We start from the raw sequence: 144179 nt of genomic DNA on the forward strand, positions 1-144179 counted from the left end.
TTAGGACAATACCGTGAAGGGTTTGGTCAGGACAATACCGTGAAGGGTTTGGTCAGGACAATACCGTGAAGGGTTTGGTCAGGACAATACCGTGAAGGGTATGGTTAGGACAATACCGTGAAGGGTTTGGTTAGGACAATACCGTGAAGGGGTTTGGTCAGGACAATACCGTGAAGGGTTTGGTCAGGACAATACCGTGGAGAGCTTGGTTAGGACAATACCGTGAAGGGTTTGGTCAGGACAATAACGTGAAGGGTATGGTTAGGACAATAACGTGAAGGGTTTGGTTAGGACAATACCGTGAAGGGGTTTGGTCAGGACAATACCGTGAAGGGGTTTGGTCAGGACAATACCGTGAAGGGGTTTGGTCAGGACAATAACGTGAAGGGTATGGTTAGGACAATAACGTGAAGGGTATGGTTAGGACAATACCGTGAAGGGTTTGGTTAGGACAATACCATGAAGGGTTTGGTCAGGACAATACCGTGAAGGGTTTGGTTAGGACAATACCGTGAAGGGTTTGGTCAGGACAATACCGTGAAGGGTTTGGTTAGGACAATACCGTGGAGAGCTTGGTTAGGACAATACCGTGAAGGGTTTGGTCAGGACAATACCGTGAAGGGTTTGGTCAGGACAATACCGTAAAGGGTTTGGTCAGGACAATACCGTGAAGGGTTTGGTTAGGACAATACCGTGAAGGGTTTGGTCAGGACAATACCGTGAAGGGTTTGGTCAACACCGTGAAGGGTTTGGTCAGGACAATACCGTGAAGGGTTTTTGGTACGTGAAGGTTTAGGACAATACCGTGAAGGGTTTGGTCAGGACAATACCGTGAAGGGTTTGGTCAGGACAATACCGTGAAAGGGTTTGGTCAGGACAATACCGTGAAGGGTTTGGTCAGGACAATACCGTAAAGGGTTTGGTTAGGACAATACCGTGAAGGGTTTGGTTAGGACAATACCGTGAAGGGTTTGGTCAGGACAATACCGTGAAGGGTTTGGTCAGGACAATACCGTGAAGGGCTTTTGGTCAGGACAATACCGTGAAGGGTTTGGTTAGGACAATACCGTGAAGGGTTTGGTTAGGACAATACCATGAAGGGTTTGGTTAGGACAATACCGTGAAGGGTTGGTCAGGACAATACCGTGAAGGGTTTGGTCAGGACAATACCGTGAAGGGTTTGGTCAGGACAATACCGTGAAGGGTTTGGTTAGGACAATACCGTGAAGGGTTTGGTTAGGACAATACCGTGAAGGGTTTGGTTAGGACAATACCGTGAAGGGTTTGGTCAGGACAATACCGTGAAGGGTTTGGTCAGGACAATACCGTGAAGGGTTTGGTTAGGACAATACCGTGAAGGGTTTGGACAGGACAATACCGTGAAGGGTTTGGTCAGGACAATACCGTGAAGGGTTTGGTTAGGACAATACCGTGGAGGGTTTGGTTAGGACAATACCGTGAAGGGTTTGGTCAGGACAATACCGTGAAGGGTTTGGTTAGGACAATACCGTGAAGGGTTTGGTTAGGACAATACCGTGAAGGGTTTGGTTAGGACAATACCGTGAAGGGTTTGGTTAGGACAATACCGTGAAGGGTTTGGTTAGGACAATACCGTGAAGGGTTTGGTTAGGACAATACCGTGAAGGGTTGGTTAGGACAATAACGTGAAGGGTATGGTTAGGACAATACCGTGAAGGGTTTGGTTAGGACAATACCGTGAAGGGTTTGGTCAGGACAATACCGTGAAGGGTTTGGTCAGGACAATACCGTGAAGGGTTTGGTCAGGACAATACCGTGAAGGGTTTGGTTAGGACAATACCGTGAAGGGTTTGGTCAGGACAATACCGTGAAGGGTTTGGTCAGGACAATACCGTGAAGGGTTTGGTCAGGACAATACCGTGAAGGGTTTGGTTAGGACAATACCGTGAAGGGTTTGGTCAGGACAATACCGTGAAGGGTTTGGTCAGGACAATACCGTGAAGGGTATGGTTAGGACAATACCGTGAAGGGTTTGGTTAGGACAATACCGTGAAGGGTTTGGTCAGGACAATACCATGAAGGGTTTGGTCAGGACAATACCGTGAAGGGTATGGTCAGGACAATACCGTGAAGGCTTTGGTTAGGACAATACCGTAAAGGGTTTGGTTAGGACAATACCGTGAAGGGTTTGGTCAGGACAATACCGTGAAGGGTTTGGTCAGGACAATACCATGAAGGGTTTGGTCAGGACAATACCGTGAAGGGTTTGGTTAGGACAATACCGTGAAGGGTTTGGTCAGGACAATACCGTGAAGGGTTTGGTTAGGACAATACCGTGAAGGGTTTGGTCAGGACAATAACGTGAAGGGTATGGTTAGGACAATAACGTGAAGGGTTTGGTTAGGACAATACCGTGAAGGGTTTGGTCAGGACAATACCGTGAAGGGTTTGGTCAGGACAATACCGTGGAGAGCTTGGTTAGGACAATACCGTGAAGGGTTTGGTCAGGACAATACCGTGAAGGGTTTGGTCAGGACAATACCGTAAAGGGTTTGGTCAGGACAATACCGTGAAGGGTTTGGTTAGGACAATACCGTGAAGGGTTTGGTCAGGACAATACCGTGAAGGGTTTGGTCAGGACAATACCGTGAAGGGTTTGGTCAGGACAATACCGTGAAGGGTTTTTGGTTAGGACAATACCGTGAAGAGCTTGTTTAGGACAATACCGTGAAGGGTTTGGTCAGGACAATACCGTGAAGGGTTTGGTCAGGACAATACCGTGAAGGGTTTGGTTAGGACAATACCGTGAAGGGTTTGGTCAGGACAATACCGTGAAGGGTTTGGTTAGGACAATACCGTGAAGGGTTTGGTCAGGACAATACCGTGAAGGGTTTGGTCAGGACAATACCGTGAAGGGTTTGGTCAGGACAATACCGTGAAGGGTTTGGTTAGGACAATACCGTGAAGGGTTTGGTTAGGACAATACCGTAAAGGGTTTGGTTAGGACAATACCGTGGAGAGCTTGGTTAGGACAATACCGTGAAGGGTTTGGTCAGGACAATACCGTGAAGGGTTTGGTCAGGACAATACCGTGAAGGGTTTGGTCAGGACAATACCGTGAAGGGTTTGGTTAGGACAATACCGTGAAGGGTTTGGTCAGGACAATACCGTGAAGGGTTTGGGTAGGACAATACCGTGAAGGGTTTGGTCAGGACAATACCGTGAAGGGGTTTGGTCAGGACAATACCGTGAAGGGTTTGGTTAGGACAATACCGTAAGAAGGGTTTGGTCAGGACAATACCGTGAAGGGTTTGTTAGGACAATACCGTAAAGGGTTTGGTTAGGACAATACCGTGAAGGGTTTGGTCAGGACAATACCGTGAAGGGTTTGGTCAGGACAATACCGTGAAGGGTTTGGTCAGGACAATACCGTGAAGGGTTTGGTCAGGACAATACCGTGAAGGGTTTGGTCAGGACAATACCGTGAAGGGTTTGGTTAGGACAATACCGTGAAGGGTTTGGTTAGGACAATACCATGAAGGGTTTGGTCAGGACAATACCGTGAAGGGTTTGGTCAGGACAATACCGTGAAGGGTTTGGTCAGGACAATACCGTGAAGGGTTTGGTTAGGACAATACCGTGAAGGGTTTGGTCAGGACAATACCGTGAAGGGTTTGGTCAGGACAATACCGTGAAGGGGTTTGGTCAGGACAATACCGTGGAGAGCTTTGGTTAGGACAATACCGTGAAGGGTTTGGTTAGGACAATACTGTGAAGGGTTTGGTCAGGACAATACCGTGAAGGGTTTGGTCAGGACAATACCGTGAAGGGGTTTGGTTAGGACAATACCGTGAAGGGTTTGGTTAGGACAATACCGTGAATGTTTTAGGACAATACCGTGAAGGGTTTGGTCAGGACAATACCGTGAAGGGTTTGGTTAGGACAATACCGTGAAGAGCTTGGTTAGGACAATACCGTGAAGGGTTTGGTCAGGACAATACCGTGGAGAGCTTGGTTAGGACAATACCGTGAAGGGTTTGGTTAGGACAATACCGTGAAGGGTTTGGTTAGGACAATACCGTGGAGAGCTTGGTTAGGACAATACCGTGAAGGGTTTGGTTAGGACAATACCGTGAAGAGCTTGGTTAGGACAATACCGTGAAGGGTTTGGTCAGGACAATACCGTGAAGGGTTTGGTTAGGACAATACCGTGGAGAGCTTGGTTAGGACAATACCATGAAGGGTTTGGTCAGGACAATACCGTGAAGGGTTTGGTCAGGACAATACCGTGAAGGGTTTTTGGTTTCACATTGGTTGTAGGAACTCAGCCATATGTTTCCTGACAAGTAAAACAGAACGTTTTTTAAACGTTCTGAGAACAGAAGTGAAAATGTTGCCTGTTCTGGGAACGTTTATTTTTAGGTTGCAGGGAGGTTCTGAGAACGTTTTTTCTCTGGTTCCTTTAAAGTTTTCCTGGGAGCTTTTATTAACGCTCTGAGAACGGAAAATGTAGGTTATTTTGAGGTTTTTGAATAACTTCCTTATTTAAACTTTCACTGAATGTTTCAATAAGGCTTTTAATGAAACTTCGAGCTTATTTTGGGTTTACTTTTTTGAACTCCAAGCACAGATAGGACACATAAAACATTAATTTCCTTAGTCATTAATTATGCAAACACATTTATTTTTTATTGTGACACAGCATCAGTGAGATTCAAACCTATAATCATCTGTTCTTTATCCATGGAATTAGTCCACTGCACCAACAGTACGGACCTAGCATGCCATGTTTTTTTAAACATACAAAGCTGTTCATTTTTGTCTATTCAAACAGACCCCAGTTCAAAGGAAACAAGCACTCATTAAGATCAGGTGTGGCCAATTGTGATGCGTGTGATAGAAAAAGTCAGGCGCAGGAGAAAATACTACCCTGGCAACAACAAGGTAAGGGTAGCTCAACCGAGCTACACACAGCTCACTACAAACAATCACCGACAAGGAAGCAGAGGGAACACTTATACAATGACTAATTGGGGATAAGGACCAGGTGTGTGTGATTAATTAGACAAGACAAGTGGAGTGATGATAAATGGATCGGCAGCAGCTAGTAAGCCGGTGACGACGAACGCCGAAACCTGCCCGAACAAGGCGGGGAGGCAGCCTCGGCGGAAGTCGTGACAGTACCCCCCCCCCCTTGACACGCAGCTCCAGCAGTGCGCCGACCCGGCCTCGGGGACGGCCAGGAGGACGCAGAGCAGGGCGGGTCGGATGACCACGGAGGAAATCCCTCACTGGGACCCAGCACCGTTCCTCCGGACCGTACCCCTCCCACTCCACGAGGTACTAAAGGCCCCCCACCCGACGCCTCGAATCCAGGATGGAACCGACCGAGGAGGTGGAGGGACCTCCCGCACCTCAGACTCCTGGAGCGGACCAGCTACCACCGGCCTGAGGAGAGACACATGAAACGAGGGGTTAATACGGTAATCAGGGGGAAGTAATAACCTATATGTGACCTCGTTGACTCTCCTCAGGACTTTAAACAGCCCCACAAACCGCGGGCTCAGCTTTCGGCAGGGCAGGCGGAGGGGCAGATTCCGGGTCGAGAGCCAGACCCGATCCCCCGGTACAAAGACGGGGGCCTCACTGCGGTGGCGGTCAGCGTTGGCCTTCTGACGACGCACGGCGCGTTGGAGGTGGACGTGGGCAGCGTCCCACGTCTCCTCTGCGCGCCGAAACCAGTCATCCACCGCAGGAGCCTCGGTCTGGCTCTGGTGCCACGGTACCAGAACCGGTTGGTAACCTAGAACACACTGGAAAGGCGTTAGGTTAGTGGAGGAGTGGCGGAGAGAGTTCTGGGCATATTCTGCCCATGGCAGGACCGACCACTCCCCCGGCCGGTCCTGGCAGTAGGACCGAAGGAACCTCCCCACATCCTGATTTACCCGTTCCACCTGTCCATTAGACTCGGGGTGGAAACCAGAGGTCAGGCTGACCGAGACCCCCAGACGTTCCATGAATGCCTTCCTGACCTTGGACGTGAACTGGGGACCTCGGTCAGACACTATGTCCTCTGGTACCCCGTAGTGCCAGAAGACGTGAGTAAACAGGGCCTTCGCAGTCTGCAGGGCCGTGGGGAGACCGGGCAGAGGAAGGAGGCGGCAGGACTTGGAGAAGCGGTCCACAACGACCAGGATGGTGGTGTTCCCATGGGAGAGGGGAAGATCAGTTAGAAAATCAATGCTAAGGTGAGACCATGGTCGTTGTGGAACTGGTAACGGTTGTAGCTTACCCGCTGGGAGGTAACTAGGTGCCTTACTCTGGGCGCACATCGAGCAGGAGGAGACGTACACCCTCACGTCCTTAGCCAAGGTAGGCCACCAGTACTTTCCGCTCAGGCAGCGCACTGTACGGCCGATATCTGGATGACCAGAGGAGGGTGACGTGTGTGCCCAGAAGATCAGACGATCATATATCCGCGTCCATCACCCATACTACCGGCGCCACAATGCAGGAGGCCAGCCGTTCATGGGTAGTTTTGAATAAGTCATACAAATAAGCATCGGATATTAAATGCTCCAGGAATCAAGTATAATTTTGGACATTTTAGTATTGTGCACATGCTAGGCAACTCATAAACACATCATATTTTGCCTTTGTAGAGTAAAATGATGACAGGAATCTTCAATTAGTAAAGCATTAGCATAAACCACCTGAATATTGATATTCATTAGATTTTTATTGAAGGTTTGATGATTCAGAGAAATTAATTGTTATAACAAGAACATTTTCAAACACATTTGGGAAACAGATGAGGGGTGGCCAACCGCAGGGTTTTCTTCCAGCCCTGTTTTAAAGAGATAGTTCACCCAAATTACTAAACGTTTGTCCTTACCTTGAAAGCAGTCTATGGACAAGGAGACTGCAATTTTTGATTTGGTTACCCACTGCCATCAACCATTAATATTTCCTATGCAGAGCATTGGTGTAGTAGTACAAACATTCCACTTGAGAACAGGAATCAATCCCTGCTTCCAACCTTCCCACTGTTTCTCTCATTGGCCTGTCTCCCTATCTCACTTAATTACTGTCTGAATAAAGTGTCAAACCACCTAAAAAATATTAGCATACTTTAAATTTCATCCCCCCCAAAAATCTCAAAGTAACAAAGTCGTTCAATTTTGAGTGTTCATTTAATGTTCAAAGCATCCTGAATACACCTGACCTGTGGTTTTTATTTTAAAGTTTTCCACCCTGGTCATAGGCCTAAGCCTTGTCAAAATACGTAGAATTGCAGGAAATTAGCTTTAAAACAGTAAAATGTTCCACCGTCTAAGGGTTGTGCTAGGGAGCAATGAAATTCACATGGAAGATCTCACTCCAAGCTTTCCTCAAATGTTGGCAGCCCTGGAAACGGTATGCTGATGTACTGAAATTCCCAGAGAATAACTTTGTTTCTTAACATTCTCTGAGCTATTTGAGAAGATTCCCAATGTTAAGGGACTGATGGAGGGGTGGTCCAAAATACTGGGTGGAGGGGTGGTCCAAAATATATATATAAAATTGGGACCACAATGAAAATAAGTCCCCAACTTTATTGTGCAATCCCGATTGATTTTATTTGTCAACAACAACAAAAAAGTAATCAATCAAATACTCCAAACTGTGCCAATTGATGAATGGAAAGAGACATCTGATACAAAACACCAAAAAGTTTAATGACATTTTGGATATTGTCAAGCCAAGCCTTCGATACTGGGTAAGACTACAAGTTAGGGAGGGATGGATTTCCTGTCTGTCCAGATTGACATAGTCTATTTATTGTGGAGTTCAAAACGCAAACCATGATATTGAAGTGCCCGAAGTCGGAATGCTTTGTTTATTGGTTGTGTAGTGCATTGGCAAAGAAACCTGTTGGTGGAAAATTTGTTGCATATATTTTATAGAATTATAAAAATGGCATCAAAATGTTGAAAATCGGATTTCCCCCTAGCTGATCATTGTCTGCAACAGGATCGTAGTGTAATGAAACAGGCAGGGAGAGTGAGCTCGTCTGTGGTGGTCGGTGAACCCCCATCCTTCTGGCCCGTAGCCCTGCATGGCATCGACTGTCACAAAAGCATGCTCAAGTGACAAAGTCGATATCCATGTTAATAAACACAGGGTAGCTACAGTTATTGTTATTTGTGTAGTAAACATTATTTAGAGTTCATTCTATGAGGGGGGGGTGTTCCATTTATTTTACCGTGCAAGGGGAGGGTCATGTGAAAATACGTTTTAAGTTGGGGAGGGCGGTGTATATTTTTTTGGGACACCTTGAGTTGGACCAGCCCCTGCCCCCAGTACATTTGGAACTGTCCCTAAACCAGTTGGAGAACGTTCCTAGAACATTACCAAAATTGAAATGAAATGTAACCATGTTTGAACTATCAGGAAACTTTCTGTTAAAGTAATGAAATACATACACATTTTTTTGTCAAGTTCCTTAAATGTGGTGAGAATGTTCCAAAGCCAAACAACTATCCTTCACCATTCCCAGAAAGTTGTGGGAAAGTTGTAAGCAAAATAACCATAGGACAACCACGTTCTCACCACGTTCTCACCACGTTCTCACCACGTTCTCACCACGTTCCCACCACGTTCTCACCACGTTCTCACCATGTTCTCACCACGTTCTCACCACGTTCTCACCACATCTCACCGCGTTCTCACCACGTTCTCACCACATTCTCACCACGTTCTCACCACGTTCTCACCACGTTCTCACCACGTTCTCACCACGTTCTCACCAAGCTCTAAGAAACATTGTCAGAACGTTATGTGCTAGCTGGGCATCTCCCTTCCAACCCCGTCTTACCCCGTCTCACCCCTTCTTACCCCGTCTTATCTCTCTCTCTCTTTCTCCCCCTTCTCTCTCTCTTTCTCCCCCTCTCTCTCTTTCTCCCCCGTCTCTCTCTCTTTCTCCCCCTTCTCTCTCTCTTTCTCCCCCTTCTCTCTCTCTTTCTCCCCCTCTCTCTCTCTCCCCCTCCTCTCTCTCTCTCTCTCTCTCTCTCTCTCTCTCTCTCTCTCTCTCTCTCAATTTCAATTTCAATTTCAATTTAAGGGCTTTATTGGCATGGGAAACATATGTTAACATTGCCAAAGCAATTGAAGTAGATACTAAACAAAAGTGAAATAAACAATAAATATTAACAGGAAACATTACACTCGGAAGTTCCAAATGAATAAAGACATTTCAAATGTCATGTTATGTATATATACAGTGTTGTAACAATGTGCAAATAGTTAAAGTACAAATGGGAAAATAAATAAACATAAATATGGGTTGTATTTACAATGGTGTTTGTTCTTCATTGGTTGCCCTTTTCTTGTGGCAACAGGTCACAAATCTTGCTGCTGTGATGGCACACTGTGGTATTTCACCCAGTAGATAAGGGAGTTTATCAAAATTGGGTTTGTTTTCGAATTCTTTGTGGATCTGTGTAATCTGAGGGAAATATGTGTCTCTAATATGGTCATACATTTGGCAGGAGGTTAGGAAGTGCAGCTCAGTTTCCACCTCATTTTGTGGGCACATAGCCTGTCTTCTCTTGAGAGCCAGGTCTGCCTACGGTGGCCTTTCTCAATAGCAAGGCTATGCTCACTGAGTCTGTACATAGTCAAAGCTTTCCTTAAGTTTGGGTCAGTCACAATGGTCAGGTATTCTGCCACTGTGTACTCTCTGTTTAGGGCCAAATAGCATTCTAGTTTGCTCTGTTTTGTTTGTTAATTCTTTCCAATTTGTCAAGTAATTCTCTTTTTGTTTTCTAATGATTTGGTTGGGTCTAATTGTGTTGTTGTCCTGGGTCTCTGTGGGGTCTGTTTGTGTTTGTGAACAGAGCCCCAGGACCAGCTTGCTTAGGGGACTCTTCTCCAAGTTCATCTCTTTGTAGGTGATGGCTTTGTTATGGAAGGTTTGGGAATCACTTCCTTTTAAGTGGTTATAGAATTTGAACGTCTCTTTTCTGGATTTTGATCATTAGCGGGTATTGGCCTAATTCCGCTCTGCATGCATTATTTGGTGTTTTATGTTGTACACTGAGGATATTTTTTGCAGAATTCTGCATGCAGAGTCTCAATTTGGTGTTTGTCCCATTTTGTGAATTCTTGGTTGGTGAGCGGACCCCAGACCTCACAACCATAAAGGGCAATGGGTTCTATAACTGATTGAAGTATTTTTAGCCAGATCCTAATTGGTATGTCGAATTTTCTCTCTCTCTCCATAGTCCTGAGTGACAGTAGTGGGGCAGTGGTCTCCAGCATGGTCAGTCTAAATGAGATCCTGCCCTCCTCAGGCTCAGCTGGCTCCTTTCTCCTGTCACTTTCTCACTTCTTTAACCCACAGAAAAAAAACAGAAAGAAACGACAGACCGATAGAAAAAAAAAGAGCTCCCAAAATAGAGTCAGAGATCATGAGTCAGAGAGAGTCAGAGATTATGAGTCAGAGAGAGTCAGAGATCATGAGTCAGAGAGAGTCAGAGATTATGAGTCAGAGAGAGTCAGAGATCATGAGTCAGAGAGAGTCAGAGGTCATGAGTCAGAGATCATGAGTCAGAGAGAGTCAAATACTGTTTCCTCCACCTCTCCTGCTAGTCACTCAACTCAGCATGGCAAGACCAGAGAGAGGGAGGGGGGAGAGAGAGAGGGATGGAGGGAGAGAGTGATGGAGGGAGAGAGGGATAGAGAGAGAAAATAAGGAGGATATAAGGGTGAGACAGGAAGACAGGAAGACAGGAAGAAGAAGAACAGCTTGGTTTGTTGGTCTGGGATTCATCTAAACAGGCAAACTCTAGAGAAGTATGCAGTAAGAGTAGCAGCAGGTATGTAGTGTGTATAGGGGAATCAGGGCCAGTTAGAGTAGCAGCAGGTATGTAGTGTGTATAGGGGAATCAGGACCAGTTAGAGTAGCAGCAGGTATGTAGTGTGTATAGGGGAATCAGGGCCAGTTAGAGTAGCAGCAGGTATGTAGTGTGTATAGGGGAATCAGGACCAGTTAGAGTAGCAGCAGGTATGTAGTGTGTATAGGGGAATCAGGACCAGTTAGAGTAGCAGCAGGTATGTAGTGTGTATAGGGGAATCAGGGCCAGTTAGAGTAGCAGCAGGTATGTAGTGTGTATAGGGAAATCAGGACCAGTTAGAGTAGCAGCAGGTATGTAGTGTGTATAGGGGAATCAGGACCAGTTAGAGTAGCAGCAGGTATGTAGTGTGTATAGGGGAATCAGGGCCAGTTAGAGTAGCAGCAGGTATGTAGTGTGTATAGGGGAATCAGGACCAGTTCTGAAACGGCACTATGGAATTTAGACCCCTTCTGAGCGGAAGTGTCTTACACACAAGCACACAGACACGCACACACACTTTACGGACGTCATGCTTGCTTAGCCAGGACCACTACCCCTGAACCTGGCTCTAACTCAGCACCTCTGCTTTGCTAACACACGTGACCGCCCACCTAAAAGGTACCTCTCATTTCAAGCTAACTGTGGAGTGAGTTTTACTGCACGTTCTTAACTCCGTTAAACACACATGCACAGGAGCTGTCACCTGACTTGACCCCAATGTGAAACATTAATAAAGTTATCCTTTTAAGATAAAACTATACTAAATATATTCACGTGCCACCAAATAATTGATTAAAACACACTGTTTTGTAATGAAGGTCTACAGTAGCTTCAACAGCACTCTGTAGGGTAGCACCATGGTGTAGCCGGAGGACAGCTAGCTTCCGTCCTCCTCTGGGTACATTGACTTCAATACAAAACCTAGGAGGCTCATGTTTCTCACCCACTTCAAATTATGACAACTTCCGGAGGACGTCCTCCAACCTATCAGAGCTCTTGCAGCATGAACTGACATGTTGTTTCACCCAATCAACGGATCAGAGAATGCATAAGCTACAGCTAGCTATGGAGAGCGAAAGACAATAGTTGAACAGTTTTGAACAAATTAATTTCTTCAAAAATGAGAGAGAGCGAGAGAGAGCTATATTTCATATATTTTTTCACTTTCACTTAGCTAGTGAATGTGGCTAGCTAGTTTAGCCTACTAAAACACCCGGCTCAAACAGAGAGGGATGCTACAGTTAGCTAGCTGGCTGTGGCTATCCAACACTGGAACTCTTCCAAGTCGAGGTAAGCTTTTGGTTTTATTAATTTATTGCCACCAGGGGGCCCGCCGGTGTAACTGCTAAACTGCTTGCTGACTGTACACTGTACTCCATGATTGTAGCGGGTTTACTAACACATTAGTTCTAGTAGCTATGTTGTTGACTTGACGTTAGCTAATATGGTGACAACGATGTATGCTGTGTATAGCGGTTAGCGGTTATGATATGAAGGTTTGGCTTGGAAAGGTTTTTTCGCCAGGTCACAGACAGCTGATGCGTTGTGCCCTGAAGTCCACAATTGAAGGGAAAAGGTGAGAGGAGGAGAGCGCGTAGATGCGAGAAGGAATTATACAACGATCTGGCTGCTATGAAAGTGAACTGTGTTTGCGTGTGATCAGGGGTGTATTCATTCTGTTTAAAAACTTTTCTTAAATGGAAGCAAATGGAATGAAACTGGGATAACATACCTGTATTTGTCCAATAGAAACTCTATTTTGCAACTGTTGGACTAATGATTACAACCTAGATCAGCTAGATGCAGGCAAGAGTGTGCAAGGCAGTATTGAATGTGTCACTGTTTGTCACCTTGATAACTCAAATGTATCTTGACCTGTGCACCTACATTGTAAACTTTTATTCATAGGCTAGGTTGAACCAACCTCATGATAGGGTATAGGGAACATTTGAGTATCATGTAGTAGCCTAAACCTATCGATGTTACATTGAGCTGGGTGAATGGAATATGAATGACAGTCATCCAATATGCTGTAATAGAAATAAGGCCACGCTCATTAAAATAATCATCTTCCTCCCTCATCATAAACGGCACCGACCGCCACTGGTGTGTGTGTCTCTCAGCTGAGGCAGTTTGGACATTCTGTAGCATCATCACTCCAGATATGGCAGCTTTATGGCTGTAGCATCAGGGCTGTAGCATCATGGCTGTAGCATCATGGCTGTAGCATCAGGGCTGTAGCATCAGGGCTGTAGCATCAGGGCTGTAGCATCATGGCTGTAGCATCGTGGCTGTAGCATCAGGGCTGTAGCATCATGGCTGTAGCATCAGGGCTGTAGCATCATGGCTGTAGCATCAGGGCCGTAGCATCAGGGCTGTAGCATCATGGCTGTAGCATCGTGGCTGTAGCATCATGGCTGTAGCATCAGGGCTGTAGCATCATGGCTGTAGCATCGTGGCTGTAGCATCATGGCTGTAGCATCAGGGCTGTAGCATCATGGCTGTAGCATCGTGGCTGTAGCATCATGGCTGTAGCATCAGGGCTGTAGCATCGTGGCTGTAGCATCGTGGCTATAGCATTATGGCTGTAGCATCATGGCTGTAGCATCATGGCTGTAGCATCATGGTTGTTGAGGAGAGTGTACAGAGCCAACACAGAGTGGGACGTTCTCTCCCTGGCGCTCTGCCCCCAGGACAGTGCTCCTATCCTGGCTAGAGCCTGGAGGTGTGGCCCTCTCTCCCTGGCGCTCTGCCCCCAGGACACTGCTCCTATCCTGGCTAGAGCCTGGAGGTGTGGCCCTCTCTCCCTGGCGCTCTGCCCTCAGGTCATAGCTCCTAACCTGGCTAGAGCCTGGAGATGTGGCCCTCTCTCCCTGGTGCTTTGCCCTCAGGTCACTGCTCCTAACCTGGATAGAGCCTGGAGATGTGGCCCTCTCTCCCTGGTGCTTTGCCCTCAGGTCACTGCTCCTAACCTGGCTAGAGCTGACCGGTTTCTCCCCAGCTAATACGTTTTTAATGAAGGGAGACTCTACTACTTTAGACCAGGGCCTATAGTAGTGCACTGTATAGGGAATATGGTGCAATTTGGGCCTCGGGCTCTACATCTTAACTGCTGAAAAGACCAGAGAGACTCTGGTACACTTTAATTACTTTCGAATTCCCTCAAATCGAAGAACTTGGTTCCGAGTCAGAAAAGAGAGAGAGAAAAAATAAACAGACTCCAGTTTGTCAAAAGAGATCAGTATGAATTTATTCTCCGCTTTTTAAATACATATACAGATGATTTCTGTTCTATGTGCTGCTGAATCGTTGGCAGGAGACATCTTCAATTTTGAATCCCATATGGCACCCCATTCCCTATATAGTGCACTACTTTTGAATAGAGCCCTATGGGCTATACAGGGATTGGGGTGCCATTTGGGATTCACAGCAAAAGAAGTCCCAATGCGGAGGCGTTCCAACTCAGACATGTTTGTGAGACAACACAATGTCACTACTGAACTGACGGCTCATAAGTCTGCTGCTATAAAGCCAGACTCCTACAATGTTTAGTGGTCTGACAGAGTTAGAGCCAGGTCAGCGAGAGGCTCCTCCCATGTTTAGTGGTCTGACAGAGTTAGAGCCAGGTCAGCGAGAGGCTCCTCCCATGTTTAGTGGTCTGACAGAGTTAGAGCCAGGTCAGCGAGAGGCTCCTCCCATGTTTAGTGGTCTGACAGAGTTAGAGCCAGGTCACAGCTCCTCCCGTTTAGTGGTCAGAGTTAGAGCCAGGTCAGCGAGAGGCTCCTCCCATGTTTAGTGGTCTGACAGAGTTAGAGCCAGGTCAGCGAGAGGCTCCTCCCATGTTTAGTGGTCTGACAGAGTTAGAGCCAGGTCAGCGAGAGGCAAGGTAGACAGTTGTTGGTAAAATTATATTATCAGGCGTGCAGCAGAGCAAAGGTAGCCAAACCATCCCTTATGGTGCTTTCAAGACAACTGGTAACTCTGGGAGAAAGAAAACCTAGGTCAAATCATGACGCCTGTGATCTTCAGGTCGGAAAGTCAAAGCTCTAGAAAGATGCCCGAGATTCTGACTTGGAATCCCGAGTTGGATGACCGTTTCTTTGCAGAGTTCACAGTTGTCCTGAACGCACTGAAGTCGAAAGTCTGAGATTTCCCGAGATCCGAGTTCCCAGTTGTTTTTGAAAGCAGCATGTGAGATACAGGAGAGCGTCACGTTGCTGCTGATCACCCCTTACTGATTCAACACAGACTGAACTAAACAACAGGAAAGGTAATACTGGAGAAGACAGTTCCAGATGGTTCCATATTACCTTAGACCAGGGCCCTGTCAGGCTATCTCCTGACCTACCTTAGACCAGGGCCCTGTCAGGCTATATACTGACCTACCTTAGACCAGGGCCCTGTCAGGCTATATACTGACCTACCTTAGACCAGGGCCCTGTCAGGCTATCTCCTGACCTACCTTAGACCAGGGCCCTGTCAGACTATATACTGACCTACCTTAGACCAGGGCCCTGTCAGGCTATCTCCTGACCTACCTTAGACCAGGGCCCTGTCAGGCTATGTACTGACCTACCTTAGACCAGGGCCCTGTCAGGCTATATACTGACCTACCTTAGACCAGGGCCCTGACCAGAGCACTATAAAGGGAATAGGGTGTCATTTGTGACCCATACAGTGTTGCTTTAAAGCTGTCTGCCCCTGGCCTGCTAGGTTAACAGATGTCCAGGACAGAGTCCAAACAATGGGAGCATGGAGAGGACATATGGACCCTGGATAACCTCCTCAACCTACCCTACCTCCTGGAGAAACACATGGAACCCGGATAACCTCCTCTACCTACCCTACCTCCTGGAGAAACACATGGACCCTGGATAACCTCCTCTACCTACCCTACCTCCTGGAGAAACACATGGACCCTGGATAACCTCCTCTACCTACCCTACCTCCTGGAGAAACACATGGAACCCGGATAACCTCCTCTACCTACCCTACCTCCTGGAGAAACACATGGACCCTGGATAACCTCCTCTACCTACCCTACCTCCTGGAGAAACACATGGACCCTGGATAACCTCCTCTACCTACCCTACCTCCTGGAGAAACACATGGACCCTGGATAACCTCCTCTACCTACCCTACCTCCTGGAGAAACACATGGACCCTGGATAACCTCCTCTACCTACCCTACCTCCTGGAGAAACACATGGACCCTGGATAACCTCCTCAACCTACCCTACCTCCTGGAGAAACACATGGACCCTGGATAACCTCCTCTACCTCCTGGAGAAACACATCTAACAACATATCTAGAATGTAGCACTGTAGCATTGAAATCATAGAAATAGAATGCATAGAGATAACACACAGTATGTCGATTTTGGAAGCAACCATTTGTGAGCATGACAGGTCTAATTGAAGTTAAATTCATGTATGCTTTTCAATTGTGCTGCTACCTTTAAGTAGTTACATAAACCCTTCTACAATCTATGTATTGTATTTCTATGGTATGAAGTTGAACCACTTCACAGTTACAAGCCATCATACGGAGCGATGACCTCACATCATTGACCTTTGTGTTGACCCGGAAGCACTTCATACGAAGACACAAGAGGTGAACAGGAATTCCAGAGAGAATGTGCACTTCTGTGTAAGCCAGTTTACTAACACTGAGTCTAGTGTAAATGTAACAGGCGGGATCTGAACCCTGGTCTCCAGCATGGAAAACCAACGTCTTAACCATTAAGCCAAGAGGACATTCCCTCTTGGACCGGGGTGAAACAGATTTTCATCAAAAGAGCGTGAGTCCGGTTCACCTCCGCTACATATCAGTTATAACAGTTTACTAACAATGAGGACAGGTCTGGTTTGGGTGACAGAGTAAGGGCAGTGAACAATGATTTCTGGTCGTCTCTACATAGCTTTGCCGGGATTTTGGGAGGATCTTCATTTTGACAAGAAAATATTTTAAAGATACAATACAGCATGGTGAAAACTGAACTTGGTTGCCCGCTGTCAACGTAGCCAGCAGTTCATTTTCTTCATATAAATAATTATCAAAACACAAAATGTTCCCCACTCACTCACGTCAAAAATGTCACGAGTCCACAAAGACACAAAAAATCTAAAATCTATGACAGGAAAACACATACATACTGTGGCTAGCATACATACACACATACAAATATACATATATCTAAATAGAATGAAATGATAACCTGGCATGTCAAATCAGAAATCAAAGGTCAATATAAAAATATATAAAAAAAATACAACCAAAACAAAAGAACGCGTCTTCTGTAGCAACAAAGGAAAACGTTAGCCTCAGTCCCCGTTTCCAATGTACAAAACACTGGCTAGTGTATAATGTATTTTTCAACACACGTGTACTTGGTCAGAAGAGGAAATGTCGGCCATTTCGAAAGCAGCCATCTTGTTTGTTATGTAAGCAGCCATTTTGTTTGTGAGACCACCACAACGGAACACTGAAGTCTTTAATGGGGATCTAGAATGTGAAGATACAGAAGTAAAAGAGGGATAGTGGAATCATTTATCTCTCTGACCAGCCAGCGAGGAGTGACCTGAAAACTACATATCTACTGTATCTACGGACTTCATGACTGTCTGCAGGGAGGGTCAGTCTGCAGCCGATACGTCAGTTTATCTCTACTGAGGGCCTCTGTCTGCAGGGAGGGGTCAGTCTGCAGCTGCAGGGTTGGATCCAAGGCATGGTTGTTCGCAGCCGAGAGTTTGGTCAATCTCCTAACCCTTGTGGCAATTATCAGAGGCCTGCGTCATGGTGGCGAAGGAGGGGAGGAGAGGGCTGGTCTGTTATCAATGCTAACCTCCTCACCCCAACAACATGGTCCACGTGGAGGGGAGGAGAGGAGAGGGCTGGTCTGTTATCAATGCTAACCTCCTCACCCCAACAACATGGTCCACCTCTCCATAGAGGGATAGCTAGGTCTAAGTGCTCATAGGATGAGAAATTACATCCTGTAGGAAATTATAATCCACATCTCCCTTCAGAAAAGAGGGTGAATGTGACCTGTCGCATAACATTAGGGTCCATGATCTTAAAGCCTCATCTTGGCACTCACTTGGTCTCACTAATACAAATGTTCCCAGAGTACACTATATTCCCCTTCCTTTTGAAGAAATGTGGCCTAAAACTCATCTGAGAAACTATAATCAGAGAAAAAAAAATTCTACAACGCCGAACACTTCCTTCATCTCTTCATCTGTCCTCGGAGCTGATATAATGTCCAGATCTGAGAACCAATCACATTGTCAGATAATACAAACTACATCAGAGAAACATGTCTCTGAAAAACGAACACTTCCTTCACATCCTAATCTGTCATAGGAGCTGATATAACGTCCAGATCTCAGCACCTTTTACTTTGTCATAAATGATAGAAATGTCTCTAAAACCCCCCCAAAAAAAACTCGTCCTCAGATCCTCATCTCATGGTCGGGGCTGTGGTCCAGCGAGGGGTCCCTGGTGCTGATCATGGAGGCCGAGGGGCCCTGGGTGACTCCGAAGGGGGAGACGGCGGGGGAGCGGGCGGCGAGGGGGGAGAGAGAGGGGGAGAAGCTGGGGGACATTGCTGCTGAGGAGATGGAGCCCTCGTGGCTTATGGGGGACCGTCGTAGGGTGGCCAGGTGGGGGAAGGTGCGTCCGATGACAGGGACCTTCGGGGGGACGGACTTGGCCCCGGGGTGGGCCACGGCGGTGATGAGGGGCGGTGGGTCGATGCGAGGCTTGGGGTCCGTCTTGGCTTTGGGCTGGAAGGGCTGGCGCGGGTTGGTCTGGTTCTGTGGGGCCGTCTCGTCTTTGAGCCTGGCGATCTCTGTGAAGACGTTGGCTAGTGGTTGGAACTGAGGGCACCAGTTGAGCAGGTAGTCCCAGTTATAACTGCCCCTCAGCTCCTCGTCGCTGGCCACTATGGCTGTCAGAGACCCATCCACCGAGGGCTTCCCGTCCTCTGGGAAGGCGTAATCTTTAGGATGGGAGATGTTGAGTCCCCTCCCCAGCCCCAGGTACCCTCCTCCCAGCTCGTCTCTGTAGACAGGCAGCTGTCCAGACAGCATGGTTCCGCTGAGACTCCCTCCCAGCTTCTTGCCTTTGAACCAGGTGCTTCCTTCCAGGGCGGCCGGCTCACAGGAGATGTCAGACAGCTGGTCAGCGTCCTGCTGGATGCCAGAGTCCGGCCCGCGGGCTGAGATGTGCTCCTGCATGGATGAGGAGATGGACGCTACGCGGGGGTACTCGTTGATCATCCTGATCTCATCGTCCTCCGCCGCCTCGGCTGAGCCACGCCCGCTGGAGTGTGAGGGGTCAAGGGAGCCCCCCCGGGTGTAGGGCCCGGCCCCTGCTCCACTCTGGTTGCCAGAGTACCCTGGTAACGTCTGATGATAGATCCTCTCGGATCCTCCAGATTTGGAATCGTCCAGTTTCTGCAGAGAGGTTCCCGAGGCCACGGCCCTGTTGTCCTGTCCTTTGTTCTTCCTGCGTCTCTTTGACTTGACCAGAAAGATGACCACAGCCATGACCACTAGGAGCACGATGACCCCCAGGGACACTGCGATGATGATGATCAGCAGGACGTTGAGGTCTGCCCCCAGGCCGAAGGACGTGTTGGTCACGTCGATGGTCAGCTGGGCCGTGGTGACACGGGACGTGTCCAGAGGGCTGTGGGCGTGAACGTCCAGAGTCATGGTCCTGGTCTCCCTTTTTGACCGCCCCCCTAACCCGCTGCTGCTACGACTAGAAGACCCGTCCATCTTGAGGAATATCACACCGGTTGTTTTGTTGACGTCAAAGTACAGGGAGGAGCTAGGGAGCGAGAAGAGGACGATACCGTCTACACCTCCGTCCTCGTCATTCGCCTGGACCTGTCCGATGCTCTGGCCCCTCTTCGCCCCCTCCGGAACCTCGAAGGAGAACTCTGGGGAGACGAAGAGCGGGTCGTACTCATCCTCACCGGTCACGTACACCTGGACCGTCACCGTGGCCGAGTGGTTACCGGCGTCCATCGCCAGAGCAACGAAATTAAATGAGTTGACCTTCTCAAAGTCAAAAGTCATCTTAGCCCTGACCTCTCCTGAACTTTGGTCCACGGTGAAGGCCTCTCGCCCTGTGACTCCTGACCCTTGACCTCGCTCCACCATGTAGTATCTCAGCTGGCCGTACATCCCAGTGTCATGGTCTATGGCGTGGAGTATGGTCACAGCTGAGTTGACCGGCTGGTTCTCTCTGATGCTAGCGGTCAGAGTCTCGACGGGGAAGAACGGTCTGTTATCGTTCACATCTTTGACCTCTACGCTGATTGGGGCCAGGGCGACGTGACCACGGCCATCCGAGGCCTGGACGATGACCACGTGGGAGGACTGGTGCTCGCGGTCGAGCGGTCGCTGTAACCGCAGCGCCCCGGTCCACTGGTCGATTGTGAACAGGTCCATCTCATCGCCTGAGCTGATACTGTACTGGACCTCTGCGTTGGGGGCCGAGTCTGGGTCTGGAGGGGAGGGATGGAGTGAGGGAGGGGGAAGGGGGAAGGGGGAGGGAAGGGGGAGGGGAGGGAGAGGGGAGGGAGGGGCGGGCGGGCGGAGAGAAAGCATTTAACACAGTTTATAATAAAACAAATAGATGCTTTGCAGCTGCATAATAATACTAAAGATTGGGGGACTCCATTTTCACCACCCCATCTCCTCTCCACCGTTTAAATTTCTAACCCCATAGTGTAACTATTTATCATCACCTGAGGCGGTCAATTTGTGTATTTGTGTGTGTGTGTGTGTGTGTGTGTGTGTGTGTGTGTGTGTGTGTGTGTGGGGGGGGGGCCTATTCCCTCACCTGTGGCAGTGAGTCGTAATATCTCTGTCCCAGCGCCCGCTCCTTCACTCAGTGACACAACGTACTCCGCCCTGCCGAACGCCGGCGGGTTATCGTTTACGTCACCAACGGTTATCACCGCGGCAACGCTAGAACTCCGCTGTGGAACCCCTCTGTCCGACACCACCACCGTCAGGTTATAGAGGGGCATGGCCTCGAAGTCCAGCTCCTCGGCCAATAGGAGAGTCCCTACGGTCTGGAAGCCCCGCCCCTCCAGGAAGCGCACGCTGCTCTCGATCTGGAAGACGTTCCCAGTGTTGCCCCTGGCGATGGCGAAGTCGAAGCCACAGTTGTCCCGAGAGAAATCAGCATCCATCGCCTCCAGGGTCAGAATGGTCGCCCCGGGGATGGAGTCCTCCGACACCGTCGCCCTGGAAACACAATTATCAGAATCAATCATTTGGATCACAATAACAACTCATTGGTTACACTTAACAATAACATATCATATGGTACATTAACATGTATAGTATTTATTAGCTTCATGTATCTATAGAGTAACTATACTCATTTGAAACATGGCAGCATATGCTAGATACAGCAACTGCTCAAAGCCAATGAATCTGTGTATGATCTACCCTTTTCATGATAAAAAAGATGACAGCCACCTATTGGTGGAAGACAGGACCTACCTGTACTCCAATTGGTGGAAGACGGGAGTACTGTGACCTACCTGTACTCTGATTGGTGGAAGACAGGACCCGCCTGTACTCTGATTGGTGGAAAACGTGATCGCTGTGACCTATCTGTACTCTGATTGGTGGAAGACGGGATCGCTGTGACCTACCTGTACTCTGATTGGTGGAAGACAGGAGCGTTGTCGTTGACGTCTGATAGCTGGACCTGTACTGTGGTGACGGAGGAGAGGGGCGGGGAGCCCCCGTCACAGGCTTCGATGACCACACTGACGGACGGGTTCTCTGGGTCAAACTCTGCCCTCTCCCTGATGAACAGGGTGCCTGTAGGGGAACAAGATAAATCATTTGAAAAGTTTTGAATAAAACACAGGTTTGAAACCCATTCACTTGGACTTCACCTATACGCCAGTCCTATTCAGTCCTTTAAAAAAAATGTATTTTAGTCATTTAGCAGACACTCTTATCCAGAGCGACTTACAGGAGCAAGACAGATTTTGTACCTAGTCGGCTCGGGGATTCAAACCAGCGAACTTTCAGTTACTGGCCCAATGCTCGTAACCGCTAAGCTACCTGCCGATAGCAGATCGTTTCCCCATGGTAACAGCACAGCAGTGGAACAGCACAGCAGTGTGTGTGTGAACAGGTAGGAAAGAGAACTGAATCCTGTACCGTTGCTGGGGTCGACATAGAAGCCACCTCGCGTCGATGACATCACTCTGTAGGTGACCTTTCCATTCTCCCCCGAATCACGGTCAGTCGCTGTCACCGTGACAACGGGACTGCCTGGCGGGGAATGTTCTGGCAGTGTTACCTGAGAAACACAGACACACACAGCTTTAAAACACCCCATAATAGTCAACACAACACAACAAATCAACAGAAATCTAACCAAATGAATAGAAGCTATACCACTAGCTCTGGTGAAACAGAGTTCCTGATTCCTAAACTAGAGGCTGAAAATATACTATCCAGTTCTGTCAGTAAAAGAGAGGGAGAGCGCACTGGTTTGGACCAGAGCCCTGTGGTGACTGTGCACTCTATAGGGAAAAGGGTGCCATTTGGAACGCAGCAGATGGTTGTTAACCTGTGTTAAAAGTGAAATTCATTTCCTGTCTACAGTAGTGAACGTTATGTTGTTGTTAACCTGCAGTAAAGCTGAAGTCATATCCTGTTTACAACAGTAAATGTTATGAGCTCATCTTAACCTTTTCCGCAACCCAGACACAGTCGTGATTAGACTTGACTTTTATCACCACCCTCAGTGTGTGTGTGTGTGTGTGTGTGTGTGTGTGTGTGTGTGTGTGTGCGTGCCTGCATTTGCATTCATGTGTGTGTGTGTGTGTGTGCAGGTGCTTTAATGCAGTGAGTATCCTGGGAACCATAACTTTGCAAAGCTAATTTTCCCTGATGTTTATCAAGTTTAACTAGGTGTGAAGACCTGGAGAGATAAACGCCTTCTGGTTGACATGTTTAGTGGGTACCTCACGCCCCTCTCTCCTGCCCCTTTCAACAGATGACTTTGGGACATAAATCTACTGTTACACCAAGTCTGCGTCCCAAAATTGGCACCCTATTCCCATTATAGTGCACTAGTTTTGACTAGAGCCTTATGGGTCCTGGTAAAAAATGGTGCACTGTTTAGGGAATAGGGTGCCATTTGAAACAAACCCCAGGGGACAAGGACCCCTTCTTTCCTTTACTACAGACCTGCTGAAGAAAACGGACCATACAGGGAACTGGATAATATCTTGTTGTTTTAAAACAAACTACTGCTATGGTAACAAATATTACTTCTATGATATAACTAAATATTTTTGCACAATATTTGTTGTTGTTGTTGTTATACAGTGGGGGAAAAAAGTATTTAGTCAGCCACCAATTGTGCAAGTTCTCCTACTTAAAAAGATGAGAGAGGCCTGTAATTTTCATCATAGGTACACGTCAACTATTTTTTTTTCCAGAAAATCACATTGTAAGATTTTTAATGAATTTATTTGCAAATTATAATGGTGGAAAATAAGTATATGGTCAATAACAAAAGTTTCTCAATACTTTGTTATATACCCTTTGTTGGCAATGACACAGGTCAAACGTTTTCTGTAAGTCTTCACAAGGTTTTCACACACTGTTGCTGGTATTTTGGCCCATTCCTCCATGCAGATCTCCTCTAGAGCAGTGATGTTTTGGGGCTGTCGCTGGGCAACACGGACTTTCAACTCCCTCCAAAGATTTTCTATGGGGTTGAGATCTGGAGACTGGCTAGGCCACTCCAGGACCTTGAAATGCTTCTTACGAAGCCACTCCTTCGTTGCCCGGGCGGTGTGTTTGGGATCATTGTCATGCTGAAAGACCCAGCCACGTTTCATCTTCAATGCCCTTGCTGATGGAAGGAGATTTTCACTCAAAATCTCACGATACATGGCCCCATTCATTCTTTCCTTTACATGGATCAGTCATCCTGGTCCCTTTGCAGAAAAACAGCCCCAAAGCATGATGTTTCCACCCCCATGCTTCACAGTAGGTATGGTGTTCTTTGGATGCAACTCAGCATTCTTTGTCCTCCAAACACGACGAGTTGAGTTTTTACCAAAAAGTTATATTGTGGTTTCATCTGACCATATGACATTCTCCCAATCCTCTTCTGGATCATCCAAATGCACTCTAGCAAATGTACTGGCTTAAGCAGGGGGACACGTCTCGCACTGCAGGATTTGAGTCCCTGGCGGCGTAGTGTGTTACTGATGGTAGGCTTTGTTACTTTGGTCCCAGCTCTCTGCAGGTCATTCACTAGGTCCCCCTGTGTGGTTCTGGGATTTATGCTCACCGTTCTTGTGATCATTTTGACCCCACGGGGTGAGATCTTGCGTGGAGCCCCAGATCGAGGGAGATTATCAGTAGTCTTGTATGTCTTCCATTTCCTAATAATTGCTCCCACAGTTGATTTCTTCAAACCAAGCTGCTTACCTATTGCATATTCAGTCTTCCCAGCCTGGTGCAGGTCTACAATTTTGTTTCTGGTGTCCTTTGACAGCTCTTTGGTCTTGGCCATAATGGAGTTTGGAGTGTGACTGTTTGAGGTTGTGGACAGGTGTCTTTTATACTGATAACAAGTTCAAACAGGTGCCATTAATACAGGTAACGAGTGGAGGACAGAGGAGCCTCTTAAAGAAGAAGTTACAGGTCTGTGAGAGCCAGAAATCTTGCTTGTTTGTAGGTGACCAAATACTTATTTTCCACCATAATTTGCAAATAAATTCATTAAAAATCCTACAATGTGATTTTCTGGAGAAAAAAATTCTCAATTTGTCTGTCATAGTTGACGTGTACCTATGATGAAAATTACAGGCCTCTTTCATCTTTTTAAGTGGGAGAACTTGCGGAATTGGTGGCTGACTAAATACTTTTTTTCCCCACTGTAGCTGGGTGTTTGTGGGGTTATGAAGGAGGACCGATTGATTATTAGATTGATTGGTTGATTGATTGTTAGAATGATTGGTTGATTGATTGCTCATCACCTAAAAGCCATTTACCTGGTATAGATCCTGTGTGAACGCGGGAACGTGTGAATTGATTGATTAACTGATTGATTAACAGTTACCTGGTATAGATCCTGTGTGAACGCAGGAGCGTTATCATTGACGTCCTCCACCAGTACGGTGATATTAGCCTCAGTCTGGTGTTGGGAGTCCGTAGCCCTGATGGTTAGCGTGTACCAGGTCCTGTCCTCGTAGTCCAAAGGGGAGGTCAGAGACACCCCTCCACTGTAGCGGTGGATCCCAAACTTCCCCTGGGACGACCCGTCCAGCTGGAGGCTGTAGGACAGGGCCGGACTGGAGTCCACGTCGTTACCCGTTACCAAGGTGATCTCTGTGCCGATCAGGGTGTCTGGAGGAACGGGGAGGGGACAGAGAGATGTTACTGAGGGTTTTGAGGAGTTAGGATATGCAGGACAGTGCATTCGGAAAGTATTCAGACCCCTTGACCTTTTCCACATTTTGTTACATTACAACCTTATTTTAAAATTGATGAAAAAGTAATTTTCCCCTCATCAATCTACACACAATACCCCATAATGACAAAGAAAAACAGGTTTTTAGAAATTTTTACAAATGTATAAAAAATAAAAAAACTGATCTATTACATTTACATAAGTATTCAGACCCTTTACTCAGTACTTTGTTGAAGCACCTTTGGCAGTGATTACAGCCTTGAGTCTTCTTGGGTATGATGCTACAAGTTTGGCACACCTGTATTTGGGGAGTTTCTTCCATTCTTCTCTGCAGATCCTCTCAAGCTCTGTCAGGTTGGATGGGGAGCGTCGCTGCACAGCTATTTTCAGGTCTCTCCAGAGATGATCGATAGGGTTCAAGTCCGGGCTCTGGTTGGGCCACTCAAGGACATTCAGAGACTTGTCCCGAAGCCACTCCTGCGTTGTCTTGGCTGTGTGCTTAGGGTCGTTGTCCTGTTGGAAGGTGAACCTTCGCCCCAGTCTGAGGTCCTGAGTGCTCTGGAGCAGGTTTTCATCAACGATCCCTCTGTACTTTGCTCTGTTCATCTTTCCCTCGACCCTGACTAGTCTCCCAGTACCTGCCGCTGAAAAACATCCCCACAGCGTGATGCTGCCACCACCATGCTTCACCGTAGGGATGGTGCCAGGTTTCCTCCAGACGTGACGCTTGGCATTCAGGCCAAAGAGTTCAATCTTGGTTTAATCAGACCAGAGAATCTGAGAGTCCTTTAGGTGCCTTTTGGCAAACTCCAAGTGGGCTGTCATGTGCCTTTTACTGAGGAGTGGCTTCCGTCTGGCCACTCTACCATAAAGGCCTGATTGGTGGAGTGCTGCAGAGATGGTTGTCCTTCTGGAAGGTTCTCCCATCTCCACAGAGGAACTCTGGAGCTCTGTCAGAGTGACCATCGGGTTCTTGGTCACCTCCCTGATCAAGGACCTTCTCCCCCGATTGCTCAGTTTGGCCGGGCAGCCAGCTCTAGGAAGAGTCTTGGTGGTTCCAAACTACTTCCATTTAAGAATGATGGAGGCCACTGTGTTCTTGGGGACCTTCAATGCTGCATAATTATTTTGGTACCCTTCCCCAGATCTGTGCTTTGACACAATCCTGTCTCGGAGCTCTACGGACAATTCCTTTGACCTCATGGCTTGGTTTTTGCTCTGACATGCACTGTCAACTGTGGGACCTCATATGGACACGTGTGTGCCTTTCCAAATCATGTCCAAACAATTGAATTTACCACAGGTGGACTCCAATCAAGTTGTAGAAACATCTCAAGGGTGATCAATGGAAACAGGATGCACCTGAGCTCAATTTCAAGTCTGGTAGCAAAAGGGTCTGAATACTTAATTTAAAAAAGGTATCTGTTTTTTATTTTTAATACATTTGCAAACATTTCTAAAAACCTGTTTCCGCTTTGTCATTATGGGGTATTGTGTGTAGATTGATGAGGGGAATAATGTATTTAATCTATTTTAAAATAAGGCTATAATGTAACAAAGTGTGGAAAAAGTCAAGGGGTCTGAATACTTTCCAAATGCAATGTACATGAGTCCTGTACTATGTAAAGTGGCCTATTGGAAATAAAGACATGATATAAATGTATCAGCCTACAGGTCACAGGCCAAAGGTGACTCACTCTCAGGGATGCGGACCTCCCGAGGCAGAGGGATTGTTGGACTGTTGTCGTTGAGGTCTACGATGATCACCGTGAGTGTGGCCGAACCGGCCAATCGCGGGTTGCCCCTGTCCGTCGCTGTGACGACCAGCCTTTCGACCCAGACAAAACAAAACAATCATCAGTGTGGTGTTCTGAGGTTGGTTGTTGTTGTACGTTACTCTCTTGGGCCACCATTCGTAGACTAGCTACACCCCTCAAAGTCAAAATCTGGACCTTGAAGCCAGTTCCACTGCTTTTTTTCAATCTTCCCCTATAAATCAGGAACTAATTTAGACCTGGACATGAGGTGGGTGCAATGAATGATCAGCTAGAACGGAAAAACAGCAGTAATCAGGAGCTCGTAGAGTTTGAATACACCTGGGCTACACTACTTTTGATCTGAGCCAGAGGTTGTTCAAACTTCTCCTCTGGGACACCCAGCCGTTCCATGCATTTTATTTACTATTCCACAGCTAGCCCACCTGATGCAAATTGTCCACTAATCATCAAGCCCTTGATAAAGGTGAATCTGGTGAGCTAGTTCAGGGCAACAACCAAATTGTGAAACATCCCCAAGAAGAGGTCTGAGAACCACTGAGCTAGACTACTGTAGTTCTGAGCCACACAGCACAAGAGAGTGATTACAAATACATTTTACATTGACATTTTAGTCATTTAGCAGATGCTCTTATCCAGAGCAAGTTACAATTAGTGTATTCATCTTAAGGTAGCTCGGTGAGACAACCACATATCAAAGACATAAAAGGCAGGACAAATAAGATCATTTCATCAGCATTAGAAGTAAGGGATGGAATTTTTAAAAGAAAGAGAAAGAGGAGGGAGTGTTGGGCTGTATGGTGCTGTATTGGGCTGTATAGGGCTGTATATGGCTGTATCGGGCTGTATATGGCTTTATATGGCTGTATAGGGCTGTATATGGCTGTATCGGGCTGTATATGGCTGTATATGGCTGTATAGGGCTGTATATGGCTGTATCGGGCTGTATATGTATGGCTGTATTGGGCTGTATTAGGGCTGTATATGGATGTATTGGGCTGTATTGGGCTGTATTGGGCTGTATTGGGCTGTATATGGCTGTATATGGCTGTATATGGCTGTATCTGGCTGTATATGGCTGTATGGTGCTGTATAGGGCTGCATTGGGCTGTATGGGGCTGTATTGGGCTGTATGGGGCTGTATTGGGCTGTATTGGTCTGTATATGGCTGTATCGGGCTGTATATGGCTGCATTGGGCAGTATATGGCTGTATTGGGCTGTATATGACTGTATTGGGCTGTATATGGCTGCATTGGGCAGTATATGGCTGTATTGGGCTGTATATGGCTGTATTGGGCTGTATATGGCTGTATAGCTCTGTATTGGGCTGTATTGGTCTGTATATGGCTGTATAGGGCTGTATATTGCTGTATTGGGCTGTATATGGCTATATGGTGCTGTATATGGCTGTATATGGCTGTATTGGGCTGTATATGGCTGTATTGGGCTGTATTGGGCTGTATTGGGCTGTATATGGCTATATCGGGCTGTATATGGCTGTGCTGGGCTGTATGGTGCTGTATTGGGCTGTGTTGGGCTGTGCTGGGCTGTATTGGGTTGTATGTGGCTGTATTGGGCTGTGTTGGGTTGTATTGTGTTGTATTGGGCTGTATATGGCTGTATTGGGCTGTGTTGGGTTGGGCTGTGTTGGGCTGTGCTGCAGTCGTAGGTATGAAGCAAACCTAGATCTGTTATTTAAAGGGCAAGTCACCTGGTCTGAGTCCAGATCTCTCTGTCCATGATGGCGGCGGTGGTGATGCTTCCTGTGACAGGGTCGATCTTGAACAGGCCGCTCATGCCTCCTGATGATTGGATGGAATAGGTCACCTGACCGTTCTGCCCCTGGTCCACGTCCTCTGCCACCACCTGACAAATGAGACAGGAAGTAGTGGGAGAGTGAGTGAGTGTGCGTGTTCCTGTGGCGTGTGCGTGTGTGTGTGTGTGTGTGTGTGTGTGTGTGTGTGTGTGTGTGTGAGCCAGTGTCTCCCATACCTGTATGATCGGCCTGTCATAACCCTGAGCCTCTCTCATGTACGCTACATAGTTCTGGAGCTGGAAGCGTGGCAGGTTGTCATTGATGTCCTGCAGGATCAGGTTAACGGCCATGAAGGAGCTGGACGAAGCCGTCTCAGCCTTCACTACCAGGCGGAGGCGGGGAGTGTCCTCAAAGTCCAGACCCAACGACCTCTGAACCCAGATTTCACCTGGGGGACAGGGAGTGGACAGGGAGGGGACAGGGAGGGGACAGGAAGGGGAAAGGTAGGTATAAGGGAGGGGACAGGAAGGGGACAGGTGAGTAAGAGGTGAGGGTTAAGAATATGGTGACTTCTATGATCTCATTAGAACACTGGAACTCATAGAACATGGTGAGCATAGCCTCTAGACATTTGTGTTGAAATACACTATATATAGAAAAGTATGTGGACACCCCTTCAAATTAGTGGATTCGGCTATTTCAGCCAACCCTGTTGCTGACAGGTGGATAAAATCTCCATAGACAAACATTGGCAGTAGAATGGCCTTACTGAAGAGCTCAGTGACTTTCAACGTGGCACCGTCATAGGATGCCACCTTTGCAATAAGTCAGTTCGTCTAATTTCTGCCCTGCTAGAGCTGCCCCGGTCAACTGTAAGTGCTGTTATTGTGAAGTGGAAACGTCTAGGAGAAACAACGGCTCAGCCGCGAAGTGGTAGGCCAAACAAGCTCACAGAACGGGACCGCCGAGTTCTGAAGCGCGTAAAAATCATCTGTCCTCGGTTGCAACACTCACTACAGAGTTCCAAACTGCCTCTGGAAGCAACGTCAGCACAAGAACTGTTAGTCGGGAGCTTCATGAAATGAGTTTCCATGGCCGAGCAGCCGCACACAAGCCTATGATCACCATGCGCAATGCCAAGCGTCGGTTGGAGTGGTGTAAAGCTCGCCGCCATCGGACTCTGGAACATTGGAAACGCGTTCTCTGGAGTGATGAATCACGGACGAATTTGTGTTTGGCGGACGAATTTGGGTTTGGCGGATGCCAGGAGAACGCAACCTGCCCCAATGCATAGTGCCAACTGTAAAGCTTGGTGGAGGAGGAATAATGGTCTGGGGCTGTTTTTCATGGTTCGGACTATGCCCCTTAGTTCCAGTGAAGGGATATCTTAATGCTACAGCATACAATGACATTCTAGATGATTCTGCGCTTCCAACTTTGTGGCAACAGTTTGGGGAAGGCCCTTTCCTGTTTCAGCATGACAATGCCCCCGTGCACAAAGCGAGGTCCATACAGAAATGGTTTGTCGAGATCGGTGTGGAAGAACTTGACTGGCCTGCACAGAGCCCTGATCCCATCGAACACCTTTGGGATGAATTGGAACTTCAACTGCGAGCCAGGCCTAATCGCCCAACATCAGTGCCCGACCTCACTAATGCTCTTGTGGCTGAATAGAAGCAAGTCCCCGCAGCAATGTTCCAACATCTAGTGGAAAGCCTTCCCAGAAGAGTGGAGGCTGTTATAGCAGCAAAGGGGGGTACCAACTCCATATTAATGCCCATGATTTTGGAATGAGATGTTCGATGAGCAGGTGTCCACATACATTTGGTCATGTAGTGTATTGTCCCTCCTGCGTTCTCTATCTGTTTCCAGAGAAGAGTCTGTAGCTGATTCCTCTACACTGTGTTGTTAACTCTATGAGTGATGTAGTATTGTAATATTAACTCTATGAGTGCTGTACATTTTACATTTACATTTTAGTAATTTAGCAGACGCTCTTATCCAGAGCGACTTACAGTTAGTGACAGCGTACATTTTTTATTTATTTTTTCATACTCCCAACAAACTACATATGCCCACATAAAAACACCCACACATTCTCACTAACCACACACGCTGCTGCTACTGTCTATCTATCCTGTTGACATAGTAATATTAACTCTATGAGTACTGTAGTATAGTAATATTAACTATATGAGTGCTGTGGTATAGTAATATTAACTGTATGAGTGCTGTAGTATAGTAATATTAACTGTATGAGTACTGTAGTATAGTAATATTAACTGTATGAGTACTGTGGTATAGTAATATTAACTGTATGAGTACTGTAGTATAGTAATATTAACTGTATGAGTACTGTAGTATAGTAATATTAACTGTATGAGTACTGTGGTATAGTAATATTAACTATATGAGTGCTGTGGTATAGTAATATTAACTGTATGAGTGCTGTGGTATAGTAATATTAACTGTATGAGTACTGTGGTATAGTAATATTAACTATATGAGTGCTCTGGTATAGTAATATTAACTGTATGAGTACTGTGGTATAGTAATATTAACTATATGAGTACTGTAGTATAGTAATATTAACTCTTTGATGTTGGATGTTGTTGATACCGTTCTAACTATTCCGCTCCAGCCATTACCACGTGCCCGTCCTCCCCAATTAAAGGTGCCACCAGCCTCCTGTGATCGCTATAGTACCTGTGCCAGTGCTGATGCTGAAGGCCTGCAGTCTGTTCCCAGAGAAGAGGCTGTAGCTGATGCCTCTCTTAGTTCCATCGGGGTACTGGGCTTGATCCTGGGCTACAGCCGTTCCTGTAGAGCGAGGGCAAGACATCCAGAACACAATGACCAGGGAGCAACGTTATGCATTTCAACAAGAATCCAATAAAAACATGAACAAGAACCCAACATAACATTAACACGGTGGTCACCAACCGGGTCAATCACGATCGAATGGTTGTTCTTCAAGGTATTCCTAGTCAATCGGCAAAAAATTTTTTTGTAGATCAGCCAACGATAATGGCATGAAGGGCACCGGGTAGGAAAAAAAGTGTTCCCATTTTTTAACCATTTAATGTGTCTGAAAAGACATACTCCGCCTACCCGGCGGACCGGGAGATCTGTGGCTAAATCGAGTGTGCCTACTGCGCTGGCCAATCGGATAGCTCAAATCACCGTGACTACTGCGCTGGCCAATCAGATAGCCTACCTACAGCTTCCACGACCCTAGCCACAGCAAAGTTTGATACTAGACTACGTGAGATTTCATAACTTTTAAAACCATGACCAGAGAGAGAGACTGTCAAAGAATACAGCAAAGAGCTACTGTTTTTATGAGTGAGTTCATGTTTATGAGTGAGCCACTGTTTTTATTCAACACTATTGCAAAACATAAAACGTGCTTCTCTCCACTTCCACTCGAGCTGCAATGAATAAGTAGTGTATCGATACCCTGCTTTTGTATTATTATTAGCAGCTCGTCGTGTCTATTTTAATATTGAGGAATATTTCTCTAGTCATAGGAACAACGTGAATTTGTGGCTGAGGCAGATGCGGTGTGACTAGAGTTTGGCCATCAGGTGGAAGACGGTGTCCCCTCTCTCTGGTCAGTCTCACCGGAGGAAAGGAAGGAGAGAGCAGGGACCGTGAGAGGCGGACCCTCTGCTGCTCTCTCTCTCCCTCCCTCCGCTCAGACTAATGCTGTGTTCAAGACAACTAGGAACTCAGAAATCTCAGAATTCCGACATCAGTGCGTTCAAGACAACTGGGAACTGTGAAAAAAAAAAAAAAAAAGATCCGACTGGGGAAAATCGTTTTGAACGGTCATCCAACTCAGAAACCCAAGCATCTTTCTAGAGCTCTGACTTTCCGACCTGAAGTTCACTGACGTCATGATTTGACCTCGTTTTTTTCTGAGTTCCCAGTTGTCTTGAAAGCACCATGACCATCAGATGCAGGTACCATCAGTCCAGTAAAATAAAAAAAGCAAATTACTTGCTAATTATTTCCATTTATGCTCAGCTGTGCCTCGCAAGTGCTACACCAACTGATCTGTTTTGCTATCAAAGCTCGAGTTTTTAAATACAATATGGTCTGAGAATAACAATAGAGTCCAGGCATATAGCCAATATGATGTGATAATGTATTAGGCCTAATGCACAAATCTCATTCCTACACAACTGTTTTTATTAGGATGTTACATTTTTTTTACATAATGTTTTAAAAAATTCTGAGCGGTAGATCTCGGCTTGCTTTTTGACTGCGAAAGTGATCTTGACTCAGAAAAGGTTGGTGACCACTGCATTAACAGAACTCAACATCACGTCAACAGAACTCAACATCACGTCAACAGAACTCAACAGAACTCAACATCACGTCAACAGAACTCAACATCACGTCAACAGAACTCAACATCACGTCAACAGAACTCAACATCACGTCAACAGAACTCAACATCACGTCAACAGAACTCAACATCACGTCAACAGAACTCAACATCACGTCAACAGAACTCAACATCACGTCAACAGAACTCAACATCACGTCAACAGAACTCAACAGAACTCAACATCACGTCAACAGAACTCAACATCACGTCAACAGAACTCAACATCACGTCAACAGAACTCAACATCACGTCAACAGAACTCAATATCACATCAACAGAACCCAACATCACGTCAACAGAACCCAATATCACGTCAACAGAACCCAATATCACATCAACAGAACTCAATATCACGTCAACAGAACTCAACATCACGTCAACAGAACTCAACATCACGTCAACAGAACTCAACATCACGTCAACAGAACTCAACATCACGTCAACAGAACCCAACATAACATTAATCCTTAAAAGTCTATTGTGCGTCAATCCAAGTAACATATATATTTTTTTTAATCAGTCAGTTGCATGGGCTGCGTGTCAATCCACGGCATCCGCCTACGACCCCCACAACTGTCACAGGACTTGTCTGAAGGTAACCCCCTACAAATGAATGGAAGTATGGAGGTAGTTTTCTGTAGAACAGACACTTCAAAATCTTATCCCTTATGATTTATATTGTTACTGTCATTGTTTTTGCCATTTCTGAATGTGTTATTCAATGCGTTTCTATGGGCTATAGTAGTAAAGGCCAAATTCTATATTTCATCTAATAAAATAAAAAATGTGGGATACCTAAAGGGGTCCTAAAATTCCAAATAAAATAGCTAAATGATCCATGGTATGACCATCTTAAAACAATTCCATATGTTTTTTCTTACAGTTTTTTTTAAGGGGTTGATCAGCTTAAATATTGCAGATAGATTGTAACTTCCATCAATGTAATTGTCTGCATCACTTCCAATCCCCCATATGTTTTTTTTCTCGCATATATATATATATACACACACACACATACATATATATATATATATATATATATATATATATATACATACATACATACATACATATAAATACATATATATATACACATATCCTTTAAAAAAAAATATTTCCCTTTATTACTTTCCAACCCCACCACGCCTTCCCTAATTGGAGTAAACTAGTGAACAACAACGCTTAGGCCTCTACTTCCAACTTATACATACTATATACATTTTATGGACACAGTCAATTTTACAATAATTATATTTAGTTTGTTTTACTCCTGAACTTCCTCTACCCTCAACCTCTCCGATCATTTTCCTGATGTCCATCCGGTTTGCTTCTATATGCCATATCTTTCTAACTGTGCTCTTTCACAAAAGCTCTCAACCTATAACCTATATACTTATTATGGACACAGTATGCTTTACATTAGTTATCTTGTTGTTATTAGTTGTTGTTAGTTGTTATTAGTCCCATCCAACTCCATTCAACACCTCCCATCTATACAATTCCATATGTTAGCTTAGTACCCGCCCCCCCAACCCCGAAAGATTATACTTTTTTAACAGAACCCAACATAATATTAACAGAAACTAATAGAACTTCAACAAAACCCAATAGAACATTAGCAGAATCCAATAGAATGTCAACAGAACCTAATAGAATGTCAACAGAAACCAATAAAACAGAAACAGAACCCAATAAAACATCAACAGAACCCAATAGAACGTCAACAGAAACCAATAGAACGTCAACAGAAACCAATAGAACGTCAACAGAAACCAATAGAATGTCAACAGAACCTAATAGAACATCAACAGAAACCAATAGAATGTCAACAGAACCCAATAGAACGTCAACAGAACCCAATATCGGGCAATTCCACGAAAATATTTCGGGAAAACTCAGATTGTTCTGGCAATTCTCACATAGAAACTTCATTGGGGAATAAGGATGTTTAACATGCTTTTTACATTTGTATCACAAATGTAAAAAGCATTTCAAACATGCTTTCTCCCAATGAAGTTTCTATGTGAGAATGTCCAGAAAAATCTGATACCAAAAATATTTTCCACTCCCGCTGGTGTGGAATCTCCCTATCACGTCAACAAAACCCAATAGATCATCAACAGAATCCAATAGAACGTCAACAGAATCCAATAGAACGTCAACAGAACCCAATAGAACGTCAACAGAACCCAATAGAACGTCAACAGAATCCAATAGAACATCAACAGAACGTCAACAAAACCCAATAGATCATCAACAGAATCCAATAGAACGTCAACAGAATCCAATAGAACGTCAACAGAATCCAATAGAACGTCAACAGAACCCAATAGAACGTCAACAGAATCCAATAGAACGTCAACAGAATCCAATAGAACGTCAACAGAACCCAATAGAACGTCAACAGAATCCAATAGAACGTCAACAGAATCCAATAGAACGTCAACAGAATCCAATAGAACGTCAACAGAATCCAACAGAACGTCAACAGAATTCTGAGTAACAGGCAACAGTTCCAACAGATGACGTGTTACCGATAGTCTAGTCTATTGATAGTAAGTTGAGCATCTATAGATGGACTATCCCCCCAAAAAACATGAACTATCCAAATAAGGTTACCACAAACCTTTGGCAGCGTTCTCCTGTATGCTGACGTCCCTGGCGTTCCTTGAGAACCTGATGCCTGTATATTCCTGTTCCTTCACATAGACCACCACCACCCCCAGGCTGGACTGGGCCGGGGTCCCTTGGTCCATAGCCTCCACCATGAGGGTCCTCTGGGCCTGACTCAGCTTGTCTATCCCCTCCGTCCCCTGGATCTCCCCCGTTAGAGAGTTGATGCTGAAACCCCTCACCGGAACGGCGAAACGATAGAACACAGAGCCGTTGGCGCCAAAGTCCTTGTCCTCGGCCCGCATGGTGGCCAGGACCCGCTGTGATTGGCTGGCCGAGACCTCGACGACGAGGGGGTCTTGGATGAAGAATGGAGCGTTGTCGTTCATGTCCAGGATCATCACGGTTATCTGGGTTACGAAGAAGCAGATAATTAAAAGGGGGTTTGGGTTGGGAGAGAGAGGAAGGAGAGAGAGGAAGGAGAGAGGGTTGGGAGAGAGAGGGAGGAGAGAGGGTTGGGAGAGAAAGGGAGGAGAGAGGTGAACTAAAATGTGATGGTACAGTTATCCTCTGAGGAAGGTAGTATGCCAATATAAAATGCATATTGTCCTTGACATAAAGTATTCATTGAAAAATGAATGATGTGTTGTCGTCTGGCACTGTTACCTGAGCTGAGGTGTTTCTGGGCTCTGCAGGTGATAGGTCCACAGCGAACACATGGAAGCTGTACGACGCTATCTTCTCTCGGTCCAGCGGCGATGCCGTTGTGATACGCCCAGTGTCTTCGTCGACAGTGAACGCGCCCCTCGCCTCTCGACTCAGGAAATATATAACCTTCCCGTTCTCCCCCTCGTCTGCGTCTGTGGCCGTCACCTGGACAATAGATATGTTAAGAAATCCAATATTAGTTTTTTTAGTTAAAGTTATGGACCTACTATGACCTAGTATGTTTTTTGTTGTATTTTTGTTGTTTTTGAAGGGGGATAGATCAACTTTAATATTGCAGATATATTGTAGCTTCCATCAACGTAATTGTTTGCATCATTTCCAATCCCCCATATATATTTTTAGTAAATATATATATTTATATATATACACTACCAGTCAAAAGTTTGGACACACCTACTCATTCAAGGGTTTTTATTTATTTTTACTATTTTTTACATTGTAGAATAATAGTGAAGACATAAAAACTATGAAATAACACATATGGAATCATGTAGTAACCAAACAAGTGTTAAACAAATCAAAATATATTTTATATTTGAGATTCTTCAAATAGCCTTTTCCTTGATGACAGCTTTGCACACTCTTGGCATTCTCTCAACCAGCGTCATGAGGTAGTCACCTGGAATGCATTTCAATTAACAGGTGTGCCTTCTTAAAAGTTAATTTGTGGAATTTCTTTCCTTCTTAATGCGTTTGAGCCAATCAGTTGTGTTGTGACAAGGTAGGGGGGTATACAGAAGATAGCCCTATTTGGTAAAAGACCAAGTCCATATTATGGCAAGAACAGCTCAAATAAGCAAAGAGAAATGACAGTCCATCATTACTTTAAGACATGAAGGTCAGTCAATACGGAACATTTAAAGAACTTTGAAAGTTTCTTCAACTGCAGTCGCAAAAACCATCAAGCGCTATGACGAAACTGGCTCTCATGAGGACCGCCACAGGAATGGAAGACACAGAGTTACCTCTGCTGCAGAGGATAAATTCATTAGTTACCAGCCTCAGAAATTGCAGCCCAAATAAAAGTAACAGACACATCTCAACATCAACTGTTCAGAGGAGACTGTGTGAATCAGGCCTTCGTGGTTGAAATGCTGCAAAGAAACCACTACTAAAGGACACCAATAATAAGAAGACACTTGCTTGGGCCAAGAAACACGAGTAATGGACATTAGACTGGTGGAAATGTGTCCTTTGGTCTGGAGTCCAAATTGGAGATATTTGGTTCCAACTGCTGTGTCTTTGTGAGACGTGGTGTGGGTGAACGGATGATCTCCGCATGTGTATTTCCCACCGTAAAGCATGGAGGAGGAGGTGTTATGGTGCGGGGGTGCTTTCCCCTAGCAGTCCAATCATCATCATTTTATCTTAATATCCTTCTTAGCTTTACATTTTTGGGGGGTAAATACAGGCGAATATATTGATAAAAGTCACCTTGTCCTAGAGAGATTTACATGGTTATCAAAACGTCACGCCAGGGTAAGCCTACACGAAACACAGCCCTTACTTTAAATGTTTCCAGGGAAAAATGAACGGTGTCAAAACGATCGAAACCATTTCCCTGTTTGACCGCTAGGTTTTATGGGTATAATGATCCTCCCCCCTGGACAAATGTTGAATACTGAAGTGATACTGTTGATGGTGTAGTTGCCCCAATCACATTGTATTGCATTTAGTTGCATCTTAACTTAGTTGTAACCCTTATCTTACCTCAACACCAGAGTCTTGGGTGGACCTGCTATCATATTGCATTTCATCATATCTGAACATAAATGATCCTATCTTACCTCTAAGACCGGAGTTCCCTGGGCAGCGTCTTCCGAGACGTCGATGGTGAAGCTGTTACTGCTGAAGGCTGGGCTGTTGTCGTTTACATCCAGCACTGTCACCTCCACTGTGGCTGTGCTGCTCAGAGCAGGAGAACCATGGTCCAGAGCCACCACCTCCAGGGTGTACCCTGCCCGCAGCTCCCGATCCAGGGGACGAGACGTGGACAGGGCCCCTGAACTGACATGGAGTTGGAAATCCCCGTCTGGGTCTCCAGCTACAGGAGGGAGGGAGGGAGGGAGGGAGGGAGGGAGAGAGAGAGAGAGAGAGAGAGAGAGAGAGGGAGGGAGGAACAGAGAAAGAGACAGAGAGAAAAAAACAGAGAGAGAGAGAGACAGAGAGAGAGAGAGAGAGAGACAGAGAGAGAGAGAGAGAGAGAGAGAGAGAGAGAGAGAGAGAGAGAGAGAGAGAGAGAGAGAGAGAGAGAGAGAGAGAGAGAGAGAGAGAGAGATAAACAGAGGCTAGCTCAGTGAGGTTGATAGCTAATGGCTACAGAATGAACCATCTAATAAACCAGATGTATTACACAGTAGTTTTCATTTCAGTTCAGATAGTGAAGTTTTCAACTTCCACATCAGATCAATTAACCATCTCCAGTCGCTCATGCACGCACACTCACACACTGATGTCAACCTCTAGCGAGACAGTCTGATGTCAACCTCTAGAGAGACAGTCTGATGTCAACCTCTAGAGAGACAGTCTGATGTCAACCTCTAGAGAGACAGTCTGATGTCAACCTCTAGAGAGACAGTCTGATGTCAACCTCTAGAGAGACAGTCTGATGTCAACCTCTAGAGAGACAGTCTGATGTCAACCTCTAGAGAGACAGTCTGATGTCAACCTCTAGAGAGGTTGACATCAGACTGTCTCTCTAGAGGTTGACATCAGACTGTCTCTCTAGAGGTTGACATCAGACTGTCTCTCTAGAGGTTGACATCAGACTGTCTCTCTAGGGGTTGACATCAGACTGTCTCTCTAGAGGTTGACATCAGACTGTCTCTCTAGAGGTTGACATCAGACTGTCTCTCTACTTCCTGTGCTTGGCCCTCCTATGTTGAACATAATAAACAGCTCTCTATCCACCGGATGTGTACCAAACTCACTAAAAGTGGCAGTGATAAAGCCTCTCTTGAAAAAGCCAAACCTTGACCCGAAAATATAAAAACTATCGGCCTATATCGAATCTTCCATTCCTCTCAAAAATTTTAGAAAAAGCTGTTGCGCAGCAACTCACTGCCTTTCTGAAGACAAACAATGTATACGAAATGCTTCAGTCTGGTTTTAGACCCCATCATAGCACTGAGACTGCACTTGTGAAGGTGGTAAATGACCTTTTAATGGCGTCAGACCGAGGCTCTGCATCTGTCCTCGTGCTACTAGACCTTAGTGCTGCCTTTGACACCATCGATCACCACATTCTTTTGGAGAGACTGGAAACCCAAATTGGTCTACACGGACAAGTTCTGGCCTGGTTTAGATCCTACCTGTCGGAAAGATATCAGTTTGTCTCTGTGAATGGTCTGTCCTCCGACAAATCAACTGTACATTTCGGTGTTCCTCAAGGTTCCGTTTAGGACCACTATTGTTTTCACTATATATTTTACCTCTTGGGGATGTTATTCGAAAACATAATGTTAACTTTCACTGCTATGCGGATGACACACAGCTGTACATTTCAATGAAACATGGTGAAGCCCCAAAATTGCCCTCGCTAGAAGCCTGTGTTTCAGACATAAGGAAGTGGATGGCTGAAAACTTTTTACTTTTAAACTCGGACAAAACAGAGATGCTTGTTCTAGGTCCCAAGAAAACAAAGAGATCTTCTGTTAAATCTGACAATTCATCTAGATGGTTGTAAAAGTCGTCTCAAATAAAACTGTGAAGGACCTCGGTGTTACTCTTGACCCTGATCTCTCCTTTTGACGAACATATCAAGACTGTTTCAAGGACAGCTTTTTTCCATCTACGTAACATTGCAAAAATCAGAAATTTTCTGTCCAAAAATGATGCAGAAAAATTAATCCATGCATTTGTTACTTCTAGGTTAGACTACTGCAATGCTCTATTTTCCGGCTACTCGGATAAAGCACTAAATAAACTTCAGTTAGTGCTAAATACGGCTGCTAGAATCCTGACTAGAACCAAGAAATTTGATCATATTACTCCAGTGCTAGCTCCCTACACTGGCTTCCTGTTAAGGCAAGGGCTGATTTCAAGGTTTTACTGTTAACCTATAAAGCGTTACATGCGGCTTGCTCCTACCTATCTTTCCGAGTTGGTCCTGCCGTACATACCAATACGTACGCTACGGTCACAAGACGCAGGCCTCCTAATTGTCCCTAGAATTTCCTAAGCAAACAGCGGGAGGCAGGGCTTTCTCCTATAGATCTCCATTTTTATGGAACAGTCTGCCTACCCATGTGAGAGACGCAGACTCCGGTCTCAACCTTTAAGTCTTTACTGAAGACTTATCTCTTCAGTAGGTCATATGATTGAGTGTAGTCTGGCCCAGGAGTGTGAAGGTGAACGGAAAGGCTGGAGCAACGAACAGCCCTTGCTGTCTCTGCCGGGCCGGTTCCCCTCTCCACTGGGGTTCTCTGCCTCTAACCCTGTTGCAGGGGCTGAGTCACTGGCTTGCTGGTGCTCTTTCATGCCGTCCCCTGGGAGGGGGTGCGTCACTTGAGTGGGTTGAGTTACTGACGTGATCTTCCTGTCTGGGTTGGCGCCCCCCTTGGTTTGTGCTGTGGTGGAGACCTCTGTGGGCTATACTCGGCCTTGTCTCAGATTGTAAGTTGGTGGTTGGGGATATCCCTCTAGTGGTGCGGGGGCTGTGCTTTGGCGGAGTGGGTGGGGTTATATCCTTCCTGTTTGGCCCTGTCCGGGTTTCTTCCGGGATGGGGCCACAGTGTCTCCGGACCGCTCCTGTCTCAGCCTCCAGTATTTATGCTGCAGTAGTTTATGTGTCGGGGGGCTGGGGTTAGTTGGTTATACCTGGAGTACTTCTCCTGTCTTATCCAGTGTCCTGTGTGAATTTAAGTATGCTCTCTCTAATTCTCTCGTTCTCTCTTTCTCTCTGAGAACCTGAGCCCTAGGACCATACGTCAGGACTACCGGGCATGATGACACCTTGCTGTCCCCAGTCCGCCTGGCCTTGCTGCTATTCCAGTTTCAACTGTTCTGCCTGCGGCTACGAAACCCCTACCTGTCCCAGACCTGCTGTTTTCAACTCTTTAATGATCGGCTATGAAAAGCCAACTGAGAGACCTGAGCCCTAGGACCATACGTCGGGACTACCGGGCCGTGGTGACTCCTTGCTGTCCCCAGTCCGCCTGGCCTTGCTGCTATTCCAGTTTCAACTGTTCTGCCTGCGGTTATGGAACCCCTACCTGTCCCAGACCTGCTGTTTTCAACTCTTAATGATCGGCTATGAAAAGCCAACTGAGATTTATTCCTGATTATTATTTGACCATGCTTGTCACTTATGAACATTTTTGAACATCTTGGCATGGTTCTGTTATAATCTCCACCCGGCACAGCCAGAAGAGGACTGGCCACCCTCATAGCCTGGTTCCTCTCTAGGTTTCTTCCTAGGTTTTGGCCTTTCTAGGGAGTTTTTCCTAGCCACCGTGCTTCTACACCTGCATTACTAGCTGTTTGGGGTTTTAGGCTGGGTTTCTGTACAGCACTTCGAGATATTAGCTGATGTAAGAAGGGCTATATAAAATAAAATTGATTGATTGATTGATTGATAGAGAGACAGTCTGATGTCAACCTCTAGAGAGACAGTCTGATGTCAACCTCTAGAGAGACAGTCTGATGTCAACCTATAGAGAGACAGTCTGATGTCAACCTCTAGAGAGACAGTCTGATGTCAACCTCTAGAGAGACAGTCTGATGTCAACCTCTAGCGAGACAGTCTGATGTCAACCTCTAGAGAGACAGTCTGATGTCAACCTCTAGAGAGACAGTCTGATGTCAACCTCTAGAGAGACAGTCTGATGTCAACCTCTAGAGAGACAGTCTGATGTCAACCTCTAGAGAGACAGTCTGATGTCAACCTCTAGAGAGACAGTCTTACCAGTGATCCTGTAGTCTATGTCTCCAGGTCTTACCAGTGATCCTGTACTCTATGTCTCCAGGTCTTACCAGTGATCCTGTACTGAATGTCTCCAGGTCTTACCAGTGATCCTGTACTGAATGTCTCCAGGTCTTACCAGTGATCCTGTACTGAATGTCTCCAGCGGGACCAGTGTCTGTGTCAGTAGCCCTGACAATCCACAGCTCCACGGGGCTCTGGCTCTCAGGGACCTCCAGGCCGTACCAGGGCCTAGCGAACACCGGCACGTTGTCGTTCTCGTCCTGCACCAAAACACGCACCACCACCTTGGCGAAGTTGGGAGGCAGTCCCCCGTCCCTGGCATACACTGGTGGGGGGATGGATAGAGAGTGTGAAAGGACTGAACTGCAAATTCCCCGTCAGTTTATTGCTGATGTGTTATAATGAAGGACCGGCTGATGAGGCTTCAGTAAAACAAACAAAAGCATGTGGTAATTTAGCAGACACTCTTATCCAGAGCGACTTACAGTAGTGGAGTGGATACATTTTTCATACTTGTCCCTTGTGGGAATTGAACCCACAACCCTGGCGTTGCAAGTGCCATGCTCTACCAACTGTGCCACACAGGACGTTCTGAGACTATGCACGCAAAGGAATGAACCCTTACACATTCTTTGAATCTTTTGAACGCTGAACTGGTGGTGGTGATGACTCCTACCTGTTAGTGTGTAGTGGTCCTGAGTCTCTCTGTCCAGGGTCTTGGTGGTGGTGATGACTCCTGTCACAGGGTTGATGGTGAAGCCTTCCTCTGTTACTCCTCCGTATGTCACCTGACCATTAGAACCTAGAGAGAGAAATGGACAGGGAGAAAAACATCAACAACAAAAGTCAATATTCCATCTCATCTGGGCTATTCTCCTAAATCTCCTCTCCATCATCTGCAAAAGACCTGGAATCGTATCACAGGTAAAAAACCATTGCAAAGGGCTATTATAAATTTGCTGTTATCTATGCTGTTCTGTCAAGTCATTTCAGATCAAGGAAATGAGATGATGAGGGAGCCATTGAAGGCCATTGAGATGTGGCAAATGAACTCACACAGCTGAGAGGAATAAACACTAGATTATAACTCTGTGTTACTGCTCTGACACTGTGACCACATCTCTTCATCACTAGCTTATTGAACACTGACCTCATCTCTTCATCAGTAGCTTATTGAACACTGACCTCATCTCTTCATCAGTAGCTTATTGAACACTGACCACATCTCTTCATCAGTAGCTTATTGAACACTGACCACATCTCTTCATCACTAGCTTATTGAACACTGACCTCATCTCTTCATCAGTAGCTTATTGAACACTGACCTCATCTCTTCATCAGTAGCTTATTGAACACTGACCACATCTCTTCATCAGTAGCTTATTGAACACTGACCACATCTCTTCATCACTAGCTTATTGAACACTGACCTCATCTCTTCATCAGTAGCTTATTGAACACTGACCTCATCTATTCATCACTAGCTTATTGAACACTGACCTCATCTCTTCATCAGTAGCTTATTGAACACTGACCACATCTCTTCATCAGTAGCTTATTGAACACTGACCACATCTCTTCATCACTAGCTTATTGAACACTGACCACATCTCTTCATCAGTATCTTATTGAACACTGACCTCATCTCTTCATCAGTAGCTTATTGAACACTGACCTCATCTCTTCATCAGTAGCTTATTGAACACTGACCACATCTCTTCATCACTAGCTTATTGAACACTGACCTCATCTCTTCATCAGTAGCTTATTGAACACTGACCACATCTCTTCATCACTAGCTTATTGAACACTGACCACATCTCTTCATCACTAGCTTATTGAACACTGACCACATCTCTTCATCACTATCTTATTGAACACTGACCACATCTCTTCATCACTATCTTATTGAACACTGACCACATCTCTTCATCAGTAGCTTATTGAACACTGACCACATCTCTTCATCAGTAGCTTACTGAACACTGACCACATCTCTTCATCAGTAGCTTACTGAACACTGACCACATCTCTTCATCAGTAGCTTATTGAACACTGACCACATCTCTTCATCACTAGCTTATTGAACACTGACCACATCTCTTCATCAGTAGCTTATTGAACACTGACCACATCTCTTCATCAGTAGCTTATTGAACACTGACCACATCTCTTCATCAGTAGCTTATTGAACACTGACCTCATCTCTTCATCAGTAGCTTATTGAACACTGACCACATCTCTTCATCAGTAGCTTATTGAACACTGACCTCATCTCTTCATCAGTAGCTTATTGAACACTGACCACATCTCTTCATCAGTAGCTTAATGAACACTGACCACATCTCTTCATCACTAGCTTATTGAACACTGACCACATCTCTTCATCAGTAGCTTATTGAACACTGACCACATCTCTTCATCAGTAGCTTATTGAACACTGACCACATCTCTTCATCACTAGCTTATTGAACACTGACCACATCTCTTCATCACTAGCTTATTGAACACTGACCACATCTCTTCATCACTATCTTATTGAACACTGACCACATCTCTTCATCAGTAGCTTATTGAACACTGACCACATCTCTTCATCAGTAGCTTACTGAACACTGACCACATCTCTTCATCAGTAGCTTATTGAACACTGACCACATCTCTTCATCACTAGCTTATTGAACACTGACCACATCTCTTCATCAGTAGCTTACTGAACACTGACCACATCTCTTCATCAGTAGCTTATTGAACACTGACCACATCTCTTCATCAGTAGCTTATTGAACACTGACCACATCTCTTCATCAGTAGCTTATTGAACACTGACCACATCTCTTCATCAGTAGCTTATTGAACACTGACCACATCTCTTCATCAGTAGCTTATTGAACACTGACCACATCTCTTCATCACTAGCTTACTGAACATTGACCACATCTCTTTATCAGTAGCTTATTGAACACTGACCACATCTCTTCATCACTAGCTTATTGAACACTGACCACATCTCTTCATCACTAGCTTATTGAACACTGACCACATCTCTTCATCACTAGCTTATTGAACACTGACCACATCTCTTCATCAGTAGCTTATTGAACACTGACCACATCTCTTTATCAGTAGCTTACTGAACACTGACCACATCTCTTCATCACTAGCTTATTGAACACTGACCACATCTCTTCATCAGTAGCTTATTGAACACTGACCACATCTCTTCATCACTAGCTTATTGAACACTGACCACATCTCTTCATCAGTAGCTTATTGAACACTGACCACATCTCTTCATCACTAGCTTATTGAACACTGACCATATCTCTTCATCAGTAGCTTATTGAACACTGACCACATCTCTTCATCAGTAGCTTATTGAACACTGACCACATCTCTTCATCACCAGATTATTTAACACTGTGGTTGGTGGGAGAATGACTTGGCAATTACAACCCTCTATATCTCTCTTTCCCCCCTCCATTGTTCAGTTCCTCTCTACCAATCTCTTTCCCTCACCCAAACTAACCCCCCTCCTTCCTTCTCTCATAGTTCTCCTCATTCCATTCCAAATTCTATATCAATATAGAGTGGGAAAGCAGCCGTGCTTTTGGACAATTAATAGACACTGCAGCAAATAAAACAGAATAAAAACATATGTCTTGTCCGAGTCTATGCAGAACCGTGCACCATAGCCAATCAGAGCTACTGTAGGCCTATATGCAAATAAGCCATTTGCCACATGGGCCTGCCATCATTCACTTTGAACTGGACTGTGTGTTTACAGGCAGTAGCAACAGCGCGACTTTAGATCATTAGAACACATTCACCAAAAGCCACAAAATACACCTTGAACGGATTTCTGCATAAATATCACGGGAGTCCTCTTACATTTAGGGAACTTCACAGACCTATGACACCTGCATCTCCAGCTGTAGCCGCCGAAAAACAATATGAGGAGAAAAGCTGGTCACTCGCCCACTCCTCCAATGACATCACATCCTCCCAGCTGCTAGCTACCTAGCTAGCTAATGTTAGGCTCCGTTTTGTAGCTTGCTAAATAAATAGCTAGCTACATAAATAGATACGCTAGCCCTGGGGTGTCTAACTCAATCAACGCACGGACCATATTGAACGAACACAACGAAAAAAAGTATTTAATAATTCCCCCCAAAAATTGTGCACTGCATGGATCCCCGGTGCAGCTGAATGCAGCATTGCTGTATGGTGTACTCTAAATGTATTGTAGTTGAGTAGCCAGCCTTGGCTACTGCTCAAATGTTGCTGTAATAGGCTTTACATGTTCCTCCTTTGCATGGCGTTTTGTTGCAGGTTTAGTTTTTGGGTTATCCATTGTCAAGCTTTAAAAACCGAAGCCAGACTGCAACGTTTTAGCAGCCTAGCTAGGACCGTGGCATGTGTCTGGACACTCTCCCTCCGCTGCGCGCTGTAAACGGGACACACAAAAGCAGCGCAATTGAAGTTGAATTCACCGATGCGAGCGCATCAGGCTGTGATTTCATAAAGTAGTTGACTCATTTATACTCGCTTGTGTCCCCTATTCGGCCGGTGGGCCTGGTGTTTGACACGTGCGCTAGCCCATTAGACACGTCATGACTGACTTGTGATCAGTGCCCTTGCTAGTTTGATCGTATTGACATTCGCAGCCTTAGTTACAGTCGTCCGTTTTTGTCCAAAAATATTGAGTCTTGAAACTGAAACAGTGCATCCTGAATGGAGGCAGCAAACAATGTACCAGGCCAGCTGTGATTTACAACCTGATAGCAATATTTGTCGGACTACCAAGAAATATATTGGTGAATTATATTAATGATGCATTGAACTGCATCCATCTATTCTGCCAACAATGTCTTACTGTACGTCATGGAATGTTGAGTCAAATAGAACCTATTTTTAAAACCTCATATAAAGTTGGTTTTGAAGCCTAAACTGGGAATTTGATATTTTTTACTGATATTATGATTGTCAGTTTGTTTCATATCTGCAAAGTTGTTAAAACGCTGTCAGTTCCACTTTTTTAAATGAGCTATTCAGCCAGTCTTAAAAAACAATGGAAATTCAATAAAGTGATTCTTTATGATTAAGAATCTAACCAGTTCGGCATTGAAACCTTTATGATGGTGTGTATCGTTTTATTTTGGACAGACCCTCCAAGACATAAGAGTTTGTGTACCTGCGTGCATGTATTCCCCTTTTGTCTCACCTTGGTCTCTGTCCGTTGCCGTGACGGTGATCACCGTGGTACCCGCTTCCTGGTTCTCTCTGACCTCTGCCTCTAGCTCATCCCCCAGGAACAGCGGCAGCTCATCGTTCACATCAATCACGTGGACAGACAACACCTGACTGGTGGACAGCTGCGGCATCCCATGATCCTCAGCTATGATGGTCAGATTAAATACTTCCTGGTCCTCACGATCTAGAGCCTTCAGAATGGACAGAGAGCCTGGAGGAGAGGGGAGGGAGAGGAGAGGAGAGGGGAGGAAGAGGAGAGGAGAGGAGAGGAGAGGAGAGGAGGGGAGGAAGAGGAGAGGATGAAAACATTAATTGGTTGCCTAGATGGAGCCATGTATCCAGTTAATTTAAATCTGCAAACTAATGGTAAGGAAAGATAATGTTTTTCAGACCAGGATGACGCAACTTTTTACTGCAGTTGAGAGACAATTCTGTACAAAAAATGTGCAAGGTGGATCAGCCCTAAAAAATGATTGATGGACTTTTATACTATTCCTTTTGATCAGAAAACCTTTATTCCCCAATGTCTTACTGCTTCACATAAACTGATAGCCTAAGAATGAAAGCCAGCCAATATAGACCAGAAATCCTGTCTTTATAACAGATTTACATCGTTTTCTCTTACACCGAGGAGAGGAGAGAGGCTTGAGTCCCAAATGGCACCGTATTCCCTATGGGCTCTGGTCAAAAGTAGTGCACTATATATATATTTGTTTATATATATTTATATATATATTTGGGATAGAGTCAGGGAGTAGTTTATTTAATCTGAAACCTTAGATGGAAAGAACATCCCTTCCAACTAAAACACAACATAAAGGTTGCCATTGGAGAATCTCTCTCTCTCTCTCTCTCTCTCTCTCTCTCTCTCTCTCTCTCTCTCTCTCTCTCTCTCTCTCTCTCTCTCTCTCTCTCTCTCTCTCTCTCTCTCTCTCTCTGTCTCTGTCTCTGTCTCTGTCTCTGTCTCTGTCTCTGTCTCTGTCTCTCTCTCTCTCTCTGTGTGTAATAAAGCAGACTAACTGTGGTGTTTCAAACTGCTTTTCTCATGAAGGTCTGACAAGGGTTTCCAACATGCTGTTCTCATAAAGGTCTTTACTTTACAACACTAACACAATCACCAGGACATGCTCTCTGCTTTCTATTTTCTGCTGAAACAAGAGAAGGTAAACATAGCTAACGTTAGCTAGCCAACTCAACGCATCTCTCTTGGCGAGTTAGCTTGCTAGCTAACGTAGCTTTTATTTGAGTGTATAAAAGTTTAGCTAGCTACTCGCTAGCTATTGTAAACTGCATATTTGCTTGTTTTTTTTCCATTCATGCACCAGAATAAACAGAAGACTGTCTATCGCTCAGTAAACTGTAGCAGGGAGGGACTGAAACAGGATACTGGAGCAACTCTGTGAGAAAACATGGCAACTTATTAAAACAACTAAAGCACACATGTTACTGTCTTTGTTGATGCAATAAAGGAGTGAATATGTCTTGGATCACATTCTGTGTGCGTGTGTGTTTGAGTGACAGTTGAACATGGGAAAGCAGTGGTATTTACATGCCTGCTGAGCCAGTTAAACTAACCCATAACAGAGTTTCCACTGTAAGACAGACAGACAGAGACACGCTCACATACACACCGAACATCTACACTCACCTACGCACACACACAAATATCTCCCACACACAAACCCTACCATCAACCATACACATACACCAACGGGAACTATACTGAACAAAATATAAACACAACATGCAACAATTTCAAAGATTTTACTAAGTTACAGTTCATATAAGGAAATCAGTCAATTGAAATGAATTCATTAGGCCATAATCTGTGGATTTCACATGACTGGGCAGGGGCACAGCCATGGGTGGGCCTGGGAGGGCATAGGCCCACCCACTGGGGAGCCAAACCCAGCCAATCAGAATTAGTTTTCCCCCACAAAAGAGCTTTATGACGAGGTTAGAGGCGGTTTATGGCAGAGAAATGAACATTACATTCTCTGGCAACAGCTCTGGTGGACATTCCTGCAGTCAGCATGCCAACTGCACGCTCCCTCAAAACATGAGACATCTGTGGCATTGTGTTGTTTGACAAAACTGCACATTTTAGAGTGGCCTTTTGTTGTCCCCCAGCACAAGGTGCACCTGTGTAATGATCATGCTGTTTAATAATCTTCTTGACATACCACACCTGTCAGGTGGATGGATTATCTTGGCAAAGGAGAAATGCTCACTAACAGGGATGTAAACAAATAAGTGCACACATTTTGAGAGAAATACGCATTTTGTATGCTCTTGTCTTCTTTCACTCTCTCCATCTCTTCTCCTCTCTTCTCTCCATCTCTTCTCCTCTCCATCTCTTCTCCTCTCTCCATCTCTCCATCTCTTCACCTCTCTCCATCTCTTCTCCTCTCTCCATCTCTTCTCCTCTCTCCATCTCTCCATCTCTTATCCTCTCTCCATCTCTTCTCCTCTCTCCATCTCTTCTCGTCTCTCCATCTCTCCATCTCTCCATCTCTTCTCCTCTCTCCATCTTTTCTCCTCTCTCCATCTTTCCATCTATTCTCCTCTCTCCATCTCTCCATCTCTCCTCCTCTCTCCATCTCTCCATCTCTTCTCCTCTCTTCTTCTCTCCATCTCTTCTTCTTTCTTCTCCTCTCCATCTCTTCTCCTCTCTCCATCTCTCCATCTCTTCTCCTCTCTCCATCTCTCCATCTCTCCTCCTCTCCATCTCTTCTCCTCTCTATCTCTTCTCCTCTTCTCCATCTCTCCATCTCTTCTCCTCTCTATCTCTTCTCCTCTCTCCATCTCTCCATCTCTTCTCCTCTCCATCTCTTCCATTGTCTACATCATTAGTATGACTCCTACTTCCCTATAAAGCTTGAGTGACCCCCCCCCCTGTTTCATTAACTGTTCCTCTGTCCTGTAGACTACCCCTCTCTGTTTCATTAACTGTTCCTCTGTCCTGTAGACTACCCCTCTCTGTTTCATTAACTGTCCCTCTGTCCTGTAGACTACCCCTCTCTGTTTCATTAACTGTCCCTCTGTCCTGTAGACTACCCCTCTCTGTTTCATTAACTGTCCCTCTGTCCTGTAGACTACCCCTCTCTGTTTCATTAACTGTCCCTCTGTCCTGTAGACTACCCCTCTCTGTTTCATTAACTGTCCCTCTGTCCTGTAGACTACCCCTCTCTGTTTCATTAACTGTCCCTCTGTCCTGTAGACTACCCCTCTCTGTTTCATTAACTGTTCCTCTGTCCTGTAGACTACCCCTCTCTGTTTCATTAACTGTTCCTCTGTCCTGTAGACTACCCCTCTCTGTTTCAACAACGTCTTGGGATTAAGGGATGTGGGATGTAGAGTGTGGTGTATTATACCCAGAGGCCTCCATTATATTACAAGTGCTGATGATTGAGAAACTACATGTTAGTACAGTGAGGGAAAAAAGTATTTGATCCCCTGCTGATTTTGTACGTTTGCCCACTGACAAAGACATGATCAGTCTATAATTTTAATGGTAGGTTTATTTGAACAGTGAGAGACAGAATAACAAAAAAAAAATCCAGAAAAACGCATTTAATTTATTTGCATTTTAATGAGGGAAATAAGTATTTGAAATAAGTATTTGATCACAGAGGTCAGACATTTCTTGTAGTTGGCCACCAGGTTTGCACACATCTCCGGAGGGATTTTGTTCCACTCCTCTTTGCAGATCTTCTCCAAGTCATTAAGGTTTCGAGGCTGACGTTTGGCAACTCGAACTTTCAGCTCCCTCCACAGATTTTCTAAGGGGTTAAGGTCTGGAGACTGGCTAGGCCACTCCAGGACCTTAATGTGCTTCTTCTTGAGCCACACCTTTGTTGCCTTGGCCGTGTGTTTTGGGTCATTGTCATGCTGGAATACCCATTCACGACCCATTTTCAATGCCCTGGCTGAGGGAAGGAGGTTCTCACCCAAGATTTGACGGTACATGGCCCCGTCCATCGTCCCTTTGATGCGGTGAAGTTGTCCTGTCCCCTTAGCAGAAAAACACCCCCAAAGCATAATGTTTCCACCTCCATGTTTGACGGTGGGAATGGTGTTCTTGGGGTCATAGGCAGCATTCCTCCTCCTCCAAACACGGCGAGTTGAGTTGATGCCAAATAGCTCGATTTTGGTCTCATCTGACCACAACACTTTCACCCAGTTCTCCTCTGAATCATTCAGATGTTCATTGGCAAACTTCAGACGGGCCTGTATATGTGCTTTCTTGAGCAGGGGGACCTTGCGGGCGCTGCAGGATTTCAGTCCTTCACGGCGTTGTGTGTTACCAATTGTTTTCTTGGTGACTATGGTCCCAGCTGCCTTGAGATCATTGACAAGATCCTCCCGTGTAGTTCTGGGCTGATTCCTCACCGTTCTCATGATCATTGCAACTCCACGAGGTGAGATCTTGCATGGAGCCCCAGGCTGAGGGAGATTGACAGTTATTTTGTGTTTCTTCCATTTGCGAATAATCGCACCAACTGTTGTCACCTTCTCACCAAGCTGCTTGGCGATGGTCTTGTAGCACATTCCAGCCTTGTGTAGGTCTACAATCTTGTCCCTGACATCCTTGGAGAGCTCTTTGGTCTTGGCCATGGTGGAGAGTTTGGAATCTGATTGATTGATTGCTTCTGTGGACAGATGTCTTTTATACAGGTAACAAACTGAGATTAGGAGCACTCCCTTTAAGAGTGTGCTCCTAATCTCAGCTCGTTACCTGTATAAAAGACACCTGGGAGCCAGAAATCTTTCTGATTGAGAGGGGGTCAAATACTTATTTCCCTAATTAAAATGCAAATCAATTTATAACTTTTTTTGACATGCGTTTTTCTGGATTTTTGTTGTTGTTATTCTGTCTCTCACTGTTCAAATAAACCTACCATTAAAATTATAGACTGATAATTTCTTTGTCAGTGGGCAAACGTACAAAATCAGCAGGGGATGAAATACTTTTTTCCCTCACTGTATATACATATATAACATATCAAAGGGTTTCCTCTGCCCCCCCCCGCTCCCCCCCAGCCATAATAAAAGCAGGTTCCCATGAACACATCTGTCGTTAGAGGAACACCAAAGCACCCTATACTGTTAATCTAACCGTGTGTTAGTGCGAGCTTTCAGTGAATTTATGTAAATCACAAACCTCATCTGCATTTACTGCGGCTCAATTCTCAGGAACAAAAGAGTGATCAAAATTAAGATCCTACATCTGTAGGGGTTGAGTCTGTGTTTTGAAGTCTCAGTAGTGTTAGGGTCTTTACTCGTGTCAGAGGCCAAGGGTTATGGGTGAGAGGTCTTACCGGTGTTGGGGTTGAGGCTGAAGCGTCCAGCGCTGTTCCCCAATTGGATGCTGTACGACACTCGTCCGTTCTCTCCCTCATCCTCGTCACGAGCCATCACGTACACAACGACGAACCTGACAGTACGCAGCGACACACAGCAGAGAGTCAATCCATAATTCAGGACCTGGACCTTAAAAGTCAAGCTAGGTTCTTGGCATCAATCTTTCACTTTCATTTGTGATTCATGGCCTCATCCATGTCTGCTCTTGACAAGGTCTACAGGCGCATAAACAGTATATGGACTAGTCTATGGACAGCTCAACTTTAGACTTCTTACATTATGGGATGTATTTTCCCTTAAAATGTTGTGCTTTTAATAACTTTAATGAGCTATGCCTCTTAGTAAATGTTTTACTCACCCAACAGGCTGGTCCTCCATGACGCTGACGGCGGAGGGCGAGCTGAATACGGGAGCATTGTCGTTTTCGTCCGTCACAAACACCCGGGCCGTCACTGACCCCCAGCGCCGCGCGGACAAGTCCTCCGCCTGGTCGGTCGCCCTGACAACCAGGTAGAGGGAGGGTGTGGTCTCGTGATCTAACTTCTGACCCAAGGTCAGGACCCCAGTGGAAGGGTCAAGGGTCAGGATGTGAAGGGAGTCAGGCCAGCGGTGCTGGATGGAGTAGTGCAACTCGCTGTTGGGACCTCCGCCGTCCTAAAGGAACAGAGAGAGACATAAGAACGTCTGAATAGGAACGACATCTCATACATCTAAAGTCAGTGCATTAGTTTTTAGGGACAATACGTTAAAAAAAATTCTGCCCAACTCCTGAGATTTTGATAGTAATAGCAACAAAATCATTGAACTTCATCCTAAACCTGAAGAGACGTCAAATCTTAACTCCTATAGTGAGGTAACTCCAAGTAGCCACCCTTTGCCTTGGTGACAGCTTTGCACACTCTTGGCATTCTCTCAACCAGCTTGATGAGGTAGTCACCTGGAATGCATTTCAATTAACAGGTGTGCCTTGTTAAAAGTTAAATTGTGGAATTTCTTTCCTTCTTAATGTGTTTGGGCCAATCAGTTTTGTTGTGACAAGGTAGGGGTGGTATACAGAAGATAGCCCCATTTGGTAAAAGACCAAGTCCATATTATGGCAAGAACAGCTCAAATAAGCAAAGAGAAATGACAGTCCATCATTACTTTAAGACATGAAGGTCAGTCAATACGGAACATTTAAAGAACTTTGAAAGTTTCTTCAAGTTCAGTCGCAAAAAAACATCAAGCGCTATGATGAAACTGGCTCTCATGAGGACCGCCACAGGAAAGGAAGACCCAGTTACCTCTGCTGCAGAGGATAAGTTCATTAGAGTTAACTGCACCTCAGATTGCAGCCCAAATAAATGCTTCACAGAGTTCAAGTAACAGACACATCTCAACATCAACTGTTCAGAGGAGACTGCGTGAATCAGGCCTTCATGGTTGAATTGCTGCAAAGAAACCACTACTAAAGGACACCAATAAGAAGAAGACACTTGCTTGGGCCAAGAAATACGAGCAATGGACGTTAGACCGGTGGAAATATGTCCTTTGGTCTGATGAGTCCAAATTTGAGATTTTTGGTTCCAACTGCTGTGTCTTTGCGAAACGCAGAGTAGGTGAACGGATGATCTCCGCATGAAAGGTTCCCACCGTGAAGCACGGAGGAGGTGTTATGGTGTGGGGGTGCTTTGCTGGTGACATTTATTTAGAATTCAAGGCACACTTAACCAGCATGGATACCACAGTATTCTGCAGTGATATGCCATCACATCTGGTTTGCGCTTAGTGGGACTAACATTTGTTTTTCAACAGGACAATGACCCAAAACACACCTCCAGGCTGTGTAAGGGCTATTTTACCAAGGAGAGTGATGGAGTGCTGCATCAGATGACCTGGCCTCCATAATCACCCGACATCAACCCAATTTTTCTTTTAGATGGTTTGGGATGAGTTGGACCGCAGAGTGAAGGAAAAGCAGCCAACAAGTGCTCAGCATATGTGGGAACTCATTCAAGACTGTTGGAAAAGTATTCCTCATGATGCTGGTTGAGAGAATGCCAAGAGTGTGCAAAGCTGTCATCAAGGCAAAGCGTGGCTACTTTGAAGAATCTAAAATGTTACATATATTTTGATTTGTTTAACACTTTTGGTTACTACATGATTCCATATGTGTTATTTCATAGTTTTGATGTCTTCACTATTTTTCTATAATGAAGAAAATAGTAAAAAATAAAGAAAAACCCTTGAATGAGTAGGTGTGTCTAAACTTTTGACTTGTACTGTAAATCCTATTACTGTCCCACCTTATCAGCAGCCTGGAAGGTGTAGATGGAGGCTCCCGGCTGGGTGTTCTCTGGTATCACTATGGTAACGGGGTCCTCAGTGAACTGGGGGGCGTGGTCATTGCTGTCCTGGACGTTAATGACCAGCTGTACTCTGTGACTGCTGGGGTACACCAGGGAGAAATCTGATACCTCCACATGCAGAGTGTACCTGGAAGGAGAGAGGGATGGGAGAGAGAAAGAGAGAGAGAGAGAGAGAGAGACAGAGAGAGAGAGAGAGAGAGAGAGAGAGAGAGAGAGAGAGGAGAGAGAGAGAGAGAGAGAGAGAGAGAGAGAAAGACAAGTTGAGATAAACTCCCAGATGTATCACATATAATGGGTTTAATGAAGATATATTAAAGATTAAGATAAAGTAGTAGGATCATTACCTGTCCCCTTCCTCGTAGTCCAGTTCTCTAACCAGGTACACGTCTCCCGTAACCCGGTCAACCATGAAAGTCCCCTTCTGGTCCGTCCCGCCCACCACCACGTACGTCACCTGGCCATCCAACGAGAGTGGGTCACGCTGGTCATGTGACCGGACAGAGCCAATGACAGAGCCTGGGGCAATGCCCTCCACTGAGTTGAGGGTCATGGAAAGAGTGTTTTTGGCAGAGGACTTATTGGAGCTCAGAACCTGCAGGTGAAGACAGATATAGAGTGTGTTCAGGTCAATCCAGTTCAATTTAATTCAATTAAATTCAATGCAACTGGGAACCATGTAAAATGGGTGCGAAAGCAGGGCCAAGTACTTATATTTCAACTCCAATTCACTTTAATACAATTCAACTTCTGCTTTATGCCTGCCAAAGTGAATTGACTCAGACCAAGTCAAAGTCCCCCCAGGATTGAACGACATAAATCCCCCCCCACCCTCTAAAGAAATATACCATCTCTGGGGGGGACAGCGGCAGAGTGACAGACAGTGACTCTGGGGAAAAAGGCAGTCAGTTGTCCAGATGTTGTCTGTCAGCGACTGTAACCGTTAAAGAAAATTGGCCCAACAGCCGTAAACAATGATTCTCCAATAGACGTAGTTTGTGTTCCAAATGACACCCTATTCCCTATATAGTGCACAATAGGGCTCTGGTCAAAAGTTAGTGCACTAGATAGGGAATAGGGTAGCGTTTGGGATACAGAGGGTAACATTTACATTCCGTATTGTTAGAGTGACTGGAGCTGTAGTGTTTGGCACGGACATGAGAGAGAGGGGGATAAGGACTGACAAGAAAACAATGACGGGAAGACTATAAAATAAACGTTCAGAAAAAACATTCCAACACACGCTATGGACAGGCCAGCTCTCATAGTCTCACTGCAGAACTAGACGTTTCTCCACGTTTCTCCAAACGTCAACATTTCGTTGTTGCTCCAAACGTCAAATTTAGAAGGTTAATGGTAAAGTTTTTTTTTTTGGGGGGGGGCTAAAACATTACGTTTAGGCACTCATTCCGTATAGTTAGGGTAAAGGTTACGGTTTGGGTTAAAACCCAAAAAAATTAACGAATGTCTACCACTGGGATTACGTTTCTGGTTTACCATTCTGGTCCAGAGTCACGGGATTACGCCGATCCAACACCCCCGTCCACAACGCCCTGCCTAGCTAGCTAAACCCTGTTCGAAGGTAATAGAGATCACTGTTGACCCTAGTGGTGGGGTCTGGAGGCATTTTCCGACCTCCTCTGGACATTGATAGACGTCGAAGTCACTCTTGAGCGATCTGCTTGTGCTTTGATGACCCAGCAACACACAGATGGGGAACAAATGTGTGTGTGTGTGTGTGTGTGTGTGTGTGTGTGTGTGTCTAACACACTAATAATCACATTTCCTCTGATGTCTGTAAATATCTGAAGACCAGTGGAGGAACATGATAATTAGCATGAGGCAGAGCTTTAGGCTAAATCCCAAATGGCACCCTATTCACTATGTAGTACACTACTTTAGGACAGGGCCCATAGTAGTACACTACTTTAGGACAGGGCCCATAGAGAATAGAAAGCCATTTGAGACACATCCAGGGAGTGATGATCATGAAGACAGATCTTTAGACAGCCACAGAAGACACACGGAGCAGAGTACCCCAAGTCATGTGTGTGAGTGTGTGTGTGTGAGTGTGTGTTAGATCCTACTGACAGTCACACAGAGCAGAGTACCCCAAGTCATGTGGTGTGTGTGTGTGTGTGAGTGTGTGTGTGTGTGTGTGTGTGTGTGTGTGAGTGTGTGTGTGGTGTGTGTGTGTTAGATCCTACTGACAGTCACACAGAGCAGAGTAGCACTGCTAATGCTGACAGGCCTAACCACATATCTAGGATCAGATTACCCAGTGTTAACCTTAACACACACACACCACTAACCATTGGAGGTTTTAAGTAAATAATCTGAACCTGTATCAGTGGTTAGGGGGCGACTGACTGCGTCTGCGTATGTGTGAGTGCCTGTCTCTGTGTCCGTGTGTGCGCCCCAGCCGGCTACTGTATGGGGGTGTAGACAGACAGACAGACAGACAGACAGACAGACAGACAGACAGGCAGACAGACAGGCAGGCAGGCAGGCAGGCAGGCAGGCAGGCAGGCAGACAGACAGACAGACAGACATTCTTTAGTTCTGGAGGTAAATTCCTGATGAATTGATACAGAGCAGTGTCTAGGGACACCCCTAGCTGAATCAGGTAAATCAGGTGAATCAGGTGAATCATATGAATCAGGTGAATCGGGTGAATCAGGTGAATAAGGTGAATCAGGTGAATCATGTGAATCATGTGAATCGGGTGAATCAGGTGAATAAGGTGAATCCTAAGGTGAGGGAATAAGGTGAATCAGGTGAATCATGTGAATCATGTGAATCATGTGAATCGGGTGAATCAGGTGAATAAGGTGAATCAGGTGAATCATGTGAATCATGTGAATCGGGTGAATCAGGTGAATAAGGTGAATAAGGTGAATCAGTTGAATCATGTGAATAAGGTGAATACGGTGAATCCGGTGAATCAGGTGAATAAGGTGAATCAGGTGTGTTAGGGCTGGACTAGAGCAATGGCAGGAGGATCCAACTGAGCGAGTTCAGAAACACTGATCCAAAAGGACAACTCTCAGGTAGATAATGAGAGGAGAGAAGTTAGTCCAGAGTTGTTATACCCAAGGTGCCCTGCAGGACTTCTCACCTTGGCTTTGGGTTACACTATACACCTCTGGAGCAGAAAAAATGTCTGGGTTTGAAATATGTTTCTGTTTTTCACAGGCAAGGATTCAACTCTCTCTCTCTCTCTCTCTCTCTCTCTCTCTCTCTCTGTCTCTGTCTCTCTCTGTCTCTCTTTCTGTCTCTCTCTCTCTCTCTGTCTCTCTCTCTCTCTCGCTCTCTCTCTCTCTCTGTCTCTCTCTCTGTCTCTCTCTCTCTCTCTCTCTCTCTCTCTCTCTCTCTCTCTCTCTCTCTCTCTCTCTCTCTCTCTCTCTCTCTCTCTATTCCATTGGAGTTGGTGTATGTATGTTTGTGTGTGTGTGTGTGTGTTACCTGAATGCGTAGAGGACAGGTAGAGGTTTGTGGAGGGGTGCCGTTGTCTGAAGCTGACACGGTCAGGGTGTAATCAGCCCTCTCACTGTGTCTGTGGGGGGAGGAGTAACGTAGTTCTCCTGAGGTAGGGTTCAACGAGAAACTCTCCACTCCGTAACCTACAGAGGACAACATTTGTATAGTTACATTTAATAATAATAATAATATGCCATTTAGCAGACGCTTTTATCCAAAGCGACTTACAGTCATGCGTGCATAGATTTTTTTGTGTATGGGTGGTCCCGGGGATCGAACCCACTACCTTGGCGTTACAAGCGCTGTGCTCTACCAGCTGAGCTACAGAGGACCATAGTAAGATTGCCTCATTTGTAATTACTAAAACAATTAAATACACAAATATTATACACGGAAAACATTTAGATCTCTAATGAACGTGAGACACATAGTATTATGAAACATTATCCAACATGATTAATATACTCTCAACCCAAAGACGTCAGTTCAACGTCTAGTTTTGATTTACATTTGATTGTTGTCAACTAACGTGAATTCAACGTGAAATCAACAAAAAATCTAGTGTGTGAAATCAACAAAAAATCTAGTGTGTGTAGTAAAGTAGTTAAGTAAAAATACATGAATGTACTACTTAAGTAGTTTTTGGTGTTATCTGTACTTTACTTCTTTACTTTAAAATTAATATTTTTGATGACTTTTATTTTTACTGACACCCAAAAGTTCTCGTTGCATTTGGAATGACAGGAAAATGGTCCAATTCAAACACTTATCAAAAGAACATTCCTGGTCATCCCTACTGCCTCTGATCTACCCGACTCACTAAACACAAATGTTTCATTTGTAAATGATGTCTGAGTGTTGGAGTGTATCCGTAAATTTTAAAAAAAAACAAGAAAATGGTGGCGTCTGCTTTGCTTTATATAAGGAATTTTAAACGTTTTATACTTTTACTTTTGATACTTAAGTATATTTTTAGCAATTACATTTACTTTCGATACTTTAAGTATATTTAAAACCAAACACTTTTACTCAATTTACTTGGTGACTTTCACTTTTACATTTTCTATTAAGGTATCTTTACTTTTACTGTGTGTTGGGTCTTACCTGACAGTGAGTAATGGAGTGTTCCGTTCTCTCCCTCATCAGGATCTTTAGCTGTTACTGTCCCCAAGACTGAGCCAGGCTGGGATCCCTCCATCACCTACAGAGAGAGAGAGAGAGAGAGGGTAGAGAGAGAGAGAGAGAGAGAGAGAGAGAGAGAGAGAGAAGAGAGAGAGAGCAGAGAGAGAGAGAGAAGGAAGAGAGAGAGAAGAGAGAGAGAGAGAGAGAGAGAGAGAGAGAGAGAGAGAGAGACAGAGAGAGAGAGAGACAGAGAGAGAGAGAGCAGAGAGAGAGAGAGAGAGAGAGAGAGAGAGAGAGAGAGAGAGAGAGAGAGAGAGAGAGAGAGAGAGAGACAGAGAGAGAGAGACAGAGAGAGAGAGACAGAGACAGAGAGAGAGAGAGACAGAGAGAGAGAGAGAGAGACAGAGACAGAGAGAGAGAGAGAGAGAGAGAGAGAGAGAGAGAGAGAGAGAGAGAGAGAGAGAGAGAGAGAGAGAGAGAGAGAGAGAGAGAGACAGAGAGAGAGAGAGAGAGAGCAGAGAGAGAGACAGAGAGAGAGAGAGAGACAGAGACAGAGAGAGAGAGACAGAGAGAGAGAGACAGAGACAGAGACAGAGAGAGAGAGAGAGAGAGAGAGAGAGAGAGAGAGAGAGAGAGAGAGAGAGAGACAGAGAGAGAGAGAGAGAGACAGAGAGAGAGAGAGAGAGAGAGACAGAGAGAGAGAGACAGAGACAGAGAGAGAGAGAGAGAGAGAGAGAGAGAGAGAGAGAGAGAGAGAGAGAGAGAGAGAGCATTATTCATCTGTTTACCTCCTCCTTTCCTCCTCTTTCACTCTGATCTCTCCTCCACCTCTCTCTCATTAAGCTGCAGAGCTACTCCAATAGCAGTACTACCATAGTAAACCTACTCAAACCTCTCAGATCTAAGTGTAGAGCAGGGGTGACTACGGCACGGGGAAATAAAACACCCCTACGGCACGGGGAAATAAAACACCCCGGGCCATTCTTGAATGTCTAAAACTAGATAGAAAAAGTGCACAGTATGAGGACACCCCTTCAAATTAGTGGATTCAGCTATTTCAGCCACATCCGTTGCTGACAGGTGTATAAAATTGAGCACACCGCCATGCAATCTCCATAGACAAACACTGGCAGTAGAATGGCCTTAACTGAACAGCTCAGTGACTTTCAACGTGGCACTGTCATAGGATGTCACCTTTCCAACAAGTCAGTTCGTGAAATTTCTGCCCTGCTAGAGCTGCCCCCGGTCAACTGTAAGTGCTGTTATTGTGAAGTGGAAACGTCTAGGAGCAACAACGGCTCAGCCGCGAAGTGGTAGGCTACACAAGCTCACAGAACGGGACCGCCGAGTTCTGAAGTGCGTAGCGTGTAAAAATTGTCTGTCCTCGGTTGCAACACTCACTACCGAGTTCCAAACTGCCTCTGGAAGGAATGTCAGCACAAGAACTGTTCGTCGGGAGCTTCATGAAATGGGTTTTCATGGCCGAGCAGCCGCCAGTGTCGGCTGGAGTGGTATAAAGCTCGCCGCCAATGGATTCTAGAGCAGTAGAAACGTGTTCTCTGGAAGAATGAATCACTTGGTTTGGCAGATGCCAGGAGAACGCAACCTGCCCCAATGCATAGTGCCAACTGTAAAGTTTGGTGGAGGAGGAATAATGGTCTGGGGCTGTTTTTCATGGTTTGGGCTAGGCCCCTTAGTTCCAGTGAAGGGAAATCTTAACGCTACAGCGTACAATGACATTCTAGATGATTCTGTGCTTCCAACTTTGTGGCAACAGTTTGGGGAAGGCCCTTTCCTGTTTCAGCATTACAATGCCCCTGTGCACAAAGCGAAGTCAATACAGAAATGGTTTGTCGAGATCGATGTGGCAGAACTTGCCTGCCCTGCACAGAGCCCTGACCTCAACCCCATCGAACACATTTTTACATTTTAGTCATTTAGCAGACGTTCTTATCCAGAGCGACTTACAGTTAGTGAGTGCATACATTTTCATACTGGCCCCCCGTGGGAAACGAACCCACAACCCTGGTGTTGCAAGCGCCGTGCTCTACCAACTGAGCCGACTGCGAGCCAGGCCTAATCGCCCAACATCAGTGCCCGACCTCACTAATGCTCTTGTGGCTGAATGGAAGCAAGTCCCCACAGCGATGTTCCAACATCTAGTGGAAAGCCTTCCCAGAAGAGTGGAGGCTGTTATAGCAGCAAACTGGGGACCAACTCCATATTAATGCCCATGATTCCGGAATGAGATGTTCAACAAGCAGGTGTTCACATACTTCTGGTCGTGTAGTGTATGTCAAAATTATAATGGATATTTTTCTAGACCGCCAATTGATTTAAACACACAGCCCTCCATTGAATTTTGAAATCCCGACCTTTGCCCACCCCTGGTGTAGAGACAAGGGGATGCAATTTGGGATTGAAAGTCCCTCTCTCACCTGTATGAGCAGTTCCCTGTCGGGGTGGGTGTGGCTAAAGACAGGGGCGTTGTCATTCTCATCCAATACGGTGATGTGGGCGGTGCCCGTAGTGCTGCGAGGGGGTGTGCCGCCATCCTGTACCACAACCACCAGCTGGTAGCTAGACTGCTGCTCTCTGTCGAGAGATAACCTAGTACTGATCTCACCTAGAGAGAGAGAGAGAGAGAGAGAGAGAGAGAGAGAGAGAGAGAGAGAGAGAGAGAGAGAGAGAGAGAGAGAGAGAGAGAGAGAGAGAGAGAGAGAGAGAGAGAGAGAGAGAGAGAGAGAGAGAGAGAGAGAGAGAGACAGAGCGAGAGAGAGAGAGAGAGAGAGAGAGAGAGAGAGAGAGAGAGAGAGAGAGAGAGAGACAGAGAGAGAGAGAGAGAGAGAGAGAGAGAGAGAGAGAGAGAGAGAGAGAGAGAGAGAGAGAGAGAGAGAGAGAGACAGAGAGACAGAGAGAGAGAGAGAGAATAAAAGATAGAGGGAGAAGGGAGAGTAAAGGGTTAAAGCCAGTTGAAATAAAGGAACACAGAGAGAAGAAGGGAGAGTGGGATCGACACAAATTACACCAAAGCTGATCCAGGTGTAGCTAGGTTTAAATCAGGAAGTCCAGGGCCCGTATCCACAAAGCATCTCAGAGTAGGCGTGCTGATCTAGGATCAGTTTTAGCATTTTAGATCACAATGAATACGATTAAAATGGACTGGATCCCAGATCAGCACTCCTGCTCTGAGACGCTTTGTGGATACGGGCCCTGAACCCTTGGTGTTCCTCACCTGTGTGTGGCTTTGTGGATACGGGCCCTGAACCCTTGGTGTTCCTCACCTGTATGTGGCTTTGTGGATACGGGCCCTGAACCCTTGGTGTTCCTCACCTGTGTGTGGCTTTGTGGATACGGGCCCTGAACCCTTGGTGTTCCTCACCTGTGTGTGGCTTTGTGGATACGGGCCCTGAACCCTTGGTGTTCCTCACCTGTGTGTGGCTTTGTGGATACGGGCCCTGAACCCTTGGTGTTCCTCACCTGTGTGTGAGTTGATCTGGAAGTGTCTGTCAGTGTGCAGGAGTCTGAATGTCAGTCTGGCGTTCTGTCCTGCGTCTCTGTCAGCAGCCGACACCCGTCCGAACCCCGTACCCACCGGAAGGTTCTCTCTCACAGCCAGAAACACCCTCTCCTGACTCAGACGGGGACTGTTGTCATTCTCATCTGTTACAGAGACCCTCACCGTGGCACTGCCAGTCCTGCCCGCCCCGGCCACACCCTGCACAGAAGAAAAAAGAATGACATAGATAAAGAGATGTTGTGTCTCTAAACCAGCTTCCCAGACACAGGTTAACCAATGGAGAATGTCCTTTGAGCATGTTTTTTAGTGCAGGACTTCATCTGTGTCCAGGAATAAAGCACTATACGTTTTTTCTTTACTACAGAAACCACAAATATGAAGGTAAACCACAGATCTACATGAAGGTAAACCACAGATCTATATGAAGGTAAACCACAGATCTACATGAAGGTAAACCACAGATCTATATGAAGGTAAACCACAGATCTATATGAAGGTAAACCACAGATTTACATGAAGGTAAACCACAGATCTACATGAAGGTAAACCACAGATCTACATGAAGGTAAACCACAGATCTATATGAAGGTAAACCACAGATCTATATGAAGGTAAACCACAGATCTACATGAAGGTAAACCACAGATCTACATGAAGGTAAACCACAGATCTATATGAAGGTAAACCACAGATCTATATGAAGGTAAACCACAGATCTATATGAAGGTAAACCACAGATCTACATGAAGGTAAACCACAGATCTACATGAAGGTAAACCACAGATCTATTGAAGGTAAACCACAGATCTATATGAAGGTAAACCACAGATCTACATGAAGGTAAACCACAGATCTACATGAAGGTAAACCACAGATCTACATGAAGGTAAACCACAGATCTATATGAAGATAAACCACAGATCTACATGAAGGTAAACCACAGATCTACATGAAGGTAAACCACAGATCTACATGAAGGTAAACCACAGATCTATATGAAGGTAAACCACAGATCTACATGAAGGTAAACCACAGATCTACATGAAGGTAAACCACAGATCTACATAAAGGTAAACCACAGATCTACATGAAGGTAAACCACAGATCTACATGAAGGTAAACCACAGATCTACATGAAGGTAAACCACAGATCTACATGAAGGTAAACCACAGATCTACATAAAGGTAAACCACAGATCTACATGAAGGTAAACCACAGATCTATATGAAGGTAAACCACAGATCTACATGAAGGTAAACCACAGATCTATATGAAGGTAAACCACAGATCTATATGAAGGTAAACCACAGATCTACATGAAGGTAAACCACAGATCTACATGAAGGTAAACCACAGATCTACATGAAGGTAAACCACAGATCTACATGAAGGTAAACCACAGATCTACATGAAGGTAAACCACAGATCTACATGAAGGTAAACCACAGATCTACATGAAGGTAAACCACAGATCTACATGAAGGTAAACCACAGATCTACATGAAGGTAAACCACAGATCTATATGAAGGTAAACCACAGATCTATATGAAGGTAAACCACAGATCTATATGAAGGTAAACCACAGATCTATATGAAGGTAAACCACAGATCTACATGAAGGTAAACCACAGATCTACATGAAGGTAAACCACAGATCTACATGAAGGTAAACCACAGATCTATATGAAGATAAACCACAGATCTACATGAAGGTAAACCACAGATCTATATGAAGGTAAACCACAGATCTACATAAAGGTAAACCACAGATCTACATGAAGGTAAACCACAGATCTACATGAAGGTAAACCACAGATCTATATGAAGGTAAACCACAGATCTACATGAAGGTAAACCACAGATCTACATGAAGGTAAACCACAGATCTACATGAAGGTAAACCACAGATCTACATGAAGGTAAACCACAGATCTACATGAAGGTAAACCACAGATCTATATGAAGGTAAACCACAGATCTATATGAAGGTAAACCACAGATCTATATGAAGGTAAACCACAGATCTACATGAAGGTAAACCACAGATCTACATGAAGGTAAACCACAGATCTATATGAAGGTAAACCACAGATCTACATGAAGGTAAACCACAGATCTACATGAAGGTAAACCACAGATCTACATGAAGGTAAACCACAGATCTACATGAAGGTAAACCACAGATCTACATGAAGGTAAACCACAGATCTATATGAAGGTAAACCACAGATCTACATGAAGGTAAACCACAGATCTACATGAAGGTAAACCACAGATCTATATGAAGGTAAACCACAGATCTACATGAAGGTAAACCACAGATCTACATGAAGGTAAACCACAGATCTACATGAAGGTAAACCACAGATCTACATGAAGGTAAACCACAGATCTACATGAAGGTAAACCACAGATCTACATGAAGGTAAACCACAGATCTACATGAAGGTAAACCACAGATCTACATGAAGGTAAACCACAGATCTACATGAAGGTAAACCACAGATCTACATGAAGGTAAACCACAGATCTACATGAAGGTAAACCACAGATCTACATGAAGGTAAACCACAGATCTACATGAAGGTAAACCACAGATCTACATGAAGGTAAACCACAGATCTACATGAAGGTAAACCACAGATCTACATGAAGGTAAACCACAGATCTACATGAAGGTAAACCACAGATCTACATGAAGGTAAACCACAGATCTACATGAAGGTAAACCACAGATCTACATGAAGGTAAACCACAGATCTACATGAAGGTAAACCACAGATCTATATGAAGGTAAACCACAGATCTACATGAAGGTAAACCACAGATCTACATGAAGGTAAACCACAGATCTATATGAAGGTAAACCACAGATCTACATGAAGGTAAACCACAGATCTACATGAAGGTAAACCACAGATCTATATGAAGGTAAACCACAGATCTACATGAAGGTAAACCACAGATCTACATGAAGGTAAACCACAGATCTATATGAAGGTAAACCACAGATCTACATGAAGGTAAACCACAGATCTACATGAAGGTAAACCACAGATCTATATGAAGGTAAACCACAGATCTACATGAAGGTAAACCACAGATCTACATGAAGGTAAACCACAGATCTACATGAAGGTAAACCACAGATCTACATGAAGGTAAACCACAGATCTACATGAAGGTAAACCACAGATCTACATGAAGGTAAACCACAGATCTACATGAAGGTAAACCACAGATCTATATGAAGGTAAACCACAGATCTACATGAAGGTAAACCACAGATCTACATGAAGGTAAACCACAGATCTACATGAAGGTAAACCACAGATCTACATGAAGGTAAACCACAGATCTACATGAAGGTAAACCACAGATCTATATGAAGGTAAACCACAGATCTACATGAAGGTAAACCACAGATCTATATGAAGGTAAACCACAGATCTACATGAAGGTAAACCACAGATCTACATGAAGGTAAACCACAGATCTACATGAAGGTAAACCACAGATCTACATGAAGGTAAACCACAGATCTACATGAAGGTAAACCACAGATCTACATGAAGGTAAACCACAGATCTACATGAAGGTAAACCACAGATCTACATGAAGGTAAACCACAGATCTACATGAAGGTAAACCACAGATCTACATGAAGGTAAACCACAGATCTACATGAAGGTAAACCACAGATCTACATGAAGGTAAACCACAGATCTACATGAAGGTAAACCACAGATCTATATGAAGGTAAACCACAGATCTACATGAAGGTAAACCACAGATCTACATGAAGGTAAACCACAGATCTACATGAAGGTAAACCACAGATCTATATGAAGGTAAACCACAGATCTACATGAAGGTAAACCACAGATCTACATGAAGGTAAACCACAGATCTACATGAAGGTAAACCACAGATCTACATGAAGGTAAACCACAGATCTACATGAAGGTAAACCACAGATCTACATGAAGGTAAACCACAGATCTACATGAAGGTAAACCACAGATCTACATGAAGGTAAACCACAGATCTACATGAAGGTAAACCACAGATCTACATGAAGGTAAACCACAGATCTACATGAAGGTAAACCACAGATCTACATGAAGGTAAACCACAGATCTACATGAAGGTAAACCACAGATCTACATGAAGGTAAACCACAGATCTACATGAAGGTAAACCACAGATCTACATGAAGGTAAACCACAGATCTACTATGAAGGTAAACCACAGATCTATATGAAGGTAAACCACAGATCTACATGAAGGTAAACCACAGATCTACATGAAGGTAAACCACAGATCTACATGAAGGTAAACCACAGATCTATATGAAGGTAAACCACAGATCTACATGAAGGTAAACCACAGATCTATATGAAGGTAAACCACAGATCTACATGAAGGTAAACCACAGATCTACATGAAGGTAAACCACAGATCTACATGAAGGTAAACCACAGATCTATATGAAGGTAAACCACAGATCTACATGAAGGTAAACCACAGATCTACATGAAGGTAAACCACAGATCTACATGAAGGTAAACCACAGATCTACATGAAGGTAAACCACAGATCTACATGAAGGTAAACCACAGATCCATGAAGGTAAACCACAGATCTACATGAAGGTAAACCACAGATCTACATGAAGGTAAACCACAGATCTACATGAAGGTAAACCACAGATCTACATGAAGGTAAACCACAGATCTACATGAAGGTAAACCACAGATCTATATGAAGGTAAACCACAGATCTACATGAAGGTAAACCACAGATCTACATGAAGGTAAACCACAGATCTACATGAAGGTAAACCACAGATCTACATGAAGGTAAACCACAGATCTACATGAAGGTAAACCACAGATCTACATGAAGATAAAATAAGACTGATAGTATAACCTGAACTGCTGTGTGTTCCTCACCTGCCCTCCTGGTCCAGAGGTGGCCAACACCGTCAGTAGATACATGTCCTTAGCCTCCCGGTCCAGAGCGCTGCGAACAAACAACCACCCACTATCTGGGGCGACCCCAAACCCTGCCGCGTCACCGTCCGGACGCAGTCTGTACGAGACCGAGGAAGAGGAGTGGGAAGAGGTGGAGCCTCCGCCGTTCCCAGCAGCCTCTCTGTTAAGGGCGCGGACCTGTAGGAAGCGTGTGTTTAGAGGCGCGTTCTCCTGTAGCTCCACACGGTAGGTTAGCGTGTCGAAGGCGGGGCCCTGCGCGTCCTGAGCCTGGACATGGACCACTAATGTAAAGGTAGAGCTGAGCTGGGGCACTCCACCATCTTTAGCTACCACCTGGGAGGAGGGGGGAGGGAGGGAGGGAGATGGAGGGAGGGAGGGATGGGGGAGGGAGGGGGGAGGGAGGGAGGGAGATGGAGAGAGATGGAGGGAGGGAGGGATGGAGATGGAGGCAGGGAAGGGGGGAGGGAGGGAGATGGAGGGAGGGAGATGGAGGGAGAGAGATGGAGGAAGGGAGATGGAGGGAGGAAGATGGAGGGAGCAAGATGGAGGGAGGGAGATGGAGGGAGGGAGGGAGGGAGGGAGGGAGGGAGGGAGGGAGATGGAGGAGAGAGAGAAGTGAGTAATCTCATTTAATATTGACAAGTGCATATGATGGCCCTATTGGTACATTCTTTAAAGAAAAACTTTATTTTGGAGTTTATCTTAATAGTTTATACAAATATGATAACTCCCTGACCTGTAGGTCGTAGCGCGGAACACTCTCGTAGTTCAGTCCACCAATCAGCCGCAGCTCCCCGCTTCCCCGGTCCACACCAAACATCCTGCCCCCCGCACCGATCGAGACCAGGTCAAAACTCAGCTGACTGTTTGGACCAGAGTCCCGGTCAGCGGCCTGGACCCGGTACACCACCGTTCCCATCTTAGTCACCTCCGGGAGAAGGAGGGATTCGGAGGAGGAGGGGAGGAAGGAGGGAGCGTTGTCATTGACGTCCGAGATGGTTACACGTACGCGTGTGGTTCCGTAGGCGGGTGGCGAGCCGTAGCGAGCCTGGACCTCCAGGTCGAGACTGGGACAGGCCTCGTGGTCCAGAGGGAGAGAGGAGCGGAGCGCCCCGGAGGTAGAGTCCATGGTGAAATAACCATCTGGATCACCTGATGAGATGGAGTAGGAGATGTCCTGGGAATTACCTGAGAGAGAGAGAAAGGGAGGGAGGGAGGGAGAGATGGGGAGGGGAGGGAAGGAAGGAAGGAAGTAAGGAAGTAAGGAAGGAAGGAAGGAAGGAAGGAAGGAAGGAAGGAAGGAAGGAAGGAAGGAAGGAAGGAAGGAGGAGGGAGGGAGGAGGAGGAGGGAGGAGGGAAGGAGAGGAGGGAGGGAGGGAGGGAGGGAGGGAGGGAGGGAGGGAGGGAGGATCATAGTGGTTAATTCCATGTGAAACAGACAAGGCATTTAATAGCCTGTAATACAAACAGAGCATCAATCACAGTAAATTCCATGTCCATTTCAACTCCTGTACTGAAAAGAGTTATGATGAAAGTGGATGTATTGTTTGTATATGATTGGATTATAAATGTGTGGGACTGTCCCTGTCTATCTGTGTATCAGTGTTTTGTTACTTGTCATGTTTTGTGTGAAGTGTAGCTGCTGCTTCTACAAAAGCTAATGGGGATCCGAATTAACCAATAGACTTATTGACAGTAGATATAAAACAGTTCGAGTGGGGGATAAGGGTACTTCAGGTCCACTCCAGATGAGAGCACTTCTCTCTTGACTCCTACTCAAAACCACCTCCAAAAGAAATCATTCTGCAGTCATTCATACCAGGAAAGAGTAAACTCTAGTTCTTTGTGAAAATAATCCATGTTAAATCAGCCAACAGAGAGGTGAGGAGGGAGTAGAGATTAGAGTGTGTCCCAAATGGCACCCTATTCCCTAGATAGTGCACTACTTATGACCAGAAATCATAGGGTGAACTGAGGATACCAGGATAACTATTATCAGACCAGAGCCCATAGGGTGAGCTGAGGATACCAGGATAACTATTATCAGACCAGAGCCCATAGGATGAGCTGAGGATACCAGGATAACTATTATCAGACCAGAGCCCATAGGGTGAGCTGAGGATACCAGGATAACTATTCTCAGACCAGAGCCCATAGGGTGAGCTGAGGATAACAGGATAACTATTATCAGACCAGAGCCCATAGGATGAGCTGAGGATAACAGTATAACTATTCTCAGACCAGAGCCCATAGGGTGAGCTGAGGATAACAGTATAACTATTATCAGACCAGAGCCCATAGGGTGAGCTGAGGATACCAGGATAACTATTCTCAGACCAGAGCCCATAGGGTGAGCTGAGGATACCAGGATAACTATTCTCAGACCAGAGCCCATAGGGTGAGCTGAGGATAACAGGATAACTATTATCAGACCAGAGCCCATAGGGTGAGCTGAGGATACCAGGATAACTATTATCAGACCAGAGCCCATAGGGTGAGCTGAGGATACCAGGATAACTATTATCAGACCAGAGCCCATAGGGTGAGCTGAGGATACCAGGATAACTATTCTCAGACCAGAGCCCATAGGGTGAGCTGAGGATAACAGTATAACTATTCTCTGACTACACCAAGACTCCAATGAATGTCTCATACAAGTAGTGAGGTATGCATAACTCATTCCATGTGTGTTACCGCTTGAGAACCACTGTAGCCAACCGATTTAGTGAGAGTAAGACTGGACCCATGGACCAAGACTATACCATAAAAGCCTGGGACTTAGTTAGAGGCAGAACAACATTAACGTAAACTGCTTTAAACCGGGTGTACAGCTGAGACAAAATCCCCCACGTCGTTGCCCATCTCGGGGCACGTGGCCATCACCGACGCTCGTTTCATGTGAGCCAATCAGAGGGCTACCGATCCAGTCTCTGAGCCGTCCCAGATGTCCTGAAATATTTCCAAATGTTTGATTTTATCGGCACAAAATCTGAAATTCTCTTGTAGTGTGAGATTTGAGAACTTTGATGAGTATTAGCCAATGAGAGCCGGCAAGAGAAGAAGCCAGTGAGATTATGAAGTTGTTTCATCCCCCAGAATGTGTAGACTCTCCAGCAGGAGCGATGACTACTAGCATGCGTTTATTCTTGACTTTAATCAAAACCAAAGTGTCAAATGGTTACAGCTCTGAAGTTCACAAGCAACGTTATTCAATTCAAAATGTTGGCTAGAAATTTCAACTCTGTATGGCAAGCGTGCAAGTCTGACTGATACGTTGTATGAGGTTGCTTTGAGCCACAGCTCGTTTGTTTTAGTGAGACAGCGTGGTATGGAGAATTCTCACGACAAAGGGAAGAATCTTGTAGTGTGTGTGTGACCCCCATCTGTACCACATCGTTTAGTACCACTACATCTGTACCACATCGTTTAGTACCACTACATCTGTACCACATCGTTTAGTACCACATCGTTTAGTACCACATCGTTTAGCACCACTACATCTGTACCACATCGTTTAGCACCACTACATCTGTACCACATCGTTTAGCACCACTACATCTGTACCACATCGTTTAGTACCACTACATCTGTACCACATCGTTTAGCACCACTACATCTGGACCACATCGTTTAGTACCACTACATCTGTACCACATCGTTTAGTGTGCGCACCACTATGTTGAAAAGACAAAAAACGACAGGAAAGACGTTGGTTTAATGTGATGTTAGGATTTAGAAAGTTGTGTAGTTTACTCCCGCCGTTACACTATGAAGACAATAGAAGGATAGAACAGCTACATTCAACAGATCAATAGACCTCAACTGACAGGGGAGGACTTCCGGTCGGGCGATGTAACGTTTTCTACACGCCGCTGTTAGTTTTTATGTGGATGTATCAGTTGGTTATATTCTTTTAAATCACTTTTCATTGTACCATGAGCAAGACCAACCCGAAGAGAACTGCTACGACTAACACATCGTCGAAGGCCGAACCAACTACTGGATCACAGAAAATGCTGCAGAGTCGGAGGCCTTGTCTATGACCACGCTTGTAGCTAAACAAAGGAGTAGCCTAAAAGAGGATTTGGCTTCTCTCATCAGCACTTCATTGGCACCTCTCCAAACCTCCATTGCCGCCTTTTGAGAAACGGTCAACACGTTTGGGGCGACGCCTCACTACACTAGAAGGTTTCTCCACTGACAACACCGAGCGGACTGCCGAGCTAGAGGCAGCTCTCTCTCATATGAAAACGGCCAACACAGCTCTACTTTCCAAGGTAGATTCGTTGGAGAATTATACCAGAAAGGAAAACATCCGGATTGTTGGCGTCATGGAGGGAATTGAGACTGGAATCAACCCTGTGAAATTTGTCTCTGACATGCTGGTGGAAGTGATGGGTTCGACCGAGCGCACAGATCCCTCACCCTCAAACCCAACTCAGGGGAGCGGCCTAGGGCGATCATAGCCTGCTTTCGTCATTACCAAGACAAGGAACGCGCAATGCGCTGGGCGAGGGAGCATCAACCAACATTCCGTGGCCAAGATATACAATTCTACCCAGACCTGAGTGCCAATCTCGTGAAGACAAGAGCTGAATTCAAGGACATCAAAGCCTGTCTCTACAAGAAGGGGATTAAGTTTCAGCTCCTGCACCCTACCGTCTTCGTGTCTTTTATGAGGGAGAGACCCTAACTTTTGACACACTGTCCGAGGCTAAAGCATTCTATGTCTTGCGCATAGAATTAAGTTGATAAAGGTAGCAGCCCAGCTGGCTAGCCATGGTGGGAGGAATATGTGGCTGGCTACGATGACGATGATGATGATGATGATGATGATGATGATGATGATGACGATGATGATGATGATGATGATGACGATGATGATGATGATGATGATGATGATGGTGATGACGATGATGATGATGATGATGATGATGACGACGATGATGATGATGGTGATGATGACGATGATTATGATGATGATGATGATGATGATGATGATGATGAGGATGATGATGATGATGATGATGATGATGATGATGATGATGATGATGATTTTCAGAAAGGGGAAGTGCCTTTACATTTGATCTTTCATTCATTGTGAATAAAAAATATTATATAAAAATAAAGACCTCAAGTAACAGACAAATATCAACACCTCATCAGAAGAGCAGAGACTTGTTAAACTGTTAAACGTACCAGTCTTGGTGGCAGCATGGACCTTGCCCACCTCAGTTCCCCTGAGGACCTCCTCAGACACTGTAAAGTAGTACTGAGCCTGGTCAAACAGAGGGGGCGCCACCGAGCCGCCAACCACGCTCACGTTGACACGGGCGTTTACCGGCGCCGTCAGACCGCCGCCATCCTGCGCCGAGATCACCATGGAGACCAGGGTGTTGGCCTTACTGTGAAGCGACCGCGCAAGAGAGATCACACCTGGTGAGAGAGAGGGAGGGAAGGAGGGAGAGAGAGAGAGAGAGAGAGAGAGAGAGAGAGAGAGAGAGAGAGAGAGAGAGAGAGAGAGAGAGAGAGAGAGAGAGAGAGGAGAGAGAGAGAGAGAGAGAGAGAGAGAGAGAGAGAGAGAGAGGAGAGAGAGAGAGAGAGAGAGAGAGAGAGAGAGAGAGAGAGAGAGAGAGAGAGAGAGAGAGAGAGAGAGAGAGAGAGAGAGAGAGAGAGAGAGAGAGAGTGAGAGTGTACATATTACTGAGCAGGTCAAATCTGTAGAGAGTTGTGTTGAAGGGATGGTGAAAGTATTATAATTAATATTAAAACACAGTCAGTCAACTTCACTAAACTGTTATTGTTTTACTGCAGCGATCACAATTTAAACCAGACAGCTGTCTACACACAGGGAACATTATGGTATCACACACACACAGACAGACATAGGCACAAACGCACACTCACACACACACCTGTGTCTTTGTTGAGAGTGAAGAAGGCGGAGCCTCCACCCGGCACCGTGCGATAGGTCACCCTGCCGTTGTCACCAGCGTCAGGGTCGTTGGCCATCACCTTGGTGACGGAGGTTCCGGGGGCGCTGTGGGTGCTGAGGCTCACGGTGTAGAGTAGGGGATAGAAGGATGGACGGTTGTCATTAATGTCCTCCAGATACACACGGACACGGGCCACCACACTCAGACCACCCTATAGAGAGGGGGGGGGGGATGGAGAGAGAGAGAAAGAGGAGAGAGAGGAGAGAAAGGGAGAGAGAGAGGAGAGAGAGGAGAGAGAGAGAGAGAAAGGAGAGAGAGAGAGAGAGAGAGAGAGCGTTAGGAAAATCTTTGCGATTAAGTTTCTGGAGTCAGAATAGAAGATAGAATAGAAGATAGATTAGAGAAGTAGGGATGACATTATTAGGGGTGTTCTTGAGGACCTCAGAGTTTCAGGAGAGAAACTGGGAGGGGCTGGTGGACAAGGTCTAAGTTGTCTAAATGGCGGTGGTTGTTGCCACTGAAGTCTTTCAGAGGAAGGGTCCTGGTCGCAAACAACTTGGCCGCTCCAATGCTCTGGCACATGCAACTGCAGAGGTCACTGGTGGATGTATTTTGGTCTGGCCAACACTGGACACTTGCAGCAGTGTTACACCTCCCTTTCCATGAGGGTGGCCAAGGGCTGATGGATATTGGGTCCAGACTGATAACTTTCTGTCTACAAGCTGCACAGAGACTTCTGCACCAGCAACGGGTGTGCTGGAGAGGCACTGCTTGGGCTGTTCTGAGGAGAGCAGGGGACCTTGGGTATGACAGGCACTTGTTCCTGTTGGATCTGGAGCAGGGTCCATATGTCAGCCATTACTCTGTTCCTGTTGGATCTGGAGCAGGGTCCATATGTCAGCCATTACTCTGTTCCTGTTGGATCTGGAGCAGGGTCCATATGTCAGCCATTACTCCGTTCCTGTTGGATCTGGAGCAGGGTCCATATGTCAGCCATTACTCTGTTCCTGTTGGATCTGGAGCAGGGTCCATATGTCAGCCATTACTCCGTTCTACCGTGCTGTGCCACGAATGACATGGACCTGCCTCCTTTCACCATGGCTGCCGCTGCAGGGGAACACCAGGAGGGGGAGGGAATGATCCTGTCGTTCAAGACTCAGGAGCTGAGGGCCTTTTGTGCTAGCCAGCAGAAAGACCATCTGTATGGGCTGAGGGTAGCGGGGTGGCCAGGAGGGTTGGGACCAAGCTCTTCTCTGAGAGGATGTTGGTGCTCCCTGTATAAGCCTCTCTCTCTCTCTCTCTCTCTCTCTCTCTCTCTCTCTCTCTCTCTCTCTCTCTCTCTCTCTCTCTCTCTCTGTCTCTCTGTCTCTCTCTCTCTCTCTCTGTCTCTCTCTCACTCTCTCTTTCTCCGTCTCTAGATGTTGGTGTTCCCTGTATAAGCCTCTCTCTCTCTCTCTCTCTCTCTCTCTCTCTCTCTCTCTCTCTCTCTCTCTCTCTCTCTCTCTCTCTCTCTCTCTCTCTCTCTCTCTCTCTCTCTCTCTCTCTCTCTCTCTCTCTCTCTCTCTCTCTCTCTCTCTCTCTCTCTCTCTCTCACACTCTCTCACTCTCTCTCTCTCTCTCTCTCTCTCTCTCTCTCTCTCTCTCTCTCTCTCTCTCTCTCTCTCTCTCTCTCTCTCTCTCTCTCTCTCTCTCTCTCTCTCTCTCTCTCTCTCTCTCTCTCTCTCTTTCTCCATCTCTAGATGTTGATGCTCCCTGTATAAGCCTCTCATAGAGAAATCATACTGCTGATCTACACTGGAGGATTATTCAAGGGGCTTTCGCTACGAACAGATACGTGTCACACCTTGATCCACCAGTGAGGAGGGGGTGTCTGTTCGGTGGGGAGGAGGAGACAGTGCAGCATCAGTTTTTTCCTTATTCCAGGCTAGTTTTCTGTCCTGGGTGGGTGCCTCTGACCTGTACGATGTAGGGCCAAGGTATAACTTTCTAGGTCCGTTAAAATGAAGTAAAGTTTGTACTTTTAATTATGTAACCAATAAAGATATTTAAAATCTCTCACTCTCTTTTCCTCTCTTCATATTATTTCCCTCTCCTTATGTCTCCTTATCTCTCCTTATCTCTCCTGATCTCTCCTTATCTCTCCTTCTCTCTCATTCTTCTTATCTCTCCTTTAATTGCTTTACCATACCTGTGTTGCCATGTCCCCTCTCTTCTCCCCTCTCTCCTCCCATCTCTTCTCCCCTCTCAACCTCCCCTCTCTTCTCCCCTCTCTTCTCCCCTCTCTCCTCCCATCTCTTCTCCCCTCTCTCCTCCCCTCTCTTCTCCCCTCTATCCTCCCCAGTCTCCTCCCTCTCTTCTCCCCTCTCTCCTCCCCTCTCCTCCCCTCTCTTTTCCTTTCTCTTCTCCCCTCTCTTCTCCCCTCTCTTCTTCTCTCTCTTCTCCCCCCTCCCCCCTTTCTCTCCTCCCCTCTCTCCTCCACTCTCTCCTCTCTCTCCTCCCCTCTCTTCTCCTCTCTCTCCTCCCCTCTCTCATCCCCTCTCTCCTCTCCTCCCTTCTGTGTGTGTGTGTGTGAAGAGAGGAGAGGAGAGGAGAGGAGAGAAGAGGAGAAGTGAAGAGAGGAGAGGAGAGGTGAGAAGAAGAGAGGAGAGGAGAGAGGAGAGGATAGAAGAGGAGAAGTGAAGAGAAGAGAGGAGAGGTGAGAAGAAGAGAGGAGAGAGGAGAGGAGAGGAGGGTAGAAATGAAGAGAGGAGAGGAGAGGAGAGGAGAGGAGAGGAGAGGAGAGAGAGGAGAGGAGAGGAGAGGAGAGGAGAGGAGAGAAGAGGAGAGGAGAGGAGAGGAGAGGAGAGGAGAAGAGAGAAGAAGAGAGCAGAGGCGAGGCGAGGCGAGGCGAGGCGAGGAGAGGAGAGGAGAGGAGAGGAGAGGAGAGGAGAGGAGAGGAGAGGAGAGGAGAGGAGAGGAGAGGAGAGGAGAGGAGAGGAGAGGAGAACACAAGATAGGTTCTCACCCCATCAGTAGCGGTCACAGTGAGGTCATAGTTGCCTGACCCCTGCTCTCGGTCCAGTGTTGTGCTGGAACACAGCTGACCAGTCTCCTTGTTGACAGTAAACTGGGCCGGTACCATGCTGCTAGAACCAGACCCCAGGGAGTACGATACTGCTCCGAAGGAACCACGGTCCGCATCCGTCGCTGTCACCTGGAGAGGGAGGGAGAGAGAGGAAATGTTAAAATAACTGTTATTCACTAATCTTCACTAATCCTCTCCTTAGTAGCGTCTCTTGAGCACTGTGAATCAATATGACATGCCTTCTCCAAAGTATGTGGAATAATCTAGTCTATTTCTAAACGGAACCATATTTAAACAGCATGTTATAGTCCACGGACATCCACCAATTATCCACCGTTCTCAGTACAGTCAATCTCATACAAAATACAAAGTAATATTTAAACAGTGTACAATTACACTGCAAAATGGATAAAAGTGACACAAGCAGATTCTAGACTGCCTGATGCCAGGGCTCGTACCACATCAGCAGTTCTAGAGTATCTGATGCCAGGGCTCGTACCACATCAGCAGTTCTAGAGTATCTGATGCCAGGGCTCGTACCACATCAGCAGTTCTAGAGTATCTGATGCCAGGGCTCGTACCACATCAGCAGTTCTAGAGAGTTCTTCTGTTGCAGATCAATGTGGTAGTTCGATTAAGCTGAACCGCGGTGCACCGGGCTATGGCCCGTGACGTGAATGGGCAAAAGCGGTGAGGGAGGAGTGCCCTTCTCAAATCCAACAGTAATCTGCAATGCTCTCTCATGTTTTCAACAAGGCAGGATGATGCGTTGTCCAGAAACATACAACATATATTTTCCATAAAATATATGATCACATTTTCTAACTATACTGAACCAAAATATAAACGCAACATGCAACAATTTCAAAGATTTTACTGAGTTACAGTTCATATAAAGAAATCAGTCAATTGAAATAAATTCATTAGGATTTCACATGACTGGGCAGGGGGCGCAGCCATGGGTGGGCCAGGGAGGGCATAGGCCCACCCACTTGGAAGCCAGGCCTATCCACTGGGGAGCCAGGCCCACCCAATCAGAATTAGTTTTTCCCCACAAAAGGGTTTTATTACAGACAGAAATACTCCTCAGTTTCATCAGATGTCTCAGTGGCTGATCTCAGACGATCTCACAGGTGAAGAAGACGGATGTGGAGGTCCTGGGCTGGCGTGGTTACACGTGGTCTGCGGTTGTGAGGCCGGTTGGACGTACTGCCAAATTCTCTAAAATGATGTTGGTAGAGAAATGGCTTATGGTAGAGAAATTAACATTCAATTCTCTAGCAATAGCTCTGGGGGACATTCCTGCAGTCAACGTGCCAATTTCACGCTCCCTCAAAACTTGAGACATCTGTGGCATTGTGTTGTGTGACAAAACTGCACATTTTAGAGTGGTATTTTATTGTCCCCAGCACAAAGTGCACCTGTGTAATGATCATGCTGTTTAATCAGCTTCTTGATATGCCACACCTGTCAGGTGGATGATTATCATGGCAAAGGAGAAATTATCACTAACAGGGATGTAAACATATTTGTGCAGCAAATTTTAGAGAAATAAGCTTGTTGTGTGTATGTAACATTTCTGGGATCTTTTATTTAAACTCATGAAACATGGGCCAAACACTTTACATGTTGCGTTTATATTTTTGTTCAGTATAGTTTTCATTGGGAAGGTAGATAAAGTATTTTTATGAAAAGCTTCTGCATGTGAAAACACAGAATCCAACTCATTAATCCATTTGTCTATGTCATTTTGGTTTGGAGACGAATTTCGCCCTCCCTCCCTCTCTCCCCCCTCCTTCCCTCCCTCCCTCTCTCCCCACTCCTTCCCTCCCTCCTCCCTCCTCCCTCCCTCCCTCCTCCCTCCTTCCTCCTCCTCCTCCCTTCCCTCCCTCCCTCCCTCCCTCAGATAGGAAGCATGGTTCAGAGAGAAGATGGATGTTATTAATAAAGGAACACTGATTCTCACTGTGGTGATGTCAGAGACTGGTACAGACAAAGGATGGAGGGGGTTACCATGGAGACAGAGACAAAGCTGAGGGCTGACCTATACGAAGACAGATAGGGTGATAAAAAAATTTGAGGAGGGAGGAGAGGAGAGGAGAGGAGAGGAGAGGAGAGGAGAGGAGAGGAGAGGAGAGGAGAGGAGAGGAGAGGAGAGGAGAGGAGAGGAGAGGAGAGGAGAGGAGATAAAAAGAGGAAAATAGTTACGAGAGAGGGAAGTGGAGGGGAAATTAGTGGAGAGTAGAGGACACCAGCTAAAAGGGGAGAAGAGAGGACTATCATTAGGGTGTTGACAGTGTTACAGGAGAAGAGAAGACTATCATTAGGGTGTTGACAGTGTTACAGGAGAAGAGAAGACTATCATTAGGGTGTTGACAGTGTTACAGGAGAAGAGAGTACTATCATTAGGGTGTTGACAGTGTTACAGGAGAAGAGAGGACTATCATTAGGGTGTTGACAGTGTTACAGGAGAAGAGAGGACTATCATTAGGGTGTTGACGGTGTTACAGGAGAAGAGACGACTATTATTAGGGTGTTGACAGTGTTACAGGAGAAGAGAGGACTATCATTAGGGTGTTGACAGTGTTACAGGAGAAGAGAGGACTATCATTAGGGTGTTGACAGTGTTACAGGAGAAGAGAGGACTATCATTAGGGTGTTGACAGTGTTACAGGAGAAGAGAGGACTATCATTAGGGTGTTGACAGTTATACAGCAGAAGAGAGGACTATCATTAGGCGTTGACAGTGTTAAAGGAGAGGACTATCATTAGGGTGTTGACGGTGTTACAGGAGAAGAGAGGACTTTCATTAGGGTGTTGACAGTGTTTCAGGAGAAGAGATGACTATCATTAGGGTGTTGACAGTGTTACAGGAGAAGAGAGGACTATCATTAGGTGTTGACAGTGTTACAGGAGAAGAGAGGACTATCATTAGGGTGTTGACAGTGTTACAGGAGAAGAGAAGACTATCATTAGGGTGTTGACAGTGTTACAGGAGAAGAGAGGACTATCATTAGGGTGTTGAGAGTGTTACAGGAGAAGAGAGGACTATCATTAGGGTGTTGACAGTGTTACAGGAGAAGAGAGGACTATCATTCGGGCGTTGACAGTGTTAAAGGAGAGGACTATCATTAGGGTGTTGACGGTGTTGCAGGAGAAGAGAGGACTTTCATTAGGGTGTTGACAGTGTTTCAGGAGAAGAGATTACTATCATTACGGTGTTGACAGTGTTACAGGAGAAGAGAGGAATATCATTAGGGTGTTGACAGTGTTACAGGAGAAGAGAGGACTATCATTAGGGTGCTGACAGTGTTACAGGAGAAGAGAGGACTATCATTAGGGTATTGACAATATTAGAGGAGAAGAGAGGACTATCATTAGGGTGTTGACAGTATTACAGGAAAATAGATGACTATCATTAGGGTGTTGACAGTATTACAGGAGAAGAGAGGACTATAATTAGGGTGTTGATAGTGTTACAGGAGAAGAGAGGACTAGCATTAGGGTGTTGACAGTGTTACAGTAGAAGAGAGGACTATCATTAGGGCGTTGACAGTGTTAAAGGAGAGGACTATCATTAGGGTGTTGACGGTTATAAAGGAGAAGAGAGGACTTTCATTAGGGTGTTGACAGTGTTTCAGGAGAAGAGATGACTATCATTAGGGTGTTGACAGTGTTACAGGAGAAGAGATGACTATCATTAGGGTGTTGACAGTGTTACTGGAGAAGATATGACTATCAGTAGGGTGTTGACAATTTTACAGGAGAAGAGAGGACTATCATTAGGTGTTGAGAGTGTTACAGGAGAAGAGAGGACTATCATTAGGGTGTTGACAGTGTTACGGGAGAAGAGAGGACTATCATTAGGGTGTTGACAGTGTTACAGGAGAAGAGAAGACTATCATTAGGGTGTTGACAGTGTTACAGGAGAAGAGAGGACTATCATTAGGGTGTTGAGAGTGTTACAGGAGAAGAGAGGACTATCATTAGGGCGTTGACAGTGTTACAGGAGAAGAGAGGACTATCATTAGGGTGTTGACAGTGTTACAGGAGAAGAGAGGACTATCATTCGGGCGTTGACAGTGTTAAAGGAGAGGACTATCATTAGGGTGTTGACGGTGTTGCAGGAGAAGAGAGGACTTTCATTAGGGTGTTGACAGTGTTTCAGGAGAAGAGATTACTATCATTACGGTGTTGACAGTGTTACAGGAGAAGAGAGGAATATCATTAGGGTGTTGACAGTGTTACAGGAGAAGAAAGGACTATCATTAGGGTGCTGACAGTGTTACAGGAGAAGAGAGGACTATCATTAGGGTATTGACAATATTAGAGGAGAAGAGAGGACTATCATTAGGGTGTTGACAGTATTACAGGAAAATAGATGACTATCATTAGGGTGTTGACAGTATTACAGGAGAAGAGAGGACTATAATTAGGGTGTTGATAGTGTTACAGGAGAAGAGAGGACTATCATTAGGGTGTTGACAGTGTTACAGGAGAAGAGAGGACTATCATTAGGGTGTTGACAGTGTTACAGGAGAAGAGAGGACTATCATTAGGGTGTTGACGGTGTTACAGGAGAAGAGACGACTATTATTAGGGTGTTGACAGTGTTACAGGAGAAGAGAGGACTATCATTAGGGTGTTGACAGTGTTACAGGAGAAGAGATGACTATCATTAGGGTGTTGACAGTGTTACAGGAGAAGAGAGGACTATCATTAGGGTGTTGACAGTGTTACAGGAGAAGAGAGAGGACTATCATTAGGGTGTTGACAGTTTTACAGCAGAAGAGAGGACTATCATTAGGGCGTTGACAGTGTTAAAGGAGAGGACTATCATTAGGGTGTTGACGGTGTTACAGGAGAAGAGAGGACTTTCATTAGGGTGTTGACAGTGTTTCAGGAGAAGAGATGACTATCATTAGGGTGTTGACAGTGTTACAGGAGAAGAGAGGACTATCATTAGGGTGTTGACAGTGTTACAGGAGAAGAGAGGACTATCATTAGGGTGTTGACAGTGTTACAGGAGAAGAGAAGACTATCATTAGGGTGTTGACAGTGTTACAGGAGAAGAGAGGACTATCATTAGGGTGTTGAGAGTGTTACAGGAGAAGAGAGGACTATCATTAGGGTGTTGACAGTGTTACAGGAGAAGAGAGGACTATCATTCGGGCGTTGACAGTGTTAAAGGAGAGGACTATCATTAGGGTGTTGACGGTGTTGCAGGAGAAGAGAGGACTTTCATTAGGGTGTTGACAGTGTTTCAGGAGAAGAGATTACTATCATTACGGTGTTGACAGTGTTACAGGAGAAGAGAGGAATATCATTAGGGTGTTGACAGTGTTACAGGAGAAGAGAGGACTATCATTAGGGTGCTGACAGTGTTACAGGAGAAGAGAGGACTATCATTAGGGTATTGACAATATTAGAGGAGAAGAGAGGACTATCATTAGGATGTTGACAGTATTACAGGAAAATAGATGACTATCATTAGGGTGTTGACAGTATTACAGGAGAAGAGAGGACTATAATTAGGGTGTTGATAGTGTTACAGGAGAAGAGAGGACTAGCATTAGGGTGTTGACAGTGTTACAGTAGAAGAGAGGACTATCATTAGGGCGTTGACAGTGTTAAAGGAGAGGACTATCATTAGGGTGTTGACGGTTATAAAGGAGAAGAGAGGACTTTCATTAGGGTGTTGACAGTGTTTCAGGAGAAGAGATGACTATCATTAGGGTGTTGACAGTGTTACAGGAGAAGAGATGACTATCATTAGGGTGTTGACAGTGTTACTGGAGAAGATATGACTATCAGTAGGGTGTTGACAATTTTACAGGAGAAGAGAGGACTATCATTAGGGTGTTGAGAGTGTTACAGGAGAAGAGAGGACTATCATTAGGGTGTTGACAGTGTTACGGGAGAAGAGAGGACTATCATTAGGGTGTTGACAGTGTTACAGGAGAAGAGAAGACTATCATTAGGGTGTTGACAGTGTTACAGGAGAAGAGAGGACTATCATTAGGGTGTTGAGAGTGTTACAGGAGAAGAGAGGACTATCATTAGGGCGTTGACAGTGTTACAGGAGAAGAGAGGACTATCATTAGGGTGTTGACAGTGTTACAGGAGAAGAGAGGACTATCATTCGGGCGTTGACAGTGTTAAAGGAGAGGACTATCATTAGGGTGTTGACGGTGTTGCAGGAGAAGAGAGGACTTTCATTAGGGTGTTGACAGTGTTTCAGGAGAAGAGATTACTATCATTACGGTGTTGACAGTGTTACAGGAGAAGAGAGGAATATCATTAGGGTGTTGACAGTGTTACAGGAGAAGAAAGGACTATCATTAGGGTGCTGACAGTGTTACAGGAGAAGAGAGGACTATCATTAGGGTATTGACAATATTAGAGGAGAAGAGAGGACTATCATTAGGGTGTTGACAGTATTACAGGAAAATAGATGACTATCATTAGGGTGTTGACAGTATTACAGGAGAAGAGGACTATAATTAGGGTGTTGATAGTGTTACAGGAGAAGAGAGGACTAGCATTAGGGTGTTGACAGTGTTACAGTAGAAGAGAGGACTATCATTAGGGGCGTTGACAGTGTTAAAGGAGAGGACTATCATTAGGGTGTTGACGGTTATACAGGAGAAGAGAGGACTTTCATTAGGGTGTTGACAGTGTTTCAGGAGAAGAGATGACTATCATTAGGGTGTTGACAGTGTTACAGGAGAAGAGATGACTATCATTAGGGTGTTGACAGTGTTACTGGAGAAGAGAGGACTATCATTAGGGTGTTGACAGTGTTACAGGAGAAGAGAGGACTATCATTAGGGTGTTGACAGTGTTACAGGAGAAGAGAGGACTATCATTAGGTGTTGACGGTGTTACAGGAGAAGAGACGACTATTATTAGGGTGTTGACAGTGTTACAGGAGAAGAGAGGACTATCATTAGGGTGTTGACAGTGTTACAGGAGAAGAGAGGACTATCATTAGGGTGTTGACAGTGTTACAGGAGAAGAGAGGACTATCATTAGGGTGTTGACAGTGTTACAGGAGAAGAGAGGACTATCATTAGGGTGTTGACAGTTATACAGCAGAAGAGAGGACTATCATTAGGGCGTTGACAGTGTTAAAGGAGAGGACTATCATTAGGGTGTTGACGGTGTTACAGGAGAAGAGAGGACTTTCATTAGGGTGTTGACAGTGTTTCAGGAGAAGAGATGACTATCATTAGGGTGTTGACAGTGTTACAGGAGAAGAGAGGACTATCATTAGGGTGTTGACAGTGTTACAGGAGAAGAGAGGACTATCATTAGGGTGTTGACAGTGTTACAGGAGAAGAGAGGACTATCATTAGGGTGTTGACAGTGTTACAGGAGAAGAGAGGACTATCATTAGGGTGTTGAGAGTGTTACAGGAGAAGAGAGGACTATCATTAGGGTGTTGACAGTGTTACAGGAGAAGAGAGGACTATCATTCGGGCGTTGACAGTGTTAAAGGAGAGGACTATCATTAGGGTGTTGACGGTGTTGCAGGAGAAGAGAGGACTTTCATTAGGGTGTTGACAGTGTTTCAGGAGAAGAGATTACTATCATTACGGTGTTGACAGTGTTACAGGAGAAGAGAGGAATATCATTAGGGTGTTGACAGTGTTACAGGAGAAGAGAGGACTATCATTAGGGTGCTGACAGTGTTACAGGAGAAGAGAGGACTATCATTAGGGTATTGACAATATTAGAGGAGAAGAGAGACTATCATTAGGGTGTTGACAGTATTACAGGAAAATAGATGACTATCATTAGGGTGTTGACAGTATTACAGGAGAAGAGAGGACTATAATTAGGTGTTGATAGTGTTACAGGAGAAGAGAGGACTAGCATTAGGGTGTTGACAGTGTTACAGTAGAAGAGAGGACTATCATTAGGGCGTTGACAGTGTTAAAGGAGAGGACTATCATTAGGGTGTTGACGGTTATACAGGAGAAGAGAGGACTTTCATTAGGGTGTTGACAGTGTTTCAGGAGAAGAGATGACTATCATTAGGGTGTTGACAGTGTTACAGGAGAAGAGATGACTATCATTAGGGTGTTGACAGTGTTACTGGAGAAGATATGACTATCAGTAGGGTGTTGACAATTTTACAGGAGAAGAGAGGACTATCATTAGGGTGTTGAGAGTGTTACAGGAGAAGAGAGGACTATCATTAGGGTGTTGACAGTGTTACGGGAGAAGAGAGCTATCATTAGGGTTGTGACAGTGTTACAGGAGAAGAGAAGACTATCATTGGGCGTTGACAGTGTTACAGGAGAAGAGAGGACTATCATTAGAGGTGTTGACGTATTACAGGAGAGAGAGACTATCATTAGGGTGTTGACAGTGTTTACAGGAGAAGAGAGGACTATCATTAGGGCGTTGACAGTGTTACAGGAGAAGAGAGGACTATCATTAGGTGTTGACGGTGTTACAGGAGAAGAAGAGGACTTTCATTAGGGTGCTGACAGTGTTACAGGAGAAGAGAGGACTATCATTAGGGTATTGACAATATTAGAGGAGAAGAGAGGACTATCATTAGGGTGTTGACAGTATTACAGGAAAATAGATGACTATCATTAGGGTGTTGACAGTATTACAGGAGAAGAGAGGACTATAATTAGGGTGTTGATAGTGTTACAGGAGAAGAGAGGACTAGTATTAGGGTGTTGACAGTGTTACAGTAGAAGAGAGGACTATCATTAGGCGTTGACAGTGTTAAAGGAGAGGACTATCATTAGGGTGTTGACGGTTATACAGGAGAAGAGAGGACTTTCATTAGGGTGTTGACAGTGTTTCAGGAGAAGAGATGACTATCATTAGGGTGTTGACAGTGTTACAGGAGAAGAGATGACTATCATTAGGGTGTTGACAGTGTTACTGGAGAAGATATGACTATCAGTAGGGTGTTGACAATTTTACAGGAGAAGAGAGGACTATCATTAGGGTGTTGAGAGTGTTACAGGAGAAGAGAGGACTATCATTAGGGTGTTGACAGTGTTACGGGAGAAGAGAGGACTATCATTAGGGTGTTGACAGTGTTACAGGAGAAGAGAGGACTATCATTCGGGCGTTGACAGTGTTAAAGGAGAGGACTATCATTAGGGTGTTGACGGTGTTACAGGAGAAGAGAGGAATTTATTTTAAGTGTGGAAAAGGGACTATCATTAGGGTATTGACAAGTGTTACAAGAAGATAGACTATCATTGGGTGTTGACAATAGGAGAAAAGGAGACTATCATTAGGGTGTTGACAGTATTACAGGAGAAGTAGACTATCATTGGGTGTTGACAGTGTTACAGGAGAAGAGAGGACTATCATTAGGGTGTTGACAGTGTTACAGGAGAAGAGAGGACTATCATTAGGCAGAGGTGTTGACAGTGTTACAGGAGAAGAGAGGACTTTCATTAGGTGTTGACAGTGTTTCAGGAGAAGAGATGACTATCATTAGGGTGTTGACAGTGTTACAGGAGAAGAGAGGACTATCATTCGGGCGTTGACAGTGTTAAAGGAGAGGACTATCATTAGGGTGTTGACGGTGTTACAGGAGAAGAGAGGACTTTCATTAGGGTGTTGACAGTGTTACAGGAGAAGAGAGGACTATCATTAGGGTGTTGACAGTGTTACAGGAGAAGAGAGGACTATCATTAGGGTGTTGACAGTGTTACAGGAGAAGAGAGGACTATCATTAGGGTGCTGACAGTGTTACAGGAGAAGAGAGGACTATCATTCGGGCGTTGACAGTGTTAAAGGAGAGGACTATCATTAGGGTGTTGACAGTGTTACAGGAGAAGAGAGGACTTTCATTAGGGTGTTGACAGTGTTACAGGAGAAGAGAGGACTATCATTAGGGTGTTGACAGTGTTACAGGAGAAGAGAGGACTATCATTAGGGTGTTGACAGTGTTACAGGAGAAGAGAGGACTATCATTAGGGTGCTGACAGTGTTACAGGAGAAGAGAGGACTATCATTAGGGTGTTGATAGTGTTACAGGAGAAGAGAGGACTATCATTAGGGTGTTGACAGTGTAACAGGAGAAGAGAGGATTATCATTAGGGTGTTGACAGTGTTACAGGAGAAGAGAGGACTATCATTAGGTTGTTGACAGTATTACTGGAGAAGAGATGACTATCAGTACGGTGTTGACAATGTTACAGGAGAAGAGAGGACTATCATTAGGGTGTTGAGAGTGTTACAGGAGAAGAGAGGACTATCATTAGGGTGTTGACAGTGTTACGGGGAGAAGAGAGGACTATCATTAGGGTGTTGACAGTGTTACAGGAGAAGAGAAGACTATCATTAGGGTGTTGACAGTGTTACAGGAGAAGAGAGGACTATCATTAGGGTGTTGAGAGTGTTACAGGAGAAGAGAGGACTATCATTAGGCGTTGACAGTGTTACAGGAGAAGAGAGGACTATCATTAGGGCGTTGACAGTGTTACAGGAGAAGAGAGGACTATCATTAGGGTGTTGACAGTGTTACAGGAGAAGAGAGGACTATCATTCGGGCGTTGACAGTGTTAAAGGAGAGGACTATCATTAGGGTGTTGACGGTGTTGCAGGAGAAGAGAGGACTTTCATTAGGGTGTTGACAGTGTTTCAGGAGAAGAGATTACTATCATTACGGTGTTGACAGTGTTACAGGAGAAGAGAGGAATATCATTAGGGTGTTGACAGTGTTACAGGAGAAGAAAGGACTATCATTAGGGTGCTGACAGTGTTACAGGAGAAGAGAGGACTATCATTAGGGTATTGACAATATTAGAGGAGAAGAGAGGACTATCATTAGGGTGTTGACAGTATTACAGGAAAATAGATGACTATCATTAGGGTGTTGACAGTATTACAGGAGAAGAGAGGACTATAATTAGGGTGTTGATAGTGTTACAGGAGAAGAGAGGACTAGTATTAGGGTGTTGACAGTGTTACAGTAGAAGAGAGGACTATCATTAGGGCGTTGACAGTGTTAAAGGAGAGGACTATCATTAGGGTGTTGACGGTTATACAGGAGAAGAGAGGACTTTCATTAGGGTGTTGACAGTGTTTCAGGAGAAGAGATGACTATCATTAGGGTGTTGACAGTGTTACAGGAGAAGAGATGACTATCATTAGGGTGTTGACAGTGTTACAGGAGAAGAGAGGACTATCATTAGGTTGTTGACAGTATTACTGGAGAAGAGATGACTATCAGTACGGTGTTGACAATGTTACAGGAGAAGAGAGGACTATCATTAGGGTGTTGAGAGTGTTACAGGAGAAGAGAGGACTATCATTAGGGTGTTGACAGTGTTACGGGAGAAGAGAGGACTATCATTAGGGTGTTGACAGTGTTACAGGAGAAGAGAAGACTATCATTAGGGTGTTGACAGTGTTACAGGAGAAGAGAGGACTATCATTAGGGTGTTGAGAGTGTTACAGGAGAAGAGAGGACTATCATTAGGGCGTTGACAGTGTTACAGGAGAAGAGAGGACTATCATTAGGGCGTTGACAGTGTTACAGGAGAAGAGAGGACTATCATTAGGGTGTTGACAGTGTTACAGGAGAAGAGAGGACTATCATTCGGGGCGTTGACAGTGTTAGAAGGAGAGGACTATCATTAGGGTGTTGACGGTGTTGCAGGAGAAGAGAGGACTTTCATTAGGGTGTTGACAGTGTTTCAGGAGAAGAGATTACTATCATTACGGTGTTGACAGTGTTACAGGAGAAGAGAGGAATATCATTAGGGTGTTGACAGTGTTACAGGAGAAGAAAGGACTATCATTAGGGTGCTGACAGTGTTACAGGAGAAGAGAGGACTATCATTAGGGTATTGACAATATTAGAGGAGAAGAGAGGACTATCATTAGGGTGTTGACAGTATTACAGGAAAATAGATGACTATCATTAGGGTGTTGACAGTATTACAGGAGAAGAGAGGACTATAATTAGGGTGTTGATAGTGTTACAGGAGAAGAGAGGACTAGTATTAGGGTGTTGACAGTGTTACAGTAGAAGAGAGGACTATCATTAGGGCGTTGACAGTGTTAAAGGAGAGACTATCATTAGGGTGTTGACGGTTATACAGGAGAAGAGAGGACTTTCATTAGGGTGTTGACAGTGTTTCAGGAGAAGAGATGACTATCATTAGGGTGTTGACAGTGTTACAGGAGAAGAGATGACTATCATTAGGGTGTTGACAGTGTTACTGGAGAAGATATGACTATCAGTAGGGTGTTGACAATTTTACAGGAGAAGAGAGGACTATCATTAGGGTGTTGAGAGTGTTACAGGAGAAGAGAGGACTATCATTAGGGTGTTGACAGTGTTACGGGAGAAGAGAGGACTATCATTAGGGTGTTGACAGTGTTACAGGAGAAGAGAGGACTATCATTCGGGCGTTGACAGTGTTAAAGGAGAGGACTATCATTAGGGTGTTGACGGTGTTACAGGAGAAGAGAGGACTTTCATTAGGGTGTTGACAGTGTTACAGGAGAAGAGAGGACTATCATTAGGGTATTGACAATATTAGAGGAGAAGAGAGGACTATCATTAGGGTGTTGACAGTATTACAGGAAAATAGATGACTATCATTAGGGTGTTGACAGTATTACAGGAGAAGAGAGGACTATAATTAGGGTGTTGACAGTGTTACAGTAGAAGAGAGGACTATCATTAGGGCGTTGACAGTGTTAAAGGAGAGGACTATCATTAGGGTGTTGACGGTTATACAGGAGAAGAGAGGACTTTCATTAGGGTGTTGACAGTGTTTCAGGAGAAGAGATGACTATCATTAGGGTGTTGACAGTGTTACAGGAGAAGAGATGACTATCATTAGGGTGTTGACAGTGTTACTGGAGAAGATATGACTATCAGTAGGGTGTTGACAATTTTACAGGAGAAGAGAGGACTATCATTAGGGTGTTGAGAGTGTTACAGGAGAAGAGAGGACTATCATTAGGGTGTTGACAGTGTTACGGGAGAAGAGAGGACTATCATTCGGGTGTTGACAGTGTTACAGGAGAAGAGAGACTATCATTCGGGCGTTGACAGTGTTAAAGGAGAGGACTATCATTAGGGTGTTGACGGTGTTACAGGAGAAGAGAGGACTTTCATTAGGGTGTTGACAGTGTTACAGGAGAAGAGAGGACTATCATTAGGGTGTTGACAGTGTTACAGGAGAAGAGAGGACTATCATTAGGGTTGTTGACAGTGTTACAGGAGAAGAGAGGACTATCATTCATTCGGCGTTGACAGTGTTAAAGGAGAGGACTATCATTAGGGTGTTGACAGTGTTACAGGAGAAGAGAGGACTTTCATTAGGGTGTTGACAGTGTTACAGGAGAAGAGAGGACTATCATTAGGGTGTTGACAGTGTTACAGGAGAAGAGAGGACTATCATTAGGGTGTTGACAGTGTTACAGGAGAAGAGAGGACTATCATTAGGGTGCTGACAGTGTTACAGGAGAAGAGAGGACTATCATTAGGGTGTTGATAGTGTTACAGGAGAAGAGAGGACTATCATTAGGGTGTTGACAGTGTAACAGGAGAAGAGAGGATTATCATTAGGGTGTTGACAGTGTTACAGGAGAAGAGAGGACTATCATTAGGTTGTTGACAGTATTACTGGAGAAGAGATGACTATCAGTACGGTGTTGACAATGTTACAGGAGAAGAGAGGACTATCATTAGGGTGTTGAGAGTGTTACAGGAGAAGAGAGGACTATCATTAGGGTGTTGACAATGTTACAGGAGAAGAGAGGACTATCATTAGGGTGTTGACAGTTATACAGCAGAAGAGAGGACTATCATTAAGGCGTTGACAGTGTTAAAGGAGAGGACTATCATTAGGGTGTTGACGTTGTTACAGGAGAAGAGAGGACTTTCATTAGGGTGTTGACAGTGTTTCAGGAGAAGAGATGACTATCATTAGGGTGTTGACAGTGTTACAGGAAAAGAGAGGACTATCATTAGGGTGTTGACAGTGTTACAGGAGAAGAGAGGACTATCATTAGGGTGCTGACAGTGTTACAGGAGAAGAGAGGACTATCATTATGGTATTGACAATATTAGAGGAGAAGAGAGGACTATCATTAGGGTGTTGACAGTATTACAGGAGAAGAGAATACTATCATTAGGGTGTTGACAGTGTTCCAGGAGAAGAGAGGACTATCATTAGGGTGTTGACAGTGATACAGGAGAAAATAGGACTATCATTAGGGTGTTGACAGTGTTACAGGAGAAGAGAGGACTATCATTAGGGTGTTGACCATGGTATAGGAGAAGAGAGGACTATCATTAGGGTGTTGTCAGTGTTACAGGAGAAGAGAGGACTATCATTAGGGTGTTGACAGTGTTACAGGAGAAGAGAGGACTATCATTAGGGTGTTGACCATGATATAGGAGAAGAGAGGACTATCATTAGGGTGTTGACAGTATTTCAGGAGAAGGGAAGACTATCATTAGGGTGTTGACAGTGTTACAGGAGAAGAGAGGACTATCATTAGGGTGTTGACAGTGTTACAAGAGAAAAATGACTATTATTAGGGTGTTGACCATGATACAGGAGAAGAGTGGACTATCTTTAGGGTGTTGACAGTGTTACAGGAGAAGAGAGGACTATCATTAGGGTGTTGACAATGTTACAGGAAAAGAGAGGACTATCATTAGGGTGTTGACAGTATTACAGGAGAAGAGAGGACTATCATTAGGGTGTTGACAGTGTTACAGGAGAAGAGAGGACTATCATTAGGATTTTGACAGTGTTACAGGAAAAGAGATTACTATCATTAGGGTGTTGACAGTGTTACAAGAGAAGAGATGACTATCATTAGGGTGTTGACTGTGATACAGGAGAAGAGTGGACTATCTTTCGGGTGTTGACAGTGTTACAGGAGAAGAGAGGACTATCATTAGGGTGTTGACAGTGTTACAGGAGAAGATATTACTATCATTAGGGTGTTGACAGTGTTACAGGAGAAGAGAGTACTTTCATTAGGGTGTTGACAGTGTTACAGGAGAAGAGAGGACTATCATTAGGGTGTTGACAGTAATAAAGGAGAAGAGAGGACTATCATTAGGTTGTTGACAGTGTTACAGGAGAAGAGAGGACTATCATTAGGTCCGTTTGAAGGTCAGCTAGGTCAAGTACAGGTCATAGCAATCAGATTAAAACTAGACACCAATACTCAGACAGACAGGCCGCCGTGGGCCAATGAAGAGGGAGTCTGTCTGCTACACACATAACACTGCACATACTCTCACACACACACACACACGCACACACACACACACACACACACACACACACACACACACATACACACACACACACACACAGCTATGAAGTCAGAGATGAGGAACAGCCCAAATCTTCAGACCATCCATCAGTCTTCCTCTAACGAGCGTCACACAACAGGACGAGGTCATGACCTGACCCTTGACCCCTGCTTTATTTGGTGACTTCTGTCTCACCACGACATCACTGGGTCAACACACTTACTGTATACTGGGGTCCTGTCACACGCCGGCATAGACATGACCCTAAAAGACTGTTCCACAGGCCTGTAACACAAAGGGCTCCCTGCTAAACAGCAAGGGGAAATGGCCTGTGGACTACAGGGTCCCGGTTCTGACTAAAGTTTTACTATGAGGCAGAGTCCTGCAGAGTGTGTTTGTGTGTGTGTCTGTGTGTGTGTGTGTGTGTGTGTGTGTGTGTGTGTGAGAGAGAGTGTGTGTGTGAGAGAGAGTGTGTGTGTGTGTCTCAGTCACCAGATCTCAACCCAATTGAACACTTATGGGAGATTCTGGAGCGGCGCCCTGAGACAGCGTTTTCCACCACCATCAACAAAACACCACATGATGGAATTTCTAATGGAAAGAATGGTGTCGCAACCCTCCAATAGAGTTCCAGACACTTGTAGAATCTACGCCAAGACACACTGAAGCTGTTCTGGCGGCTCTATTAAGACACTTTATGTTGGTGTTTCCTTTATTTTGGCAGTTACCTGTATGTTTTCCATGTCAAATACCAATGATTGAGTAAGAGAAAATGGAGGTTGTAGTTAGAGGCTGACTGACAACTGTTCCTCAACACATCATGACTTCACGGACCGACAACTGTTCCTCCACACATCATGACTTCACAGGCCGACAACTGTTCCTCAACACATCATGACTTCACAGGCCGACAACTGTTCCTCAACACATCATGACTTCACGGACCGACAACTGTTCCACCACACATCATGACTTCACAGGCCGACAACTGTTCCTCAACACATCATGACTTCACAGGCCGACAACTGTTCCTCCACACATCATGACTTCACGGACCGACAACTGTTCCACCACACATCATGACTTCACGGACCGACAACTGTTCCACCACACATCATGACTTCACGGACCGACAACTGTTCCACCACACATCATGACTTCACGGACCGACAACTGTTCCACCACACATCATGACTTCACAGGCCGACAACTGTTCCACCACACATCATGACTTCACGGACCGACAACTGTTCCACCACACATCATGACTTCACGGACCGACAACTGTTCCTCCACACATCAAGACTTCACGGACCGACAACTGTTCCTCCACACATCAAGACTTCACAGGCCGACAACTGTTCCACCACACATCATGACTTCACAGGCCGACAACTGTTCCTCCACACATCATGACTTCACAGGCCGACAACTGTTCCTCAACACATCATGACTTCACGGACCGACAACTGTTCCACCACACATCATGACTTCACAGGCCGACAACTGGTCCACCACACATCATGACTTCACGGACCGACAACTGTTCCTCAACACATCATGACTTCACGGACCGACAACTGTTCCTCCACACATCATGACTTCACGGACCGACAACTGGTCCACCACACATCATGACTTCACAGGCCGACAACTGGTCCACCACACATCATGACTTCACGGACCGACAACTGGTCCACCACACATCATGACTTCACAGGCAGCAGTTTGTCTGACTGAGGTTTTGTCCCAAATGGCACCCTATTCCTTTTATAGTGCACTACTTTTGACCAGGCCCCATAAGGAATAGGGTGCCATTTGGGATCTCTCTGCTTCCTGATACAACACACACTAGAATGTTCCTCTGTTCCTCTCTCTTGAATTGTAGGCTCTAGAATGACAACTGAGTTCTAGAACACATACTATGTTCTATATAGGATAAGCCTAAGCCTAAATAGGTCTAAACTAGTTCCTAACCCATACAGAGTACAGGACCACCAACAAAACAGCAGATGTCTTCAGCATTACCCCATTATAATGAAGAAACGTCTGTATTTCCTATGGGCTCTTACACTGTGTAAGTCAGTCACAAGCTTCCTCTTTGACGTCACTGTAATACTTTAACAGTTCCTCTATCTAGGATCTACTGGGTAGTGTAAGGTATACCGTTCTACAGTCAGACCTTCTCTAAGGTATACCGTTCTACAGTCAGACCTTCTCTAAGGTATACCGTTCTACAGTCAGACCTTCTCTAAGGTATTCAGCTCTACAGTCAGACCTTCTCTATTGGACATTGACCATTATATCCCTATCTCTGCTCTATAGTTTAATATTGGGTATTGTAGAGACAGTGGGGCTTTCTTTTCCTATGTGATAAGACAGAAAGTAACCCTATCTATAGGACATACAGTACCAGTCAAAAGTTTGGACACCTACTCATTCAAGGGTTTTTCTTTATTTGTACTATTTTTTACATTATAGAATAATAGTGAATACATCAAAACTATGAATTAACACATATGAAATCATGTAGTAACCAAAAAAGTGTTAAACAAATCAAAATGTATTTTATATTTGAGATTCTTCAAATAGCCACACTTTGCCTTGATGACAGCTTTAAACACTCTTGGCATTCTCTCAACCAGCTTCACCTGGAATGCTTTTCCAAGTCTTGAAGGAGTTCCCACATATGCTGAGCACTTGTTGGTTGCTTTTCCTTCACTCTGCCGTCTGACTCATCCCAAACCATCTCAATTGGGTTGAGGTTGGGGGATTGTGGAGGCCAGGTCATCTGATACAGCACTCCATCACTCCCCTTCTTGGTAAAATAGCCCTTACACACCCTGGAGGTGTGTTGGGTCATGTCCTGTTGACAAACAAATGATAGTCCCACTAAGCCCAAACTAGATGGGATGGCGTATCGCTGTAGAATGCTGTGGTAGCCATGCTGGTTAAGTGTGCCTTCAATTCTAAATAAATCACAGACATTGTCACCAGCAAAGCACCACCACACCATCACACCTCCTCCTCCATTCTTTACGGTGGGAACTACACATGCAGAGATAATCCATTCTCCCACACAGCGTTTCACAAAGACACACCGGTTGGAACCAAAAATCTCCAATTTGGACTCCAGACCAAAGGACAAATTTCCACCGGTGTAATGTCCATTTCTCATGTTTCTTGGCCCAAGCAAGTTTCTTCTTATTATTGGTGTCCTTTAGTAGTGGTTTCTTTGCAGCAATTCTACCATGAAGGCCTGATTCACACAGTCCCCTATGAACTGTTGATGTTGAGATGTGTCTGTGACTTGAACTCTGTGAAGCATTTATTTAACTTATCCTCTGCAGCAGAGGTAACTCTGGGTCTTCCATTCCTGTGGCGGTACTCATGAGAGCCAGTTTCATCATAGCGCTTGATGGTTTTTGCGACTGCACTTTCAAAGTTCTTGAAATGTTCCGTATTGACTGACCTTCATGTCTTAAAGTAATAATGGACTGTCATTTCTCTTTGCTTTTTTGAGCTGTTCTTGCCATTATATGGACTTGGTCTTTTACCAAATAGGACTATCTTCTGTATACCCCCCCTACCTTGTCACAACACAACTGATTGGCTCACTCAGGTCTGTGCCCAAACTGTTTGAGCTTCTACTTCTAAAAATCCACCTTTCCAGAAATAAGTCTCTCACTGTTGCCGCTTGCTACAGACCTCCCTCAGCCCCCAGTTGTGCCCTGGACACCATATGTGAATTGCTTGCCCCCATCTATCCTCAGAGTTCGTACTGCTTGGTGACCTAAACTGGGATATGCTTAACACCCCGGCCGTCCTACAATCTAAACTAGATGCCCTCAATCTCACACAAATTATCAAGGAACCTACCAGGTACAACCCTAAATCCGTAAACATGGGCACCCTCATAGACATCATCCTGACTAATTTACCCTCTAATGTACTTTTAAGAAGGCACACCTCTTAATTGAAATGCATTCCAGGTGACTACCTCATGAAGCTGGTTGAGAGAATGCCAAGAGTATGCAAAGCTGACATAAAGGCAAAGGCTATTTGAAGAATCTGAAATATCAAAAATATTTTGGTTATTTTAACACTTCTTTGGTTACTACATGATTCCATATGTGTTATTTCATAGTTTTGATGTCTTCACTATTATTCTACAATGTAAAAAATATAAAAAATAAAGAAAACCCCTTAAATGAGTAGATGTGTCCAAACTTTTGACTGGTAGTGTATATCTGTGTTCCTTTGTTCTCTGTGTGTTTTTATAGATGTAACCCTATCTATAGGACGTATATCTGTGTTCCTTTGTTCTCTGTGTTTTTATAGATGTAACCCTATCTATAGGACGTATATCTGTGTTCCTTTGTTCTCTGTGTTTTTATAGATGTAACCCTATCTATAGGACGTCTATCTGTGTTCCTTTGTTCTCTGTGTGTTTTTATAGATGTAACCCTATCTATAGGACTTATATCTGTGTTCCTTTGTTCTCTGTGTTTTTATAGATGTAACCCTATCTATAGGACGTATATCTGTGTTCCTTTGTTCTCTGTGTTTTTATAGATGTAACCCTATCTATAGGACGTATATCTGTGTTCCTTTGTTCTCTGTGTTTTTATAGATGTAACCCTATCTATAGGACTTATATCAGTGTTCCTTTGTTCTCTGTGTGTTTTTATAGATGTAACCCTATCTATAGGACGTATATCTGTGTTCCTTTGTTCTCTGTGTTTTTATAGATGTAACCCTATCTATAGGACGTATATCTGTGTTCCTTTGTTCTCTGTGTGTTTTTATAGATGTAACCCTATCTATAGGATGTATATCTGTGTTCCTTTGTTCTCTGTGTGTTTTTATAGATGTAACCCTATCTATAGGACGTATATCAGTGTTCCTTTGTTCTCTGTGTGTTTTTATAGATGTAACCCTATCTATAGGACGTATATCTGTGTTCCTTTGTTCTCTGTGTGTTTTTATAGATGTAACCCTATCTATAGGGACGTATATCTGTGTTCCTTTGTTCTCTGTGTTTTTATAGATGTAACCCTATCTATAGGACGTATATCTGTGTTCCTTTGTTCTCTGTGTGTTTTTATAGATGTAACCCTATCTATAGGACGTATATCTGTGTTCCTTTGTTCTCTGTGTGTTTTTATAGATGTAACCCTATCTATAGGATGTATATCTGTGTTCCTTTGTTCTCTGTGTGTTTTTATAGATGTAACCCTATCTATAGGACGTATATCTGTGTTCCTTTGTTCTCTGTGTGTTTTTATAGATGTAACCCTATCTATAGGACGTATATCTGTGTTCCTTTGTTCTCTGTGTGTTTTTATAGATGTAACCCTATCTATAGGATGTATATCTGTGTTCCTTTGTTCTCTGTGTGTTTTTATAGATGTAACCCTATCTATAGGATGTATATCTGTGTTCCTTTGTTCTCGTGTGTTTTTATAGATGTAACCCTATCTATAGGACGTATATCTGTGTTCCTTTGTTCTCTGTGTGTTTTTATAGATGTAACCCTATCTATAGGGACGTATATCTGTGTTCCTTTGTTCTCTGTGTGTTTTTATAGATGTAACCCTATCTATAGGACGTCTATCTGTGTTCCTTTGTTCTCTGTGTGTTTTTATAGATGTAACCCTATCTATAGGACTTATATCAGTGTTCCTTTGTTCTCTGTGTGTTTTTATAGATGTAACCCTATCTATAGGACGTATATCTGTGTTCCTTTGTTCTCTGTGTTTTTATAGATGTAACCCTATCTATAGGACGTATATCTGTGTTCCTTTGTTCTCTGTGTGTTTTTATAGATGTAACCCTATCTATAGGACTTATATCAGTGTTCCTTTGTTCTCTGTGTGTTTTTATAGATGTAACCCTATCTATAGGACGTATATCTGTGTTCCTTTGTTCTCTGTGTTTTTATAGATGTAACCCTATCTATAGGACGTATATCTGTGTTCCTTTGTTCTCTGTGTGTTTTTATAGATGTAACCCTATCTATAGGATGTATATCTGTGTTCCTTTGTTCTCTGTGTGTTTTTATAGATGTAACCCTATCTATAGGACGTATATCAGTGTTCCTTTGTTCTCTGTGTGTTTTTATAGATGTAACCCTATCTATAGGACGTATATCTGTGTTCCTTTGTTCTCTGTGTGTTTTTATAGATGTAACCCTATCTATAGGACGTATATCTGTGTTCCTTTGTTCTCTGTGTTTTTATAGATGTAACCCTATCTATAGGACGTATATCTGTGTTCCTTTGTTCTCTGTGTGTTTTTATAGATGTAACCCTATCTATAGGACGTATATCTGTGTTCCTTTGTTCTCTGTGTGTTTTTATAGATGTAACCCTATCTATAGGATGTATATCTGTGTTCCTTTGTTCTCTGTGTGTTTTTATAGATGTAACCCTATCTATAGGACGTATATCTGTGTTCCTTTGTTCTCTGTGTGTTTTTATAGATGTAACCCTATCTATAGGACGTATATCTGTGTTCCTTTGTTCTCTGTGTGTTTTTATAGATGTAACCCTATCTATAGGACGTATATCTGTGTTCCTTTGTTCTCTGTGTGTTTTATAGATGTAACCCTATCTATAGGATGTATATCTGTGTTCCTTTGTTCTCTGTGTGTTTTTATAGATGTAACCCTATCTATAGGATGTATATCTGTGTTCCTTTGTTCTCTGTGTGTTTTTATAGATGTAACCCTATCTATAGGACGTATATCTGTGTTCCTTTGTTCTCTGTGTGTTTTTATAGATGTAACCCTATCTATAGGACGTATATCTGTGTTCCTTTGTTCTCTGTGTGTTTTTATAGATGTAACCCTATCTATAGGACGTATATCTGTGTTCCTTTGTTCTCTGTGTGTTTTTATAGATGTAACCCTATCTATAGGACGTCTATCTGTGTTCCTTTGTTCTCTGTGTGTTTTTATAGATGTAACCCTATCTATAGGACTTATATCAGTGTTCCTTTGTTCTCTGTGTGTTTTTATAGATGTAACCCTATCTATAGGACGTATATCTGTGTTCCTTTGTTCTCTGTGTTTTTATAGATGTAACCCTATCTATAGGACGTATATCTGTGTTCCTTTGTTCTCTGTGTGTTTTTATAGATGTAACCCTATCTATAGGACTTATATCAGTGTTCCTTTGTTCTCTGTGTGTTTTTATAGATGTAACCCTATCTATAGGACGTATATCTGTGTTCCTTTGTTCTCTGTGTTTTTATAGATGTAACCCTATCTATAGGACGTATATCTGTGTTCCTTTGTTCTCTGTGTGTTTTTATAGATGTAACCCTATCTATAGGACGTATATCTGTGTTCCTTTGTTCTCTGTGTGTTTTTATAGATGTAACCCTATCTATAGGACGTATATTCGTGTTCCTTTGTTCTCTGTGTGTTTTTATAGATGTAACCCTATCTATAGGACGTATATCTGTGTTCCTTTGTTCTCTGTGTGTTTTTATAGATGTAACCCTATCTATAGGACGTATATCTGTGTTCCTTTGTTCTCTGTGTGTTTTTATAGATGTAACCCTATCTATAGGACGTATATCAGTGTTCCTTTGTTCTCTGTGTGTTTTTATAGATGTAACCCTATCTATAGGACGTATATCTGTGTTCCCTTTGTTCTCTGTGTGTTTTTATAGATGTAACCCTATCTATAGGATGTATATCTGTGTTCCTTTGTTCTCTGTGTGTTTTTTATAGATGTAACCCTATCTATAGGACGTATATCTGTGTTCCTTTGTTCTCTGTGTGTTTTTATAGATGTAACCCTATCTATAGGACGTATATCTGTGTTCCTTTGTTCTCTGTGTGTTTTTATAGATGTAACCCTATCTATAGGACGTATATCTGTGTTCCCTTTGTTCTCTGTGTGTTTTTATAGATGTAACCCTATCTATAGGACGTATATTCGTGTTCCTTTGTTCTCTGTGTGTTTTTATAGATGTAACCCTATCTATAGGACGTATATCTGTGTTCCTTTGTTCTCTGTGTGTTTTTATAGATGTAACCCTATCTATAGGACGTATATCTGTGTTCCTTTGTTCTCTGTGTGTTTTTATAGATGTAACCCTATCTATAGGACGTATATCTGCGTTTCTAGATGTAATGGATCAAACACCTGCTGAGAGACGGATCTTATACTGACACTGTGGTGACCCAGTGCTTTACATATAATTTAACACACACACAGACACACACACACACACAGAAACACACACACACATACACACACCACACACACCACACACAGACACCCACACACACACAACACAACACTCACACACACACAGACACACACACCACACACAGACACACACACAAGCACACGCACACTACACACCGTGGTGGTGACCCGGTCCTTTAGTCTACATTTTAATTACATGGTTTAAACACCCTGGAAGGCCCTGCTGGTGAAACCATGACATCACCAGGGCTGGGGTTGGGGTTGGGGATAGGGCTGGGGTTGGGGTTGGGGATAGGGCTGGGGCTGGGGTTGGGGATAGGGCTGGGGTTGGGGTTGGGGATAGGGCTGGGGCTGGGGTTGGGGATAGGGCTGGGGCTGGGGATAGGGTTGGGGTTGGGTTGGGGTTGGGGATAGGGCTGGGGTTGGGGTTGGGGATAGGGCTGGGGTTGGGGTTGTGGATAGGGCTGGGGTTGGGGTTGGGGATAGGGCTGGGGTTGGGGTTGGGGATAGGGCTGGGGTTGGGGTTGGGGATAGGGCTGGGGTTGGGGTTGGGGATAGGGCTGGGGTTGGGGTTGGGGATAGGGCTGGGGTTGGGGTTGAGGATAGGGGCTGGGGTTGGGGTTGTGGATAGGGCTGGGGTTGGGGTTGGGGTTGGGGATAGGGCTGGGGTTGGGGTTGGGGATAGGGCTGGGGTTGGGGTTGGGGATAGGGCTGGGGTTGGGGTTGGGGATAGGGCTGGGGTTGGGGTTGTGGATAGGGCTGGGGTTGGGGATAGGGCTGGGGTTGGGGTTGGGGTTGGGGATAGGGCTGGGGTTGGGGTTGGGGATAGGGCTGGGGTTGGGGTTGGGGATAGGGCTGGGGTTGGGGTTGGGGATAGGGCTGGGGTTGGGATTGGGGATATGGCTGGGGTTGGGGATAGGGCTGAGGTTTGGTTTGGGGCTGGGAATAGGGCTGGGGTTGGGGCTAGGGGCTGGGGGCTAGGGAAAGGGCTTGGTCTGAAACTATACAGCTGGGGACAGGACATGGGAAGGAGAGCAAGACATTGATTCTCCACACTCCCCATACTGTGCCGTGCATTACATTACACAACCCATAGAGATAATATCATTCATGGAATTATGTCACAGAACCTTACTGTATAGAGACCTTATGACTGTGAAATGCTGGGAACCACAGAAGATATACGCTAGTTTACACTGTAGGGAACTTCCTTGGTGATAAAGTTTTATGAAAACTTAGAGAGTAATAAAACTATTCACAAATGTAATGATTTGGAGTTTTCTACATTTTATGTAGATTTAATGTCTACATAATGTGGTTAAACTTCCTGTCTGGGGCTGGGGAAAGAGAAGAAAAAAGAGAAAACAGTGTTTACGTCTCGGTTTGCAGAGAGCGGAGTGGAATGCATATCACCGACAATTCTCCATGCTCATCAGTAACGATCAGGACCATGTCCATGTCAAAGGAACAGTCAAGGCCCTCGTGAGGACCGACCTTCCTGTACTGACATCCAGTCAACATCCAGTCAAATAAGTCACAGTTATGCAAAGATCACTCTCCGTCAGTCTCCTGACTTCTGCATCTAGATGTCAAAATCATCTGTCAGCTGACTGCTGAGAACAAACTCACTGAACTCTGAATCAAATGCTCTCACCTGCCATTCTTCAAGGTTGACAGTAATAGCAATGACAAATACAGTATGTAGAGATTCTGCAGGTCAGGCGGTAGGTCATCTCGTTCACCAGCCTGAGGACGAGGTTTACAATAGGCTGTAAGAGTGAGAGGATTCTCCTGTGTCCCAGAATATGTTGCTAGAATATGATACTAGAATGTGTTATTAGAATGTGTTACTAGAATGTGTTATTAGAATGTGTTATTAGAATGTGTTACTAGAATGTGTTATTAGAATGTGTTACTAGAATGTATTACTAGAATGAGTTATTAGAATGTGTTACTAGAATGTGTTACTAGAATGTGTTATTAGAATGTGTTACTAGAATGTGTTACTAGAATGTGTTATTAGAATGTGTTATTAGAATGTGTTACTAGAATGTGTTATTAGAATGTGTTACTAGAATGTGTTACTAGAATGTGTTTTTAGAATGTGTTACTAGAATGTATTATTAGAATGTGTTATTAGAATGTGTTACTAGAATGTGTTTTTAGAATGTGTTACTAGAATGTGTTATTAGAATGTGTTATTAGAATGTGTTACTAGAATGTGTTATTAGAATGTGTTATTAGAATGTGTTTCTATAATGTGTAATTTGAATGTGTTACTAGAATGTGTTATTAGAATGTGTTTTTAGAATATGTTACTAGAATGTGTTATTAGAATGTTTTTTTAGAATGTGTTACTAGAATGTGATATTAGAATGTGTTACTAGAATGTGTTACTAGAATGTGTTATTAGAATGTGTTACTAGAATGTGTTACTAGAATGTGTTATTAGAATGTGTTACTAGAATGTGTTACTAGAATGTGTTTTTAGAATGTGTTATTATAATGTGTTATTATAATGTGTTATTAGAATGTGTTACTAGAATGTGTTATTAGAATGTGTTACTAGAATGTGTTTTTAGAATGTGTTACTAGAATATGTTATTAGAATGTGTTATTAGAATGTGTTACTAGAATGTGTTATTAGAATGTGTTATTAGAATGTGTTACTAGAATGTGTTATTTGAATGTGTTACTAGAATGTGTTATTAGAATGTGTTTTTAGAATATGTTACTAGAATGTGTTATTAGAATGTTTTTTTAGAATGTGTTACTAGAATGTGATATTAGAATGTGTTACTAGAATGTGTTACTAGAATGTGTTATTAGAATGTGTTACTAGAATGTGTTACTAGAATGTGTTACTAGAATGTGTTATTAGAATGTGTTACTAGAATGTGTTTTTAGAATGTGTTATTAGAATGTGTTACTAGAATGTGTTACTAGAATGTGTTATTAGAATGTGTTATTAGAATGTGTTACTAGAATGTGTTATTAGAATGTGTTACTAGAATGTGTTACTAGAATGTGTTTTTAAAATGTGTTACTAGAATGTGTTATTAGAATGTGTTACTAGAATGTGTTACTAGAATGTGTTTTTAGAATGTGTTATTAGAATGTGTTACTAGAATGTGTTATTAGAATGTGTTACTAGAATGTATTACTAGAATGTGTTTTTAGAATGTGTTATTAGAATGTGTTACTAGAATGTGTTTTTAGAATGTGTTACTAGAATGTGTTATTAGAATGTGTTATTAGAATGTGTTACTAGAATGTGTTATTAGAATGTGTTATTAGAATGTGTTACTAGAATGTGTTATTTGAATGTGTTACTAGAATGTGTTATTAGAATGTGTTTTTAGAATATGTTACTAGAATGTGTTATTAGAATGTGTTTTTAGAATGTGTTATTAGAATGTGTTACTAGAATGTGTTACTAGAATGTGTTATTAGAATGTGTTATTAGAATGTGATACTAGAATGTGTTTTTAGAATGTGTTATTAGAATGTGTTATTAGAATGTGTTACTAGAATGTGTTGCTAGAATGTGTTTTTAGAATGTGTTGCTAGAAAGTGTTGCTAGAATCTATCAGCTCCAGCTGGGTTGTGTGTTTAATCCCAGTAGTAGACACTCGTTTATTTATTTTTGTTTGAACCCTATCCCAAACCTTAACCCTTAACCCTTCAGAATGAATGCCTAAATTTACATTGTTTGATCCATATCCCAAACCTTAACCATTCGGAATTCATGAAGGAGGAGCCACAGCAGGAACAGCAACACAGGGTGTCAAAAACACCTCGAAATTTGACGTTTGGAGCAACTTCCAAATTTGACATTTGGAGGAGCGTGGATTAAAATCAGAATATGAAGTAAAATTGGTCAAACCGTGAGATCTTCTCCTCTCCTCCCATCAATACACATCTTTCATCCACACTTCCTGTATACTCTCCTCAACAGCACACCTGTCCTTCTCCCTGCTACTCTCCTCAACACACACCTGTCCTTCTCCCTGCTACTCTCCTCAACACACACCTGTCCTTCTCCCTGCTACTCTCCTCAACGCACACCTGTCCTTCTCCCTGCTACTCTCCTCAACACACACCTTTTCTTCTCCCTGCTACTCTCCTCAACACACACCTGTCCTTCTCCCTGCTACTCTCCTCAACACACACCTGTCCTTCTCCCTGCTACTCTCCTCAACGCACACCTGTTCTTCTCCCTGCTACTCTCCTCAACACACACCTGTTCTTCTCCCTGCTACTCTCCTCAACACACACCTGTTCTTCTCCCTTCTACTCTCCTCAACACACACCTGTTCTTCTCCCTGCTACTCTCCTCAACACACACCTGTCCTTCTCCCTGCTACTCTCCTCAACACACACCTGTCCTTCTCCCTGCTACTCTCCTCAACACACACCTGTCCTTCTCCCTGCTACTCTCCTCAACACACACCTGTCCTTCTCCCTGCTACTCTCCTCAACACACACCTGTCCTTCTCCCTGCTACTCTCCTCAACGCACACCTGTCCTTCTCCCTGCTACTCTCCTCAACGCACACCTGTCCTTCTCCCTGCTACTCTCCTCAACGCACACCTGTCCTTCTCCCTGCTACTCTCCTCAACACACACCTGTCCTTCTCCCTGCTACTCTCCTCAACGCACACCTGTCCTTCTCCCTGCTACTCTCCTCAACGCACACCTGTCCTTCTCCCTGCTACTCTCCTTCAACGCACACCTGTCCTTCTCCCTGCTACTCTCCTCAACGCACACCTGTCCTTCTCCCTGCTACTCTCCTCAACGCACACCTGTCCTTCTCCCTGCTACTCTCCTCAACACACCTGTCCTTCTCCCTGCTACTCTCCTCAACACACACCTGTTCTTCTCCCTGCTACTCTCCTCAACACACACCTGTTCTTCTCCCTGCTACTCTCCTCAACACACACCTGTCCTTCTCATTTAATATCTTATCCTCTCCCCATTCTCCCCTCCCCTCTCCTCTCTTTCCTCTCCTCTCCTCTCCTCTCCTCTCTCTCCCCCCCTTCTCCTCTCCTCTCCTCTCCTCTCCTCTCCTCTCCTCTCCTCTCCTCTCCTCTCCTCTCCTCTCCTCTCCTCTCCTCTCCTCTCCTCTCCTCTAATCTCATCTCTTCTCCTCTCCCCCTCCCCCCCTCTCCTCTCTCTCCTCTCCTCTCATCTCTTCTAAACTCCTCTCTTCTCCTCCTCTCCTCTCCTCTCCTCTCTCTCCTCTCTCTCCTCTCCTCTCATCTCTCCTCTCTCTCCTCTCTTCTCCTCCTCTCCTCCCCTCTCCTATCCGTTCCACCAGGTCTGATAGAACTATCTACATTCTTTTAAGTTATTTTCTCTCCATATCCATATTTTTCTCCAGCTCTAATGGCCTCGATTAAACACATTTCAGTTTCACACCACTCAGACAGTTTCTGCTCTAGTATTACCAATGGACGGAGACAGAGTTAAGATATATGACAGGGAGAGAAGGAAGGAGGTATGGGGGGATGGATGGCGGGAGGGGGGGGGGGACATAAAAGAGGGTAATAAAGACATGATGGTCTGAAACGGAGCGAGGGAGTATGGGGCCTCCTCTCTTCTCTTTCAATCTCTATTCCTCTCTGTCTCTCCCACCTCCTCTTTCTAGTCTCTCTCCCTCCTCTTTCCAGTCTCTCTCCCTCCTCCTCTTTCTAGTCTCTCTCCCTCCTCCTCATTCTAGTCTCTCCCTCCTCCTCATTCTAGTCTCTCTCCCTCCTTCTCTTTCTAGTCTCTCCCTCCTCCTCATTCTAGTCTCTCTCCCTCCTCCTCATTCTCTCCCTCCTCCTCTTTCTAGTCTCTCTCCCTCCTCCTCATTCTAGTCTCTCCCTCCTCCTCATTCTAGTCTCTCCCTCCTCCTCATTCTAGTCTCTCTCCCTCCTCCTCATTCTAGTCTCTCCCTCCTCCTCATTCTAGTCTCTCTCCCTCCTCCTCATTCTAGTCTCTCCCTCCTCCTCATTCTAGTCTCTCTCCCTCCTTCTCTTTCTAGTCTCTCTCCCTCCTCCTCATTCTCTCCCTCCTCCTCTTTCCAGTCTCTCTCCCTCCTCCTCTTTCTAGTCTCTCCCTCCTCCTCATTCTAGTCTCTCTCCCTCCTCCTCATTCTCTCCCTCCTCCTCTTTCTAGTCTCTCCCTCCTCCTCATTCTAGTCTCTCTCCCTCCTTCCCTTTCTATTCTCTCTCACTCCTTCTCTTTCTCTCTCACTCCTAGTCTTTCTCACTCTTTCTCTTGTCTCCCTCACTCTTTCTTTCAGCACTATCACTGCAAGTGCTTGTTGTCTTTCATGTGAAGCTCACAGCTGGAAGTCATTAGGAACATGAAAACACTGAAGGAGAGAAGGAGAGGCAACGAGAGAGAGGGAGAGGGAGAGGGAGAGAGGGAGAGGGAGAGGGAAAAAGGGAGGAGGAAAGAGAGAGAGGGAGAGGGAAAGAGGGAGAGGGATAGGGAAAGAGAGAGGGAAAGAGAGAGAGGGAGAGGGAAAGAGGGAGAGGAAAAGAGAGAGAGGGAGAGGGAGAGGGAGAGGGAGAGGGAGAGGGAGAGGGAGAGGGAGAGGGAGGGGAGAGGAGGAAAGGGAAAGAGAGAGAGGGAGAGGGAGAGGGAGATGGAAAGAGGGAGAGAGAGAGGGAGAGGGAGAGGGAGAGGGAGAGGGAGGGAAAGGGAAAGAGAGAGAGGGAGAGGGAGAGGCAAAGAGGGAGATGGAGAGGTAAAGAGAGAGAGGGAGAGGGAGAGTGAAATAGGGAGAGGGAGAGGGAAAGAGGGAGAGGGAGAGGGAAAGAGAGAGAGAATGGGAGGGAGGGAAAGACTGACCGACTTCTATATTTGGAAGAAATCATACAGAAAGCTAATATCACTAATGACTATGGTAACATATTTCCTCCCCAAAAACACACACACACACACACACACACACACACACACACACACACACACACACACACACACACACACACACACACACACACCACACACCACAACAACCACAATAACAACGCATCCACCCACTGTTTACATGTCTGTGTGAGTGCAGTATACATGTAGTGATAACAGGTTGATAAAACAGTGTTATTGCTGGGCTAGCTGAGAGGTCAGACTATTCCCTATATACTGCACTATATTTAACCAGAGCCTCATAGGACACAGTAATGTAAGACACAGTAATGTAAGACACAGTAATGTAAGACACAGTAATGTAAGACACAGTAATGTAAGACACAGTAATGAAGAACACAGTAATGAAGGACACAGTAATGAAGGACACAGTAATGTAGGACACAGTAATGAAGGACACAGTAATGTAAGACACAGTAATGTAAGACACAGTAATGTAAGACACAGTAATGTAAGACACAGTAATGTAGGACACAGTAATGAAGAACACAGTAATGTAGGACACAGTAATGTAACACTAATGTAGGACACAGTAATGAAGGACACAGTAATGTAAGACACAGTAATGTAGGACACAGTAATGTAAGACACAGTAATGAAGGACACAGTAATGAAGGACACAGTAATGTAGGACACAGTAATGAAGGACACAGTAATGTAAGACACAGTAATGTAAGACACAGTAATGAAGAACACAGTAATGAAGGACACAGTAATGTAAGACACAGTAATGTAAGACACAGTAATGTAAGACACAGTAATGTAGGACACAGTAATGAAGAACACAGTAATGAAGGACACAGTAATGAAGGACACAGTAATGTAAGACACAGTAATGTAGGACACAGTAATGTAAGACACAGTAATGTAAGACACAGTAATGTAGGACACAGTAATGAAGAACACAGTAATGAAGGACACAGTAATGTAAGACACAGTAATGTAAGACACAGTAATGTAAGACACAGTAATGTAAGACACAGTAATGTAACACTAATGTAGGACACAGTAATGTAAGACACAGTAATGTAGGACACAGTAATGTAGGACACAGTAATGTAAGACACAGTAATGTAGGACACAGTAATGTAACACTAATATAGGACACAGTAATGTAGGACACAGTAATGAAGGACACAGTAATGTAACACTAATGTAGAACACAGTAATGTAACACTAATATAGGACACACTAATATAGGACACAGTAATGTAAGACACAGTAATGTAGGACACAGTAATGAAGGACACAGTAATGTAAGACACAGTAATGTAAGACACAGTAATGTAAGACACAGTAATGTAAGACACAGTAATGAAGGACACAGTAATGTAGGACACAGTAATGTAAGACACAGTAATGTAGGACACAGTAATGTAGGACACAGTAATGTAAGACACAGTAATGTAAGACACAGTAATGAAGGACACACTAACATGTGGTCTGACTTAGTATAGGGAGGGAGTTTATCTCTGAGCTGCATCTTATGTCAGAGAGTCTCAGGCTGAGGTTTAGACATGTTAGTTTAATGACAGATGCTCCCTTCCTCTGCCCTGTCCGTGTGTGTGGTTTAGTGGGTAAGTGTGTATTATTTATGGCTGTGTGTTCTAGAGGCCTCTTAAACCACACTGTTAAACAGAACCATATAGGAACACAGAACCACACTGTTAAACAGAACCATACAGGGAACACAGAACCACACTGTTAAACAGAACCATACAGGGAACACAGAACCACACTGTTAAACAGAACCATACAGGGAACACAGAATCACACTGTTAAACAGAACCATACAGGGAAAACAGAACCACACTGTTAAAAAGAACCATATAGGAACACAGAACCATTTAGGGGAGATTGGGGGAGGCTGAGGGGAGGGTGAGGGGAGGCTGGAGGAGGGTGAGGGGAGGGTGAGGGGAGGGTGAGGTGAGGCTGGAGGAGGGTGAGGGGAGGCTGAGAGGAGACTGGGGGAGGGTGAGGGTGGCTGAGGGAGACTAAGGGGTGGCTGAGGGAGGCTGGGGAGAGGCTGAGGGGAGGTTGAAGGAGATTGGGGAGAGGCTGAGGGGAGGGTGAGGGGAGGCTGGGTGAGGGTGAGGTGAGGCTGAGAGGAGACTGGGGGAGGGTGAGGGTAGACTGAGGGGAGGCTGGGGGAGGGTAGACTGAGGGGAGGCTGGGGGAGGGTAGACTGAGGAGGCTGGGGGAGGCTGGGGGAGGGTAGACTGAGGGTAGACTGGGGGAGGGTGGGGGGAGGGTGAGGGGAGGGTGAGGGGAGGCTGGGGGAGGGTGAGGGTAGACTGATGTGAGGCTGGGGGAGGCTGGGGGAGGGTGAGGGAGGGTGAGGGGAGGCTGGGGGAGGGTGAGGGTAGACTGAGGGGAGGCTGGGGGAGGTTGAGGGTAGACTGAGGGGAGGCTGGGGGAGGGTGAGGGGAGGCTGGGGGAGGGTAGACTGAGGGTAGACTGGGGGAGGTTGAGGGTAGACTGAGGGGAGGCTGGGGGAGGGTGAGGGGAGGCTGGGGGAGGGTAGACTGAGGGGAGGCTGGGGGAGGCTGAGGGTAGACTGAGGGGAGGCTGGGGGAGGGTGAGGGGAGGCTGGGGGAGGGTAGACTGAGGGGAGGCTGGGGGAGGCTGGGGGAGGGTGAGGGGAGGCTGGGGGAGGGTAGACTGAGGGGAGGCTGGGGGAGGCTGGGGGAGGGTAGACTGAGGGGAGGCTGGGGGAGGCTGAGGGTAGACTGAGGGGAGGCTGGGGGAGGGTAGACTGAGGGGAGGCTGGGGGAGGGTGGGGGGAGGCTGGGGGAGGCTGGGGGAGGCTGGGGAGAGGACCGTTTATAAGTCAGGACAGGACATGTACACAGCCCATCTGAAATTAGCCCACCCAACTACCTCATCCCTATATTGTTATTTATTTTGCTATTTTACACCCCAGTATCTCTATTTGCACATAATCTCTTGCATATCTAGCATTCCAGTGTTAATACTAATTGTAATTATTTTTCACTATAGCCTATTTATTGCCTTACCTCCATAACTTGCTACATTTGCACACACTGTATATATATTTTCTGTTGTATTTTTTGACTTTGTTTTGTTTTACCCCATATGTAACTCTGTGTTGTTGTTTTTATCGCACTGCTTTGCTTTATCTTGACAAGGTCGCAGTTGTAAATGAGAACTTGTTCTCAACTGGCTTACCTGGTTAAATAAAGGTGAGAAAAAAATAAATAATAATAAGTCAGGACAGGACAGCATATAAGTCAGGACAGGACAGTATATAAGTCAGGACAGGACAGTATATAAGTCAGGACAGGACAGTATATAAGTCAGGACAGGACAGTATATAAGACAGGACAGGACAGTATTAACATCAGGACAGGACAGTATATAAGTCAGGACAGGACAGTATTAACATCAGGACAGGACAGTATATAAGTCAGGACAGGACAGTATATAAGTCAGGACAGGACAGTATATAAGTCAGGACAGGACAGTATATAAGTCAGGACAGGACAGTATATAAGTCAGGACAGGACAGTATATAAGTCAGGACAGGACAGTATATACGTCAGGACAGGACAGTATATAAGTCAGGACAGGACAGTATATAAGTCAGGACAGGACAGTATATACGTCAGGACAGGACAGTATATATGTCAGGACAGGACAGTATATAAGTCAGGACAGGACAGTATATAATTCAGGACAGGACAGTATATAATTCAGGACAGGACAGTATATACGTCAGGACAGGACAGTATATATGTCAGGACAGGACAGTATATAGGTCAGGACAGGACAGAATATAATTCAGGACAGGACAGTATATAAGTCAGGACAGGACAGTATTAACATCAGGACAGGACAGTATATAAGTCAGGACAGGACAGTATATATGTCAGGACAGGACAGTATATACGTCAGGACAGGACAGTATATACGTCAGGACAGGACAGTATATAATTCAGGACAGGACAGTATATAAGTCAGGACAGGACAGTATATAAGTCAGGACAGGACAGTATATAAGTCAGGACAGGACAGTATTAACGTCAGGACAGGACAGTATATAAGTCAGGACAGGACAGTATATATGTCAGGACAGGACAGTATATATGTCAGGACAGGACAGTATATAAGTCAGGACAGGACAGTATATAAGTCAGGACAGGACAGTATATAAGTCAGGACAGGACAGTATATAAGTCAGGACAGGACAGTATTAACGTCAGGACAGGAGAGTATATAAGTCAGGACAGGACAGTATATATGTCAGGACAGGACAGTATATAAGTCAGGACAGGACAGTATATAAGTCAGGACAGGACAGTATTAACGTCAGGACAGGACAGTATATAAGTCAGGACAGGACAGTATATAAGTCAGGACAGGACAGTATATAAGTCAGGACAGGACAGTATTAACGTCAGGACAGGACAGTATATAAGTCAGGACAGGACAGTATATATGTCAGGACAGGACAGTATATAAGTCAGGACAGGACAGTATATATGTCAGGACAGGACAGTATATAAGTCAGGACAGGACAGTATATATGTCAGGACAGGACAGTATATAAGTCAGGACAGGACAGTATATAAGTCAGGACAGGACAGTATATAAGTCAGGACAGGACAGTATTAACGTCAGGACAGGACAGTATATAAGTCAGGACAGGACAGTATATAAGTCAGGACAGGACAGTATTAACGTCAGGACAGGACAGTATATAAGTCAGGACAGGACAGTATATAAGTCAGGACAGGACAGTATATAAGTCAGGACAGGACAGTATTAACGTCAGGACAGGACAGTATATACGTCAGGACAGGACAGTATATAAGTCAGGACAGGACAGCATATAATTCAGGACAGGACAGTATATATGTCAGGACAGGACAGTATATACGTCAGGACAGGACAGTATATATGTCAGGACAGGACAGTATTAACGTCAGGACAGGACAGTATATAAGTCAGGACAGGACAGTATATAAGTCAGGACAGGACAGTATATAAGTCAGGACAGGACAGTATTAACGTCAGGACAGGACAGTATATACGTCAGGACAGGACAGTATATAAGTCAGGACAGGACAGCATATAATTCAGGACAGGACAGTATATATGTCAGGACAGGACAGTATATACGTCAGGACAGGACAGTATATATGTCAGGACAGGACAGTATATATGTCAGGACAGGACAGTATATAATTCAGGACAGGACAGTATATAAGTCAGGACAGGACAGTATATAAGTCAGGACAGGACAGTATATAAGTCAGGACAGGACAGTATATAAGTCAGGACAGGACAGTATATAAGTCAGGACAGGACAGTATATATTTCAGGACAGGACAGTATTAACGTCAGGACAGGACAGTATATAATTCAGGACAGGACAGTATATAAGTCAGGACAGGACAGTATATAAGTCAGGACAGGACAGTATATACGTCAGGACAGGACAGTATATAATTCAGGACAGGACAGTATATACGTCAGGACAGGACAGTATATAAGTCAGGACAGGACAGTATATAAGTCAGGACAGGACAGTATATAAGTCAGGACAGGACAGCATATAATTCAGGACAGGACAGTATATATGTCAGGACAGGACAGTATATACGTCAGGACAGGACAGTATATATGTCAGGACAGGACAGTATATATGTCAGGACAGGACAGTATATAATTCAGGACAGGACAGTATATAAGTCAGGACAGGACAGTATATAAGTCAGGACAGGACAGTATATAAGTCAGGACAGGACAGTATATATGTCAGGACAGGACAGTATTAATGTCAGGACAGGACAGTATATAATTCAGGACAGGACAGTATATAAGTCAGGACAGGACAGTATATAAGTCAGGACAGGACAGTATATACGTCAGGACAGGACAGTATATAAGTCAGGACAGGACAGTATATAAGTCAGGACAGGACAGTATATACGTCAGGACAGGACAGTATATAAGTCAGGACAGGACAGTATATAAGTCAGGACAGGACAGTATATAAGTCAGGACAGGACAGTATATAAGTCAGGACAGGACAGTATTAACGTCAGGACAGGACAGTATATAAGTCAGGACAGGACAGTATATATGTCAGGACAGGACAGTATATAATTCAGGACAGGACAGTATATACGTCAGGACAGGACAGTATATAAGTCAGGACAGGACAGTATATAAGTCAGGACAGGACAGTATTAACGTCAGGACAGGACAGTATATAAGTCAGGACAGGACAGTATATATGTCAGGACAGGACAGTATATATGTCAGGACAGGGCAGTATATATGTCAGGACAGGACAGTATATATGTCAGGACAGGACAGTATATAAGTCAGGACAGGACAGTATATAAGTCAGGACAGGACAGTATATAAGTCAGGACAGGACAGTATATACGTCAGGACTGGACAGTATATAAGTCAGGACATGACAGTATATAAGTCAGGACAGGACAGTATATAAGTCAGGACAGGACAGTATATAAGTCAGGACAGGACAGTATATAAGTCAGAACAGGACAGTATATAAGTCAGGACAGGACAGTATATAAGTCAGGACAGGACAGTATATAAGTCAGGACAGGACAGTATATAAATCAGGACAGGACAGTATATAAGTCAGGACAGGACAGTATATAAGTCAGAACAGGACAGTATATAAGTCAGGACAGGACAGTATATAAGTCAGGACAGGACAGTATATAAGTCAGGACAGGACAGTATATAAGTCAGGACAGGACAGTATATAAGTCAGGACAGGACAGTATATAAGTCAGGACAGGACAGTATATAAGTCAGGACAGGACAGTATATAATTCAGGACAGGACAGTATATAAGTCAGGACAGGACAGTATATAAGTCAGGACAGGACAGTATATAAGTCAGGACAGGACAGTATATAATAACGGGGGATTTCGTTGCAGACTGCACACAGCTCCATGTCTGGGCTAAAAGAATGAGTGTTTCATTATAATAATATAATATAATATAATATAATATAATAATATAATATGCCATTTAGCAGACGTTTCTATTCAAAGTCATGCACGCATACATTTTACGTATGATGGCCCCAGCGGGAATCAAACCCACAACTCTTAGCGTTTGCAAGCCCTACGCTGTACCAACTGAGCTATACAGGACCAAACAGTATTGAAATACAGCACTGTGTGTGGTAAAGGCCTACCTGTATTTTGACCCTACTATTGATCAACCAATCCGGTGGTTTGAGGAATATAGAGGAGAGGAGGAGATGTGTTTGATTAGATCTATCGATCACACGGACAGCTGGTGAGGCGGACCAGTTTCACTGATCATAGGCAATGATCAACGTCACCCAACCACCTCCTCCCTCCTTCTCCTCCAACTCCTTCCTCCTTTTCTTCTCCCCTCTCTCTCTCTCCCCCCTTTTAATCGGCGTATGCCGATTTAATTTGCAGATTTTGACCTTACGCCAATTAAGATAAACAGAGTAAGGTGTTTACATGACTACTGAATAATCTGCCAGGGTCAACGGGTGAATAGGGTCGTTTTTTTAAAGGTCTTTGGCATTCAACCGAAATGTGTCTTCCGCATTTAAAGGAGAGACGTGTGCCCAACCCCTATAAACACAGAACAACCTAAAACAAACACCCTCTGGATCCATGGGTAAGCAAAGACCCCTGGGTAAGCACACACCACTGACTCAAACATACACCCAACCTAAACACCCACCAACCTCAAACACAGCCAAACACACACCCTCCCTTAGAGACAAGAAAACCCCTCGTGCTTGTGTGTGCATGCGTGAGTGTGTGAGTGTGTGAGTGTGTGCATGCGTGAGTGTGTGCGTGCGTGCGTACGTGAGTGTGTGAGTGTGTGCGTGCGTGAGTGTGTGAGTGTGTGCGTGCGTGCGTGAGTGTGTGAGTGTGTGCGTGCGTGAGTGTGTGAGTGTGTGCATGCGTGCGTGCGTGAGTGTGTGAGTGTGTGCATGCGTGTGTGTGTGAGTGTGTGCATGCGTGCGTGCGTGCGTGCGTGCGTGAGTGTGTGAGTGTGTGCATGTGTGCGTGTGTGAGTGTGTGCGTGCGTGAGTGTGTGAGTGTGTGCATGTGTGCGTGTGTGAGTGTGTGCGTGCGTGCGTGCGTGAGTGTGTGAGTGTGTGCGTGCGTGAGTGAGTGTGTGAGTGTGTGCATGCGTGAGTGTGTGAGTGTGTGCGTGCGTGCGTGAGTGAGTGTGTGTGTGCATGCGTGAGTGTGTGAGTGTGTGCGTGCGTGAGTGTGTGCATGCGTGAGTGTGTGCGTGCGTGTGTGAGTGTGTGTGTGCGTGCGTGTGTGAGTGTGTGCGTGCGTGCGTGCGTGAGTGTGTGCGTGTGTGCGTGCGTGCGTGCGTGAGTGTGTGAGTGTGTGCGTGTGTGAGTGTGGGCGTGCGTGCGCGTGTGTATATAGCAGTGTTTTTCTAAGAGATGGGTCTTGGTTTCCTGACGAGGGTAAAAGGCTGGGTCCTTCTCCTTGTGTAAACATTTATGTTTTAGCGTCATTTAATTTATGCGTCTGTAAAGGAACACACAGCATGATGGGATGCGGGGGCTTAGAAGACAGACCGGGTTTATTAAATAGACCATCAGTCAGTAAACACTGTCTTCTAGGATTAGGCTCTCGCAGGGACACACAGAGGATATTACTCTCAGCCATATTACTGATTTACAAAGAGAAGCATGGCATAGAGCATATTCACTGGACTATGACCACCGCTGCATTAGGCTCTCGCAGGGACACGCAGAGCCATATTGCTCCGACTTTAAGGTTTAAGCTACTCGTTGGAACCCGTAGTTCATTCATAACGTCACCTTCCTAAGAAAGAACATAGTATAATATAATAATAATAATATGCCATTTAGCAGACGCTTTTATCCAAAGCGACTTACAGTCACGCGTGCATACATTTTTGTGTATGGGTGGTCCCGGGGATCGAACCCACTACCTTGGCGTTACACGCGCCGTGCTCTACCAGCTGAGCTACGGAGGACCATAGTAAGATTACCTCTTTGCCTTCCAAAGTAAAGAAAGACCTGAGAAAAGATGGACAGATGGAACAGATGGTAGGAACATCTAAATGTTAAGTGACCAAAAGGTAGATTCTTCTCATATATTGACCCTGCCACCCATGACACCCTTCTCCTACAGACTAGCTCCAACACCACGATACCAGGGGACGTCTTAACTACTGCTGTGTCTGTCTAATGAAATCAACGGAAGCCCAAGAGGTCAAAGTTGAAACATTTGTCCAGCTGCCGCCACCCGTTCTACCCCTGACCCCAGCACCCCTGAGGCCGGTTAGCAGACCTGACCTTAGCCCTGGGAGGGTGTGTGTTGCCCTTCGGGAGAAGGGAAGGGGGTCACATGCCCTTATGAGAAGGCTCTGTCCTTAAAGAGGGAGGGAGGGAGGGAGGGAGGGAGGGAGGGAGGGAGGGAGGGAGGGAGGGAGGGAGGGAGGGAGGAGAGTGTATGTCTATGAGTGTAACCCTCCCTGAGCAGGCTTTTGTGGCACGCAGGTCTACAGGCCAGAAGGTTGAGGGTTGGCCACCGTGGACAGGCTTACTCTCCCTGCCTGTTTCATTACCCTGTCCCACTCTCTATACTCTCTCGCTCTCTCTCTCCCTCCCCCCCCCCCTCCTCCCTCTCTCTCCCTCCCTCTCTCCCTCCCTCCATATAGGTCAGGGAGGTCGTGTCTACACTTGACACTTACATGTGACTTCTGCTATCAGAATACGAAGATCGCATTGAATAGACGGGTTTAGACCCGTTCTCCTTCTCGCTCTCTCTCCCTCTCTCCCGCTCTCCCTCTCTCCCGCTCTCCCTCTCTCTCCCTCTCCCTCTCTCTCCCTCTCTCCCTCTCTCCCTCTCTCTCTCTCCCTCTCTCCCGTTCTCCTTCTCTCTCTCACTCTCTCTCTCCCTCTCCCTCTCTCTCACTCCCTCTCCCCCCTCTCTCTCTCTCTCTCTCTCTCTCTCTCCCTCTCTCTCTCTCTCTCTCTCTCTCCCTCTCTCCCCCTCTCTCTCTCTCTCTCTCTCTCTCTCTCTTCCTCTCCCTCTCTCCCTCTCTCTCTCCCTCTCTCCCCCTCTCTCTCTCTCTCTCTCTCCATGGTAGGCCAGGAAGAGTGTGTCTCCATGTGAAGAGTGATATAGTAAAATATGACGATAAGCCCCCTGTGGATGGCTCTGGTATTGGGTTACTGGGACCCTGTATACTATCATATTATGGACAGAGAATATTTCATACCAGAGAGGGTCAGTGTGTATATGTGTGTGTGTGTGTGTGTGTGTGTGTGTGTGTGTGTGTGTGTGTGTGTGTGTGTGTGTGTGTGTGTGTGTGTGTGTGTGTGTGTGTGTAGGGCCGTCAACTTCAAAGGAAGAGAGAAACTAAAAGAGGGTAATAATCCTCCACACTAAAGTCTCTGTAGCAGGAATTATTTCTTTAACTAGGGTGAGACAGAGGGCAGGCCGCTGAACCAGCAAGCTCTCACGGTTTCACCAATTTGACTTCAGATTCTGAAGTTTTACCACAATTATCCAAACATCAAACTTCGAAATTGCTCTAGGACAAACGTCAAATGTCAAGTTGTTTTTGACACCCTGGGTTTCTCCTCCTGCTGTGGCTCCTCCTTCATTCATTCTGAATGGTGGTTAAGTTAGGGGTTAAGGTTTGGGCTAGGGTTCAAACGTAAGTTTAGGCATTCATTCTGAATGGTTAAGGTAGGGGTTAAGGTTTGGGTTCAAACAAAACAATCTAAAATGAGTGCCTAGTACTGGGCTTGAACACGACCCTCGTAGCCGGAGCTCGCGGACCACGTCCATCCTCCCTCCCCGTCCACAACGCCCTAATCCAAGCCTACTGGATGGTAATATCACTCAACGTTGCCCCTGGTGGCGGGTTTTGAAGGCTGTCCTCGGGACATGGATGAACGTCCAGTTTTCGAAGTGAATGTTTAGCGACCTGGCTGGCTGAACACACGCACGCTCATACACTGCGGTAAAGTTAGCTTTGTATTAAATATTCGGACATTGCTCATGAAATACCTCTTCAACAGAACATGCCAGGATGATATAAATGATATATTCGGAGTCAGCTGACGATAGAGAACAAGCTTCAGCCCTTTTTGTCTCAGTTCCATTCCGTTTTCAAAAAAAGTGACTTTACAGTCATTTCAATGGCAGATTCTCAGTTTACTTGCACCTTATGTACCGTCTTAAAAGTGCAATTGGAACTTAGTGTTAAATGAAAAACTTCAATAGCTTTGGATCCACATATAACTCGTAAAACAACTGTAATAAATTCAGGGACCTCTCCTCTCCAATAAATGGCAACTAGTTTGGTATTGAGTTTACAATGAGAGTAAAATAAAGAGGCGCTCAGAGTCTGGGCAGGGGCAGCAGAACTCTGACTCGGGCAGAACTCTGACTCGGGCAGGGACAGGGGCAGCCGAACTCTGACTCGGGCAGGGACAGGACCCCTGCCCTGGATGTTTGGACTTAGTCTCTGACACGGAGACGGAGCGCGGTCACCAGATGCACAGCTGGACAGAGTGGGCACCAGTCTCTGAGCGTAAAAGCGAGTGGTTTACCGGGTGCACGGGAAGCCTAGCGGTTAAGAGAGTTGGGCCAGTAACCGAAAGGGGTTAAATGCGGAAGACACATTTCAGTTGAATGCATTCAGTTGTACAACTGACTAGGTATCACCTTCCCTTTCCCTGTTATAGGTTACCGGGTGAACAGAGCCTGTTGGAGGTAACCAGGTTCAGAAAGCGCGTGTGGGTCACCAGGTGCCCGTGGTTCCCGGCAGCGGGCTTATAGAGGTCTTAGTGAAGTGAGAGGGGTGGTAGGTGCTTAAGTGCGGGTCCCCCGGTTCACGAGGTTCTGGAGGTGGGTGAGCCCTGGCAGGGATGTGGTGATGGGTGATGCCCAGGGAGAAGAGTGTTACCCGGGTAGGGAGAGTAAGTGTGGAGGCCTGGAGGTCCAGGGAGTAAGGTGGACTCTCATTCCAATGGAGAGAGCAGGCAGGGCAGGGAGAGTAGGCCTAGAGGCCTGGAGGTCTGGACTTAAGCTGTGGAGAGGAAGAGTGGAAGTGGGAGTAAGCTGGACTCTTAGGCCCAGGGAGAGGGCAGGTAGGCAGGCAGGACAGGTAGGGAGTGAAGGCCTAGAGGTCTGGAGGTCTGGACTTAGGCTGTGGAGCTCCAGTGTAAGGCGTGGAGCTCCAAAAAGGGTGAGGCAGGAGTGAGGGCCAGACAGGGGTGCCTTGAGTGGGGCAGAGGTCACCAGGTCCGTGGGGGACTGTCTGCAGCTCCAGAGAGGGCCCGATGAGGGTGAGGCAGGAGTGAGGCCTAGAAAGGGGTGCCTCAAGTGGCTAAGAGGTCACCAGGTCAATGGGGGCCTACCTAGAAGTCAGGATGGCTCCAGGGAGAAGGCCCAAGTGAATAGGTGTGTGAGTGACACTGTCCTTCAGGGGGGCAGAGCAGGCAGCCTCTGTGGAAGTTGGCTGCTCTGTCCCCCCTTTTATTTTGGCCTACTGGGCCTCTGGTGTGTGGAGGACGGGCTGAGGACTAGAGCTGGGGCTGGGTGACTGAGTGAGTGACACTGTCCTTCTGGTCACCTGTGATACAAGTCAGTATTCGACGTCCATCCATGTCCGAGGACGTCGGGAGAGTACGTGGAAACCGGCCACTAGGGGGCAACAGTGAGCGCTGTTACCTTCAAGTAGGTTTCAGTTTTGCTAGGGCGTGATTCCAAAGGTTGCAAGTTTGAATCCAGCGATAGAAAGTTGTTTTTGAGATGTTTGTTTTAAGCCTACCCCAAACCTTACCTTAACCATTCAGAGTTAATGCCTAAACTTAACCCTTACCTTAAAAATGTGCAGTTAATGCCTAACCATAAAAACTTCAAAATTTGACGTTTGAGAAACACAGATGAACGTCCAATTCTGATGTGAGACTGTGAGAGCTAGTTGGTATCATTTGTATACTGTTGCACATCCTGAAGTTATTATCCTGATGTTATCATCCTGAAGTTATCATCCTGAAGTTATTATCCTGATGTTATTTTCTTGATGTTATCATCCTGAAGTTATTATCCTAAAGTTATTATCCTGATGTTATTATCCTGATGTTATCATCCTGATGTTATTATCCTGATGTTATTATCCTGATGTTATTATCCTGAAGTTATTATCCTGATGTTATTATCCTGATGTTATTATCCTTATGCTATTATCCTGAAGTTATTATCCTGATGTTATTATCCTGATGTTATTATCCTGATGTTATTATCCTGATGTTATTATCCTGAAGTTATTATCCTGATGTTATTATCCTGATGTTATTATCCTGAAGTTATCATCCTGAAGTTATTATCCTGATGTTATTATCCTGATGTTATCATCCTGAAGTTATTATCCTGATGTTATTATCCTGAAGTTATCATCCTGATGTTATCATCCTGATGTTATTATCCTGATGTTATTATCCTGAAGTTATTATCCTGAAGTTATTATCCTGAAGTTATTATCCTGATGTTATTATCCTGATGTTATTATCCTGATGTTATCATCCTGATGTTATCATCCTGAAGTTATTATACTGATGTTATTATCCTGAAGTTATTATCCTGATGTTATTATCCTGAAGTTATTATCCTGATGTTATTATCCTGAAGTTATTATCCTGATGTTATTATCCTGAAGTTATTATCCTGATGTTATTATCCTGAAGTTATTATCCTGATGTTATTATCCTGATGTTATTATCCTGATGTTATTATCCTGAAGTTATTATCCTGATGTTATTATCCTGAAGTTATTATCCTGATGTTATTATCCTGATGTTATTATCCTGATGTTATTATCCTGATGTTATTATCCTGATGTTATTATCCTGAAGTTATTATCCTGAAGTTATTATCCTGATGTTATTATCCAGATGTTATTATCCTGAAGTTATCATCCTGAAGTTATTATCCTGAAGTTATTATCCTGAAGTTATCATCCTGAAGTTATTATCCTGAAGTTATTATCCTGGTGTTATTATCCTGAAGTTATTATCCTGATGTTATCATCCTGAAGTTATAGGGTCGTTGGTGTAGAGGGTGAACATAACTGACCCTGGGGTCCTATAATGGTGGTTAGTGGGTATAGATGTATTCACATTGAACCTCTTCTGACCCAACTGGTGAGAAAACTCTGGATCCAGGTGATGAGAAGCACGTTGACCCCCCCAAGGTCACATGTTCACCAGAATAGTAGGACGTAGCATGTCGAAGGCAGATGAAAAATCCACAAAAAGTAATTCTGGCAACATGAACGTGGTTTATCCAGACGCATTTAGATGATAGCTTAGTGGTTAAGAGCGTTGTGCCAGTAATCGAAAGGTCACTGGTTCTAATCCCCAAGCCGACTAGGTGAAAAATCTGTCGATGTGCCCTTGAGCAAGGCACTTAACCCTAATTGCTCCTGTAAGTCGCTCTGGATAAGAGCGTCTGCTAAATGACTAAAATGTAAATGTAAATGAAGGAGGAAGAACAGTGCATCCTGGACTCCGCAGCCTGGTTTATAGGCGAACTGGAACGGGGTCGAGCAGGCTCTACGTGTGGCAGAGAAGGTGTCCCAGGACAATGCGCTCCGAACGTTATTATCACTGAGGTCAAAGAGATGGGGACGTTAATCATGTAATCATGTTAGCAGTAAGATGGCTGAATAGGTAGTTCAGAAAACAGTGAGGGGGGGGGGGGTGTACACTGGTACTGTATATGCAGTATGTCTGTTAACATTGGTCAGTGTACTGTATATAGACAGGTAAAGTTGAGAAGGTGCGTGTGAGAATCAGGGACTGACAAGGGGAATTCTGTGAATGGTGCATTTGTATATGTGTATCATATCGTTATGAATAAAGAGTTAATGCTTCCTTACCAAAGGATGCATCCACACACAATGACACTTAACAGGGGAGCATAAACAAGGAGTGTGTGAGTGTGTGTGCATGTGAAGGCAATGTATTTGTGTTCAATTGTGTGTGTGTTTGTGTATGTGTTTGTGTGTGTGTGAGTGTTTGTGTGTGTGTGTGTAGCAGAGGGTTAGAGGTTGTTATTTATGGGAACTGTCTGAAGATGACTCATGGAGGAGAGCTGGGAACAGAGAGGATTGCAGAAGAGAAGACCAGGTGCTGCCTGTTTACACACACACACACACACACACACACACACACACACACACACACACACACCGACGTACACACACACACACACACACACACACACCACACACACACACACCGACGTACACACACACACACACACACACACACACACACATACACACACACACACACACACACACACACCCCACACACACCGACGTACACACACACACACACACACACACACACACACACACACACACACACACACACACACACACACACACACACACACACACACACACACACACACACACACACACACACACACACACACACACACACACACACACACACACACACAGGCACACACACCCATGAACACACAATCCAGATTTCAGCATGATCATGCCTTTCACTAGGTCTCTGAGCTCCCTGTTCATCCCTCTCTCAACTGTCCTCTCTAACAACCATATAACAACTTCCCACTAACGACCCCAACCCCCATCCATACAACCTGATAACAACCTCATACTAACTACCCCAACCATATAAACGTATAACAACCTCATACTAACTAACTACCCCAACTGTTCCCCTCTCTCTCTCCCTCCGTTCCACAGTTGTGTCAAGTTGACTGAATGTCCTTTGGGTGGTGGACCATTCTTGATATACACGGGAAACCCAGCAGCATGAAAAACCCAGCAGCGTTGCAGTTCTTGACACAAACAGGTACCATACCCCGTTCAAAGGCACTTAAATATTTTGTCTTGCCCATTCACCCTCTGAATGGCACACATACACAATCCATGTCTCAATTGTCTCAAGGCTTAAAAATCCGTCTTTAACCCGTCTCCTCCCCTTCATCTACACTGATTGAAGTGGTTTTAGCAAGAGACACCCAACAAGGGATCATAGCTTTCACCTGGATTCACCTGGTCAGTCAATGTCATGGAAAGAGCAGGTGTTCTTGATGTTTTGTATACTCAGTGTATATATATATATATATACAGTACAAGTCAAAAGTTTGGACACACCTACTCATTCAAGGGTTTTTCTTTATTTTTACTATTTTCTACATTGTAGAATAATAGTGAAGACATCAAAACTATTAATTAACACATATGGAATCATGTAGTAACAAATATATGATATATTTGAGATTCTTCAAATAGCCACCCTTTGCCTTGATGACAGCTTTGCACACTCTTGGCATTCTCTCAACCAGCTCAAAAACCCTTGAATGAGTAGGTGTGTCCAAACCTTTGACTGGTACTGTATATTTTTGTTTAGGTTTTTGTATTTACGTGATAAGGCCAAACGGATGGCCAGAAATAATTAAAGGCACGTGTGTTAATCTGAAGTACCTAAAAAGGCCACTAGATGTCACCTGATAAAATTCTCCATAATATTCCTTGAAAGTTACCAAAGTTCTGGTAGTTGACTGGTGACATCACCTGAATGGTCAACTTTGAAAGTTTCTAGTAATATACTGGTATATATATATTATATAATAATATAATATAATATAAGCGTATTATCCACACAGTTTCTGACCCCAGGGTGGGTCATGGTTGGCCAGTGTGTTGTTCTTGGCCATTCTTCCTGTCTGAGGTAGCCAGCAGACGAGAGGATGGAGCAGGGGAGTGAAGACATGAGTGTGTGAGTGTACATACGTGTGTGTGAGTGATCCATCCACGGGTCAGAGACCCAGCCAACTCCTGCTGGGGAGCGAGAGTGGGAGGGAGGGAGGGAGCGAGGGAGGGAGGCTGACAGGGATAGTTCAATGTTAACTGTACATTTTTGTTAATGTTGTTTATTGTTTATTTCACTTGCTTTGGCAATGTAAACATATGTTTCCCATGCCAGTAAAGTCCCTTTGAATTGAATTGAATTGAGAGAGCGGGAGAGAACAAGAGAGAGAGAGAGAAGGAAGGAAAGTGAGAGAAAAAGGGAGAGAACAAGAGAGAGCTAGATAGCGAGAGAGAGAGCGAGAGAAAGTAACTATTTGCACATTGTTACAACACTATATAAATACATAATATGAGATTTGAAATGTCTTCTGAGTGTAATGTTTACTGTTAATATTTATTGTTTATTTCACTTTTGTTTACTATCTACACTTGCTTTGGCAACGTTAACATACGTTGCCCATGCCAATAAGGCCCTTACATTGAAATTGAAATTGAGAGAGAGAGAGAGAGAGAGAGAGAGAGAGAGAGAGAGAGAGAGAGAGAGAGAGAGAGAGAGAGAGCGACAGAGAAGAAACACCTGTGATAACACAGAGAACCCAGGAATCCTGGGAAGGACGTGACATCACAGCATACATGTCTCCATGGAGACCGTGACGGAACCAACTTATATCCTGACCCTGTCACACCTGCAGCTCAGACCCCAGGAGGGGAGGGAGAGAGCGAGAGAGACCTACAGTTCATCTCTTGGCAGCAGTACTGTAGACTACTTTATCACTGACTTCAACCCAGAGTCTCTCAGAGCTTTCACGGTCAGACCATTAACACCCCTTTCAGACCACAGCAAAATCACAGCCTACTTGAACAGAGCAATACTCAATCATGAGGCATCAAAGCCTAACAAACTGCATACTATTATGACATGGTATAGATGGAAGGAAAGTAGTGTAGAAGCCTAACAAAAAAAACAATTAGGCAACAACAAATCCAATCATTTTTAGACAACTTCCTGGACAAAACGTTGCACTGTAATAGTGAAGGTGTAAACCTGGCTTTCGCTTCCCTATCAAATCTTACAATTTCAAGCAAACAACCTAGGAAAATGGTTTGATGAAGAATGCACAAGCCTAAGAAAGAAATTGAGAAACCTATCCAATAAAAAACACAGAGATCCAGAAACCTGAATATACGCCTTCACTATGGTGAATCACTAAAACAATACAGAAATACACTACGGAAAAATAAGGAACAGCACGTCAGAAATCCGTTCAATGTAATTGAAGAATCCATAGAATCTAACCACTTCTGGGAAAATTGGAAAACTCTAAACAAACAACAACACAAAGAGCTATCTATCCAAAACGGAGATGTATGGGTAAACCACTTCTCCAATCTTTTTGGCCCTATAACAAAGAACAAACAGCAAAAACATAAACAATTTTAGAATCAACTATTAAAGACTACCAGAACCCACTGGATGCTCCAATTACATTGAATGAACTACAGGACAAAATACGAACCGTCGAACCCAAAAAGGCATGTGGTATTGATGGTATCTTAAATGAAATGATAAAATATACAGACCACAAATTACAATTGGCTATACTTAAACTCTTTAACATCCTCCTCAGCTCTGGCATCTTCCACAATATTTGGAACAAAGGACTGATCACCCCAATCCACAAAAATGGAGACAAATTTGACCCCAATAACTACAGTGGGATAGGCGTCAAAAGCAACCTTGGGAAAATCCTCTGCATTATAATTAACAGCAGACTGCTACATTTCCTCAGTGAAAACAATGTACTGAGCAAATATCAAATTAGCTTTTTACGAAATGATCATACGGCAGACCACGTAGTCACGCTGCACACCCCAAGTGATAAACAAACAAAACAAAACAAAGGCAAAGTCTTCTCATGTTTTGTTGATTTCAAAACAGCTTTTGACTCAATTCGGCATGACGGTATCCTATACAAATTGATGGAAAGCGGTGTTTGGGGAAAAATACACAACATTATAAAATCCATGTACACAAACAACAAGTGTGCAGTTAAAATTGGCAAAAAACAAACAAATGTCTTTCCTCAGGGTCGTGGGGTGAGACAGAGATGCAGCTTAAGCCCCACCCTCTTCAACACATTAAACCAATGAATTGGCAGGGGCACTAGAACAGTCTGCAGCACCCAGCCTCACCCTACTAGAATCTGAAGTCAAATGTCTACTGCTTGCTGATGATCTGGTGCATCTGTCACCAACCAAGGAGGGCCTACAGCAGCACCTAGACCTTATGCACAGATTCTGTCAGACTTGGGCCTTGACAGTGAATCTCAGTAAGACAAAAATAATGCTCCAAAAAAAATCCAGTTGCCGGGACCACAAATACAAATTCCATCTAGACACCGTTGCCCTAGAGCATACAGAAAACGATATCTACCTCGGCCTAAACATCAGCGCCACAGGTAACTTCCACAAAGCTGTGAATGATCTGAGAGACAAGGCAAGAAGGGCCTTCTATGCCATCAAAAGGAACATAAAATTCAACATACAAATTAGGATCTAGCTAAAAATACTTGAATCAGTTATAGAACACATATTCCTTCATGGTTGTGAGGTCTGGGGTCCGCTCACCAACCAATAATTCACCAAATGGGACAAACACCAAATTGAGACTCTGAATGAAGAATTCTGCAAAAATATCCTCTGTGTACAACGTAAAAAACTAATAATGCATGCAGAGCAGAATTAGGCCGAAACACTAATGATCAAAATCCAGAAAAGAGCTGTTAAATTCTACAACCATCTAAAAGGAAGCGATTCCCAAACCTTCCATAACAAAGCCATCACCTACAGAGAGATTAACCTGTAGAAGAGACCTTAAGCAAGCTGGTCCTGGGGCTCTGTTCACAATCACAAACAGACCCCACAGAGCCCCAGGAAAACAACACAATTAGACCCAACCAAATCATGAAAAAACAAAAACAGAATTACTTGACACATTGGAAAGAATTAACAAAAAAAAAACAGAGCAAACCAGAACACTATTTGGCCCTAAACAGAGAGTACACAGTGGTAGAATACCTGACCACTGTGACTGACCCAAACTTAAGGAAAGCTTTGACTATGTACAAACTCAGTGAGCATAGCCTTGCTATTGAGAAAGGCCGCCGTAGGCAGACCTGGCTCTCAAGAGAAGACAGGCTATGTGCACACTGCCCACAAAATGAGTTGGAAATTGAGCTGCACTTCCTAACTTCCTGCCAAATGTATGACCATATTAGAGACACATACAGTATTTCCCTCAGATTACACAGACACACAAAGAATTCGAAAACAAATCCAATTTGGATAAACTCCCATATCTATTGGGTGAAATACCACAGTGTGCCATCATAGCAGCAAGATTTGTGACCTGTTGCCACAAGAAAAGGTCAACCAGTGAAGAATAAACACCATTGAAAATACAACCCATATTTATATTTAGTTTCCCTTTTGTACTTTAACTATTTGCACATTGTTACAACACTGAATATAGACATAATCTGACATTTGAAATGCCTTTATTCTTTTGGAAATGTGCGAGTGTAATGTTTACTGTGCATTTTTAAAAATTGTTTAGTTCAGTTATGTTTATTATCTATTTCAAATCAAATCAAATCAAATCAAATCAAATTTTATTGGTCACATGCGCCGAATACAACAGGTGCAGACATTACAGTGAAATGCTTACTTACAGCCCTTAACCAACAGTGCATTTATTTTAAACAAAAAAAGTAAGAATAAAACAACAACAAAAAAAGTGTTGAGAAAAAAAGAGCAGAAGTAAAATAAAGTGACAGTAGGGAGGCTATATATACAGGGGGGTACCGTTGCAGAGTCAATGTGCGGGGCACCGGCTAGTTGAGGTAGTTGAGGTAATATGTACATGTGGGTAGAGTTAAAGTGACTATGCATAAATACTTAACAGAGTAGCAGCAGCGTAAAAAGGATGGGGAGGGGGGGCAGTGCAAATAGTCCGGGTAGCCATGATTAGCTGTTCAGGAGTCTTATGGCTTGGGGGTAGAAGCTGTTGAGAAGTCTTTTGGACCTAGACTTGGCACTCCGGTACCGCTTGCCGTGCGGTAGCAGAGAGAACAGTCTATGACTAGGGTGGCTGGAGTCTTTGACAATTTTGAGGGCCTTCCTCTGACACCGCCTGGTATAGAGGTATATTTCACATGCTTTGGCAATGTAAACATATGTTTCCCATGCCAATAAAACCCCTTAAATTGAAATTGAGAGAGGGAGAGAGAGGGAGAGAGAGGGAGAGAGAGAGAGAGAGAGAGAGAGAGAGAGAGAGAGAGAGAGAGAGAGAGAGAGAGAGAGAGAGAGAGAGAGAGAGAGAGAGAGAGAGAGAGAGAGAGAGAGAGAGAGAGCGAGAGAGAGAGAGAGTGGGGGGGAAAACCCACTATAAAACTCCAACAGTAAAGTGGATCTGAAAGCTGAGAGAGAGATTAGTCCTAAATCACGGGACTGTGAAACGTCCAACAGACCACACCAGTCCAGAACCAGACCAGAACCACACCAGAACCACACCAGAACCAGGCCAGACCAGAACCAGGCCAGGGAAATACACCATGACACCACAGAGAACAGACTTAAACCCAGAGTTAAGCCTGAACTTCTATGACTGAGGTGAAGTCGCACATGATGCTATGGCAGATCAGACTGGGGGTGGAAGGATGGGGGGGGTAGGTTTAGAATATTAGTCTGATCAAAGCCTCTGTTGAGTGGATTTAAGGAGTCAGGAAGGGAGGAGAGTAAAAGTACAGGGATTATTAAGTAAGTGGGGGATTTAGACTAAAAGCTATTTCTAGGTGTAATCACGCACACACACACAAATGTACTCACACACACATACACACATACAGGCAGACAAATATACACACACGCGCGTACATCCGTAAAGTGCATTCGGAAAGTTTTCAGAACCTTTAATTTTTCCACATCTTTTTACGTTACAGCCTTGCTCTAAAATTGATTAAATTGTTTTTTCCCCTCATCAATCTACACACAATACCCCATTATGACACAGCAAAAACTGTGTGCTTAGGGTTATTGTCCTGTTGGAATGTGAAACTTCGCCCCAGTCTGAGGTCCTGAGCACTCTGGAGCAGGTTTTCATCAAGGATAGCTCTGTAATTTGCTCCATTCTTTGCCTCGATCCTGACTAGTCTCTCTGTCCCTGCCGCTGAAAAACATCCCCAAAGCATGATATTTCCACCACGATGTTTCACCGTAGGAATGGTGTGCCAGGTTTCCTCCAGACGTAACGCTTAATCAGAGAGGCAACAAAGAGACAAAGACAACCCTGAAGGAGCTGCAAAGCTCCACAGCGGAGATTGGAGTATCTGTCCACAGGACCACTTTAAGCTGTACACTCCACAAAGCTGGGCTTTACGGAAGAGTGGCCAGAAAAAAGCCATTGCATAAAGAAAAAATAAGCAAACATTTTTGGTGTTCGCCAAAAGACATGTGGGAGACTCCCCAAACATATGGAAGAAGGTACTCTGGTCAGATGAGACTAAAATTGAGCTTTTTGGCCATCAAGGAAAACGCTATGTCTGGCGCAAATCCAACACCTCTCATCACCCCGAGAACATCATACCCACAGTGAAGCATGGTGGTGGCAGCATCATGCTGTGGAGATGTTTTTCATCGGCAGGGACTGGGAAACTGGTCAGAATTGAAGGAATGATGGATGGCGCTAAATACAGGGAAATTCTTGAGGGAAACCTCAGTCTTCCAGAGAGGCTGGGAGGGAGGTTCACCTTCCAGCAGGACAATGACCCTAAACATACTGCTAAAGCAACACTTGAGTGGTTTAAGGGGAAACATTTAAATGTCTTGGAATGGCCTAGTCAAATCCCAGACCTTAATCCAATTGAGAATCTGTTGTATGACTTAAAGATTGCTGTTCACCAGTGGAACCCATTCATCTTGAAGGAGCTGGAGCAGTTTTGCCTTGAAGAACGGGCAAAAATCCCAGTGGCTAGATGTGCCAAGCTTATAGAGACATACCCCAAGAGACTTGCAGCTGTAATTGCTGCAAAAGGTTGCTCTACAAAGTATTGACTTTGGGGGGGGGGTGAATAGTTACGTACACTCAAGTTTTGTGTTTTTGTGTTATTTCTTGATTGTTTCACAAGAAAAAAATATTTTGCATCTTCAAAGTGGTAGGCATGTTGTGTAAATCAAATGATACAACAACCCCCCCAAAAAAAAAAAAATCGATTTTAATTCTAGGTTGTAAGGCAACAAAATAGGAAAAATGCCAAGGGGGGTGAATACTTTCGCAAGCCACTGTATATTCCAGGATGAGATAGTGTCTAGTGTTGTTTTCATGTGGTTTAGGCCCAGAGCATGTTGATAATCTTGATACATACCTCTTAGGTTGCGGGATGGGGCTTGGGCGGGTGTGTTAGTGGAGTTTGGGCATGTTGCTCTGCTCACGGCCTGGGCATTTGTCCTGCTGTCATGTTGAGTTCCTTGCTGCAGGGGCGGGGGGCATGGGGGAGGGGGGCAGAAGGGGCATAGGTCTGATCTGGGGGGGGGGCTATTTAGGGTGTGGCCAGGGTTTGTTTGAGGGGGTCTCAGGTGGTTAGGGTGTGGTGGTGATGCTGTGGTCTGGGTGTAGGTCCTCTTGGCATGGGTCTCGATGCAACCTCTGACCCCTACCTTCCCTCTCTCCCTCTTCCCCTCTCCCCTCTACAACAATCCACTGCTTTCTTCACTTTTCTTATCTCCTCTCCCCCTACATCCTCTCTGCCCCTCCCCCTATATCCTCTCTCTGCCCCTCCCCCTATATCCTTTCTCTGCCCCTCCCTCCCTCTCCCCCCCTCCCTCCCTCCCTCTCTCTCTCCCTCTAACGTCTGTGATGTTTAAAACAGTCCCCCCCCTCCTCCTCTGCTCTTCACTCTAACGTCTTTCCCCGACCTCCAAAGAACATGACTCTTCCTTTTCTCTCCTCCTTTATGCTTTAAAAAAAAAATCTCTATCAGGCATTGATTCCTCCTCAGACAGGGTTATTCTAGTTTAGCCAGCAAACATCACCAGGGTCATATTCACCCCAGCTAAGCGCATAGCTTACTGGAGAGACGGAGAGATGGATGGAGAAACAGAGAAAAGACGGTGGGAGGGAGGGAGATAGCAAAGGAAGCATAAACATTTGCGAAGAGAGAGGGGAGAAAGAGAGGAAATTGAGAAAGATTTAAAGGTGGAGAGTGTGAAAAAGAGAGGAGAGGGAGAGACAAGGTGAGAGGGGAAGAGAGGGAGAGAGGAAGAGAGGGAGAGAGGGAGAGAGGAAGAGAGGAAGGGAGAGGGAGAGAGAGAGAGAGAGGGAGAGAGGGAGAGAGGGAGAGAGGGAGAGAGGGAGAGAGGAAGAGAGGAAGAGAGGGAGAGAGGGAGAGAGGGAGAAAGGGAGAGAGGGAGAGAGGGAGAGAGGGAGAGAGGGAGACAACAAAATAGTGGAGAGATGGAGAGACTGTGAAGAAAGAAAGAAAGAGTGTAGTAAGAGAGAGGTCTGTGCTATGAGCTGGTATTGGTTTTCTCCTTCATTACCTGACAGACTGCTGACTCTGCACACTACAGGTCCCATGCGGATTCTCTATGCTAACCTAACACTGGCTGGCCAGCATGCTCATACACACACACACACGCACCTTGTGGGGACCAAACAATTGATTAATATTCAAAATCCTATTTTCCCTAACCCTAACCCTTAACCTTAACCCTAATTGTAACCCTGAACCTAACCCCGAGTGGTGAAATGTCCCCAAATGTCCCTTGTTTTACTGTCCTTGTGAGGACCTCTGGACAGTAAAACCAAAAACACACTTATTGTTTTATCATGAGAGGCAGAAATAGGATCTTCAATACGCTCTTTAATCTATCAAGTAAAATAAATTATATTATCCACTTGTAAGTAGAGACATCAACTAATCAAATAACACTCTTCTGTCATGACCTCAGCTTCTCTATGACTATTTTTTCTCTCTCTCTCTCTTGTTTCATACCGCCCCAACAGATCCATAGATGACGTGATCTCAGTTGTTCTCCACACTGCCCTCACCCACCTAGATAAAAGGAATACCTATGTGAGAATGCTGTTCATTGACTACAGCTCAGCGTTCAACACCATTGTCACCTCCAAGCTCGTCACCAAGCTTAGGACTCTGGGTCTGAGCACCTCCCTTCGCAACTGGATCCTGGACTTCCTGACGAGCCGACACCCACAACTGCGTGACCACGCACGACTCCAACACTATCATCAAGTTTGCTGACGACACGACGGTGGTAGACCTGAACACCGGCGACGATGAGACAGCCTATAGGGAGGATGTTAGAGTCCTGGTAGTGTGGTGTTAGAGTCCTGGTAGTGTGATGTTAGAGTCCTGGTAGTGTGATGTTAAAGTCCTGGTAGTGTGATGTTAGAGTCCTGGTAGTGTGATGTTAGAGTCCTGGTAGTGTGGTGTTAGAGTCCTGGTAGTGTGGTGTTAGAGTCCTGGTAGTGTGGTGTTAGAGTCCTGGTAGTGTGGTGTTAGAGTCCTGGTAGTGTGGTGTTAGAGTCCTGGTAGTGTGGTGTTAGAGTCCTGGTAGTGTGGTGTTAGAGTCCTGGTAGTGTGGTGTTAGAGTCCTGGTAGTGGGGTGTTAGAGTCCTGGTAGTGTGGTGTTAGAGTCCTGGTAGTGTGGTGTTAGAGTCCTGGTAGTGTGGTGTTAGAGTCCTGGTAGTGTGGTGTTAGAGTCCTGGTAGTGTATTGCCAGAGCAACAACCTCTCCCTCAACATCAGTAAGACCAAGGAGCTGATCGTGGACTTCAGGAAACAGCAGAGGGAGAAACAATTCACATTGACGGGACCGCAGTGGAGAAGGTGGAAAGCTTTAAGTTCCTCGGCGTACACATCACTGACAAACTGAAATGATCCACCCACACAGACAGTGTGGTGAAGAACTTCAGGAGGCTGAAGAAATTTGGCTAGGCCCCTAAGACCCTCACAAACTTTTACAGATGCACAATTGAGAGCATCCTGTCGGGCTGTATCACCGCCTGGTACGGCAACTGAAACGCCCGCAACCGCAGGGCTCTCCAGAGGGTGGTGCGGTCTGCCCAACGCATCACCGGGGGCACATTGCCTGTCCTCCAGGACACCTACAGCACCAGATATCACAGGAAGGCCAAAAAGATAATCAAGGACATCAACCACCCGAGCCACGGCCTGTTCACCCTGCTATCATCCAGAAGGCGAGGTCAATACGGGTGCATCAAAGCTGGGACCGAGAGACTGAAAAACAGCTTCTATCTCAAAGCCATCAGACTGTTAAATAGCCATCACTAGCCGGCTACCACCCGGTTACTCAACCCTGCACCTTAGAGGCTGCTGCCCTGTATACATAGACATGGAATCACTGGCCACTTTAATAATGGAACACTAGTCACTTTAATAATGTTTACATACTGCTTTACTCATCTCATATGTATATACTGTATTCTATTCTACTGTATTTTAGTCAATGCCACGCCGACATTGCTCGTCCTAATATTTATATATTTGTTAATTCCATTATTTTACTTTTAGATTTGTGTGTATTGTTGTGAATTGTTAGATACTACTGCACTGTTGGAGCTAGGAACACAAGCATTTCCCTATACCCGCAATAACATCTGCTAAACATGTGTATGTGACCAATAAAATGTGATTGAGTGATTGATTGATTGATTGATTAATTAGGCAGAGTGCGCACTACTCTCTATAATACACCCTGGGCTGCTTTAGGTAATTGCCTGGTTTACTGCTCTGTGACTTTTCCATTCAGCCTCCTCTCTCTCTTCTCCTCTCTCTCTCTCTTCTCCTCTCTCTCTCTCTTCTCCTCTCTCTCTTCTCCTCTCTCTCTCTCTTCTCCTCTCTCTCTCTCTTCTCCTCTCTCAATCTCTTCTGTCCTTTCTATGTGTCTCTACTGAATCTCTCCAACGTTGCTCTCTTTTTTCCCCCTCCATTACTCTTGTTCTGTCTCCCCTTCTCTCTTTCTTCTCTGTCACTCTGTCTCTGTCACTCTGTCTCTGTCACTCTGTCACTCTGTCACTCTGTCTCTGTCACTCTGTCTCTGTCACTCTGTCTCTGTCACTCTCTATTTGCTAAATCCTATGCTTCAACTTGTTTATCCCTCTCTCTCTCCTCTCTCGCCATCTCCACTCCCCCAATCTCCTTCTTCAACCCTCTCTTTCTCAGCCTCTCTCTCTCTCTCTCCCCCCATCTCTCTCTCTCACTCCATCTCTCTCTCTCTCTCTCTCTCTCTCTCTCTCTCTCTCTCTCTCTCTCTCTCTCTCTCTCTCTCTCTCGCTCTCACTCATCTCTCTCTCTCTCTCTGCATCTCTCTCTCTCTCTTTCTCTCTCTCTCTCTCTCTCTCTCTCTCTCTCTCTCTCTCTCTCTCCCCCATCTCCCTCTCTCACTCCATCTCTCTCTCTCTCACTCCATCTCTCTCTCTCTCTTTCTCTCTCTGCCTCTCCATCTCTCTCTCTCTCTCCATCTCTCTCTCTCTCTCTCTCTCTCTCTCTCTCTCTCTCTCTCTCTCTCTCTCTCTCTCTCTCTCTCTCTCTCTCTCTCTCTCTCTCTCTCACTCCATCTCTCTCTCTCTCTCTCTCTCTCTCTCTCTCTCTCTCTCTCTCTCTCTCTCTCTCTCTCTCTCTCTCCATCTCTCTCTCTCTCTCTCTCTCTCTCTCTCTCTCTCTCTCTCTCTCTCTCTCTCTCTCTCTCTCTCTCTCTCTCTCTCTCTCCATCTCTCTCTCTCTCTCTCTCTCTCTCTCTCTCTCTCTCTCTCTCTCTCCATCTCTCTCTCTCACTCCATCTCTCTCTCTCTCTCTCTCTCTCTCTCTCTCTCTCTCTCTCTCTCTCTCTCTCTCTCTCTCTCTCTCTCTCTCCCTCTCCATCTCTCTCTCTCTCCTCTCTCTCTATCCCTCTCCATCTCTCTCTCTCTCTCTCTCTCTCTCTCTCTGCCTCTCTCTCTATCCCTCTCCATCTCTCTCTCTCCATCTCTACTTTGTTCTCCAGGGCTGTATCTCAAATGGCACCCTATTCCCTACATAGTGCACTACTTTTTAGCATGGTCCATAGTAGTGCACTGCATAGGGAATGGGGTGGTGCTATTTGGGACGCATGCCAGCAGGAGTGGCCTGTGGAAGATAAAGGACTTTAAACTGGACATTCCTCCTGCAGGTCTTTGATGGTCAGTAATCTCTTCCACTCCTCATGGTACACACTGGTACAAAGAGAGAACTGGACACACACACACACACACACACACACACACACACACACACACAAACACACACACACACACACTCTTGGGATACTGATCCTGTGTCTTGCAGAGACCTCTCTCCTGATGTGATTATGGTACCACATTAGAATCACAGTAGAATCACAGTAGAATAATATTAGAATCACAGTAGAGCTCTTCTATGGGGGTCTGTAAGCAAACAGACCTTGATAATGCATTTGTCACAATGTAGTTAGTGTATCCTAGTCGATGCGATACTCACAAACCCCATGGTTCCGAAAAGCATGACAGGTGTGTGTCTTCAATATATGTACTCACCTAGAAAGAGACAGAGAGAAACAGAAACAGTGTGTTAATACAATCATAATTCACTTCACTGATTCCATTAGTGAATTTGGATTAACAGTCTAATGGACTAAACCTGGAACTGAAGAAGAGTTCCTGCACCTCATTCATCCCAACTCAAGCAATGACTACACTATAGACTACAGTATAGACTACAGTATAGACTACAGTATAGACTACAGTATAGACTACAGTATAGACTACAGTATAGACTACAGTATAGACTACAGTATAGACTACACTATAGACCACCCTATAGACGACACTATAGACTACAGTATAGACTACAGTATAGACTACAGTATAGACTACACTATAGACTACAGTATAGACTACACTATAGACTACACTATAGACTACAGTATAGACTACACTATAGACTACAGTATAGACTACACTATAGACTACAGTATAGACTACACTATAGACTACAGTATAGACCACCCTATAGACGACACTATAGACTACACTATAGACTACACTATAGACTACACTATAGACTACAGTATAGGCTACAGTATAGACTACAGTATAGACTACAGTATAGACTACACTATAGACCACCCTATAGACGACACTATAGACTACACTATAGACTACACTATAGACTACACTATAGACTACAGTATAGGCTACAGTATAGACTACAGTATAGACCACAGTATAGACTACACTATAGACTACAGTATAGACTACACTATAGACTACAGTATAGACTACAGTATAGACTACACTATAGACTACACTATAGACTACACTATAGACTACAGTATAGACTACAGTATAGACTACAGTATAGACTACAGTATAGACTACAGTATAGACTACACTATAGACTACACTATAGACTACACTATAGACTACAGTATAATTCGTGTTCAGTTTATTTTCTGCTTAGGCTACTTTGTGAACTGCTAGTGCCTTTTAGAATTGGTTATCCTAGGCTATAACCCCCTTAAATACAGATAGGTTCCACACTGAAAATAGTATATACAAAAATATTAGTTTGATAAAGATGAAGAGCATATTTTCATCAGAATCATTAAGCATAGGCCTACTCACCAAACACATCTCATGGCCGTAATTTATCACCATGCAGTGTTCAATTCACCCAACATACAGTGCCTTTGGAAAGTATTCAGACCCCTTTACTTTTTCCACATTTTGTTACGTTACAGCCTTATTCTAAAATTAATTTAAAAATGTTTTCCCTTATCATTCTACACACAATACCCCATAATGACAAACAGGTTTTTAGAAATGTTTGGTAATTTATAAAAAATAAAATACTGAAATATCACATTTACATAAGCATTCAGACCCTTTACTCAGTACTTTGTTGAAGCACCTTTGGCAGCGATTACAGCCTCAAGTCTTCTTGGGTATGACACTACAAGCTTGGCACACCTTTATTTGGGGAGTTTCTCCCATTCTTCTCTGCAGATCCTCTCAACCTCTGTCAGGTTGGATGGGGAGCGTTGCTGCACAGCTATTTTCAGGTCTCTCCAGAGATGTTTGATCTGGTTCAAGTCCGGGCTCTGGCTGGGCCACTCTAGGACATTATTGGCTGTGTGCTTAGGGTCGTTGTCCTGTTGGAAGGTGAACCTTCGCCCCAGTCTGAAGTCCTGAGCGCTCTGGAGCAGGTTTTCATCAACGATCTCTCTGTACTTTGCTCCGTTCATCTTTGCCTTGATCCTGACAAGTCTCTCAGTCCCTGCCGCTGAAAAACATCCGCACAGCATGATGCTGCCACCACCATGCTTCACCGTAGGGATGTTGCCAGGTTTCCACCAGACGTGACGCTTGGCATTCAGGCCAAAGAGTTCAATCTTCATTTCATCAGACAAGAGAATCTTGTTTCTCAAGGTCTGAGAGTCTTTAAGTGCCTTTTGGCAAACTCCAAGAGGGCTGTCATGTGCCTTTTACTGAGGAATGGCTTCCGTCTGGCCACTCTACCATAAAGGTCTGATTGGTGGAGTGCTGCAGAGATGGTTGTCCTTCTGGAAGGTTCTCCCATCTCCACAGAGGAACTCTAGAGCTCTGTCAGAGCTCTAGAACCATTGGGTTCTTGGTCACCTCCCTGACCAAGGCCCTTCTCCCCCGATTGCTCAGTTTGGCCGGGCGGCCAGCTCTAGGAAGAGTCTTGGTGGTTCCAAACTTCTTCCATTTAAGAATGATGAAGGCCACTGTGTTCTTGGGGATCTTCAATGCTGCAGAAATGTTTTGGTACCCTTCCCCAGATCTGTTCCTCGACACAATCCTGTCTCGGAGCTCTACGGACAATTCCTTCGACCTCATGGCTTGGTTTCTGCTCTAACATGCACTGTCAATTGTGGGACTTTATATAGACAGGTGTGTGCCTTTCCAAATCATATCCAATCAATTGAATTTACCACAGGTGGACACCAATAAAGTTGTAGAAACATCTTAAGGATGATAAATTGAAACAGGATGCCTCTGAGCTCAAATTTGAGTCTCAAAGCAAAGTGTCTGAATACTTATGTAGATAAGGTATTTCTGTTTTTTATTTTGTATACATTTGCAAACATTTCTAAAAACCTGTTTTCACTTTGTCATTATGGGATATTGTGTTTAGATTGCTGAATATTTATTTTTATTTAATCAATTTTAGAATAAGGCTGTAACGTAACAAAATGTGGGAAAGGTCAAGGGGTCTGAATAGTTTCCGATGGCACTGTATGTCAAGGCCGTGATTTATCACCATGCAGTGTTCAATGTGGAATTGTTAATCCATTTAGAACATTCCAAAGAACAGACAGAATGAACAAAATCGAACGTCTGTATATAAAAAAAGAACACCGATTTTGGTTTGTAACCCTGAAAATAAATATTTCAACTCCCCAAATTGAGCCCCGTTTCAAATTATCCCTCTTTGAGAATAAATGATCCAGACTCGAGATGTGCATCACTTCACACTTCAAGTTCATTTGGAAAAATATTCTGTTCTATTTTATTCTGTTTTTACTATGAAATAGATGTCTTGACTGTGATAAGGGCTCGGGAAATAAGAGCATCCTGTCTGGTAAATTAAATAAACAAGGCCATGCCGTTGCACAGCCAGAGGCTTCTACCAGCAAGCACCACTGCTGAGGTTACTGACTTTTTAAAGATTGTGTTCCATGATATAATATAACCAGTTGATATTAGACTGTGTTCCATGATATAATATAACCAGTTGATATTAGACTGTGTTCCATTATATAATATAACCAGTTGATATTACAGATTGTGTTCCATGATATAATATAACCAGTTGATATTACAGATTTTGTTCCATTATATAATATAACCAGTTGATATTGCAGATTGTGTTCCATGATATAATATAACCAGTTGATATTAGACTGTGTTCCATTATATAATATAACCAGTTGATATTAGACTGTGTTCCATTATATAATATAACCAGTTGATATTACAGATTGTGTTCCATGATATAATATAACCAGTTGATATTAGACTGTGTTCCATGATATAATATAACCAGTTGATATTACAGATTGTGTTCCATGATATAATATAACCAGTTGATATTACAGACTGTGTTCCATGATATAATATAACCAGTTGATATTAGACTGTGTTCCATTATATAATATAACCAGTTGATATTACAGATTGTGTTCCATGATATAATATAATCAGTTGATATTACAGACTGTGTTCCATGATATAATATAACCAGTTGATATTAGACTGTGTTCCATGATATAATATAACCAGTTGATATTACAGATTGTGTTCCATGATATAATATAACCAGTTGATATTAGACTGTGTTCCATGATATAATATAACCAGTTGATATTACAGATTGTGTTCCATGATATAATATAACCAGTTGATATTAGACTGTGTTCCATGATATAATATAACCAGTTGATATTACAGATTCCAATTACATTAATCTTAAAATAGCACTTGCTTTTTATTGACTGAATATATATGAGGCAATTTAGCAATTAGGATTTGTTATCTGTAATGGTTATGATGAACTAGGCATTGTTGCACACTGTTGGAATAGACCTACATATAAATGTATATGTTTTGTGTTCTAATTATATATATATTTTTTCATTCAAGTACTCGAGTACTCGAAAAAGAAATAATGTGAGTACTTGAAGAGTAAAAATATGTTAAATGCCCATCCCTAATATATACTCTAAATGTGTGTACGGTACCTGTTCGATATTGGGGTCTTCCTGGGATGTACTTTTGTATGTTATGGCTGTAAGAGCGACTTAACTAGAATGCTTTAATTGTAATGGTCACATTAGCTCTCTGCTAATTCACAGTTGTTTCCATGCTAACATACGAATCACGAATCTACAGCCATCAACATACTGTTGCCCTGCACATCTAATGTGTTTCCTTGTGTCTTATTAACATTTACATTTTAGTCATTTAGCAGACGCTCTTATCCAGAGCGACTTACAGTTAGTGCATACATTATTATTTTTCATACCCCCTGTGGGAATCGAACCCACAACCCTGGCGTTGCAAACGCCATGCTCTATCAACTGAGCTACATCCCTGCCGGCCATTCCCTCCCCTACCCTGGACGACGCTGGGCCAATTGCACGCCGCCCATGGGTCTACCAGTCGCGGCCGGCTACGACAGAGCCTGGATTCGAACCAGGATCTCTAGTGGCACAGCTAGCACTGCGATGCAGTGCCTTAGACCACTGCGCCACTCGGGAGACTTATCGTTAGAATAAACAGCAATCAACTGGAATCGCTGGCTGGACATTCCTTTCTTTCAACAATACACAACGCAAGAGAGTTATGAAGTATGACCACCATCTGTTACACACGCACACTCACACACAATTTTAACTTTTTTCCAATCAAACATAGCTCTAAATATATTCCATTAGTTAACACACACCACAAATTATGTTCCGTTGCGGCATTTCCAATCTGACTTCATCAAAACATTTCTTATTTTACAGCTTGGTGATAATGAACAAATCAAAACTGAATATCGAGCCAGGAGAAAGTTGCTGTTTTTGTAATACTATGGAGTATCAGAAACCATGTGTTCAGCTGGAGGGTTACACACACACACACACACACACACACACACACACACACACACACACACACACACACACACACACACACACACACACACACACACACACACACACACACACACACACACACACACACACACACACACACACACACACACACACACACACACACACACACACACACACACACACACACACACACACACACACACACACACACAAACACACACACACACACACACACAGAGACACACACACACACAGAGACACACACACACACACACACAAACACACACACACACACACAAACAAACACAAACAAACACACACACACACACACACACACACAAACAAACACACACACACACACACACACACAGCTCCATTTCCTTCAAGCTAACTCTAGACTTCCGCAACACATCTCTAGAGGACTGCAGCTCAACATTCACACATATATTTTCACAGGCAGACAACCTTTACTTCAAGTGATGATATTTCACATAAAGTTTCTCGTGGATTTTCACAAGTGATCACATAACCTTTTACATGTGAAATCATGTGAAAACCATGTGGTTTTGGAACACTTGGTGGTTTTGACAGGGTTATATCCTGCCTGGTTGGCCCTGTCCGAGGGTATCGTCGGATTTGGCCACAGTGTCCCACGACCCCTCCTGTCTCAGCCTCCAGTCTATGAGCCAGGGGGGCTAGGGTCAGTCTGTCCTATCTGTTGTAATTCTCCTGTCTTATCTGGTGTCCTGTGTGATCTTAAGTATGCTCCCTCTAATTCTCCCATCTCTCTCTCTCCCCTCCCGGAGGACCTGAGCCCTAGGACCATGCCTCAGGACTACCTGGCCTGATGACTCCTGGCTGTCCCCATCCCCAGTCCACCTGGTCGTGCAGCTGATCCAGTTTCTGCTGTTCTGCCTGCGGCTATGGAACCCTGACCTGTTCACCAGACGTGCTACCTTGTCCCGGACCTGCTGTTTCGACCCTCTCTCTCTCCCTCTCGCTCTCTCTCTAGCGCACCTGCTGTCTCGACCTCTGAATGCTCGGCTATGAAAAGCCAACTGACATTTAGTCCCGAGGTGCTGACCCTCTACAACCACTGTGATTATCCTTTGAACCTGCTGGTCATCTATGAACGTTGGAACATCTTGAAGAACAATCTGGCCTTAATGGCCATGTACTCTTATAATCTCCACCCGGCACAGTCAGAAGTGGACTGGCCACCCCTCAGAGCCTGGTTCCTTTCTAGGTTTCTTCCTTGGTTCCTGCCTACCTACTGAGTTTTTCCTAGCCACCGTGCTTCTACATCTGCATTGCTTGCTGTTTGGGGTTTTAGGCTGGGTTTCTGTATAAGCAATTTTTGACATAAGCTGATGTAAAAAGGGCTTTATAAATACATTTCATTTAAATTTGATTGATGAAATTTTACATGAAGTTTCACATGTGGATTTCCACGTGATCACATAACCTTTCACATGTAAAATCATGGTTTTGGAACGATTCACAAAAATACGTCGTTAGGATGTCCCCGGAATGTCCCTGGAATGAGAAAATCTAACTCTCACATGTGGAATTGCATTTTCACATGTGAAAAACCTTTCACATGTGAAAATCTAATTTGCACTTTCACGTGAAAAACGTTAATATGTTGTCACGTGTGTAGTTTCATGGCATGTTGTCAGATGTTATCAAATTAACTTCACATAAGATCGCATGTGATCACGAGTGACGTCATCAGAGCGCGACGCATGCTGAACACGGAAAACCCAATTAATCTCCATCGTTCATTGAAGTTGATGAAGTTTTATAACAAAACCTTTCAATATTGCCAATCATTTCAATGACTATTTCACTGGTAAAGTGGAAAAACTCAGAAGTGAAATGACAACATTGAACAGTGAACCATCATATTTTGGTATAAAAGATCTAATAATGAATTAGAAGGATTTCTGTTTTGAATTTGGCCAAGTTAGTGTGGGAGAAGTGGAAAAACGATTGTTTTCCATCAATAACAAAGCTACCAGGTATAGACAACCCTGATGGGAAACTATTGAGAATGGTAGCAGACTGTATTGCCATACTGTATTGCTATATCTTTAACCAAAGCCTAAAGGAGTGTGTGTGTCCACAGGCGTGGAAGGAAGCTAAAGTAATTCCACTGCCACTGTCTAAAAATAGTAAAGCACCCTTTGCTGGATCTAACAGCCGCCCAATCAGTTTGCTGCCTGTTCTTTGTAAACTGATGGAGAGAATTGTGTTTGACCAAATACAATGCTATTTTTTAGAGAACAAGTTAACTACTGACTTTGAGCACGCATATAGAGAAGGGCACTCAACTTGTACTGCACTGGCTCAGATGACAGATGATTGGTTAAAATAAATTGATAACAATGATGATAGTTGGAGCTGTATTGTTAGATTTCAGTGCTGCCTTTGATGTTATTGATCATAAATTGTTGCTATGGCTTTACATCACCTGCCATCACATGGTTGGAGAGTTATTTCTCCAATAGAACCCAGAGAGTGTTCTTTATTG

General features: G+C 44.6%; 2 protein-coding genes across 2 annotated transcripts in view; both read right to left on the bottom strand.

The window, feature by feature from the left end:
- Positions 1-16293: 16293 nt before the first annotated feature.
- On the bottom strand, positions 16294-77745 carry dchs1b (dachsous cadherin-related 1b). The gene is made up of 28 exons (XM_041851448.2): positions 77561-77745; positions 74536-74767; positions 73820-74056; positions 69357-69808; positions 68579-68953; positions 63582-63819; positions 62540-62727; positions 60084-60180; positions 58965-59122; positions 55847-56094; positions 55440-55629; positions 53513-53808; positions 53112-53227; positions 47762-48001; positions 43214-43339; positions 42653-42862; positions 38399-38655; positions 36549-36755; positions 35896-36292; positions 31580-31693; positions 29110-29321; positions 28829-28983; positions 27039-27169; positions 24991-25277; positions 22062-22203; positions 21542-21713; positions 20716-21125; positions 16294-20377 (listed from the first exon to the last, which is right to left on the bottom strand). Exons 1-28 carry the CDS (start codon positions 77675-77677, stop codon positions 18312-18314), a joined length of 8070 nt encoding a protein of 2689 aa, XP_041707382.2. The 5' UTR covers positions 77678-77745; the 3' UTR covers positions 16294-18311.
- Positions 77746-119863: 42118 nt separating this feature from the next.
- LOC121542024 (protocadherin-16-like) overlaps positions 119864-144179 on the bottom strand; it is a 161109-nt gene continuing 136793 nt past the window's right edge. Inside the window, exon 6 of the mRNA XM_041851449.2 lies at positions 119864-120055. Within this exon, the coding sequence (XP_041707383.2) occupies positions 119864-120055 (192 nt within the window). The remainder of the gene's footprint in view (positions 120056-144179) is intronic.

The sequence above is a fragment of the Coregonus clupeaformis genome, chromosome 27 (assembly GCF_020615455.1).
Source record: "Coregonus clupeaformis isolate EN_2021a chromosome 27, ASM2061545v1, whole genome shotgun sequence".
In the NCBI taxonomy this organism is placed as follows: Eukaryota; Metazoa; Chordata; class Actinopteri; order Salmoniformes; family Salmonidae; genus Coregonus; species Coregonus clupeaformis.

What these genes read in the sequence shown, in the direction of transcription:
- dchs1b (XM_041851448.2), bottom strand. Translation starts at nt 77,677, where the DNA reads ATGGTACCGGCCCAGTTTACTGTCAACAAGGAGACTGGTCAGCTGTGT. An exon ending in AGGGAACTCCGGTCTTAGAG is followed by an intron (nt 36,756 to 38,398) that starts GTAAGATAGGAT and finishes TCTATTGTCCAG; the next exon opens with GTGACGGCCACAGACGCAGA. An exon ending in TCACACAGGATCTATACCAG is followed by an intron (nt 22,204 to 24,990) that starts GTAACTGTTAAT and finishes TGTGTTTCTCAG; the next exon opens with GTAACACTGCCAGAACATTC.